The following is a 144,179-nucleotide window of genomic DNA, read 5'->3' on the forward strand; positions in this document are numbered from 1 at the left end:
TAAGTTCCCCACCAAGCCTTCTCTTTTTGATACTGAACAACCCCACCTCTCTCAGCCTCTCCCCATTTATCAGATGCTCCAATCCCTTCATCACCTTAGCAGCACTTCATCAAACTCACTCCAGCATGTTTTGCTGAAAACATCACAATAAAATGGGAAAAGGTTAGCTGTAATTGAATATTAGTTAGCAGGATATATGGTACAGCATATCTGAAGAAAATTGAGACTATGTTCTTTAACCATACCCAAAATGAGAGCATGAGACACCGATATCCTGGCAGTATGAGGAAAGAATTACAGTATCTAATAATGGGGAAAAAGAAAAAAGAAAAAAGAAAAAAAAGAACATACACATCAAAATTCAGACACATGCTTAAAATTTTGGGATGCCAACCTGGAGTTAAAGAACAGATATTCTGCAGACCCTTACACAGCCCTTCTGAAAATGAAGTACTTTTGAACTCCAAATCCACATCAATATATCCACAAGACCAGACACTTGTATTCGACTGGGAATGACATAATAAAAGCTCAGTACCAGATCTGGTAAAAGTGGAAGAAAAAGGCTGGGAGACAACCCTTCAAAAATTATGGAGTGACAACCATTTCAGCTCATCTGGAATTTGCTTATGTAGGAGGTGGACAACTCAGAAATATTTATCTGAACTGGACTAGAATGCAACCAAGGCAGACAACCAAAGAAAGAGTACTAAAGGAGAATTAAAAACACATCAGTGAGGATTAAACATTTTTTCAAGCAAAGTAATAATGTTTATGAGACAACAAATGTCACTTATCTCCTCAGATGCTGTGGATACAGTTCTGATTTCTACAAATACTGAGTTGTGGGCTAGACATCCTTCGCATCTAGATGTACACACCATTTGCGCACTGTTGAACTAGGGCATATAAAGACTAAATATCATTTCCTCGTGCTGCAAGTGGCTAGCATGGTACAACAAAAACCTTAAGCAGAAATCAATTTGAAGTGGAAAAAATGTCACTGGCTAAATGTCAGCTGCGTAATCATCATGAAAAATTTCTGAGTGACCTTTTGGCAGTACAGCCATCAGCAAATCAAAACAGCCCACTTTACAACACTCCCAACTGTTAATAACTGCCTATCAGTTTCTAAGTAGCCTGCAAAGCAATGTCCCTGTCATTTTCTCAGTCATTAGAATACCTTTGCAAGCAGTATGTCAGTTACCTCCTTTGGCTGTGGGAACCCTAGCCTCAAGGACTGAATCACGGATATATTAACCTCAGCCAATCACACTTGGGAACAGAGTGGCCTCATTTCATGTTCTTTCTCATCATGCCAGGGCATTTGTTCATAAAGAAAATCTACATGAACAGAGGACATGAAATTACAGCTGAGGGAAGGTGGACTCTCTTTCTTGAGAGTCTTCTCTGAAGATATCAACTCTCACTGGGCTCTAGGTTATTTTTAAAGATTAAAACTCTTCCTTATTAAAAAAAAAAAAAAAAAAAAAAAAGACCTGAGTTTTGATGCAGGGATGCTTGGCTCCTACCTCTCTAATTCTTGTAGCTGTATAACAGTCACCTTGCAGCAAATTCATGCAGCTAAGTAAAGAGGCTGCAAACTAGCTGCAGAACCTAGCCTGCAAACCTTCCCAGTACGCAGAAGCCCAACATCTCTTTTTCAGTCACTAACTACATCATCAAGGAAAAATTGTGTCCTACATAAAGAACAATTTATTGTGTCCAAAAATGAGAGGTACATCTGTGAACATTATATTGCATAATCAAGTGACTTCTTTGAAATACAAGACAGCAGGGCAGGATTCAAGTTTGGGCCAACTTTTCTTTTACTTTCTAAAACTTAAGAAAAAACATCATAGCAAGAACACTAGTCTCAAATCAATTGTAGCTTTGTGACATCAGCATTACTGTAGAAAGCAAATCAGATGTCTATGCTTATTATCACTCACATTAATATTTGCACTGCAAAATTACATACATAGTAATTTGATCAGTTCATTAAATTCCAGCTCTGTCTTTCAAATGAATCTCTTTGGTATGGGACAGGAAACTTAACTGAATTTTAAACTGAAGAATAAATTGTTAGCTTATACCTTTTGATGGTAAAAGATCCCAACCTGAATAACAGGCCTAAAAAAAAATTTTAACCATTCTTCATCGGCAGACATTTCACAGCAAATTTCCACAGTACTAAATGTTAAATTACTACATCATTTACTTTGTGCTGGAGCACAGATTTAATTTGCAAATATTTCTCCCTTCTGTTCTGCCCACACCAGGTCTACATGACTGTTTCCTTCATCCAGCCAAAGATGCTACCACAAATTCTTTATTGGTTTCCAGGCACCTGGCCTTGAGTAAGTACAGGCTGAACTACTTGCTTTTCCACATTCGTTACTTGGTACACTTTAGGAACCATAAACTATAAGCAGTGCAAAAGGCCACAGGGTTAGATGTGGTCCGTACCGCAATGATAATCTACCTCCTGCAAGTTCAGACACCAAACATTGGAAAATAACTTCAACTCTACAAACTTTAGTACTGGGATTTATGGTTTTGCAGCTTGTGCAATACATCAGAATTTCTATTTCAGTTCTAGGTGATGTTTTTGTGTAGAGATTATGAACTGATTTGTTTGTTTTTTTTTTAAAAACTGCTGTACATAGACAGAGGCAGCAAAGCCCGCACCTAATCCAACCTACAACATTACTGATTTGATTCTGCTACATCAAGATTCAACCCTGCAAGGAATTCTTCACAGCAAGATCTGTTTAATAGGTCCATTAGTGATTCACTAATATCTTTGCTGAAAACAGAGTCAAAGTTTCCATTCACACAGGCTTCATTTCCATTTTCTGGTTGAAAACTACTCATTAAATCTTGTATCCACTTAAGATCTTCAGAAAGCTCTCGACTGAGAGATTCATATTGACTCTGCAGATCAGCGTATTTCCCAGTTATGCCTTTGAGACTAGCACCTACAGTCTTGATATCATCTTGTAGATGCCTCTTCAAGGATTCAATTTTACGATATTCATACTTCAGCTGAGAGAGCTTGTGCCTCACGCTTTCATTCTCTTCTTTATACCAAGCTTCTTTCTCATTATAAATGGAAACCAGAGCATCAATGTCCTCCTGCAAAGAATCATGGGATGCAGCCAAATTGCTGAAATTTCGTTCCATAAGTGAAATGTCTTCTACTACACGCGCAAAGCGCTCAAAGTTGATGTAGGTGTTGTTGGGAGGCATACTCGAATGGCATTTTATGGTGTACTCTCTCAGCCGTTTTGTCTTCAGCTGTGTGTTCTCAACCTTCTTTTCTTCGACTTTTGTTTCTTCCTTCAGCTGGTGAGTCTTCAGATAGAGGAAGCGGTATTACTGAACATTTACAAGGCAGTGCAATAATTCAAAGTCTACACAAAGGATGCAGCCTGAATTTTCACAATTCTGGAAGATTCTTTGCTCCCACAGATTTTTCTTCATGCATTTGATTAAAAGGAAAAAAAAGCTAGTGTGATGAGCATCGTGCAATCGTTCCAATGCAGTAAGTGTTAAGTACCAGGCCACAGTTCATTTTCTTGTTAATCTTTTTTTAAATCAGTCTCAGAAACATCCATATTTGTAAAAGGAAGAACAACAATCCTGAAAACACTCCACTTAATGCTTCACACAATGCAGAGCAAAAAATGGATTTCAAACATCATTAGTCATGCTGAGATTAGCCAAATGTATTTTCAATGAAAGATTTATCCACAAACAAGCAACTTTTATGATGAAAAAAATACATACAGACACGAATGTATGCAAATCAACACACATGGTGCAAGCAGTTATATTCTGGGGGAAATTATATTTTCACATCGGTTATGGTCAACTCTCAACTCAAGAAAGCACTAAACCCAATATGCAGTATATATCCATGCACATAGAGATGGACGGAGAAATGCAAAGCACAGTTTAACGCAGGACACTGTATGTGCAACAAACATCAAAGCTTTGTTTGTCTCCCTCTTTTTGAAAGCTATGGTAATAAAAGGTCATGATTAAGGTTTGCAGAAATCCTAAGATTGAGTCAGATCCAAACAGCTTCTTTTCCAGTGCATCTCTTTGAGATGCATACCACCTCTAATGGCTTAGAGGTCAGATTTCCATTTATCACATCAATAAGAGAGAGAACATTGTTTCTGCTTTGCTCACAGAAGAGAAAAAAAAAAAAAAAAAAAGATCTGTCTTTTTATTCAGTCTTACCGTTATCCATGGATGAGACAGAGCTTCCTGAATGGTAAGCCGTTTCCTAAAATAAATAAATAAATAAATAAATAAAAACAGATTTGAATAAGAAATACCATGCATACAAGGCCGTTGACCTTCTCCTGGGCTTTGTATAACCAACAAAGCATGCATCAAGATAATTCCAGGAGTAATAATCAAACTTCTGGGTTATGTTTTTCCACAAGGCATCTGGTTTGTGTGTAGATTGGTAAATGTTCTAAGTTTCAGTAAGGAGCTGTCCTCACTCCACATAATTTTAATTCCTACTTGTCCAAAATCTATCTGCACTTTTGTGTACCCTCCTATAAAAAGTGACAAAACATTACTTATATTCATCCTACATGCTTAGAGAATAAATTATACACCTTTAATATGACTATATCATGATACACATCATTAATTATATTGAAAGCATCCGGTAGAGCATAATATTACATCACTCCTGGAGCTGCCGTTTCCTGAAAATATCATTTCTAAGAGAAACACTTCAAACTTAATCAAACATGATCATTCATTCCTGCATCATGGCAGTTCAGTGAACAGCACCCTATCGCCACTGAGCATCAAAGGCAGAATCACAGCATTGCACAAGGACTGCCTCTGGACACGTGACTGATACCAATGTCCCTGACTTTCCCTTGCTTATAAAGAGGTTGCTAGACCTTTGCAAACCTCTCAGAACTTACCTACCCTAACATATACTAAAGCCTGAGGATTTGCAGAAGTCTCGACACAACAGCTTGTCCCTTTTTAATATTGTTCTTTTCTCCTTATGAAACTATTAAAAAGAACTGCAAGTGGCCTGACATCCCTCTGGGACAAACAGGCTTAAGGGAATGAGATGCTACTTCTATATGTAGCTTATTAAAAGAAATAAATGAACTGAAGTCTAGGGTTCCCAATAACTGGGAATAAAACTAGGAACAAAACTATCACACACACTCTAGGTGACTGTAGCAGATGCACAGAGACTTAAAGAACAATTCCTGCAGGAGCATGTGTAGTGATTCTTCTGTCCTTGAACCTCTGAGGATGTGCCATGGGATAATGTTATCTCCTTGCAAGTAGTTCATAATAGACTGAAATATTGGAGTGATGATTACCCAGAACTAAAGATCTTGCACACCATTTTCAGTCCTTTACCTACACATTGTTGTACCAGTTTGACCCGGGAGAGAATGTAGTCCAGAAATTAAAATTTAACCAAGGAGCTTTTGGTTCCTTTTGGTAGGGTTTCTAGCTGCAGTGTTTCACTATAGGCACAGCCACAGAACTTTTCCTGCTGTCTTGCTCTTCAATAGCAGGGTACACATTGCAGGGAAACCTTTGCAGATTACTCAGCAAGCTATTTCACCAAGTTTCTCTACAAGAGGGGTGAATGTTTCTGAATTTTCACTTACCGTGTATCTTTCACCAGGAGTTTCTGAATAAAATCTTTTGCCAGGTCACTGGTATTGCTGAAAAATTCTTCATCAAATTCGTAATTCACAGCTGTGATGTTAGCAAGTGTTTCTTGCTTAGTTTCTCCAAGGAAAGGCGATGCACCGCTAAGCCTGGATAAGCCAGAAAGAAGAACCAATCAGAAAAATAAACAGCAGAGGTCCTCTAATTCAATGACAGTGGCTATGTAATGTACACTTGGGACATTTGTGCATCTCTGTGTTGTAGCAGCCATGCCACTTGGGAAATGACAGGTCCAGCTTTGGTTTGCTCCATCTGTGGTTCTGAGTCATCCTGAAATTCTCTAGAACAGCACTGTGTGCTCTGACAGAAATGCAGAGATTCTCCCATTCTGAGTCTCATTTAAGTCACTGCTAGTTAAGTAGAAAAAGCTTCAGCTAAGGAGAGCCACTGTCCCTGTGAACCCCACAAACACTACACCAGGCAGAAACTTCCATCAAGTCAAGCAGATGAAGTTGTATTTATATTGATTTTTTTTTTTTTTTTCAGGCAGGAAAAACCCTGCTTGCAATTTTCTGCCTGCGAAGCCACTGACAAGTTCCCTGCACAGGAGGTTCAGCCAGATGTTTCTCAGCTGGAACCACAATACAACGTGTGACCAGAAATCAGGTGCGTGGCCTTGTCTGGAGGCCAACTCCACAGGACAGGTGTGGGCACACTGCTCATTAAAAGGAATCCACAAGGGGACTTAGGTTGCAATAGAATCCAACCATTTCTGAACAATGCAAGACTTCATTGTTGGCACTCTTTTCCAACTGCATGGATATAAGAGACAACATTATAATAAAATGGAATTCAGCAGTCTTTATCTAGACAGAAAATACTTTCATCTTGATTTGCTTATTTTGCCTCTCTCTCTCTCTCTCTCAACTGTGACTGATGACTTTTGTCTTTGATAACTATTTACCTTCGCTCCATAAAACTCGAGTGTCAGAGTGATCATTTATGTTCCATGCTTCTCTGACAATTTTTTCCTCTTTAGGACTTAGTTTTGAGGTCTGTAAAATGGAAGGATTCTCAAATCCTAACACCTAGTGACTTTTGACATATCCTGACTCAGTGCCTGTGAACACCTAACAGCAGACCTCAGTGATAAAGGCTTTGCATTTATAACTCAGTTAATCACTCCACCAGTTACTGAACTGAGGTCTTGCGTGCATTTTGACCTCTACCCCTGATGATGGCATCCATTTGATTGCTGCCATATTTTCTAAAGTACACAGTATCATTAAACACACTCCCATTTATTCAGAATTCTTCAGAACAAAAAGCTTTGACATGAACAGGTAACACTATATAAAGGCATACTAATTCCTGTTATCTGGCGTAACACAGAAGTTGACTCCTCCTGTCACAAAAAAGCATGTTCTTTTTTTCTGATCTTTTGTAGGGAGGTCATTTTCAAACTTAATTACTATGGCAATCATAACTAGCCAACTGGATAAAACTGATTGACTACTGGACACAGCACAGACCTATTCACTTCAGTATTCTCCCTCCAGAACTCTTAATGCAATGGAAAAAAACTCTTGAGTGCTTCTAGGCACCTGTGCATCCCTGTAACCATACAGTAAGTATTCCAACCTGCTTTTCTTCAACTCCAAAGTTTTCTCCTCATCATTCATGAAGACCCATAAAAAGCAGTTAATCACGTTCCATGTCCTGTCAAGTACACGTGTCACTGAAAACAGAACGCTGATAAAAAGCAAGGGTCTGGAACAATTTAAAACCTTTTAATCTAAGCTTTGGCTTAACCAGTACCCCTATCTATTCAAACTTGCCTGTTTTCACCAGAAATAACTCAGCTTGCAAATGCTGCTATTACATTTTCTATTTCTGTTCTTTCTGCACACTAGTAATTCAACCATTCTATGGCCAAACTATATGCTTTTCCGTCTTCTGCATCATATTGTGCTAATGAGACCTCATAAGAAGCTGAAATGCCTCGCAATGCCAGAGACATTTGTTCTTCATCTGCTCATAATGACCTTCTTAATTTCTTTTACCTTTTTTTTAATTTTATTTTAAATTTGAAAAGGCTTCAGGATAACATTTCCCTTTAGACTGTCCATCCTGCATGTGCAGCTCCTTTCTTGCTTGACTGAAGGAAAAAGCTATTTCATACTAGTGCACTAGTGCTTTAGAAACACATTTACAGGAATCAATCTGTTGTTGTACTTACAGTATGTAGGTGATGACTCCTATGCTCCTGTAATACAAAGGAGATTAATTGCAGGGTTTCTATATGATCTGCATCTTTTTCAGTGTACACAATACTGAGATGTCAATAGTTGCTGCTATGCAGGCAGAAAAGCCATCATTGTCTTAGATAACTGCTACTATCTTTCTTAAAAAAAAAAAAGAACAATGTAAAATTCACATTTTCACTGAAACATCAATATTAACATTGATTATATTTATTAAATTAATGTTTTACTGTAGTAGAATTTACTACAGTACACACCAGAACTAAAAAGAAACAGAAGCAAGGATGTTTTGTTCAGGGTGATTTCTTTTGGCTGCCTTCTCAGCAGATCAGATTAGTACACAGGTCTCCTCTGCATGCAGTGCTCTTATAAATAAAGCTGTCACAGGCATTGCAAGAACATGTTTTCTTTTAAGATTGCTCCATTGCAGTGGACAGTGTCAACCTTTTAACCCTCTAACTGCCATTATTAAAATTTTCCAATGCAATTTTGCAGAAGTTAAATGCTCATCATTTTTATTAAAAAGAATCCATAGAAATTGAAAGACAGAACAATGAACTAGTAACTACATTTTGTTCTGTTTGCAGTAGAATGGATTCTCTTCAGAACAAATTGGGAAAAATTACTAGTAGAGCAACCTGGAAAAGAAGTTAAGAACTTACCACATATCTGCAGCTAGTCCCAGTGGCTCATAATTTACTATTTCTGGAGCTGTAACAGATATTTAAAACAAGAATGTGGGTGCGAAGGGAAAGTGAGAGCAAAAATGAAAGGTAGTTATAGGATACACTGTTTATACTTCAACAGTTCTGATAGGAATTCAAGTTCACAAGTGTCCAGGAGAGATCATACTGAGTAACCTGAAGTATAAGGCAACTCAGTAAGGGTCAGGCAGATACCATATGCAAGTTATAGTGTAAATCATGCCTTCAATAGCAAATTATTTGAGCTTTGTTTTGTTTTCAGAACGACATTTAACTGGTGTCATTTAAGCTAGCTTCTCATAGGTAATCAGAACTAGCTCTTGTGGAAGAGATTAAAATTACAGGCTAGGCTACATTGCTAGCCATGTGAAAACCTGTTATCATTATAAAAATATTTCCTTATTGGAAATCATCCCCATGTAAGACTGCGTGCAAGAGAAAAGGCAAGGTACTGAGATGAAAACAGGTGTCTGTAACAGCACTGAAATGATCTCAGGTCAAGCAACAGTTGTGGTTAACTGGAATATGAATTACAGGTCTCTCCCCTCCCCACCACAACTTGCAGAACCTCCAAATGAAACCAAAAGAAAGGAGAGAGACAAATTAGAATTATGATCAGCAAGCTACACAAAAAAAATCAGGTGGGAAAATATAAGGGAAGTAATTTTATCTAGTAAGAAATCATAAAGAAATCTGTGGAATTGTGTATCTAACAGAGATAGCTTACTTGCCCCAGGCAACAAGTAGAAAATGATAATTTGTATTGCAGTGTTTCACAACCTCAATCCTGAATTTGTGTCTCTAAATTTTATTTGGCAACATCCTACTCTCACAGGGGTAGCACATCTAATGAAAGCACCATTTGCCTATTCTAGAAAAATAAAGTAAATCTCCAGATTTAGGTCACCTTGATACAAACAAAATGAAAACTACTTCTACTCCTTGTTTCTTAACTTCAAAATGATGTCACAACTTACTCAGGACTTGCAATTCAAGACAAAGCAACTGGTCACTCACCTACAAATTCTGGAGTTCCAAAAATGTTTTTAAACTCAACTCCATCTTCTATTTTGTGAGCCAGGCCAAAGTCAATGAGTTTGATGTGTGGAATAGGGATATTTTTGTCTAGAAGCATAATGTTTTCAGGCTAAAAATAACAAAAGATAGATGTTTGTTATTATATCCTCTTGGGAAAGTAGCAGATCTATACTTAAGAGTTATCAAATGTTTTTTTCCTTCACATACACAGCACCATAGAACAAGAAATGCATACCTGTGCCTACCAATATACAATTCACTCTTTTGATAAAGAGATGACAACTTGTGAAATTTGACATCAACAAATGGACCAGAACTTCACAATAGTGAAACAAAACTGATAAAAGTAATACCTTCCTCCTTTTACAGTCTGTATTCTCATCTCAGACAAAATCTTCCTTACTCTCACCTTCCCACTAGTACTTCCAAGCTTTTCTTAATGCTGGCTGTTGCCAGGATGTAAACAACATATCCTTGTTTTCACAGTGGGACAGAAGTTTTTCCACACTACTGTATTTAGTTCACTCATCTGATAAAACATGTCACTAGATTATTATCCCAGCAGCACAGTGATACAATGTGAACTGGGAGCGTGGTATGTTTTGTCCCCTCTTAGATTATAAAATATATCTTGGCCTACAAGGCCCCCTTGGAAGATGCCATACCCTGACCCCATGGATTTACCTCAGTTACAACCACCAGTGCAGATGTAACAGTTAGCAGGTAGCCAAAACTGTGCAACTACCCAAAGTGGGGACAGAGCACTCTTGCTTGATCCTGAAGGAGAGCTGCACAACTAAGAAATTTGGCTGGCAGCATTTAGGCAGAATTGTTACAGGAATTTACACTGAGAAACTTCAGTACTTCTGTCCAGCTACTCCTACTGAACCAGAATCCACTGGATAATGCCTTTGCAAGTGGCTTTTAAGAGATTCTAGACACACCTAAACCTACATAGGGAAGGAAAATACTATTTCCTGTGGCACTAAGTTCATACCTGCAACAAGAAGACCCAGAAAGATTCAGGATTTGCTATATGAATAGTTCTGAAAGTGGCAAGCGTTGGGATTAGAGGTCCTAGTTCATGTATAACAGCAAGCCATTAAAAAAACATGTAGCATTTCTTACAGGTTTGTAGGGCAAAGCCCTGAACCAAAGCTAGAACAACTTTGAAATTAGAGCTAGCTTTTTCTAAAATATAGATTTGAATTCCTTACTCTTCCCAAGATGCAATGGATATTTCTTTTTTTTTTTTTCCCAACTAAATTTCTCAGCCTTAGTTACTCCCTGCCACCCCTTGAATCACAGGTTTCAGAACTAACTGTGGTTTCAATTTGTCTGATGACAAGCTTCAATGCATTAATTTTTCATAACTTAATCATAAGCTCAAGAGCGACAGTGAGACAATTTGATTCACTGCTGACAGATGCCTGGCCTTTTCAAAACAGATCCTAACATCTCCTGGTAACGCACACATTCATTCAGAACTGCACTGGGAAAGAAAGCATATGAATAATTTAATATCATAGCCATTGGACCAAGCATAGTTAAAAGCCTATTTTAGCCTCTGGCTAACAAGTCCAGTATTCTTCCAAGGATCTAGGGCATGTGTGCTCACTGCTGGTACAAGATATAAGCTTGTCTGGAGCACAAAGAACAGACTGAAATGGCAAAAAGTCACAGTCACTACCTCTTGGACCGTTTTATTCCTTAGGTAGTGTTAAGATTCTGCAGCTCCACTGCAATCAATGGAGCCCTGTCAAGTGATGAGGTAAATATGCATTATCTTCTATCTAATCAGATCACTGCCTTAAAATATGGGTCTCATTAGCATTATTATTAGTAGCATTAATGCTAGTGAATCTCCAATAACAGTCCTATAAAACCCAGGAGAGTTATTCTGTGAATATGTTTTATTAGGTCATTTGATGTTTTCTGTCAGTGAAATGATTCTCTACTTATCCTCCCTCATTTCTATTTTGCATTTCTCGTAACATCCATATCAACCACCTGATACCACTGGTATTAAATATCAAATTAGTTGCTAGAGATCCGTATAGAAAAAATCGTACCTATATTCACAAAATAATTTCATATCACTAGGTCAATAATTTCATACCACTAGGTATTATGCTGTTTCCTAATACAATGTGAAAACCTTCAGTCTTTGGCTTCTGGATTCACATAGCAATTCCAAAATGAAGTGTACATCCCTTTATAGCTTCATACATCTCACATGCTTTTGTGCATGCCTCCTGAAGTGAAGATTTCAATGGTAGTTTTTGCTAACTAGTCTGTTAGGCTAGATGTAATTTTCAGCATTCACAAAGACTGCATAAATGCCATGAACACTGACTCAGGTAATCAAGAACTTTAAGACAGAGACAGCGTTAGGCATACATTTAGCACAAGCAATCAGCATATGTGTCTTGAGATTCTAGGAGGAGTCTGTCTATAGCACACACATCAGTGCAGTAATTAGCACTACCCTAACCTGGATTTAAAGTTAGCACAAAGAACATGTAACGAAGCAGTAAAGTTTCCTTCATTTTCCTGAAGGACTCTTAAAAGAGTTCCCTTTATTTCCTGTTTTCATTCTATCTTCTATGGAGGAAGCGTATTTTGACTGCACTTCTGGAAGCAGCAATGTTTGAGGAGCCAGTTCTATAGCTGTGGGTCTGCAACTAAGAAAGCACTTTATTCTATAGTCAAGTGTTTAATCCCCAAGGATGACAGACTTCTACCTTCAGATAAGCATGCCCACCTAGGCAGGGCACAACCAAAAGGAGAGAGTCTCTTCTTTATTGATTAGGCTATGCATGTCACCTGACACAGCAGGTAGAGGGCTCTGTGTGGTGTACTTTGAAGGCCCTAAGCGGTTAAGAAAGCAAGAAGTCTCTCTGTTAACCAGACTGCACCGAATGACTCATACTCCTCACGTTATTCTAAACATAGTGGGCATGTTATTTTAGGCATGTTACCAGATACAGATATGCATCAAATTGTACAAATTGCAGTCAGTCATTAAAAACAGCAGGAATGTTAACTCTAAATCAGCATCTTTACCTTTAAATCAAAGTGAGCTATTTTCTTAGAGTGAAGGTAGTTCACACCATCCAAAATCTGCTTGATGAATCTGGTTGCTTCCTCTTCACTCAAAGATTCCTTCTGTGCTAGGAAGTCAAAAAGTTCTCCACCAGACACACTACAAAATGCACGAGAAAACTTCCTGTTATCTACTGCATTGTAGGACATGAGTACAAATACAGAAAACTAAATTAAAAAAAACCTCTATGTAGTTAGAAAAAGGCCACCCTTACAGACAATCTAGAGCTTTGTGTTGTGGTCCCAGACATGACAAAACCTCCTTTTGGCTCCAGCTTCCTCCCCTCTAAATTAAGGATTATCTTTCTCAAATTCATAGATGCTGCAAGGTTTGATTCATCGAGCATCCTGAAGGACCAAAAGGGGTGCAACGTCTGATAAATCTACAGACATACACACACTTCAGTACACGGGCTTTGCTGTTAATGACTTCAACTGCCTTTTTTCAACGTTATCACTCAGGACAAGACAGGAAATAGAGTTGTAATAGTTAACAACTGTTAAAGAATTGCTTCTCTTATCAGTTGCCATCAGTAACACAAAGCAATGAGATCTGCCAGCAGATCTTTCCAGAACAGCCAATACAGATTCTGGCCTGACAGATACAACTGACAGGAGAGCATTTATTTTGTGCTGATTTTTTTTAAAAAACAAACTAGATTTCAGCCACTTGGAAGGTACCTAAAATTTGTTTTCTCAAATCAAGGAAGTGCTAGAAGTTACTATGAATTTTCACACCAAAAATGAAATATATTCCATATGTATTTAGTACATAAGACTTCTGTTTTCATTTTTATGTCCTGTATTGAGAGTTCCAGTGCTGTTTTTCCATATATAATGAAATAGTGTTATCTAGATACTGAATTGGGCATTGTTTGCAGTTGTTATTCATAATTACACTCACATTTATTGTTTCCAGCTCACACTGTTATTGATACTACACATTTTATTCTCATTCCATTTTACTGTTCGAGACATACACAAAATGGTTTAACTGGGTTTAACAAATTGGTTCAATAGGCTGAGATGTCCCACCTACCTGTGCTCACCATTCAGAATCCAAGCACAAGACTTGAGTGATCCAACAGTCAATTTGGAACACAAGCTTTTGGCCCTGTTGTCTGATAAATATCAGTAAAAAAAAAGCAGGGAGGTTGAAATGGTCTGAGTTAACTAAGTGCTGTGACTTCCAGTCAAGTTAGATTACATTGCCTGTGTACTGCAGAGGACTTTTAGGCAATTTCCTCTGACCCCGGGGTCTTTACAACACTGGTGGTGACAAGCTGACTTTGCCTCTTTCAGAGCAACTGTTGTGAACAGCTCCAGAACTGCAGAGAGGTCAACTGCAAACAAGAACCCTGTGTCAAATTCCACAGAAATGGGCTCACTTCTTAGTTTCCATGTTGCTGTGGGTGTTGTTACAAGGCAGAGATTTACACAGCACCTGATTAATTGCATATCGATTAATGGATATTTTTTCACAGTTCCTATGTTGCCAGAAACTTTCTATGCAACACGAGGCAGGAGACTTCACATGCCATTAAAGAAATCCGTAAGTGAAATCTGCTAATCTCTCAGTGAAATCTGTGTACAAAGAGCAGGCAAATCCCATTTCCTTGATGATTGCTATTCAAACTACACTTCAGCAATCACCTCCGGCAGGCGCTCTGGCCCTGTCACCAGGAAGCAAGCTGCACTGGGATACTTTCTTGTACTCTTCTGGAATGTAACCGTGCAGGCACACTACTCCCTCTGTCTCTTTCTGTGAAGGCTCCTTGGTGACAGTTCCTCATGGCAGACTCTTTAATCAGGACTATAAGAAAGAAGGCAAAGCAGCCTCACAGCAGGGTCCATGAGACAAAGAGCAGCAAGGTCATAAAAAAGCATACCCCAAACAACGTGCACATGGAAGGGCAAACTGTGGACCCGCCAAGGTGTGTGTAACAACAGTGAATTTGGCAATGCTCTTCTGCTCCACAATATGAGAAACAGTAACTGTAGAATCAGCCCCCATATAAAGGGAAGATACTCTTGTCTGTGCCAGCACAGTCTGAATTGGGAGAGAAGTCAAGCCAAAGCCTGATTTAAACACCTGGGCAGCTTCTTCAATTAAGCAGGAATACTGGGAACATTCTTTTGAAGATAAAGTCCATGGTAGCTTGTCATAAGATTACTTGGCCAGGTGCTGAAACGTTTCTTTTGATAAATTGCTGGGAGTATAAGTATCAGTGTGACAGGAGTAGAAATCATCTGCTTATGGATAGAATTTAGTTGTCTTTATCAGCAGTTATCATCCTCAATTTGTGTAGAGCAGATGGATGCAGTGGCCTTGATCAGGTCTAAGCTCCATTGCATGCAGCCCTCCAAAAGTGCAATAAGCTACAGCTTAACAATAAGACACACAAAACATGTCAATACGTGTGAGGACAAGAAAAAGTAGAAATTCACGAAATGGGAGGTTGTTTCAACACAAAGTAGCTGCAAAGTAGCTTTCAGAAAAAAAAAAAAAGATCCTTTTCTGTCTTCTAAAGTAGAGACTTCCAGTTACAGATCAACATTTAGCCATAGACATATACTTAAAAATTAGCATATGTTCATCATCACTCATATGCCATCTGCCAGCAGTCACATTAATCTCCAGGAACGCTCCACAGCTTAAATGCTGACTCCCCTGGAAAGCTACTGGTTACTTCATCTCACTCAGGGATCAAAACTTCATTGTTCGGATTCCATGCACAAGGTCAGGGCAGTGCCCTAGGGAACAAACGATCTACATAACTTCAGCTACGGTGTCTTTGTATTTCCTTCCTCACACACACAGAAAAACTGCACCATTTACTAAATATCTTAACATCGCAGTAAGTAGACCACCTCAGAGTATCTCCTCCCCGTCCACAGCTTTATTTCAGGGCCATGAACTGACGGGTAAAGGCTATGTCCCCTTCTTTACAGCTCCTCTAAAACTCAGGGCTTTGTAAACTAGGTGATACTGGCTGCACAAAGAGGAGGACGTAGATCAGAAGGGCTTAAACTGGTGTTTTTCTTCTTTCACTACATGGCAATTTTCCTCCCCATAAGCCACGATCTTACACCGTGACCAACAAAGCTCCTTCTTTGAAGAGCTACTTCCATTCCTGTCTCTGATGAGTACAAGTACGCAATTCTGACCTCTGGTTTGCATGTATTCAGGTATTCAGGTTTCTCCTGGCTCTCAGTTACCAGGTGATTCAGAAAGCCAAGCCACAACAACACAGAAATATATTTGCACATGCAGTAAAATAATTTACTTCCCTTTCAACAGCACACACTATGAACTGTACAGAAAATGCTTTGGACATAGCTCTGGATGACTACCTGTGCACACTCACTTCTACTACAGTCCTGATCCTCTACAATGAAACATCCAGAATGGCAACAAGTCAAGTTCCAAATTTCATCCAAATTCATTTCAAAATTCTAAGTTTGGGTATAAGGAGACCCAATCACTTGGTGCCTCCTCCTTTCTAATTTCTTTAAATAATGAAATAATTTTTATCATGGCTAGTTTTTACTCAACAATTGACTGAGAAAGAGATTGACAAATTTGATACTGTTTCAGACTTCAATAATTATCATTTCTCTACATTGTGAACACCTATTAGTCAGGTTTTCTCACTTCTTTACCGTCGGTGACATTAAATATAGGCAAAAGAACCAAAGGTGACTCCCTGAAATGCAAACTCACATTCCAACTAAGCAAAGGTTCCTTAGCCAAGACTTTAAGATGATTCCTAACCTCACTTCCAGCTTCTCTGGGATGTTCGTTTATTCTTCCAGGAAGGGTCATGCACAGGTTATGCAGAACAAGCCTGTGTTCCCTCAGCCCAGACAGAGAAGCTGCTGGTTTTAAATCTCTCCTTAAATAGCACAAACCGGTCTATGTTATTTAGCCAAATATGTATAATAATCATCCTAAACCAGCAGTCTGGCAACCCAATGGGTCACAAAGTAGGGATGAGGTAGAGCAGTGCACAGATGCCCTGGTTGGAAGGTTCACTTGTCAGTGGATCCTCAATGACAAGGGTTTTCCCACATCGCATGGCAAAACTTGACAGAAGAACAGTTCTCCTTCATTCCCACCCTGCTGCTATTTGTGCTTAGCAGTCGAAGTTTGGGAATTCAAAAAACTTTTCCATGCTCACCTTCTCCCCTCCCACCCCCTTTCCCTACAGGTACTGTAAGTGAGGAAAATATGGATGTAGTGAGAACGACTGAAAATGTTGCAAAGGGCTTGATAGCTTCACATGCACTGCAAGGGAAGAAAGCAGGAAGAAAAATGAGATGAGTGTCAGTAGCCATTTGTTGTTCCTCCAAGGTCCACATCAGAGCAGCACTGGGCAGACATGAGGTAATCCCTCTGCTAGCAAACTGTTTTTAAATGAACAACAGTCCTTGGCTCAGGAACAATGGCCTCAGCTGATTTAAGGTACACCTGTATCCCCAGGACACACGGGTGGACCAGGGCGCCTGTTTACCAGCAACCTCATTCAGTTCTTCTGCCAAGATCTGTGCGGCCTGAGAACACAACAGCTCCATTTCAGCAGTGCCTCTGTGCTCTGGCAGCCTCTACAGCCCTTTCCTGTTCCTATTTACCTCATCCTGCCCCAGAGGATAGGAAGTCCCCTTACTCACAGCTCAAGGATGAGGACCACATCCGTCTTGTTCTCATAGATGTCGTGCAACTTGATGATGTTGGCATGTAGGGTCTGCTGCAGGATAGTCACCTCCCGTTCAATTTCCTCACGCCTCACTCCGCGACGGCTGGCCCGACTCTGACGCTTTTTAATGAACTTTGCAGCATATTCCAAACCTGTGCTCCTTTCTCTACATTTCTTCACAATTGCAAACTGGCCACTGAAAGAACAAGACGATGATAAAAACTCTGGTAAACCTTTCATATAATCCTCTGGTAGTATCTCACAGCTTTCTGAAAAAGCCATTCACATACAAAGCTTGATCCTACAAGCTCTCCTGAGCAACACTGTTAAAGTCATACAGACTTGTTCTCCGTACAATACTGGGGACTGTCAGAGCTCCACATTAAAGTCGCTAGGAGCATAACAAGGTGGTTAGCCTCCTGCTGTGTCCAAAAGGTACAAAACACAAGCAGTGTCTGACTACAGGAGGGTAGAAGTGTCAATCTCTAAAAAGCAGTTCACGTTTAAATGAATAAGAACTAGCTCAAAAGGTTCAAATTATCAGTCCTTCACTGGATGATGCTTAAGGCAGCTAAGTTTGTGACACAGCACTGGATGCTTTGAGAGGACATGCATGCGCTGAGGAGTTTCCCTTCAGAATAATCTCTCAGAAACAAACTCAAAGGACTGATGACCCTTCAGAAATGCAGAATTGGCCTCCAGTAACCAGTTTTCAAAGAAAATAATGGTTTATTCACATTTCTGCACTTTGTTGATAATTTGGCTGTAAATGTAACTGGAATAACCACCGGTTTCTCACTGCACATCAAGGACAGAGAATTCCTCATTGTATTAAATGGCATTAAAGTTTAAAAGACATGTGGCTGCTATTTGCTAATAACATTTTCCTGACTGTGGCTCCTGAAGTAAGACATTTCATTCCAATTGTAATATTTCCCTCTTATCTTTTAAGAGGGAAACACTTCGAGGTCAGATGACTGACTCAGACAATAGTAACCCTTCAGGTTGCAGCCTTAGGTCAGTGATGTGAATTTCTCAAGATGAGACAGTTGTTATTGGCTCTTCAGTAGTAAAGTAGGGGACCCTACTTTGTTCTCATTTGTGTGAACTCTTCTCCCTTCATCATACCCTTGAGAGGCACTTTTTGAACTCAGAAGCACCATCTCCACAAAACTGATGCTCCCTCCTTCTCATTTGTCTTTCTGAAAAGTAACTGTAATCAAGCTGTGATAAATCTAACCAAAATTAAGAAAGAAAGGTGGTGTGTAGCTAAAGAAGGATTTAAACAATATAAATTCTGTGTAAGGCAAGAATATGGCATGAAACTGTGATTATTCAGAGGATCCTTTTGCCCATCCCATTTGGAATCAATAACTTCTTCCAGACAAGGACAACTGTGTTATATCTTAGGAACATTTAATCACACAAAGGTCATCACAAACATACAAACAAGGAAATAAAATCACAAGCCATCACTCTGAGTTTGCATTTAATCTACCCAGGAGATGTAAGAGAGCCACTTCTACCTCACTTCACAAAAATTAATTTTAAATAAAATTAATTTTAATAAAGTAATAAGTATTTTAATAAGTATTTTTAATACATAATTTTAATAATTTTTAATAAATTACTCATTTTTAAACAGTTACATGCTTTTGACAAGTCTTCTTGGACCTAATGGTACTTCAGGATTGTCCATTACTCTACCTTTTCACAACCAACAAGTTACTGGTGTAGATCTGGACATAATAAGGTGTAAAGTAAAAAAACAAAAAGGTGAGGTTGAATTTGAGCTGGTGGGAAACAAGGACCTAGTGCAGAAGTGTAGTGCACAGTAAAACTGCCATGGAAAATTACTCTAACAGCAGCATTTGGAGATTGTGTTTGATGAGCTTGATGGCAAACTGCTGCTGACAGGACAAATCTTGTAGGAATCTCTCTGCACCTCAACCTACGAGAGTTTGAATGGAAGGAAAGGTTGATGATATTTTTTTGTTAGGACACTAATCCTAGCTAAAAATCCATGCTTTGCCCTTTTCACAATAATTAGAATGAAAAGCAAGGAAGCTTCAAGTCTACCATGTGCACCCTATATCCCACCAATTAATATTTGATACATTCATACTTTAGCTAAAAACATGCAAAAATATTTCATCTTTTTTTTCCACTGTGTTGCAGAAGGAACTTTCAAACTCTAGGAAGAAGTAGAACTCTTCTTTTGTGTTGCTCTGGTAAGCCACAGTCAACTAATACATCGGTCAAATCATTACCCTTGGCTGGAATGTATAAACCGTAACACATATGCAAGGCCCTGCCACCAAAAGAGCCATCTTACCTAAGCTGTTGTTCATAAGAAGTCTGCTAATGGCCAATTACTTCTCAAACAGAAGAAAAAAAAAAACACCAGACACTATGCTTGAAAAAACACCCAGTCTCTCCTGCCACAATGCACTGTATCTCTGAGACCTCACTCTGCAAGACTTGGCAGCTCTGCAGTCCCACAACGTATGTTTAGTATCAGATGTTTCCGTAGTCAGGGCATTATAGCCAGGGTTGTAAGGACAAGATTTATCTTACAGATAACCTTTACCTACTGTGATTTCATCAGCCAGGATCCCTTTATAACAATCAAACACAATCCTTAAGTGCAGCCCCCCATGGCTACACTACAGAAGCACTGAGCTGTTATTGCTTTCAATATTATTATATCCTTCACTGGCTGGTGAGCAAGAGATGCAACTACAGCTGGAACTTAAAGTATGAAACGTACACAGCAGTAATAGTCAGAACCTTATAATTATGCAATGCACTTGGTACTTCACTAACACAGGTAGAGTCTGTCTTTAACCTACAAAGGCAAAGAAATCAAAGATTAAGGCTGTCACTTGGCCCTTGCTTGCTCTCAAAAGCTAACAGTCCACAGCAGAAGCAGCCTCTTATTTCAGAGGGTTCAAACAATGTCAGACAGCCTGAAGTACTGCTTTTTGGTTTTCATTTTCAGACAGAGCCTAGGAACTTCTCAGGTGAGGCAGGAACAGTCAGGCCAAGTGGGACAATTGTAGTTATCCCTTTAGGATTCAATCACAGATGGAATCAGGAGTGCAGGCACTTATTAAATCCATTAATTAATACATATTTCTGCTTCCTGATTTTATCATTACATGAAAACTCTAGAGAACTTCAGAGAATGAAATTGCTGTTACAAAATCAGCAAATTTGCCTTAAACATGCTAAAAGAGTTGGATCTGTAATGCTAAGAGCTATTTATGTAAAACATTATAGGCTTCATGTTTGTTGTTTGTTGTTTTTTTGTTTTGTTTTGTTTTTTGGTGTTTTGTTGGTTTTTTTTTTTTTTTTGAATTATTATGGGGGCTTGGGGAAAGGGCTTGTTTGATTGTTTAGCAAAACTCATGTCCTATTTGGGCCAGATTTTCTGAAGAGACATGGTACTGTCATGTCTTTGAAGAGACATGGTCACTGTATTGGCTTCCTTGACTTCACTCTGAGGACGAGTTTTGCCAGCAAAATTTAGTGAAAAATTATTTCTTTATAACTATTGATTATGGGAGTGAACGGAGTCACGCTTAGAAAGCCCGATGATACTGTAGGTTTTGTACATTTTAGTTTACTTAAAAGCTTACAAAGGTAACAGACACAGCACAGGAATTCCCATTTTCTCCGTAGACAGTTATAGCCTGGGGCAATTGTTCATCACATTACCCATTCGTTTGTAATCTATTTCCCCACTGCATGTCTACCCACAGTCACACATCTACCTGTTCCTTTCATAGGCTTCATGCCATTGCCTTTATCCCTTAAAAACAGGCTTTTGTGGACAGCCTTTACTGAGACATTTCATGACCAAACAGGTAATGTTGCAAGCCAAAAGGAAAAAGACAGAAAAATGCATCATTTCTTAGCCTAAGAGATTTAAGACTATTATGATGCAATTAGCCATGATACTGTCCATAGCCAAGCGTACCCCACTCCTTATTTGCTGCTTATTAAAGCATCACAGGAGAATGTGATTTCTAGACCACCTTAGAGCCAGCCACCACAAAGTAACAGCTGATGGATCCTTCAGCACAAGTAGCCTGATGCTCTCCCAGGCACTGATGCACTGAAGACCTCTAAGAGAAAAGCTAAAGGCTGGAGAAGGGACAAGGAGGGGGAAAGGTCTTTGAACAGATGTGAGAGGGGTGGCATATTGCTGTGCTTTTCTATCACACGTGTATTAAAATGAGTAGTTTCTGCAGATACCCATACAGCTATGAAGAAGAGGGGGTCTCACTGGTGTTTAACAATCAGTCAGCCATGTTCCAGGTTAGTATTAACAACAGAGCTCTTAAAATCAAGGACCAAAGACTACAGCGTTTCTGTGCCTCATAATGCATTTGCACTCAGTGGGTAAGAATCAGTGTCAACTTCCCAAACCTTGCAATCCAGATAAGGCAAAGGGTAGCAAAAAAAAAAAAAAAAGTGTCTTCTCTTTGACTGAAGAGTTGACAGCACTGAGAAATTAAGCTACTTATTTAATTTTACATGCAGAGTCTGTGGCAGATATCAGAGTCTAAAACAAATTTCACAGCTTGGATGTCCAAATTTCAACTGAACATCTTTGCCAAAATGCACGTTCTTAATACATCACTGAAATGAAGTTGACTTGGATCCTACAGAGCAGTATTTACAACACACACTAGATAAGCTCATAGGCTGATAATTCCTACTTTTTATTTTTTTAAGGGAAGTTTGTTCCCTTTCAGAAATGTTTTGTACAGCTGTATAACAGCCTTGTTAGAGATTCAATGTAGGCTGTCCTCAACTGTGCTAGCACATCAAGAGTATAAACAATAGCAGCTGCAACCTGTCAGTTACAATATAATTAGGTACAACATGAAATTTGTCCATCATTAAGACAGGAATTTATCCTAGCAATGAAGACAACCTATTATTTGGATTGCTAATATCATCTAGATCTGTCACTGAAGAAGAACACAGAGAGACAATATTACCAAGTGGCATTAGAGTCTATTTTCAGAATCACGCTTTATATGAGCAGTTCAGCTTATGTTATTGTGCAGTTCAGAAGAGGATATGGGGGCAGAGACAGGAAACTAGACAATCCAGCATAGCTGGATAACTTCTTGCTTTATTGCAAGTTCATTTAATTTCATTTAATTAATTAATTATTTTTTTAAAATGAACATTAGAGATGATTTTTAATGGTGGTTTAGGAGGGTAATGCTCTGGGGCAGAATTTGACTTGAGTGACTGACAGAGGTGCAGCCTGCCAGCTTTGTACACCTCACTGGGTAACAGTGGTATTGCTATAGTGCATTACAATAAGAAGAGCCTTCAAGCTACTCTATGTATATGCATGGGTTTTTATGAGTCTTCCTCTGATATTCCAGAAACACCACATTGCTCAGTAGCTGTCATGGAAAGCTGAAAATATGTAAACAAAATACTGAGATGACAGCACAGGTTACCTGACTCCAGCCTGGCACTGAGGCTAGTGTAGGGATAAATCAGGAAGATGGCTCTGCCTGTCATTTGAGAAGAGCAAACCACTTCATCCCCAAATACCAAACATATGTTCCCCTTTCTGCATGTCCAGTCTATTCTTCATTCTGTCCATACCATCTTCGTTTAATTCATTCCAAAAAAAAAAAAATCTATAAAACAAGAACTTATTTTTATTACTTTTCAGTAGTTGTTAAAACTTGAAATTCCCATAAGATAGATGTTATGGTAGAACATGTTGACAGGTACACGTGACACTGAAATACATTTTCAAGAAGTTCTTTGTGAAGTAAATGAACCTGAAAAAGAAAGATAGAGTTCTGGAATTCTGCCAGTCAAGGGCCTATGCTCAGTCCCAAAATGAGCCAGGACAATTTACTTTGGAACAGATTTGCAAGGGATTTTAGGCAGCAACCTCCCACTGATTTTAATTTTAATGGTAAATAGGTTCCTACGCACTTGATAGAAAAATGACACCCGAGTTTTTCTGTATTTCATTTCCCAAAGTCTGTAAAATACAGGTAATGCGACTGGAAGAATGTAGTAAAACTTCTAGGAGTAAGCATACAGCTGGACCTACATTTAACTTCCTGTCTCTAGACATCATTAGAATTACAATTATAACCACTCACATTTTTTTCCACTAGGTGATCCTCCCAAGAACGCACTGCCAGAAGGGAAACTAAAAAAACAGCCTAACAGCATCTCAGCCATGCTCTTAAATGCCTATATGCACATGCAGACTACCAGGACCGCAGAACAGTTTAACCCTTCTTTTTACAGAAGATCTGCAAACTCAGTTCAGCCACTATTTAAAGGGATTTCTTTGGTTTCCAATCTGGAAGATGTTTACTTGAGGTAGAGTTTTCAATGGGAAGTCGCTCAGCTCAGCAGTACCAGCAGTATGTGCTCAAGCTGGTGGAAAAATGCAACCTCAACCAATTGCAAGAGAAAAACACAGTGATATTTTTCCACCCACCCTTTGTTTTTTTCCACTTACATGGTGCCATAAATATCTATTACTCTCCTTTAATGATGTTTTTGACCTATAGCAGATGCAGAAAGGTGAACATTCCAGATTTCTCTTTCATTTGAGGAAAACAGACATATGAAGTACACCAAGCTACAGCAGTATAAGCATGGTAATACCAACGTTGACACATTTGGTGTTGCTGCACCAGACGGAACAGTCTGTTAAACTGTATTGGACACAAACAAATGCTTTTAAGGGAAGCGGAGATGACCTTCCATTCCTTTTCTCCTCTCTCACATTTGATTATTATGTTTTAGCACGTTTACATCAAGCTTTCTAGCCTACTTCAGTTTTTGCTCAGATGGGCACTTCTCTCAAGTCTGAAGCTGAGTTAAAGTTACTGCAGTTACTTTGTCAGCCAGGTGGTTCTAATAGTACCATTACATTCCAGACAAAGGGCCTTGAAGGACACTTCTTAAGTTCAAGTCTCAAAGCCACACAAACCACGCAGAAAAACAACAAAACTCAAGCCTGATTGCAGTTCAGAACAATGTACACAAATAAAAATATACACAAGGTACCATAACAAAAACAGTCTGCTATAGAAAGGAGCTTACAGAAAAAAAAAAAAAAAAAAAAAAAAGAGCTGTGAAAAGATAATATGGTGTTCACGATTCAAATAAAACCATGTATTTTGGATTTGTACTTTTTACTTCACATTTAAGACATTCAGTTGTGGGAATGCAAGCCTATTAGGGTTTATCTGCTATTAGAAACACTGCCCCAAACAAGGACAAAATGACGTAATTCATACATGTGGTTGCCTGCATGCAGGAAGCCAAAATACAGCTTGGTGATCTAATTTTAGGTTTACTAGACTTTGCAAAGTTTGCCAGTTGTCTCTCTTATTGGATGATAAATTACATTTGGTCCCTCGACAGCAAGAAAAAAAAGTTACACCTTATCCAGTGCCATATATTCTCTGAGCTATGAGGCAATATGATATATTTAACTCTGAAAACAATTTTTTTTATGCTTACTGACAGCAACAGACAGCAACAATCAGTGTACGTCATTAGCTGCTGCTAACAGCTTCACCTTATGTCAGCAGGACATTGTCTGCTCCCCAGTACAAGTCAACAGCACCCTTTGCTTTGGTTTGACATAATCTATAGCTAGATCAAGAGGAGAGTAAAAATCCTAAAAATACATTATGAAATCATCATGTGTCATTATTATTTTCCTTTTGCATTCTTAAGTTAATATACAAAACCAGAATCACAAACAATAACGTCAGGCTAACACAGGTTAGCGTTCTGGATTCAAGAGGCTGCCTATAGAGCCCAGATACCATGGCTTATTTAGTTTCAACACTGAAGGGTCATTTATTCACTGTCACAACTGTTGTTTTTATGCCAACAGTTCTGTTAATGATAACTTTTTGCCACTATTAAATTCATACCGGTTTTAAATGGTAATCTCATCCTTTGAAATTCTGCATTTCACTTCTTTTCCACACTTTTTCCCCCCCTTGGGAAAACTAGGTTCTAATATATATTTTTTTAATTTCATAGTTGTAATTTCCAAAGCAAAGCCCTTAAGAATTCTTGCTGAACGTGCTTCTTAAAAACCTCAAGCTCCTAAAGCAGTTTTCCTCCCCAAAAGACTCTCTTCCCTCTTTCCTTACACTTCAGAGACAAATTCTACTAGTTTCATTGCACTGGCATGCTCTTAAGCTCTTCCCACCAAAGAGGACAGCAATCTGTTGTTAACTCCTTCTACAAGTCATTTGTGGGCTTTCAGAACTCACTCACAAAACAACTGAATCAAAAACCATGCAAGGTTCACAAACTATATGAATAAAAATACTTCACTGGAAGCTTTCTGTAAAAAGTCCGTGATCACAGCCATGAAGAACTGGGAGCCTTCTGTAAATGGACTATAGCAATAATCTTTAGTGTGTTTTATTTTTCACAGGCATTTTTATTTTTTATAAACTAAACCAGCATTTGGAGTGGCAGAATTTTAAATAAGTAGTGAATAAATAGTGTGTCTAGCAGCACAATATTTATTGAGGAGCTAAACTGTGATAGCTGAAACACCAAGAACAGAAATCCTAGCACAGCAAGGTCACAAAGGGAAAGTATCCTCTTGTTCCCATAAGACTTCATGAAACAGAACTCTCAAAAAACCCAAACATCTACCTGCTTAATTCTCTGCTGAGACCTGTCACAAACGTCACTGTACTTTCTGTGGTTAAGGTGCAAATAAAGTGTTTTCTTTTGTTTAAAAAAAAAAAAAAAAAAGCAAAGTGGCTACCTCTCCTAGAGTAACTACACACTACCTAGACTGCAGCAGATGCCAGATTACAACAGAATGCTTTAAACATTTTCTTAACAGAGTATTTCATATGAATTTTGACACCTAAAAAGTACATAAATTCTTCAAGCATGTGAAAGATACAAAAGTAAAACCTATTCACAATACTCTACAGTCACATGGTCAACCTCTCACACAAGATTATCACAGACACGTCATTAGTTCTTAACCCAGCCCTGCGACGGAGTTCAGAAGAAAATCTTTACGTTATGAGACATGACTACCCTGACATCACTTCAGGTTCACTTAGTGGCTGGGCAGTGTCAGGGTGACTTAAAACCAGTTCATAGAGAGAGGGAAGTATCACAATACCACTACTATAACAATATGCCACTTTAAACCTAACAAGAGGTATTATTTTATACAGAAAGAAGAAAAAAAATCTGCTGCCACTGCAAACAGTGATATTTTCACCACCACTCATGTTTTTACTAACCGATTGTATAATGCACCAGAACAGTGACTTTACAAGGTAAGTTTCAATACTCACAACAGGAAAGTGCTGAGCATTTCTGAACATATGCTGTGTCTGATAACGTCTGCAGCACCTTTCACCCACATCTCTTTACAGCTCAAAGGTAACCAACATGTCCTGGGCTAAAGACAACGCGTCCACTGTCAGAAAAGAATCAGAACAGTGGAAGAACATGGACTAAGCCAGAAGGATCCAGTTTACTGGAGTAAGTAGGGAGCAAATAAACCATTTGAAATTCAAATCACCATTTAATAAACCTTATACTCCTGAACAGTGACTTATTATTGGCTTAATAGCCTATTAAGTAATGTTACCAATTAACATATATAACATCAACAGTCAATTAAGTAACGTTATCTGAAATAAAGACAATTAATGCCTTAGACACCATTTTGGGTCATTAGCTCTGACTCACAACAAACTGTGCCACCTATTCAGTCATCACCAGCATCTTCCGAAGCTGTTAAATGTGTGGGGGTTTTTTGTTTTTTGTTTTTTTTTTTTTTTTTTTTTTTTTTGGAAGCTTCCCAATGACACAGTGACAAGCAATGTAGTCTATCAGCTCCTCAGGATGGAAAAGCAGAGTCTGCAGTGATATAGCACTAGCCCAGCAATTCTGGCAAGTTACTGATAGCCTGGCAAGCATTATTTAATCTAAAGCTCAAGAATTAAATGTGCATGATAGAAATTCTTCCCACTTATCACATTTTAGTTTTAGATTGAATATCAACTCTTGGAGTAGGAATGAACAGAGTCCAGAGACCTAGGGAAGGTCAAAGCTGACTCATGCTCAGCAGGAATAGCTGATTTGATAAGCTGTTCCTTCTGCTATGTGGAGCAACACCAGTGCATACGTAACATGCATGCAGAAGGTTAGCACACTGTACCCTGTGTCTAAAGGTCCAAATCTAGCTGAATGCAAACAGATCATAGTATACCTGAGAGCAATAAATTATAAGGGGGAACCAGTACTATGGTTTAATGGTTAAATATTTTTTCCCCTTCCCCATGAATGAAAGGGATGGAAATCATGCTGGCATTTTAATCAAGTTTTTAGAAAATTATCTGTAAGGCCAAAACCACGAAGGGTTCCTGAAAGTCCCATTTCACTGCTCTTTGTGGATTCTTCTGGTCCACCAAAGTAAAAGGAAGAAGTTCCCTCCTCATCTTTTTTAGTTTCTGCTACACAAAACAATCTCCTCCAGCAGCAGGACAGCACAGAAGCTGTGCTATTTGTTCTCTCCACTCTTCCTACATAGGAAACAGACACACCAATACAAATTCTCTGTGAGGATTATGGATCCACAAAACTCAAATACTGAGACTAATTACTCCAATTACAAAACAAAACAATTTTTCTCCGTGCTTCATGATACAAAACCAAGACTTTGGAAATAGTTGAAAGAACATTAAAAACTAGCAGGGAAAACCATTTAAAAAGGAGAAATCTAAAATCACTCACTCTGCTGGAAGGAATAGAAATCCAAAAAGAACGACTGTATTAGAGAGCTGATGACAATCTTAGAATCATAGAATCATAGAATATCCTGAGTTGGAAGGGACCCTTAAGGATCATCAAGTCCAACTCTTGACACCGCACAGGTCTACCCAAAAGTTCAGACCATGTGCCTAAGTTCACAGTCCAATCTCTTCTTAAATTCAGACAGGCTCGGTGCAGTGACCACTTCCCTGGGGAGCCTGTTCCAGTGTGCAACCACCCTCTCTGTGAAGAACCCCCTCCTGACGTCCAGCCTAAATTTCCCCTGCCTCAGCTTAACCCCGTTCCCGCGGGTCCTGTCACTAGTGTTAATGGAGAAAAGGTCTCCTGCCTCTTGACAACCCCTTACGAGGAAGTTGTAGACTGCGATGAGGTCTCCCCTCAGCCTCCTCTTCTCCAGGCTGAACAGGCCCAGTGACCTCAGCCGTTCCTCGTACGTCTTCCCCTCCAGGCCTTTCACCATCTTCGTAGCCCTAATCTTAGTTATGGTGATCTAGTATCCCATGCCATAGTGTATATTGAATCTTACGTTGAAACAAATGAATGACATAGAAGATTTTTGTAACAAGAAATATTAATAGGTACTGGTTAGTGCTCAGTAATTAAAGTTACATTTTGCATTGAAAACAAAGACTTGTTCTGCATGTATTATACGAAATAAAGAATCCAAGGTTACTCTTCCAGATTCAGAGAACTAGTTCAAATTACAAGTGAATCTAAGAAGAGAGTTAAGTTCCATGTCTGAGAAAGCTCAATACTGTGTAACTTCTACATATAGGGAAAAAAAAAAATCCTTGTATGAAGATACTGTGTGATGTGTGTGAGGAGTAAATTTCCTAGCTCTAATTACACCCTTCTGCTTACCAGGGAGAGTCCATCTAGCTAGGTGACATGACTTTTTACCATGGATTTCCAAGTTCTTCTCCTACAAAGAATACCTCAGTTATCTGTGCTTTTGGTTTCCATTAGGTAAATAAGCATTTATTAGTTACGCTGTCAGAACAGTGATTATATGCCAGGCCCCTAAGCCCCATTAGCACTGGTAAAACATTGCATCTGGTGTTCTTTAAGTTTCACCCAGAAAAAAAAAGAAGTCTACTGTCTCAGCAAGCTGACCTGATCACACACATGGCAGGGAAGAGGCAGGACTTGTAGCTGGAGATGGGGAACTTCAGGAGATATGAATAGCCATTGATTAAAGATTTAGCTTGGCTTTAACCACACCCCAGGTCAGCAGGGGCTGAGAAGCTAGAAGCTGGTTCATGCCCACAGTAATCAACAGAAATCACAGTCATTACCTTTCACACTAAGGCAGTGACTGAATCATCTGGAATTTCTTCTGGGCCAGCCCACAATATAGAAGGAAACAACTTCACCCAAAGCAAACACCTAATGCATGCACCTGTTTTGTTGCTCTCTACCAGAGCAGCTGCGTACAAGATGACTGCTGAGCTGCAATTATGCAAAGAAATGAAGTACCCTACCCAAAGAGGAAAAAAACATCCAGCAATCCCTTTGAAGTCCAGAAAGTCAAAGTTCCACATATTTAAAAAGTACAACAGAACATGGAGCATTGTCCTGTTGATGCAGAAAACAAATGTAATTGCTCAGAAATGGCCTGAATGTTACCACCATGAAAAAAATGGAAGCATCCTATCACATTCATCTTGTTAGATCAATTACATACAAACTTTTGTTTATCCATGAACAAAACAACATCCCAGACATCTCTCAGGTTTCTCTGTTAAGCATGATGCTTGTGTGCTGCAAAGAGCTGAGCTGTGGTGAGCAGGGCACTGTCTCAGGACACGGCAGTGCCATTCTCACACTGCCCTGCAGGAACACAGTTCTCAGTGGGCACTGCCACGCCAGGTTCCCAGCCAGGCTCCGCCACACTTCCTACCCTCAGCCCAGACTTGACATGCAACAGTGACACTGCCCAGGAGGCACACGTGTCAACAGCCCTCTGCAGATGAGCTGACAACACATTTAGACTGATGACTCTATGACACAACCTTTTATGAATTGCCCTGCATCTCCCTGAAATTCTAGCACTCTTCGTGTACCTACCACCCCTGGCAGCGTCTGCCAGCACAGCTAGAAAACACTCCTGCGAGGTTTTCTCTACCTGGACAGAGCAATCTATACAAATCACAACACATCCCAAGACATTTTTTCTTAAAAAGCTCCCTAGTGAGCTCTGCTACTGCCACTTCCCTAGACCAGTAGGCCAGTTCTTCCCTCTCTTGGCTCATTTTGGCTTCAATTTACGATTTTCCACCCTTGGCCTCCTCTCCCAGCCACTTTCCCTGGCTGAAGGGCCAAGGGCTATTTGACAGCTGCATATGCCCAAGGCAGTTAAGCTATCCTTAACTTTCTCTCATTTTTTAAGAAGCATCTCCATCATTTAGACATGCAGTTAGAGTGATCTGCTACCAACAAACATTCCTGCAAGCAGTTTATGCCAGGATCCTCCTCAAAGCACACAAAACAATTAACAGGTTTCTGACAGAGAAGTATATTGAAACGGATGGTGAAAGGCACAGTTTGCTGTTACTTGAATAAAAGTGACATTTAGAAACAGAGAACCACATTTGAGGAGGGATGAATTTTGATAAGATTCTGTGCAATCTATTTTTTTTTTTTTGAAGTAACTATTTTTGATCAACAGCTCAAACACAGGAAAAAAAATGATTTTGCCAGAAATCAGTTTGATGCCTTCAAGGAGAGATAACGTCAAATGCCTGGGAGGACTGCATAATATAACTCCCAAACTGCATAATCCACTGCCTTATGGAGAAGGGAAAAAAGAAGAAAATCTTCAACTACCTTTACAGGTTCTGAATACCTTATATTCTATTGCATTCTAACTTTCCCAGACTTCTAGACTAGCTATTTTTACTGAGGATTCTTTAAATAAATCCTCCTGTAACATTTTCAGATTGTGAAACTCCCCCCTCACTAACCATAAATTTTGCAAAAGAAAACATTTAGAAATATTTCAATATTCTAACAGTATGCTGTACTGTAGATTTCAAAAGGGTTTTTTCTGTTTTTACGATGTTGAAATTTGCTAAATTTACCCATGAGGCACTTCATCTTTTTAGGCCCCCTTTTAGCTATAGCTAGAGAACCTCATTCCCCACAGACTTCATACTTACAAACCAATTGATATTATCTAGCAGGAAGTAACGTTAAAAATACATGCATGGTAATAAGGTATTTCCCTCATTCAGCGTAGGCTGTGCTAAACTTGCCTGCCAGTGTAGCTGCCAAAACTACGCAAGCCCATTAGCAACTTCTTTTGCCTAATGCCACATGGCTGACTTCTTGTTTCCTATATGTACCCTCTGGAGAAGTTGGGCAACAGAGGTGTAAACCTAAGATTAATATTTGAAAGATTAAGGGAATGCTGAAGTTAGGCAGCTAGTTACAATACAGCTACAGCATGGAAAACCTGCTCCCCCTTTCTGCAGATTTTTCCCTCACAGTGTGCCTTGGCATGAGAAACAACGTCTTTTCCAGCATCCTTTGAGTCGCCTCTAGCTCTGCAACGGTTCTGAAAATGGTCTGGTTCAGGAGTCCACAAATATGCTGTTCGCAGGGTATTATGTAACTGGATCTGAACAGCTTTTGCTGCAGCTACCTTAAATGCTGCACAGCATCAGAAAATTTCCAGTTTCATCATCAGATAGGATACACTGAAGCCTTGCAAAGAAGCATTGACAGTATATAGCAGAAGCCCTCTTTCCTAAGTGCCGTGCCTTCAGATAATCAGGGACTGGCCCTGTTGATGAGATCCTGTATTTTAACTTCTGACTGAATCATGCTAGAACAAGCATTAAGCCTGTATTCATGATGAGTTTTGTTCCCAGGAAGTCACAAACTCAGTTAGGAGGACATGAACAGGACAAACACTTCAGAGTTTGTTTAAAAATATTTGTCTTGTAAATGACTTTTTCTTTAAAAAGATTTGTTTTGTAAGTGACTTTCATTGCCAGAATCATAATAACCAAACCCTTTTAACCCCCTGTACCTGTCAAGCACTAACAGCTTGTTACAAACATACTGAAGTAATAAGAAGCTTCTACAGGCTCCAAGGGCATCAGTCATCACTGAAAAAAGATTCTTGTAGCACTTCATTCACCAGAACTTGTCTAGTCTGTTATTTTACTTCCAACAAAGTAAGATATCACCAGCCCTAATCAGTAGTTACTGCTCAGAGACAGACTCAATAACCTGGTCAAACTATACATATAACACAGAGCTGAAACAAGACATTTGCAGAGCTCCTCACAAAATCTCAAACTGAAAATAAAGCTGGCAGAAATTATGTAACATGGCATTCATTTGAATGTGTAAAGTATACAACTCAAGTGTTCAAAACTAGGGAGCTACTCCAGTCTTGCTGCCCTTTTCTCACACTTTAGAAGGCTCTTGGAAAGTAAAAAAAAAAAAAAAAACAAAAAAAAACAGAGGTCTCACAATTTGTCCATTTCCTTCAGGTCTTTCCAGGAACATTTTTGCCTACGCACCTCAGTAGCAAGTCAACTTGGATTTCTCACTACAAGACATCTACCGTCACCTTGAAGAGGGAAGGTTAAGCTCATCATCACAAAAGACAATGAATTTACAAAACCAAGTCACCAACCAAAGTAAAAATATACTACTCATTTTCCAGTTCTTAGTTTTATTAATTTTACTGTAACACCACATACTAGGGCCTCCTATATTAAAAAAGCACAACTTCTACACGCTGCATTCACACTGCAGTTTTTTAATGCTCACTGCTGTCTTATTTTCACTTTCAGGATGATATTCTCAAAACCAGTCATCGCTCAAAAGCAAACAGCTATGGAAAATTTATGAGTTGAGGCTTTCTTGAGATGGAAGAGAGCAGAAAAATAATATAAACACCCCACATATAAAGAAATGCTCCAAACAACTCAGAAGATGAAATAGCTGCAAATGCCAAAAAAATAAAAATAAAAAAATGGCTGGGAAACAGCTTCAAGTGAAGTGTTTTAATGTCACTAAATCATCAGCCCTTGAAAAAGGATAATTGCACACACACAGTCATTTATCAAAAATGAACTGCCAGATGTTGGGAAGGAAGCCACCACTTGTAGAGCCCTAATTCAACAATTTGCATGTTAAAAAGAAAGCATCGGAGGGTTGGACACTGCATGGGAACCAGCTATCTTCACTCAGAGCACTGTAAGTTGCTAAGTGACTGGGGAAGCCCTGTGTCATCCAGCCCACAATCCAGCATGGTGTTTAAGCCTGGCAATAGCCCATTAACTCCACCTATAATTAATACCTGTGGATAAGCCTTTATAGATTAAAAGCTATATAAAGGCATTAACCTGTCCCGCTGAAATTTTGATGGACTATTCTTTTCAGGAACACATACACAATGCTTTGCAGGCAGATATTAACATGTTGTCAGTGCTCTGAGCCAGCCGGAGGCTGTGCAGCGCTGTTCATAACAACAAGCCAAATAAACGGGGCTGCATCTGTGACTACAGCAGCATGGCTTCCTGCTTCCCAGCTCATTCAGAGAGCAGACAGGTGAACTCAGTCTAAAGCACAGACAAAGATGACACTTATCCACAAAAGACAATGTAAACGTACCTTCTGTTGTCCTAGTTGCAAGAAAGGAAACAGGAAAAAAAGTTAGCACACTTAACCTGAAAATAATAAATATCCACAGTGTATTTCTTTGAAAGGGATGTGTTTCTATTGTAATATATTGAAATTGCTTTAGACTGTCATGCAGTGCTTTGATCATGTCATTGTTTTAAGATGCTACAAACATCCCCATGTTTCAGCTTTTACAACAGTGTGGTGTCACTTGTAAACTTACCTTCCTAGCTCTTCCCCAATTTCATAAACGTCCTCCACCTTCTGTTGCTTGAACAAAGCCATGTTTGGACTCTTCATTGATGCACAAAGATGATGCCACTAGAATATTAAGAAAGTAGGAGATTCATCATGACATTTCAACAGGCAAAGAACAGGTAAAAAACTTTTCCGATATAGGCACTTTGGATCTATTGCAGCTTATTTATGTCAGAACTTACAGTTGACCGGTTAAAGGAATTAATTTATTAGTCTCTGCCAAACAGTGAGAGCCTGATTCAAGACAGAGGTGAGCACCTATAAGTGAAGTGCCCTTCACCAAAGTAATTGAGAGCATACACATACAATTAATGATGTGACAAACTTGTAGACATAAAGCATCTTTGGTCCATGAAAGAGAGCTTGTATAAATATCAGCATTGCAGGACACTTCATTCAAAGTGTCAGCAGGCAGACCACAGCTACAAAAAGACACCGTGATTCTATCTAGGGAGCTTTCAGTACAACATCTCCTATTACATGCTAGATGCTGCAAATAATAAAAAGAGAAGCAGCAGCATTTATTGCATGCATTACCCTGTGTAAAAGTACAATTTATTTCCCAAAGATAACCTTTTAAGTTGACGAGCTCTGTGAGGTCTGGAAGAACAAGCCTCACACTGGTACATTTGAGGACCTGGGAATACCTTATGCTGGGCCATACTAAACAAACAACAACTAAACCTGCCTCGAAGGGTGCTTTTTCCACAAAGAAAGTTAGCCTGCAAAGCAGAGAGCTTCTCTAGATTTGCTAACCAGAGAATGAGGCAGCTAGGGAAAGAGGAAAAAAACTTTGCTATTTATACAAAAGTCAGCAGATTGAAATCCTGGAGATGTTCTGGCAGCAAGGATCATTCCTGGCTCCCGAAATGATGCTCCAAAATGCAGGGGGCAGGGAGAAACTGAGAAAGAATTCACTGTGATATATGCATGTCCTCACCTTTACTGTGCTACTCAAACACTCATGTATTACAGTGCTAGGCATGAGGAAACTCTCAGGAGTAACATAAGTCTGGTCCCACATTTAGACTGTCGACAGAAGATACAACAATAGAAATAATGAAGCCTTCAATGAAGATCACAAAGCAATGCCCAGCAAATGATACTCCTTTTACAAACTGGCCAGAAATACAAGCATGAATCACGGAATAATGGTGGATTTTTCAAAATTATGCTCAAGTGTGACACCCTCCATACCAATGTTCATCAACTCAGTCTTTCCATGTGTTTTGGGGTGTGTGTGGTTTTATTTATTTATTTTTCTTGCTTGTCCCCCACCACCTTCTTTGGGGCAGGTCATCCACAAGCTGCTGCTTTTGGAAGACAAGAAGATCAGAGACATTATTTCTTGGGATATACTTACACAGGTACATATGTTAAGCTTACAGAAGGTATTTTAACAGTAACCAACCAACCAGTTTACAGCATTTAGTGTTTCCTGTGTAGATAAACACTAGCATTATCCTCAATGTCACAAACAGCATCCACTCTTTAAATCAGACTGAGTAAAGTAGCTGTAAGACCTCTCATATCATAACTGCTCTGAATCTAACTGCATTGAGCCATGCAGCTGTTGTCCAGGCTAAAGCCTCCGGGCTTTAGCGACATATTTGTACTCTCAGCAATGCTTACTTCCTTATGAATCCCAGATGCTTCTTGCTTCACATGCACTGGGGACTTCCAGGTTCTGTATTTTTTTATACAGCTCCCTCCTGTTTTTAAATAGCAGTCTTTGGCACACTGAGAAGCATATTTCACCAGCAAACAAAGACCTATTTTGATCTTTAAGAAACAAACTCGATTCAGTGTTGCAAGAAGCGCCAGCTATTTTGATAAACCATCAGACTTATTAAAAAATAGGACAAAGTACCAAAAAGCAATTGCAGGGCTTCTGCCAAGCTGAAAATTCACGTGGTTTTCTTTTTTGTTGTTGTTGTTTTGTTGTGTTTTTTGTTTGTTTGTTTGTTTTTAAGACTTTTCCCAATCTCTATAAGCAAATATCATAAGCTGCAAATATGTTGTAAAAATCTAACAGACTTGTCAAAATGCACCCAGCTTTTGTCATGCACTCACCTCAGTGAACAGACTTGCTGCTTTGTTTTCTCGCTCCCTTTCTTTAAGCCTTTGGCTTCTAACACACTGGAGGCATGTTGAGTATCAATTAAGTTCCTTTCCAAGTACAGTCCTTCAAAGGAAGGGAAACAGTCTCCTCATTCTTCCACATATGCTTTTTGGCTGGTGTTAACAAAAACTACATGTTAGAACATAAATGTTTTGACTGCTTCATCTCAATCAGAGGGGCTACTACACCAACACTTACCCCGATATTGGTTAGAAGTAACATTCACTCTTTCAAAAAGCAGTAGCAATAAGGGGTATCAAGAATGCCTATCCCTCCACCAGGCATGCAGCACCACTACCTGCCTCCACCCTCCCGCAGCACAGCTTTGTGTGGTTTCTTGATGGGTCTCACCATACGCTCGGTATCTGTGCAGTGCATCCTTTTGGACTACCATTTCCCCAGCACAAGAAGACATTGGGGGGCTCTGTGACCATTCATTTCCCTTCACTCCTTTCCCTTTCCCAAGGCATTCATTAGGCAGGGAGCTCCCAATGGCCCCGACCAGCCGACTTGCCTCGCCTGACACATTTGCGGTAACCTCATGGAGGAGAGGGAGGTGCAAAGCACCCCCGGCAAAATCTTTCATGCCCTCAGCAGCCTTTCTGGAGGTCTCCACTGCAGATGTGATGGCTCTGACAGATGCTGGGAGGCCTATTGATTTTTCATTAACAAATCTGTCCAAGCCCCAGTTCCAAAACCCTCCTTTAACTTGGCTCTAATGATGGTCTCTCTCATCTGGCTACCTAAAGCAAATAATAGAAACTGCGCAGGTTGTGACACTGAAGACCAGAATAACATCACTGTTGAAGCATACCGCAGAAATCAACACTTCCGTTTCCGAGCCTAGGCTGGATGCTTTACGATGGTGTTTGTCACTTCCACTTTCCCTGCCCATATTTTCTCAGACATTTTCTAAGTGACCCTTACTTTTCCTGTATTTTCAGGGTTTTGCAAGGTGAAGCCACAGAAACCATTCTGCTTCTTTGCTCATTATTTTCATTCTTCTTGTTAATGCCTGGGATATAAATGTCCCTTTCCTCTCAATCAAAATAAACAACTAAAATTCTACTTTGTAAGTAAATACCATATTTCTGAAGCAATCTTTCATATCCCCAGAGAAATCTCATTGACCAGTTCTGCTTGGGCCTTGAAACTATGGTAAATAAACTCTTCAGTAGCATTTATAACTGGGATACTTCTAAGCTATTGGCTTCACATGAAGTTTATATCATTTTGTTTGCAGTTGTTCAGAACGGCATTTTCTGAAGTGTTGGAGCAAACCTAGCTCAACACCCGCAGACTTCAGAAGAAGCAAACAGAAGACAAAGCCAAGCCTTGCTGAAAATCCCAAACTCATCCTGATTCTGTTTTGCTCATCCTGATTTGCAAGATCAAGTTCTGAGCCCATGAGAAAGTCAAGCAAATGAAACTGGCCACATATGAAGAGATGTTGCTGAGACTTGCCCAAAGACTGTAAATCTCTCAGATTGACTACTCCCTTCATCAGAATCCAAGGTACGTGGCTATAAATAACATTGTATACAAACACACCTCAAAAGAAAAACATTGTCCTAAGAGACAGAGAAATTGCCTTAAAAACATTGTTCTGAGAATGGGGAACCCACCCAATATGCCTCTGGGAACACAGAGGCTGTTTGATTGACAATTTTACTCATCTCCCAGCAGTCTCCAAACAACACACCTACTTCTGCAGATGCACATAATCCACATAGTATTTTCTCAAAAATAACCAGAAAATTCTCATCCCTTTTACTGACCTTGTTCCACAAAGGTCAAAGCTCCAAGCTCGCGACCCAAGACCCCATTCACTCACCCGACTCAAGACTAGAGCCTCATTTCTGAAGAGTGAACGCAAAATTGCTCCAAAGCGTCCACAGACTCCAGTCATACCTCTGATGCGCTGGTGTTTCCCGTGTCTAACACTGCCTTCCACTCTCATTACTTCTGCAGATTTCTCTCGCTGGCTTTCACCCAGCAGTCACAGTCAGCAGGTACCCAAAATAGATCATACACTTGATGATCTCAGACAATTGTCATAAGCAAATACACTGCACAAGGGGAATAAGATAATAAAAGATGACCTTTATGCACTTGAAATTCATCTGAAATAAAAATTCTTTTCAGTCATAAACACAGTCCTCCCCAGACACTGCACGTTGATCTTCAGAAGCTAAGATAACTTCACAGTTGAAGATTGAAACTACAGTTTTTGTTGGACTCCATTTGCAAACACAGAGCACAAGTACTAAAGGGGGAATGAGCGCCTTTTATTTTATTTTATTTCTTTTAGTCACATAGTGATTCCCCGAGGCTGATCAGTGAAAGCTGACCGTTGAATTAGAGATGGTTGTTCATCTATGACACATTCAGACAAAGAAGTCACAGAGTCACAGAATGACCGAGGGTGAAAGGGACCTCTGGAGGTCATCTGGTCCAACCCCCTTCAGGGTCACCCAGAGCACATTGTGTAGGATAGCACCCAAGTGGGCTTCGGATATCTCCAGAGCAGAAGACTCCACAACCTCTCTAGGCAGCCTGTCCCAGTGCTCCGTCACCCTCACAGTTGAGAAGTGCTCCCTCATACTGAGCACCTCCTGTGCTTCAGTTTGTGCCCGTTGCCTCTCGTCCTGTCCCTGGGCACAAATGAAAAGAGTCTGGCTCCATTCCCTTGACACCCTCCCCTCAGGTATTTACACGCATTGATTCATACATTCCAGTCATACACTCATGATAAGAGAAAATAGCAACAACCAACTTTGTTTTCTGATGCACTTTTTATGCTAACACCTCTATCGCATACAAGGACCCTTCCGGTCCCTTGGGGTCTGTCCCAGAATTCATTCAAACTGGAAGGGGGGAGGGGGAATCAACTTTGGTCATTCTGAACCAGACTAGAGCTTTAAGAGGCCTGCACCAAGCTCTGCAGAGGACGTAGCCTTCTGTGCTCTTTCCCAGAGCCTGCCATGTCTTTCCCTCAACCGCCCCACGCTGGGGCCATCTCTTCTGTCTCGCTGCTGTAGGATTCCTAGTGCTGAGCATTTTACTACAAAGGCCAGCTGCTACTCAGCATTCACATTACTTGTGTTTTCATTATGATACCTCATAGAATAGTTCCACCTTTTACACATCCCAAATATTACAAGATGTCAAGGTATTATTAACACTATGCAAATTATTTTCCTACAGCCATGTAACAAAGCCATAGCGAAACCAGAAATAGAATACAGACCTCCCAGGTTCCAGTTTCTGGCACCAGAAACATTTACTGCCTCATCACTTCACGCTCCTAAGTTCTGTCATACCATAAAATCAGATCTTATGTACCCTAAGAAATCACTGTTTTCCAGTGTGATCCAAGGTATGGATTTAAACGCATTCTTTTATGCACACAGGAGGTAGATGTTCTTACTCCAGCACAGAAGTGCTTTTTTAGTGCAGCTCATGTTGTGGGGATAAGAAATTAATATTCTGAAGACAGTGGCAGAATCCATCTCAAGGGAAGCAGAAGAAAGGAAGGTATAATTTGTTCTTTCAAAAAAGTATTTCCTGTGCAGGTAAATTATCAGTCCATTAGCACCAAATTATTTGACAACCAATGACTGGTCTGCACATGTTGAATCCATGATTAACATCCATCCACCACTGAATAAGAGAAAGATTATAGAAATCTGAGGTGAGAACAAAACTGTAGGATCATTTGGCTTGTCACCAACTTTTTCCTCAAGCTATCTTCTGTAGCTATTTTGGAAACCAGTTTCAAGTGACTGAAGTAAGAGATGAATAATTTTACTTTCTCAAATACACCTGACAAACTGAATCACTAAACCCCCTTTGGCCAAACTCAGAAGCATCCTCTCTGGCATGCTTTCTCTTCACAAAGCAATAGCTATGCTCAAGCAAAACCCAAGATATGCATTGAAACAGACCATAGTAAAACATTTTCCCTTCTAAGCTGTTTTTTACTAGCAAGAAATTACTACAATTTAGAACTAAAACTGCCCAAATGAAGATTAAAAAAAATAAAATCAATTGATACAGTCTTCTTATTTGATGCTTTATGCTAAAACTAACCAAGATACTTACGAGCATTAAGGTGTTTTGCTCTTTCACCCTTCTTATCTCCACTGAATTTTTTTTTCTTTTTTAATCTTGCAGAAGATTACACAATTTCAAGAGCATAAAACAAGTCATTTTTATCCCCTGCTTTCAAATAAAAGGACTTACAGCACAATTACACAATGGTACTAATTTCCACAAATCTTTATTTTCACCTAACATTTTTCCAGTCAGAAAGCAACAGTAGTCCAAATTCTCTTCTGTTGGAAAATTCAGGCAGCTGTTATTACCTGTGTGCCTATAATGGACACAAAACGCAGCAAACATCTGAGCAATCAGTTTGGCCACAGTCTCATTATAGAATCAGTGCTGTAGACACAACTCTCAAGGGATGCCTTTCTGACCTCCCAGGTTTACCCTGCAGTAATTATCTGTGTGCTGAACGACCAAAGACTGCGTTTCCAAGCCTCCATTTCAAGGGTACACACCAAATGCATTAGCTCTGTGGCTAATTACAGCTCAGCAGCAGGCAGCTAGCTGTGAGGGCCGCTGCTGTAACTGATCCCAAGGCCCTCGCATGCTTGAGCGATGAGCTTGGTGCGAATGCCTCAGCCAGGGCACGGGGAAAGCCCGCAATGCCCGGCATGTTGGCGCAACATCGGGGCCCCTACTCCCCGCCCCTGTGGCGCCTTCAAGGATTATGACTGCAGAACAGAAACATCGCTGACCCCAAGCTGTGATCAGGCTCATGCTACCTGCAACTTTTTCTTACGCAGAGACGAAGGGCGGGCATAGGAAAGTTTGAAACCCACTGATGTTTCAGTAGGTTATGATCCCCAGAAGATCATAGTTGAGCTTCCCCCTATCTCCCTACAGACATTAAGTAGGTGAGCACGCCACTCTGGGGCCTTTTGCAGCTGGTGCTCGTGGCTTAAGAGCCCCTTGCTCTATCTACCATGACTGATCAGCCAAAGCAGCAGCTGCCGCACGCTTCCACCCTCCCGTTCACACCTTCGCTCTTGGCTGTCCCTAGAAGGATGCGGGCCAGGCACCGTGCTGTGCTTGCGCTGCCCAGAGGGGCTCGGCTTCAGAAACCCCACAGATCCTGCCTGAAACCTTCTGAGGGAAAAGACGGGATGGAATCTATAGATAACCGGGAGCTGCACGGCATGTGCACGAGGGCATCAGTAAGCTGAGGCGTAACCAGCCATACACGCAGCTCACACAAAGGGGTGCTTCTGAACCTGCTTCGCTCCCCAGCCTTTGTGGGACCTGCTGAGGGACAACCGAAAGCTGCTGCTTGCTGAGATGATGCGGGGAGCTGCCTGCCCCCGTGCTGACAGCCCCGGGTGGAAACCACCGAAGCCCTCCAAGCACCCGAGGCTAAGGGGAGGGCCGAGCAGCAGCCCGAGCCGCGGGCAGCCCCGACGGGCTCCGCAGCCGCCTCACTTCAGCCCCCGAGCCCCGCCGCGGAGCGGGGACAGCGCTGAAGCTGCCGGGGAAGGGACGGCTGGGGAGGTGGGGAGGGGAGGGGAAGGGAAAGAAAGGGAAGGACGCCGCCGGGGGCTGCGGGCACCCACTTACCGCCGGGCGCGGCCCCTCCGCGGGGCTCCTCAGGGCCGAGGCTGAGGGGGCTGAGGGGGCGGCGCGGGCGCCGCTCACCGGGAGAAGCCGCCGGGGCCGTGCCGGGCGCCCGCCCCTGGGCGTGAGGGAGGGGAGAGGAGAGGAGGGGAGGGGAGGGGACGGGAGGGCCGGGCCGGGCCCCGCAACCCGCCGCGGGGAGCCGCGGCGCCCCCTCACGGGCCCGGGGAAGCCGGGCTGCGGCCGGGAGCCGCCGAGACACGGGGCCAGCTGGGGCCGGGGGCGCCGCCGGCTCAGCGCAGCGCCTCGGGCTGCGGAAGGGGGACGAGGTGTGCCCGCACGGCCCCGCTGCACCCCCCGGCTCCTCACGGCACCAGGCCGGGGGGCTGGGACCCCGCCAGGCTCACCGGCACCGGGGCTGGGGGGCACAGGGCACCGCAGGGAGGAAGGAAAGCGAGCGGGGAGGCTCCGGAGCCCCACGCAGGCAGTTATGCAGGGAGCTGAGCCCCACCTTCCCCGTGCGCCCCCAGGTAAGGGCCCTGCTCTTACAGCCCACGCTGCACACGCAGGGCTCGCACCTGACTCACGGAGGAATAGCGGGGGCCAGGACCAGAGCCCCCGCAGCGAGTGCTGCCCAGCAGGATTTCTGCTCCAGGAAGTCCCAAGAGCCCAAGGCATCACCGCCGAAATGGCACCGGTTGCTTGCAAGGTGTCTCACCCTCCTTCTCCATTGGGGTAGCAATTGGTCCAAGGTTAAGTAAATAGCTCACGTTGTTCCAGCTTTCAGCAGCACTACACAACAATGCAAGCTACTTCAGAAATCAGCAAGCCCTGGATCTGAAAAACAAACATTGTCCTCACTTGTTTATTCAGTTGTGCTCCATTTCGTCAGTGGGCGAGCTGAGTTACTCTGCAATGATAACAAAGTTTAACCAAGGACATGTGCAAAAAATGTAATGGTTCCTGACATGGCTTGAACAAGACTATTTTGATAAGAACGTGTTGCATGCGAGTGGCACATATAATCCCAGAATTTGACAGCCTTGTATTTGTATTCCCACACTTGAGATGTAAGCCCTTATATAACCTTCCAGACTATGACAGTTCTCCCAAGCTGGTTTGGGAATATTTCAGGTGTCGGACCTGATTTCCTTTGCTTTAAGTAGATTCAGAATACAAGAAAAGAATAACAAGGAATTAATACCAAAGAGATGAATTAATTACAGAGAAACTCTAATGAGAAAGGAATCTTCTATATTCTATACAAGCCTAAATACAAGGTTACATTGTTTTATGTGTGGCCTAAAATTCAAAGTCACCAAGTGAACTTTCCTGTTTCAAGAAAACACTGGGATTCAGAGTGACCAGTCTTCACTGTGCAACTCAAAACGAATTAGCATGCTACTATAACAACCAGCTGCCATACTGCTGGCCAAGTTGCCCTAGACGAAATTTTGAGAACTACATCCTTCATTTGTTTATTCTCCTGTCTTAAAGACATTCCCCAGACCTGTAAAACTGGATTTTCTCTCTCTTTTCAGCAGACAGTAATTGTGATAAATACTGTATGGTCTCCTTACATTTATTCCAGGCAAGTTAATATCCAACATTTGTTAATGAGCCATCGTGGTATTTTTCACACCTTACAGACTGAACATAAATGCTTTTAATACAAAGGCTGCCTTTACTTACAGTTCTGTATGCAGTTAAGATAAAGCAAAGCTATAGCAAATTATGCATAAACAGGTGGCCTGTTTCCATTGCAAAACATTGCTAAGATGATATAATGAATTTCAAAATAATTTTATATTAGGCAAAAGCCTAAATGCTGTGCTTTTTATTATCACAGTTAGAAACTTGGCTTCAGACTTCAAGTCAACCAGACTGAACTGTGCCCCTGCTCCACAGCCCAGGAGTTCCACCCAGTTCTCCCAAATCAGAAAGGAAAGTAGCTGTGTCTGATATTACAGAGGGTGGAGGACAGAAAATGGGAGCAATAGTAAAGATTTCAAATGCCATCAGAATGAATTGAAACAGGAAATAAAGAGACTTCATTCCTCACCTTTAGTTCTACAATGTGGTATGATCACATGCAAGTCACATCAGTACTCCTACAAAAATCTCAGAGAAAAGGGCACACAAGGAAGGCCGCTTCTTTTGTTTGCTCATAGCTACAAAGGGAAAAAACAACAGTTTGCCCTGACTGGCCACAGACACTTTTGAAATCAGGACAACCTCTCCCTAGTCCCTGAATAACCCTCTTTGAATTTAGTTTCTACTGACCAGCCCTACAAGGTCTCCCAGAACACAAGTGTAGATGGAATCTCATCCCCAATACTGTACCCACAGGGTTTACAGGCAAAAATATAGGTTCTGCATAAATAAGAAATTGCTCTCACCTGGTTTAGTTGTTCAGTTTCCTTTAGAACATTTTAACTCAGATTTCTTTGTATCATCTCTGGCAATCAGGGCAAAAGACTTCACATGCATAAAGGACAAGATTAAGCAGGAAAAGTCAAACCTGAGTAGCTTCCAAAGCAGGCAGCACAAGCAACCTGGTAAGTCAGTGAATTCTGAAGATAAACGCCATAATGTCTGCTAGCCATGTATTTACCAGTCTCTTTTAGAAAATAATGAAGAATGAAGCCCATACCTTACTTTTCCAAGGGGATGCCCCATGGGTAAACACCAGAAAAAACACCACTTGCCTTTACAAAAACAGGTAAACAGGATATTTTCATGGTTTAATCACCAATCATGGTGCCTGAAGGCATCGAGTCAGTTCATCAGCTCAAACATCAAGTCTTAGAGGCATCTCACTGCAAAAAATATATAACTTTTGTACATACATAAAGTACACCTTACTTGAAACACACAGGCACGATGTCATCATTCAAGACTAGACGCAACTGAATTAAGGCCAAAGTCTTGTTAATTTCCTCATCTGTATTCTAATGTTGAAAGTTTTAATTACCCTATTTACTTCTCTACAACAGGCAGTTTTCTTATTAAATAACTGCTTTAATAACTGCTTTCTTTTTCTTTTTTTTTTTTTTTTTTTTAAATCTCCAGCACATATTCCTGAGTTGTGCTTACCAGTCTAGTCCTTCCTCTGAAAAGCTAGTCATGTTGACAGCGCAGAGTTGGCTGTCAGATATATAGAATTGTAGAGGAGTACAGCACAGTATCATGACAAAACACCATTCTACTAACTTCTTCGTGATTGAACCTTTTACCTTCTTTACCAGGGGGAAAGCTTCCAAGGCAGAGCACACCCTTCCTTTGCATTATCTCAGTGAATATACTTCACGGCCTTCATGTGTGGGAAATCTTAAAGCCTCAGCACTACATGGATTCTGCTTCCAGTGAGGTCAAGGAGCTGAAGATAAGGAACCTATGTTTAGCACTTCTGAAAATCCCATAGAGTGAATACCTGATATACTATAATACAACACCAGCAGACATCAGCATGTTCTCCACATCTCTGAGTTACTCTGAATGGAGAACAAGATTTTGCAGATATCTGCTCTCAGGTCAGACTGGATCAGCTCTATTTATCCTTGCTAAAATAATGTATTTCTCAGGAATAAGTCTCTTAACATTTATCAGCAACTGCACTTGCATTCTTGTTGCAATTCCGTTGAGAACAAGTGTCTTGAGCTCAGTCCCAAGGAGGAAACAGTAGCCTCAGCTGTTCTTCAACAGGCCCCAGCAGCTGCTGGGCAACACAACCTGCTCATACTAAATATGCAAAGTGTCCAAGACAGATCTTGCTGCCCACAATGCATTCTCTTTCCAGAATTTTCTGTTTATTCCTCAGACTTAAAACTTTCAGTATACAGGACAGGAGGTTCTCTTTAGGCCCGAGTAATTTTTTCCTCAGTTGCTGCTCTCTATCCTATTGTGCAAGAAAACTTTGAACAAATTCCCAGCTGTGCCAATACCTACTCTTAACAGCTTGCCATCCTGTAGCAGAGCTACAGGACAAGAACATTCTGCTAAAGAGGCTGCGTTAGGAGATACTGTACAAATATTCAGGTTTCTTAGGAAGTCTGTTCCCTGTAAGGACTCATGGAAAGTTAATTTTCTTCTCCCATCCCTCCCAGAAACTAAGGAAACCAATCACAAGTTTACCCAGACAGCATCACCTGCATGCTAAACGTCTATAGTTCACATCTTCATGCTTCAAAGCCAAATTTGCATGTTTGTTCCTCTATACTCTCTGAAATCACATTATCAGACAAAAACACTTGCTTTACTAGGGATTTGTTCTGATGGCACCCGCAGTTATTCCATCTGTTATGAAAAAAGAAGAACCAGAGCAAGCTGTAATGCAAAGTAAACAATTTATTTTTTTTTTTCTCACAACTTTTTTTAAATTTTTTTTTTTTTTTTTTTTTTTTTTACAAAAATAACATCACTTATGTTTTGTGATTCAAATTTCTTGTACCGCATATTGCTTATTTCCAACATGGCACTTAAGGGAAGATTCAGCAAAACAGCTACACAATTTAGTGAAATAAAGTGACTCTTTTTCCATTTCTCACTTAAGCATGACTGAACAAACAACTCAGTTTACCAAGTGTAGAACCATTCATTTATTCTCGATGTCTTAAGGAGCAGAAATCTTTCCCTTTCTGCTGAAATGTCTTACCATGTTTCAATGACTGAGGGCAAGGTGCATATCTGTCACAGAAAACACCTAAAGGGCAATGAAATATTTTTATTCATTACATATCTGGTTAAAAAATCTGGTAACACTTGATGATAACACTACCTATATACATGTCCAAGTAAAGCTGAAATACTACGAAGACTTAATAGCTAGAGGTATTGTGCACCAAACTTCTGCCTATTTAATAAAAGGTAACAGAACATTTTTAACCAAGTAACCAGAAATATCACTGAAAGTCATGCATAAGCATACAAAGATGGAGAAATATTCTGCAATAATCACATTAGCAGTTAGGTTTTTATAACATACTGGGAACCATACCTAAGAAATTCTGCACACGTGCATGATCTTGGAGATTAAAAAAAAACTCTGCAGTCTTCATTTGCATTAACAGGTCAATTTCCTCCTAAGTGGCTAGTATGGATGTTTAATCCTCATATACTGTTTTGGAAGTTCTCCCCAAATTGTGAGCACCTGGTATCTACACAGTTCAGCTTTTGCAAGGCTGACAAGTCACACTGTATTTTCGTTTGATTTCATTTGGTTTAAATACTGGTTGTATATCCTGCGTATCCCTAATTAGTTACTGCTCCTCAAAATCACCAAATTAAGCACCAGTAGAAAACTAGTGTTTGCCTAAAGACATTTGTAACAGTGAGGAAAGCTTCCCTTGAAGTTGCTACCTGCTGCATTTGTCTCATTTTTGTTCTACATGGATTTCTAGCAGTCATAGGTTAGATGCCTCTTCAAATTTTTTGACCTTTTAACTAAGGCATCAATGATTATTAACAAAATGAAGTCAACATCTTGCTAGGAACTTCAGTAAATTAACATCAACTCATTTCATAATTGAAGGCTAACAAAATACCCAGAGACAGCGTGATTTGCATGATTTCCTACTATTCATGTTTTAGATTCACATAATGGAATAAGAAACAGAGCTACTTAATTTTACTGTACAATCAGGTAACAACTTTTATAATGAACCACAATAATACACATGGTAATTTAACCTTCGGCACAACTGTAAAAAAAAAAAAAAAAAAAAAAAAAAAAAAAAAGAGTCTTGTTAACATTGCAGGTCATGTTTTGTCATCTACAGATCTTCCTGAACTGTTGCCCTGAAGTTAGTTTTAGCTTCACAACCTAAAGACTTAGATGTATTCTGTATGAAAACATCTCCTAAAGTCATAGATTTAGTTCTAACTGAAGACTCAAAACTTTGTACTAGTAGACTTGTAGGAGACTAAGGTACATATTTCTAAGTTCTTCACCTTAGCATTTCAACTGTTGACAAAGGAAGGAAGATCTTCAAGTTAGAAGTTTTCATTTAACACTTGAAAACACGATGAAAAGAAAAAAATTGGACATTATAGACCCATTTAGAGACCAGCTCTTTCAAAACAAAGACAGCATAACTAGAAAATTAGAAAAGCTGGTCCCATTTTTATATTCAAATACTGATTGTAAGTTAAAAAAATGAATACAGTACATGCAATAATATGAAAAAACCCTGCCTAACAAGTTCAAGTCAACAACCAAGAGTAACTAGGAAAAAGAACCAAAAAACTACCACTTACAAAAGACAAGGTAGGGGACATTTTACAAGATACATGTCATACAAATCAAGATGATCATACCATGTGTCCCTCACTGGCAAGGATTTGTTGGCTAATTTGAAGTTATACATTATACAGGAAAAGGCATACAGTATATATCTAAGGAAGTCCTCTAAATTACTTTTCACCTCTCTAAGTATTTCCCTCTCAGATAAATTGATTAATAATATGCTTAGAGAAGCCTATAAATACATCCCTTAAAAAAGTGCTGTGAAAAAGAAGCTGGATTTCTCCCTGCACACACTTGGATTTTCTAAAATGTTTACACAAGTGTACCTGTCATACAAATTCTACTTGTTGGTTTTCTGAGAACAGAGTAGAAGCTTCATGCACTTGGACCATTCCTGACCACAAGTTTAATTTTTTGCTAATTAACCACTCCCCAAGAGTTGACCTATTTTGAATGTTAGTTTTATCATCATCTGTTCAGAGACAACATCTAAGTCAATCTAACATTATGAAGATCCAACAACTCAAGGAGGAACATTGCAAGAGTTCAGTGAATAACCAGCAAAATAAAACCAAACCAACAAACAAAAAAAAAGGCAAAAAGCCTCCTCATCCTCAGAACCATTTAAGAGTACTGGTAGTCACAAGCAAGCATTGCCTCCACCGACATTTCCATAACGTTGCAACCGTTTCCTTCCAGATGTCTTGAAGCATGTGCACTTAACATTCACAGCAAACCCGAGTATGTTAAGAGAATCTTTAATTTTTCCACTGGAAAACGTATCTTAAATTTATACGTGCATGCTGTGGCCTTTAGGCTCCTTTGATTGACTGATAAATACTCACTTGTCTTTAATCTCTATCACTACTACATAATAGCTATACAATCATGCAGACAAAATGCTATATTTCTTTTTAAAGATCAGGACTTGAAGCCCTAAATAGGAAGAGTGATTTCAACTCAAAATAATGGAAAAAAATACCTTCAGTGGATACAGAACTAATACATAGTACTCCTGTAGCAAGCTCCATTCTTATTCCATAACAGCTGGGTTTTAGGTGTGGCTTTTTTGAGACAGCCATCAGAAAAACAGTGAATAGAAATAAAATTATTTATTGAGCCAATCCAAAACTGAAAACCCACCCACACTGAACCTGCTCTATAAAAAACATGCTTACAGTCAAACAGATACAGAAGCTTGGCAATGAATGTAGTAAACAGAGTGCAGGCTTTTGTTACTACTGTTTCACATATAGATACTAAATGTGCTGCATGAAAACAACTGTCAATTGTTGTTTCAGCAGTTCAGCTGTATGACTGAACTGAGACAGATATTAAGTGCCCTACATACATTTCCATGAACATAAATGTAAACAAAAGTATTCGGCCTCCATACAATGCCATATATCTGAAAGTGCTGGGGTTTGGAAATTTGTCCTGCATATTTCCAAAAGCAACTAGTTTACATTCGGTTTGATAGGATTAATAAAGTGTTTTGGAGGTTAACTCACTTTGGTCACGATCCCAAAGAAAAGTTTATGTTGAGTAGTTTCAACTATCCTCCTCATCATCACTAATAAGGTCTCTTTTTTCTACACAGGTCTCTCGTTCACGCAGGAAATCCTCACGAATGGCTTCAAGTTCGGTTAGTTCAAGACGTACTTTCTCCAGGTGATAGGTCCTTCGGTTCCTGATCTGACGTAATGGAAAAGGATTCAGGTCTCCAAAAGCAATACCAGTCAGTTTCCTGTAAGATTATACAACATAACACAATAATCATTCACATTTAGAATCTTTTAAAATCAGTTTTGTACCTCAGTAGCATCAGTATCTATCACGTGACTGACATCTCTATTTTCCTTCACGTACCTGACAGATCTCAGATGTTATCAGGATTGAAAACAAGTTCTATGAAGTACTCAGTTTTAATTACTTCAAGTGGTAACATGTTCTGAAACGCTCACCAGTCCTCAAAGCCACCTGCAAACTCTATATACAACTATAACAGTTAAAGATCCTGACAACACTGAATAGAAGACGTAAGCTTGACTATTCGGATCTTCATTGGCTAGGTTGAATACACGGTACATCCAGATACCCGGTTATACACTGGAAAGCTCATTCAACCCCAGGACAGTCATCTCTCAACTTATCCACGATAATGAAGTGGTGCAAGAGACCAGATAAAGCCTGGGATGGTACAGGTGAAAACAAGGATAGCACAAAATACGTTAAAGACAAACTGTGATACAGTGATAAAGCTCAGGACTTTTGCTGGATGGAGCAGAGATCTGAGCTAGTGGCAGCTCAAGCTAGTCAGATCACACAGCAAGGCACCAGAAGAGCTCTTCCAGAGACATGCTATGGTGTCCCATCATACAGTCACAATGAAAGTAGTCACTGATCTGCCTTATCAGTCCAAAGATACAGTTCATTATTTGATTACTGTTGATCTGCACCTAAACAAGTTCTTACTACTTACTGAAGGAAAAAGGGGAACTGGAGTTAAACTTAGTCTAGTTTCATTGTCTTAGTATTAGGTTTCAGCTGATAATTTATTTGGACAGTTTATTTAAGAGTAAGCTCTCCCTAGGTTTGTATTTTTGGGTAAGAAACAATCATTTCCTGCTATTTATGAACAGAGTATACTCCAACAGCCTCTCTACCTGCGTGCATATGGAAAACAATTATCACCTGTAAAAAAAAAAACACTAGGTAAATACACAGCCTATGATGTCCTATAACATGAAGTATGCTTATCTGCATTTTGGTATATACTTTTCTCCATTAGAGAGCTTAAACTTACAAATTATTTTGCACTGTTTCTAACTCATTAAGTATATTCATGAGTTCTATAAAAATAGTCTTTCGGAATTTCTCTTCTACAGGATGATTTTTTTGTCCTGTATCAGTATCAGACATAATTCTACACATTTCTGTACTGTTTAAATTTTGATGTGGTAAAACTTGCACAAAAAAAAAGGTAGAATAAGAGACAAGTTGGTTTGAATAATTTTACAGTATGATCACACAAATCAGTTCTGACATGGAAGTTAATATCCCCTAGGTGGCACTACATGCCACTACACCATCCTTGTAACTTTGACTTCTAAAATCCCATGAAAGCAAGGATTTACATCATAACATATATTTGCACTATATACACTTTCGATGCACTGAATTCTGGCCTTACCTGAACAATGTTACAGATACTTTAAAGATATCTCAGCACCAGATATTTTATAGAGGAGAGAGAAATCATCACATGCTTTACATAACAGTAAGAAGAAAGGAAAAACAAATCTAAAGTTCTGACTCCTCCATCACATTTTCCAACTTTTAGTTATTCATGGTGCTGCTGGGGTACATATTATTCATTTGATTATATGATACATTCTTAAAATATCCACAAATCTGAGTTTTTTTTTTTTTTTTTTAAAAAAAAAAAGGTTTTATTTATTGTTTTGTTTTTAAAACGAAAAACAAACTTCCCAAAACCAAAAACATACTTTTCTGTCCCTTCCAGATTTGGAAGCACAGTCAGCATTTCGTCAGTCACAAATGGTTGAGTACAACAAGTGCTCAGCATTTTTCAAATCAAAGAGGGAATGCTAAAATACCAAGCACCATGCTACTCTCCCTCAAGAGTTTTCACAGACGTTTCAGCAGAGAAAGCAGCAGCTGTTACCAAGACTTTCACCATCTAAAGCAGGTGCAGAATATTCTCCCTGCATCAGTCCCAGCAATCCTTTTTAAGCTAAGAATGAGATTATTCAGTTTTACATTGTTCCAGTTAAAACTGCAAGTCAAGAATTAAGAATAGTAAATAGCTCTTAAAAGTAGGAGACAAAAATATAACCATAATTCTGTCTGGAATTTATTATGGTAAAAACAATGCCTTGGATTCCAATATATTATTTTATATTGAATTCAAAATCAGCAAGTCTTAGTATCTATGTAATTCTTTTTTCTTCCAACATTAAACGTAACCCATCATGACCTCTTTTTCATTTCAATCTGCTGCTCTGCACTCCTAAAACCAGGAACTTAAAACATTATACCATCACTGATGAGAACCTTAGTTCCTAGGCAAGGACTGAGGAACAGAGGAGTATATAACTGGTATTTTATGTCTCCTTTAATGTTCTTAAAATCAGCGAGTTGCATGGCATTAACCTATATATTAGCAGTACGTAACAGATCTAATTCTAGCGGGACCCAGTTCACGCTTTTAATATTTGAGCCAAGATGTGCTTTTATTTACTATAAAGCATTTACAACTTAAGTTGTATCCACAATGCAGGGTGAGACTTTTTACTCATGGCTGAGCTTCTTAAATTTTACTACCATTATACAACTGCTAAACAATACCAACCTGGCTAAGTAATCAAAACCACCCCCTCAAAACAACTACAATTACCCATTCACTTCTGTTTTTGTCACCTCTCCTTTTATATATCATGAAACCTAATCATTCACAGTGTTTGAAGATGATGCTAGATCAACTGTTCGTGAGAAGTGTTAGCAATTAGTTTCATATCAAAATTTAGGTTCAGATTAAAAACCACCAACCAGACAACCCCTCCCCCCAAAAAAAAAAAAAAAAAAAAAAGACAACTTCTCCCATGCCTCACCACAGGTCTTTCAAGTGCATGTGTGAATTACTCACCTAGCATCAAGTATAGTACGTGTGAAATACCGAAGGTACTTGAAAATGGACATCGAATCTTGTAGTTTTAGGATTTCTTCTTCTTTGTACTTAAAGAGTGCCAGGGCAAATCGGAATATTACCTGATAAACAAATATAATGTTTGATTCTTTGTATCAAACATTGATACATACGTTTTTATCAATGTTTGATACAAATATAAGAATCAGCGCATTCTGCTTTTAGCTATTATATTATTATAGTATATACAATATATAAAATATTATACATATACTATATTATTATACTATATTACATATAGTATTACTTCTCCTACAGCTTGCATTTAAGCTATCTAATCATACCTCCGTATCTCCTGCCTGATCTACCCCTCATTTCCAAGAGCTGCCCAAAACATCTGTTACAGCCTGTAACCAATACAAGGCATTCTGCAGTTCAATCCAGGATACAATATTGGGTTTACAGTATATAAACTCTGAAGTTTTGATTTCATAATTCGAAGTTGTAAAGACTGCTGAATACACTACTAAATTACTGCAGAGATAAAATTAAGTCTTGCTTATTAGTTAACAAGTTGTTTTCCAGTGCCATTTTCCCAACATGTTGGGGGACTGATGCAGTAGGAGTTTGATACCAGCTTGTCAATAAACTTTGTCATGAGCTGGAAAAAGCATTACTTTGTTCTGAAAATGCTTCAGGAAGTTTTAAATTTGTCTGTGCAGAGCTGCCTTCACAAAATACCACTGCGTTAGAATGCTCAGATGAAGTTGACAAGAAATCTAACTACTAAGCGATTTTTGTCTATTTTATAGATCTCGTATTCTCTCCAACATCTGCTTTAATGCTTTTACTGGGTTCAAATTCAGTGATTTTCCTGCACTGATTTTTTCACTACAATTTCACAAGTATGAAACATTAAAGTTCTTACATCTCCATCCCCTTATTTTATGATAGGGAGTCATTATTAAGAGTCATTGAATCCTTTTGATCCTTTGAATCCAGCCCAGAGAGTCATTATTGGCCAACTGTAAATTTAGATGTCTGCAGAAATAAAGCAAATAGTTGCTGCAGAGAAGTCATTAATACTTGGTTACGACTAATTTTTACATCTTTTCAATGCTTCTTTCTCCTCCTTAAGTTTTCTTCTTTATAACATTAGCTCCAATTTTCGTATAATTATTGTAAACTGATTGACAGCACTGCCTATAGCTTTATTTTTCAATGGTAAAAAAAAATGGAGGTTATGCAAAGTTTAAGTGACAGGATTCCCATGAAACCAACTTCCTGCACCCTGAAACAGTTACACCACAGTATCTTGTTACCAGATAACAACTGAAAAACTCAGCTTATTCAGTTCACCTTTGGTCCCTCATATAGGAATGAGTCCCATATTTTAAAAAGGATGTCACTAACAACACTGTCCACAAATACCACAAGAAACCAGTTGAAAGTTATAAGAGTATAGTCGACTTTGTACTGTTCAAAATGAGCATGCAGTCGTGGAAGTTTCTCACTCATTAAATCTTTGAATACTCGCTGATCAACCTAAAAAGAAGACACATGATATTATTGATCCTATATTTTCCAACATACACATGGTTCAAAGTAGGACTGATTTTTCTAGAGCTCACTAGGAGTCCCAGGACTGTCAAGTCAACATTTCTATGCTATATGCACCCAACCCATACACCATTACTCCAAAGCACACCTCCCTTGCTGAAACAACCTTTTGCTTCATAATCCACCACATCTTAGAGGACTCCTCACACACAGACATTGTGTTCCTGCTACTGGTCACTTGTGCTGCATCAGTGCACAAGCACCAGAGTAAAGAACGAGCTGGGGAGAGATTTGGAGAAGGGAGAAAGCAGCACTGAAGAGTACTGCCTGGAAGCAGAGGAGCCCTAAGGTGTATACTGCTCACAATACTGCAGAATGCATTCCAACCCCTACTCTCCAAGACAGCCCACAGCCCATCCCACTCATTTTGAGGAAAGAAACAAGCAATCAGTTCCATCAACATTGTGAAACTAACAGTTAGATGAGGGGTTAAGAACTGGAGCTCCAAGCAGGTCATTGAACATTCACTTCAGCTCTATACTCAGAGTCCTTGTCCCTGGTGCCTGGAACTCACTTCCACCAGCTCATTACATACTCCCCACTCCCACCCCCAAAAGGCATACCAAACAGTTTTAGAACAAAGTTTCCAACTGGCTACAGTTTACAGGCCAGGCTTTATTTTGGCACGGCACGTACCTGAGATCCTAGCAGTGTTTTCGTATAATAATCACGAGGCATGAAAACTTCCACTATCGTTACTAGACACCAAAATGCATCTTCCTGTTCCAAATACAGAAGAGCAATTGCTACCAATCTGAAAATAGGGTTTATTTGGAGAAGAACATTATAATAAATGCAACAAAATGCATGAAGATGAATTACAATAGAGCCTTTGTTTCTGTTCAGCAGACATAAATGGATTAATAAGAGATAATGCAGCTTCAATTGCGGCAACGAGATGCCTTCTCAGACAATCCAAATATTTTTATTCAGTTCAGTAAGAAACATGCAGGCAAAAGCAAAGTGATTTGCTAGAACACACTTTTCTGGGAACTAAGGCAAACTATTTAGAAGTTTGCAAGTCTTAAACCTACTAAACCTACTACTCTGATTCCCAGACTTCTGTATTGCCTTACTGAAAGAAAGAAGATGGTTCCTGCATTTCACACACAATTGTTTTAAGTTTAGAAAAATAATCTCTAGCAAATTTACTTTATATCCACTACGCTAAAGCAATACTTTCATCTTCATATACCATGGTCTTTAGGAAAATACCTATAATATTTCAAAGACTTAACTTGTTCTAAGAATTTCCTAAAGTAGGAGGAAAAAAAGGATTCAAGAGCAGAATTCCTGGTTTTCCTGTTTCCAGTGAGGAGTATGAAAAAAAAAAAAGAGGAATAGCTTTGTGTCATTGACAGCTGTTTGAATATGAAAGGTTACCTCAACTTGTTTTATTTCTGTATGCAAGAGGATCTATGACATGCACTGCTTTTGACATTACACAGCTTAACAAGATTATCATGCTTTGAAAGCTTAAGAGAATCAAAGCATGGAAAAATATTTAACTTGCTTTTAACTTCTTTACGTATACTCAACTGCACAATTGTTTATTTCTCTTTTAGGTTCTCTTTTGTGAAATGTTAAGCAATTAAAAAAGAGGGGGGAAGCAGGTGCATCCATTGTTATGATCCATGAGTACTCTGCTTTTGAACAACATTTATATATAAATTAAGAAATCAGAGCGAAGTGACTAAAAACCACCATGATTTAACTTGAAAACAGTTCCTTCAATAAATAAAATTTTAGTAAGCATTTGGGTAGGGAGAGTAGCTTTTTAAATGCTTGCCATGGGATCTTCTTTACTGTATCTGTACCCTTCTTCAGTGCACATTTCAAATGATACAGCTGCTCTAGTTCAAGTCTTTTACCCTATTCTGGTATATCAACTAGTACACAACCTGACATCTGTGGAATTACAACATGGGGACAATGACACGTTAGACTAACACGTCTCTTTCAGATAAGACCTTCCTTCACTACAGATCTCAAACTACCAGACCTACTTCAGCAAATGCCAATTGTAATGACATTATACTTCAAATTTTGCCTAGTCTTGTAGCACCAAAATAGTCCTTAATACGATTACTGCAACTTTGACTGAAGATATCCTGAAAGAAATGATGAAATTTGTGGCCTTAAGACACACATAAAAATAAGGTTTCAAGCGTTTATTTCTGCTTATTTAAAAAAGCATATAAAAAACCTGCTAACAAATTCTTGCACACAAAAGGATTCCCTAGAGTTGACATGAAGACCTTACAAAACCTACATTTAAGTAGCCCATTTCCTACGAATTAATGCCAGTTCTAATTTTGCAGAGCTGCTTTTAGAAGTCTCATGATCCAAGTCTTCTGCTTTTTATTGTTTAAAAACATGGTAATTATCTACTTATTACAACATTATGAATTGCATACAACCCATGAGGAGAACTGCTGTCCAAAAGGCCGTTGCTATGTAAGTGTTTTGAAACTGCACATTGTTTCTTTCACTGCATAGTTATAACTTACAGTTGACAAAATCTTACCTGTTGAGCCCTTGGCAATAACCTATATCTGGATTTCTCCATGAAAATGCCAGCAGTACATTTCGCAGTTTTTGGATCCCTTCAGATGTTGGGGAAGAATAATGTTTGTTGTTTGGCAAAGTTCTCAAGAGATCCAATTCAATCTGTTTAGATGCAGGATTTTGTTTTTCTAGGGCATTCTGAAGCAAGGTCTGGAAGTACCCAGGAACCGTGCTGTCCTTGAATTTTTTAACATGGAGATTGACACACCATTTCCATATCTTGGAGCGATGTTCATGTGGAATCCCAGATCGAATAAGGTTCTTTAGTTCCACACAGCGCATCATCTCTCTATTCATTGTACTTGCAAGATAGTTTTCCCATTTTACCCCTGTGGAGATTTCCCGATTTTCACTGAGAGAAAGTGATCTCAGGTCCAAAGCTCGTGATTTTGCTACTAGTTTCTCTTCCTCATCATCTTCTGGGACTGTTTGGAAACCATATATATCATATTCACTGAAAGGACAGAAGAAAAAAAAAAGTGATCCTAAAGATGTGTTCAGCAATCCTGAAAGTTCCCATCCTAAGGTTATTACCAATACCCCTCAGACTGCTCCCCATAGTTTTCAAGAAGTTCCAACTGAACTATATTCAGACATTTTTCTAAACTATGTATTTTATTTAATATTCTAAAATCACATTCAAAAAGACTTTGTGCCCATATACCAATATATACATCACTGCACAGATTAAGAGATTTATTTAAGAACAGGGTCAAGTCCAAATTAGTCCATCTCTTCAGTTGCTCACCTTCGGCAGCTACATAGCAACATTTGAGTTTAAATTCCATACTGTATTTCAAACAAAGTACTTCACTTATTTATATATCCAGAAGAATTTCCTCATTATACCATTACTCGTGACGGGAAATACATTAAAAACTCCAAGTCCTGCAAATATATATCCCCACCATCTGTTTTCCACTGTTAGAACCATGCCCAGTGGTCAAGATACCCACAACAAACTCCTGAGGTGTGATAGAATTCATCTGAGAGGTAGGTGCTGTGGCTGCCAATGATGGTACTTCCTTTATTACTAAAGATAAAGGTGTGTTCACAACATAATTTATACCCATATGTTTTATATATACACACGCTTTTTAATTGCATAAAATTACCTGACTGGGTATGGTTTGAAAAATGCTTGTTCTGGTTGTTCGCTGGTTTCTGCTTTCAAGGCATCTTCTAGTAACTGTGCAATAACCTCACGAGCAGGGCTCTGCTCCTCAGAACAAACAGGAGTTTTCATTTCTTGAAGCAAGATCAAGTATTTACTTTCTATCTGACAGAGTTTGGCTTCCAAGCTAGTATACTGCAGAAAACAACATACACTATTTAGGACACATCTTCAGACATTTAGTTTGTACTACACATCTCTTCAAATCTGATTCAATATTCTTCTATTCATTTCAGTTGCTTAAAGATATTTAATTCAAGAACTTTACTCCCCAGTTGCGTAGCACCAGGAAACATAAAGCAACTCTAATGTGGAAAATACACGCTATGCATACATTTTTATTACAATATAATAAATCTCTGCACACAAAATACTTGAGTAAGATACCTCAGATACTTGTCACTTTTTTACAGAATTCTTTAAAGGCAGAATAGTAGTCCACCTGTATTTCTACCATAGGTATATTTATATGCAGAAAATCTGAGTAAACCTTGTTATTACATTGTATGAAGTACAACTCAATCATTTTGTGCTTCTAGAGAAATAGTTATACTCTATGCACATCTGAACCCCAAGAACTCATATGGAATTTTGAAGATATTAAGTAGTTAGGTAACTGCATTTAGCAGTTGTCAACAAACTTCCATGCCAAAAATACAGCCTCTAGATTTGGCAGCTGTGCACACCACCTCCCTAAAAAGAGAGGCACACCCCATGAAACTTAGCAACAGGTATCTTGCCTTAGCAACAAGTGTGTGTACATTATTTGCCCACGGCAGTGTAAATCTATCATTTACCTGCAACTACTCTACACTCAAATTCATCCACACAGAAACACTTCCAAAGTTACATTTACCGTAAGTTAGTCATCCTTCATGCTCAAGAGGGGAAAGCCCTATTCTGTGACATGCCATTAAAATAAAACACTATCAAATCCTTTCGTACACACCCTGTTTTTGGCATACTTTAAGCTACTGCAGTTTTAATGCTGAGCAAGTGATATATGCTTGCAGAAATACATGTACACATGCCTGTGTTCATAAATTATGAAATAATGCACTGAACAGTATTCTAAAATCTACCACATTTTTCAAGAATCTATTCAGATACATTGATCTGTAAAACTGTTTTTCAACTGACTCTATCAGGTCATACTTTTGAATTGTTCCAATTCTGTTACAGTTAAGTTCCTTGAATAGATTTACAAGTGAATTTTTGAAAACTGCATTAGACATAGCCAAAATGAAAACATGCTGTGTTAATCTGACCTTTGCCTGCCATTCTCTCTCTCTCACTTCCGCATTTCTTCGTAGAGCAGAAAGTTCCAAAATCTCCTTGTTTAAAAATTTGTTCTGGGTCTTATAACCCTGAAGATTGTCCTGTTAATAAAAGAAAACAAACTGGATTTTTAATAAATGTATGTTACAGATTGCAAACACCTACCAGAGAAAGTATACTTCAGAACAGAGACCAAGCAGCTACTAACAGGTATACTAATAGCTACTAAAATAACTAAGATCAAACCAAGTATTTTTAGTGTCCACTTAAGTCAAACACAGAGGCTAGATAGCTATGAGCACGGATGTATACAGGCTGGTGCTGTGCCTCACTTGCACGGTGCTATGCCCCAGCAGAAGGCAGTTGCTCACTGCTTGCAGGCATGAGGCAAGACCAGCCCTGTGAAGCTGCCCCTCACTGCACCTCAAGAAGATCAAAACATGCATGCTGAACATGCCAGAGGGGTTGTAGTGCTGCGCACCAGCCAGAAGCACATGCAGTACAAGAACTGGGAGCAAATTTGCGCCAGGGGAGTTTTAGGTTAGATGTTAGGAAGAACTTCTTTACCGAAAGGGTTGTGAGGCATTGGAACAGGCTGCCCAGGGAAGTGGTGGAGTCACCATCCCTGGAGGTCTTTAAAAGAAGTTTAGATGTAGAGCTTAGGGATATGGTTTAGTGGGGACTGCTAACGTTAGGTCAGAGGTTGGACTCGATGATCTTGAGGTCTCTTCCAACCTAGAAATTCTGTGATTCTGTGATTCTGTGAAATGACCCCTGGGTTTTTGTTACCCTACCTGTCCTCAGTCATGTCTGCATCCACACAAAAATATAAATCCTTACCAAAAGCTTCCTCACCAAATTCACTCGGCTCCAGGCTACAAATACTACTTCTGAAGGTTGAGGTTGTGAGATGAGGGACTCTCAACAACTACAACACCCCCACAATGAGCATCTGCAAGCTTTGTTCTCCTTTCTGCCCAGACTACTGATTTCTAGTTTCAATTTTATTTCCTAAAACTTCCAGGCTTACATACAAGAAATAAAGCTATGAACGTTTTAATATATTCTATGTGTCTCATATTCCAAATCGCTTGGAACTTCAATCAGTGTGGAATCAACATTTATCCAAAGGCAAGTAGGCGTGTTCAAAGCAAAGTGGGTAACTTCAGTAACTCCATAAGAACCTGCCACATTCACTGAGGTCAGTTAAAAGAATAACATGCATTGATAACATCTGGAGCATCATTAGTAATAGAGGTTCTTATATTCCTCTTTTCTTTTCTCCTTTACCATTCATTCTTTGTGCTTTTTCTTTCCTCACATTTGATATTAAAGAAATAAAAAAGCAAGCATTTTGGTGGTATTCCTCCATGCTTATATTTTCTTACCCTTACTTTTTTCCTGTTCCTTTGATTACTTCTCACATCGCTCTTCCTCCACACCAAAGACTAAATTACCAAATGTATGAGATACTGTACTACAGCTGCACAGACCAGCTATAGAAGTCCTGTTTAAATTGTTCACACAACAGTTCAAAGTGTAGATTCCAAGGAGAGAAAGCCTCAGGTGATGAGTATCTTGGAGAAATGCAGAAGTTATCTCCCCAGAAAATAGAGCAGACTAGAAAGTAGTTTTTAAAGGCAGCAGAGATTTCCCTATCCATCAAGACAGAGACATTGCTCTTACTTTTAGTCTGTCCAGTTCCTGTAGTTCCTTATTAATACAGGTGGGCGTGGGAGAATTTACTGCGCCACTTTGGGATGATGTATTGTCCTCACATTCGCTGAGTTGATGAGACAGTTTCATTATCACTTCATCTTTAGCTTGAATAGTTTCCATCAACATACCCAGCCGCTCATTGAGTTCTCCAACTTTACATTTCAGATTCTTTACTTCCTGCTGCAGACTATCTTTTTCCAGATTTAACTTTTCAAGCTGGTTGTTGAGACCCAAAATCTGGTCGTCTTTTTGGTGCAACAGCTCTAATTTGTCTTTGGGAACCCCCTCACACAGACGGCTTGCAAAGTATTTATCATATTGGGAAGATCGGACTGTTTGCTGCAGAAGTCGCACAAGTTCCTAAGAATTTAAAAGAAAAAAGATTGAACTGAAAAAACAAAGCTGGAGAATTTATAGCTTAGAAATCTAATGTCAAACACAAGTAAGCTTTGGAATTATTATTTTATTTTTTGCATCTGAGTTTATTTATAACAAACTTACAATGGTGTTTAAGGAAAGAAGGAAACACTTCCAGGACGTGGTTTCTAACGAGTTAATACCTCACAATGATTGGTTTATGTGGATGGCTTAAGTATCTTTCCCTGAGCTAAGGACCTTGCCTGGAAAGGCTACAGCCAGTTCAGGAAGAACTGTTGACAGCTACAGCAAAGCACCTACTTGGAAGCTGAAAACCACTTACTTGTAAGAAGCCCTGTTCTAAGAAATGAGAAGGGCTTAAACAACAACAAAAAAAAAAACAAACAAACAAACAAAAAAAAAAACAAGAATGTTACAGTACAGAGAAGTGAAAGATAACTAACTGCCCTCTTCCCTAACAAATGCAGAAAAGCTACTAAGGAGGAAAAAAAAAACCACATTCTGCTTTGCTAAAAGAAAGTCTTTGCAGCCTTGTTTTGAAAAGCCTTGCTACAGAACCAATTAATTAACTGACTTGCCACAAAGAAGAAAAGGGAGTTTCTGTGGTCTTTGCACTAAACAATGAAGTCTCTGAATATTTTTTTTTTTTTTTTAAGCAACAACAAGTTTATCCAGTGATTCTTACCATTTTTGTCATCTATTTCCTCGTTAAAAAAAATTACCAGTATCCTTGTCCATGGGAATGCACAAACCCTGAACCATTACAACACTATAATACTTATTTTACTTGCATGAAAGATGCCTAAAGGTATACACACACAAAAGCAGCTGATTTTTAAGGCAGTTACACTGAAAGTAAAGCCCTGCTTGCATCCTTGCTGGGATAAGATCCTACTACAACTTTCAGAAACTTAAGTTTTCTGTGAACAAGATCTGGGCTGAGTCTTGAACTGCTCCTGAATGAGAATACCAGCTAATATCCAGCAAAGTTTGTTACATGCAAAGTTAAAGAATGAAATTTTAAAATAGAATATATACTGCTAAAGCAGACTCTACCTTTTCTATTACCAGAAGCTCTCCAAAAGCTCAAGCGTAAAAGCTATATAACAAGAAGATATTCCAGGTCAACATACTACATAAGGAAGAACAGCAGACTGCTGACAGGCACCTCTCATTAATATACGTTATTACCTCTCCTGTTTCCCGTTTTTGGTTAATGGTCTAATGCTGTGGAACCACAGGAGGGGTAAGTTCAAGCCTAGAAGTATCTCCAACACCTATCAGTGAAACTAGGACTTCAATCGTTTTTTAAATAATTCTGACACTCATTAATACAAGGACAAAAATAGGAATTTGTTTATGAAATTTCTAAAGCTTGAGTTGAATAAACACATCTGGAAATTTACAAAGACGTGGAAAGTCTTAGACATGCCTAGAATGAACCACTGATTTTGGGAGTGTTGCAAAGCTCTAACAGATTAGGTTTTGTTTCCCCAAAACAACAAAGAGTAAACTGTAAAGACCTGGGTCTACAGAGTCAAATATCAAGCTACAGTCTTTAGAGGGGTCTGTGAAGGATCATTTGTTGAGGAAAAGCTTGAGAAACTAGATTTTCTTCCTTCCTCCGTTGTGATTTGACGGTGTTACTATCTTAACACTACTGGACTGAACTGCTAATTACTAAATAGCTGGATGATTTCATGGGCATAGTTCTGTGATATTCAAGTGTTCTATTTATCAAAAATAACAGCACCCAGACTGGTAACTTACATGTCAATTGACATTCAGTTATCAGAGAAACCTACTCAACAGGGACATATGTGATAGATGACCTTGCTGGTAAACAGCAACTACACAGTAGGTTATCAATTGCAGTCTACTCTCTAAAAATAGATTAAAATACAAGATCTGTCTAGTCACTCACGTTGCCAAGGAAAACATCCTAATTGTACCTTGCCATCATTTATCACAGTTCTAAATCCAGCCCAGTATCAAGAGTGAGAATATATCAAGCTACTTGAGACGTACGTATTCTCTTTCTTCTTATGAAGACAGAAGGAACTGAAACACAATGTTCCATTAGAGCACAGTGAGATTTCACACAAAACCTGTCTGAGAAGCACAAATGTACTCCTTGGAAAGAACACCTAAAATGTTTAAAGGCATTCATTTCTTTGTTTTTCCTTTGATCATCTTGCATACTGGAAAACACAAATAGCAAACCTAGCAGCACCAAGCATGACCTAAACTCTATTTCTTCTTAAAATGAGGAGAAATTCCTTCAGGTAAAAACCAAGTTATTTAATAAATCTGAGCAAGCAGGGGGCATACAAGCATGAACACCGTATGAGGGCAATACTAAATGTACAGATTTATGCTTAGGGTCTATGATTCACAAAATCTTTTTGTGCTGATACACTGTGATGCAATAGGAGTGGGAAGGTGTCAGTTACCATTCCGCCACTCTCCTCTTCTGCAGCAAAGGAAACAACAAAAACAAAACAAAAAAGAAAAACTTGAAAGGAGGAGTTCCTCGGGAATTACAGGTACTAATCAGAGCTGTTTTTCTTCTGCGTTATCTGTGAAGATCTTTGCAGACACTGAGAAAGCTAGCTTCAAAGAGTAAGATACACATATAAGAAGTCCTTGGTTCAAGATTTGTTATAAATAAAGGTTCATTTCATACCATTATTTTCTACCAACAATGAGCTCTTAATATAGTTAGGTATCCGTAAGGGGTAAACAATTACCTGCCACATCTATTTGCATTTATGCACTTTGCCTGAAGGCTTAGTTACCTTTTGGCTCAGAAGATCTTTCTTCAGCTTTTCCAGTTCTTCTTGCTGGCTTTGATACTTCAGTTGCAGTTCAGAGACTAGTTTGTTGCCATTACCAGAACACCACTCAGTTGGAGAGGAGTCGCTGCTGTTCCGGTTTTTGCTTGATCCAATCATGTCTTTTAAAGGGCGTCTCGGTTTTTGTGGAATGCGGCCAAAATCAAATGGAAAAGCTGAACTAGTCAGACCTACATAAAATGTAGTTTAATTAACAGGTATTTCAAAGCATTCAAATTTCCTTTAAAAATATACTTATTAGACTCTTTGGAACATTTAAACAGCTCGATACTCTCAAACACATCACAAACAAGTAAATTTAAAAAGAGTTAACAGAGCTCTGGATGTGATGTGTGAATAAATGATAAATTTTAACTAATTTCCCAGAGATACTGGTATCACAATGCACTATAATAAAGGAGGAAGGGCAAGAGCTCCTCTTCCTTCCTCCCATTTCTACCTTTACTTCCTTCTGCCAAGTTTTTCCTCTTTTCTTCCAGGGCCATAGAGTCCTCCAAGTCTTTTGGGGTTGGATCCAGCAATTCCCACTCTTCACTGGTATAAAATATGCTCTTGCGATTTTCGTTATTCCCTTTTCTTAAAGATGACATTGAATTTCTGTGAAAAGCACAGCAGAAAAAGAGACCGACATTTGTCCGTTTTGTATTCATTTTATCATTTTATTTTTTTTTTTTAAGACAACCACTGTAGCTGAAACAATGCAAACAAAAACATAAGCTAAAAACACAAACATAACCAAAACCAAACAAAAGCTCGAAGGAAATAAAGCATATCCCATTAAACAAGACCAGCTATCAACTACTGGATGTTTCAAAACAGAAGAATTCTTTCACTTCAACAATAAATAAATATTTTAGTAGACCCCCATGGTCTTTTCTATCATCCTCTGTTTTATCCTTGTTTTGGCAAGGAAAAAGAGAAAGATTTAAAAGCAGCATCTCTTTATTGATTGGTTATTTTAGCTCTAAATTTTAGGATAATCACCAAGCATTAAACAGAATAGCATGCAGACAAAACACACACGTTATAGCATCACATTCTGGATTAACATCAAACTTGGGATCATCCAAGGGACCTGCTGTAGCTGCTGCTGATTGACTCCTTAGCAGTTTTTCCTTCCTGAGGTGTAATGTTGCCAATTATCTACATGAACATTTCAGAGGCAACCTCTAAATTCCAAACAGATAATTCTACAAGAGAGCAATATACTTCACAAACAAGATATGATTCCCCTACCCAGCTTCCCCAGCACAACAATCATGCTGCCAAAAATGTTCAAGTCCACACTTATGTATGATCCAAAGTCTGAATATTAATGTAGCTCAGTATTGTCAAGTCTTTTTGTTCGATTACAGGGAATTCCACACCAATCCACATGAACCAGCTTAGTGTTTTAGATAAAAGTAGAAAAGAAATACATTTAGTATCAGCATTTCCTACATAGTCTTCGCAGATGGAAGCCCACAGAGACACTTTCACTCAGTCAGCCCCATTCTCTCTTCTTACTCTGCAAACTGTAAACAGAAAGCAAGCCATATGACACCTTCACGATTATTTAGTGATCCAATCCAGTCTTTGATCAGATGTCAAATATCTTGTCAGGCTGAAAAGGCCTGATCATAGTCTAATCATTCATTATACTGTGCAAGTTTCCTATACTGATTAACAATCAGTATATACTGATTCCTATACTGGTTAACTGATTAACAATCAAGTACAACTCAAAAATATTCCTAAATGTTATTAATAAGACTATTTTAACAATCAATTTGCAAGTGTGACAGAGATCAAGTTGTGCAACACCTTTAATTTCCTTCCAGTCTTTTCAGTAAGGTCACCACTTCAGTTGGGAGGAAGAAGCTCCATTTTAATGTTCAGAGCAAATAGATCAAATTAGATGATGATCAGTGCATTTCCTAGGCCACCCAAAGTTATCATCAGCTGGCATCTCTACCGCTATTCTCTGAAGAGTGGCTCATTTCTTAGAATGCACTCCCCAGCTGCCTTTTCTGGCCGTGGTCAACATCAGTATTTAAAGGCTGTCCAAACACCACCTTTTGAAGCTTCACAACTCACAAGATACAAGAAGTCAAATTACTCCTAGAAAACTTTTTAAAATGCTGTTAGGCCCATGAATAATCACAGTTGATGCTGATTTTTGTAAAGCTCTTGCACAGAATTGTTATGTGCACTTTACTATGACAGCTTCATTGCTTTCTATTAGATTATAAGAAAATTTGAAAAAACAAAAACAAAACCATTCATTTTCCTAAGCGAAGTATAACAAGTATAACAGAAACTAAGATCTGAACATATAATCTACTGATTCCTTATTTTTAATTTTTTTTTATTATAAGTCTTATTTTATGTAACTTGACGTTACCCTTGTCCAGTATACTTTCATGTGTGTTCTATACAATCAAGAGATGCAAGAAGGTGACAGCACTGAGACAAAAAAAAAACTCAGGCTTGAACACCATCAGTGCTTGAAGATAGATTTTAAAGAAATAGAAAATCATGTTTTCAGCTTTAGCTACTGTAAGCATACATACAGCTTATCTCAAAGACCCATTTTCCACTTTCTTCCACCTTAACTCACCACTGCTCCTTAGGATGTAAACGCAGTTGTTATAGGAACACATTCTCTGGCAAAAACACCATAAATGTGTTCAAGAGCAAAGCTAAGTCCATGACTAAGACATTATGGGTACTTGAATACATCCTCCAGTAATGTGGAAAATTCTCTGAAGTTATAGAGACACCTTGACTGATTCTCTAATACTGGGGTTAAAACTAGTCACAATCCAACAGGATATTAGATAGTGCACACATCTTCTAGAGGTGATTAATTCTCAAGTTTAGTAACTCCCTTTCTCCACTATGAAAACATTAACAACCTTGCCCTACATGGAGGTTTAATACAACTAACCAGACCTCTTGCGGCACACACATGCATGATCATCAGTCCAGTAGAAGATCACTTGTCAATCTGAAAGTGACAATTGAGATCGTATATGCAGCCTAATTCCTTGCACATGTTAACATATAAAACCTACATAATCCATGCTTTTTCACGTGAATGCCATTTAAAATGGCTTAAGCATAAACTAAAGCTGTGCAAGGAGAAATGCTGTTGCCTGAGGGACACTTGCACTATTACTGAACAGTCATGCTTATTAATTGGGCATCGTTCATTGTAGGACTGAATGAGGGAAAGATTTGGGGATTGGAAGCATGTAACTATGCTTACTTAAACACTTAACACAGACAAAGCTCAAATTAAGGTTATAAATGCCCTAGCCCTCTCTGGAGCAGCTGTTAACAGCCATTAGAAGGAATTGCCTGTAATCAATCCTTCAGAGAAGAAAATCCCTCTTTCTTGTGAAAACAGCATAGATTAGATGACTGCTACAGTTTAAAATCTCAAAGCAAATTTATCTTACTAGATACAGGAACTGAAGTGCTTGTGACCTGCTAGCTCAAAACAGGCAGGGGTAATGCCAGTCCATAGCTTTAAAAGCAAGTTCCTGCAAGGGTTCTGCTAAGGCGAACACATCTGTCAAGAGGTTTTGGCATGTTACTGTACAACTAGCTAGCTTCTGACAAGGTTATCACTCTTGTCTCAGGGACAAAAGACGTGGCTAAAGACAGTGTGCAACTGTCCACATATACACTTCAGATTTTCACTGCTGGCTCAGTAAATCCTCTGCAAAATGACTTTTGAAAAGCTCAGGAGAGTACGTTTGAGCATAATGAACAATCCTGACAGTAACACCATTTCACACTGTTATCAGTTTGCAAGGAGGAATGCCTGCTTTAAAATTTAGAGGGGACACTAGAGCACACCATGTAAAAAAATCCGTAACTTCATTTTTTTTTAAAAACAAAACCTGTTAGTAGATATTATCTTATTTTTTTCCAGGAACATTTTCAGAGATGAACCACTGCAGCTGAACATCTCCAGAAAGAGTGGAATAGAGGAAGGAGACATTCACCCTACAAGAGCGTCAGAGCATGCAATTTTCTTTCTTACATATTGGCAGAGATCTGCACAGACTCCAAACCATTAGGATTACAGCTACGCACAAAAGAGCCAGCAATGTTATGCTAGAATAGCTGCTGGACCACCAGAAATAACTCTCTCCCACCAATAGGGCCTCCCAAACCCTAGCTCAACTACCAGCCTTTCTGCCCTGTTTAAGGGAAAAAATAGAACACACAAACCAGGCAACACTGAGAGGCTTACCCTGACACTGCCCTTCTATCTAGACTTCCCCAAAGCACATCATCTGCAATTCAGAAAAAAAAAAAATCAAGAAGGAAGTTTTAAAACACGAGCAACACTCCTGTGCATATACAGCCGTTAAAAAAAAAAAAAAAAAAAAAAAAAAAAGCCAAGTAGCATACTTTGTGACCTCTCAGATCTGTGCTTAACAGGAAGGCTTTAAAAGGGATGTTTAACTCAGCATGGCACTGCTGTTGAAACCAAACAACATTTTATTGACAGCTGAAGAGGGATGTGGTCTAGTTACCCAAGCCACAGCTCTGCTCTGTGAACTGCTCTGTAATAGTACTGCAATATCCTTCAAATAGAAGCGGAAGATTCATCTATGCTGGCAAAGTAAAATAGAAAAAAAAATCAGAAGGAAACCGTAAACAGGAGAGCTGAAAAAGAATATTGCTGCTTTCCTTAAAACAAAAAATACTTAAGAGTAAACTCAGTAAGAGTGAGGGGACAGGCTGTGGGTTTGCTGTTGTTCAGAACGGGTCTACCACATTTTTGCTCAGGAATTCAAACTACATGTATTTCAAATCTGTAGGATTCGAGTAGTAAACTGTCTCTGCCAGCAGTTATCATTCCCCCATGTCACCAACTTACTTGATTTCAGTGCTCCATTGTTTAAGTGAGAAATTGATGGCACTTGGTTGGACTGGCGCAGGCTGGGAAGCTGCTTGTTCCCCCACCAGCTCTGTAGGAGAAGTCTCCACAGCTAGAATAGTTCTAGCTCTCTCTGCTGAAGCATTTTGGCTTAGGATACTCAAATCTATTCCAAAAAAAAACAAAAAAACAAAAAAAACTTTCAGTGAGTAAAAGAGCAGCTGTTATATAAAGCAATGTATTACTAAGTCTGTTAGTAATGTAGTCAGGATTTTATCTTAAATTGTATCTTAACTTTATAAAATACTCTGTTCAACTTTTAAAAAGGCACCTTCTCAGCAAGCTCTCAATGCAGCCACACACTTCTGATAACAGGACTTGTGTTAATGCTCTCGCAGTGTTATTTCATGACCAACTCATAACCTCAACCAGTCAATATTGACTCATCTAGTTTAAGCAGCTGTGAAGCCATACAAATTAAGGTGGATTCATTATATTAACCCATAAAGCCCCTTGTAAAACAAGCTCAGGTCTATCAGAACTCCTAAGTCAGGAACAGCATCACCACAGCACTGTTATACTACGCAATCCATACCCCCTGCTCCTGACCCCGGCAATATGTTTAGTGCAACCAGCAATAAGGCACATACCTAAAATATATAAGTGGGTTGCTAACATATACCCCAGCCGTACTAAAGCTACACCACTCAGATGAAAATTCTGCAGTTCGAAAAGAAACTCATGTGCCATGGAAAGGAGTAGTATATTATTAGTAACAAAAAAATTAATATTTTCGGCAATTCAGTATAAAATCTACTTTCATTTAACCTGCCATGTTTCACTGAGCATCATCTCAAAAGCAAGCATATGCATAAAATGAGATGAGCTTAAGATTCAGTTCCCTCTGAGCACGCTTCAGGTATGCAATGGTTATATTATTTCTCAGCTGCTATAACAGAATACATTTTGGCACAAAACAAACATACATTGGCCCTAGCATGAAACTCTGTAGCATCTTCCCCTTCATCCTTTTCAGCCTCCTGTGCATTTTTGTTTTGTGTCTTTTTTTTTTTTGGTTGGTTATTTGTTTTTTGTTGTTGTTGTTTTGCTTTTTTGGTGCTTCAGGCTCACTGTTATCCTAACACAAGTATCCTACACAGGTACATGCTCTGGAAGAAAGAATGTGTCATTACAACTCACTATGAAAGCAAAACATGCAACAAAAAAGAAGAAAATAATTGCCTTTCTGTAATAACTCCTCCAATCTCCTTATTTAATGAATACAGATAGTGAAGGTGTTTCAATGTTGATTAAGAAAATGTTCTTATCTGAGCACTGATTCTGTCTATTAACTTGAAAGAAAGAAAAACAGCAATCCCATAATATAAGCATAGTATCACCAGAGGGGAATAAAGAACTGAAATCCAAAACCACATTGCATTTCTGCAATGTTTCTTTGCTGACGCGTACAAAAACAACTCAATCTATCACTAGCATAATAAATTGTATACGACAAAATGAATGCAATAGAGCCCAAACAGGTAGCTAGCTTATTTGCTGTCTTGTGATTTCCTCTTCTAAAAGCCACATAACATAACTAACTGAAAGAACTTGACTAGTCTTCAGTCATCCTCAAATAAAATATAAGCATTCTGACATTAAGCATTCAGGAGCAGGACTCAATGGTCCTTGTGGGTCCCTTCCAACTCAGGATGTTCTGTGATCTACAGCTAGTTTAACACACACAGCAGGTTCTGCTCTGTAACATGAGCTGGTAAAAAAAAAAAAAATTGAAAAATTGAAAAATATCAACTGAGTTCTTGAACTGTACCACTGAAAGTCTGCTGAAATGGGAGTAGAGAAAAGTGAGCCTTCCACAGCGGAAAGAATCCATCAGTCAAGGTGACCCAGAATATAAAGCCTTTGTTCAACAGCTTAAGTGGGTAAGGCAGCTTGAGAAAGCACACCTGCTCTTCCATACTGCCAAAAACATTTACGCAGCAAGGAAAAAAAATGAAAAAAGGAGTTAGTTTTTGAAAGATGGATCTTACTGCATCTGTTATGGCTTAGACAAAGGAACTTTCTTGCCAACAAGGACATACAGAGAAGGCCAAGGAGAAAATACCCACCCAAAAGCCCCATTTGTGCATTGCATAATGCACAGGAACTCCTTATGGGACAACTTACTTATTAAATAATTAGCTGATATTACTCATGCCCATACCTCCTGCACTGAGCAGTGGTAAGGTCATATTTTAATAATCTTGCTTATTGTTGAACCTCTCAAAACTTTGTTTTTGTTTTTTTTTGTTTTTTTTTTTTTTTTTTTTTTTTTAAGAATAACTATAGCTGAAAGACAAATGAAAACTCAGTTATCTGTGTTTGGGAGGTAAGATTAATACTGTAATATCTGCACTTCAAAACTCTCTTTCAGGTTTTAAAGGAGAAATTAATAAATTGGAGTCTTTCTTTGCAGAAGAGCCTGTAACAGGCTAGATAATATATCCTGTTTTGAGATTCCAGGGTTCAAAAGCAGTTCAGAAAAATAAAAATTAACATCAAACTTCCCCATGTGCACCTGGGGTGTAGCTCTGCTAAATGGTATACCTCCTACAAAGCAACTAAATCCTTTCTACACAACAGACCAGTGATGACTGACTAGTAATTAACAGTGGCCTGTAATCTAAGAGAAATATTCACGACAGCAGACAAAGTAATGTCAAGATCTGATTTTTACATCTGCATCCAGTTTTGTGACTTTTTTCTGAATACACTGGAGGTGTGAACTCCACAGCAGATACAGCACAGCAACATGGCTGTTAATGCAAACATTTCCCCAATCTCATTTTTGAACTTATTTTAAAACATTGCAATCTTAGAAACATGACATACCATTTTTCATTACTGCAAATTAAGAGTTGAGAAATTAAGAATGGCCTACTTTAGAGCTGAAATGATGAAGACTTTAACAGTCAACCAATTAAAAAAAATCAAATCCTAAAAAGAGTAAATCATTTATTTGACTTACATGGTGCTAAAGCAGCTCCATTACAAATGCTACAGAATCTTTTGTTACATAAGCTTTCCCACAACCCTCCTGAAAAATGTTTTAAACCATTTTCCCACATCTTTATCACTTCCTTTGATTGTTATAAAAAAAAATCTAAAATTGATCCATGAAGCTTTCCCCAAACCCTACATACATTCCAGTTACTCCAGACTTCTGAACTCGAAAACAGCTCAAAAAAATAAAAATAAATAATAATAATAAAAAATATATATATACATATATGTGTATACACACACACACACGAGTGAAAAGGGGGAGGCACAAAATAGACAAGACTACAGCAAGCAGTTTTGGTTCTGGACCAAAGCAGGCTACTTCCCCACTTAAAACATTAGTGATAGCACCTGTATTAAAGCCCTAGCAAAAGAAACCAATTTCTGTGCTCCAGTATAAAGCACATCTTTGAACACACAGTAAGGGCTTTTTAGAAGACAGAGGTTAGTCACTAGCATGGAACCAGCGCCTTAAAGAGTCCTACAGGAAACTTTTGCAGTGCTTGTTTGAAAAGTAAAAATAGTAATTCAGGCTCTTCCCACTCTCCCCTGAAGTAATCCCTGCTTAAACGGTTCAGTTATGATAAAATCAGTATTGCAATAAGCAGTATCACAAATGGGATACTACAGATGCAGTTTCAAATTACACATAATGGAGTTTACCTGCCGGCTGTCCATAAAAGGGATGGGTCTACTCAGCCCATGCATTCCCTTTTGTCATTATTTGCATTGGATTTAATGAATTAAAAAAAAAAAAAATAAATCACCACAGTCCTATAACAAATTTGTTCATCTTGCTGATCCAGAAAAACCCAACAACTTATAAAAAACCAGCAGAGTGATCTAAAGTGATGGCACTTTTTCACTTGCTATTGCTACATCTGAAGCAAAGCAGGAATGAGGGAACAGTACTCAGACTGCAGAGACAGATGAGTTTCACGGTGTACTTCAGTTCTTAGGTACAAGCACAAGCCAGAAAGAACACAGATTTGGCGTTAAATCACACAATATGGTTTATCCGATCCAACAGCCTGCTCCCAGAAGAGGGCACTCCTGTCTCTTGCATGCTGACTTCCATCCTCAGCTGCTAAACCCCTTGTCCCCTCCCTTCCACTTCCAGCAGCTCCTCCAGTCACCTGATTGCACAGTAAATATATTCCACTCAGTAATCCAGCTGAAAACAGAACAAAAAACAACCTTCCCTTTTGGCTAAGCTTTGACTTGAACCAATTCAGCACAAGGTCAAACAAATACCACACAACAATGCAAAAAGGGAGACTACATAGCAAGAGAGTGAGAGGCTCACAGTAGAACAAGAAAGATTTCAGAGAAGAAAACCTTGTTACCCTTTCCAACACCTGCAAACTGTTAGATCTTTACATAGCAACACATCTATTTTTGCAGCGTATGCTTTGACAAGCCGCTAACCAGATTGTCTGCCAACAAAAAGGCCGTCTCAAACCACCCCACTTCATATTCCCACCAATTCTCCTGCAGCGATCCCAGCACTCATCTGCCCCTGCAGTAAACCACTTCAGGAAGCCACACCAGCCAAAAACTAACGCGGAGACAAAGATGTTTCCTGCCAGCTTCACTCCCTGCACTACCATAAGGAAGGGTGAGACTAGCACCAGTGCTAGACCAAGAGAGATAACTGAGCATCTGTTTAGAGTGGCTGGCTATTCAACTGGCGTAGCTGACACAAAGCTGAGCTCCTGCTGAAACAGACTCCGAAGCCAGCTGTGGCTGAGCAAGCAGCCACAAGCAGGCTGCTCTCAAATGAAAGCAGTAAACTGGGTTAGAGGACAAAGCGGCAGCATGGGATCTGAACAGGGGGAGGGGAAGATGACAGCTTAACATTTCTGGGTTCACAGGAGGAGCAGACGGAAAACAACCAAATATAAAGTTTGTTGATGAAGTATGCCTGACCTCAAGACACTGCTTAAATCCAAAGAGCTTTACTAACATGTTTAACTTGGCATAGAATAGGATTTCTTAATACTTGCTTATTTATCAGTCACAGAATTAAGCAAGCAACTCATTTTTGTAACCATCTAGAAATGAAACATTTCAGAAGTGTCAAAGCAGTGTAGTCAAAAAGCAGAATACTTTTGTACAATACATTGCTACATTTTTATATCTCTGACGCAAGTCTAAAATTACGTTTTGATTGGCTGAAGCTATTATGGAGACTTAATTTCATGTGTTTAGGCTCTGTGCAAACTGTCTTCCAACTGCAAAAAGCAAGGAGTATTTATCACAACCAACACAAAGTATACACCCACCACACCAAAAACGAAGTATGGTTATTTCCAAGAACAAAGTCCAGTTATTCAGAAGACAAGATATACCTGCTCCCATTAAAACCTGTACTTCACATTCAGAATGCTGAATACACTATCTGTTAAGAATCTAAAACTACAAAAAGACAACAAGCCTCAACTGTACTTGGCCTCTTCATGAAACCTAGTCATAGAAATACTCTGTTTTACTTGATTTTTTAAAATCTGTTTTTAAAGAAATCAATGGGTTTCAAAAGAGATGATATCACACACAATTACATTTATGTCATGTTACTTCAGTATCATCAAAATATGCAAAGTTTAAATAGTTACTTAAAAAGATGAAACAAAAATTCCAAAGACTATGGTCACTGTTCTTCTTTTGTTTTATGCCTTGTGCTCTTTAACTTAAACTGAATACAAACATACAGCTTTTACTCAAATTTTCAACCTACCAGGATTGTCTTTGGCAACCAGACCTTTGGAAAAGTCACTTGGCGTAGGAGAAGTTCGACTGTCCCTTTTTGCTGCATCAAGGTTGTTACAATACTCCCACCTTTTCTGTTGAAGCTCCTGAAGCCAGTAGGTCATATCCTGACGAGTTGCTGCCTGTAACACAAGGAAGCAGAGTGCTACTGAGATCAGTGCGTCTCTCAGGCATTTGAATACCCAAGTGCAACCAAAAGGAACAACCCAGATCCCTTTGCTGATCTGCTAAATACCCCAAACCAGTTATGATTTAAAAGAAATAACCACTAATGTAGACAACACACGTGCAAGCATTCATATCTCTGACTTCCATACCGAATCCATTTCCCTTAAAATGCAAGTATTTGTTTTCTCCAGTTTTGAACTACAACACTAGAAAACACAGCAGCATCCTATATTTCACATATAAAGTGTTTAGATACACAGCTATACATCTTTATTACAGAAAGTCCCATACACACAGAAAAATTCCCATTTTCATTACTTATTTGCTTTGTTATCAGCAGAAACCAACAATAATGTACCGTACTGCCATCTAATTCCATGATCATCCCATAAGCTATCTTGTATCGAGTGTTATTATGTGTGTATATATATAACCCACAGGCCTACAGTCGTTAGTATGAATAGCTACTACGAGTCCAAGAAGCCAAACATCTGTAAGCCTCAGTCAGAATCACAGCTAGACAACTCCTTTCGAAATGTGGCAAATGATGGTCTACAAATGCCAACAAGAGACAAATAAAGGTAACACACTGCAGGAGCTCCCTGAAGAGAGTCATTTTAATTAAAACACATGTCCTCAGCAGCCAACCTAGAGCAAACAATTGATGCTAGTAACGTGGTATGTTAAGGAATAAGAAATTAATTCTTGTGAAAAGACACCCGCCTCAGTCCTTAGTAAGCACGCAGAGTGTCCTGCCACTAGCCAGTCCCTCTGCCTTCTCCCAAAGTGCTTGGTGGCATTACCAATGAAAAACCCTCACTACTTGGGCAAATTACTGTTTTACTCTTTAGAGACGACTAAATACTGCATAAAGCACATTAATGGCACGGGTTTATCTTCATTACTGATAGAAGACAATGTCTGGTCTAGTCAAATGAAAGATCCATTTACCATCGTACCTCAGCTCAGACTGGTTCATTATAAGACATCTAAAGCAACATAGCAAACAACAACTGACTCCCCCCCAGGGTGCTCTCTCTGGATCAGGAGTGTGTGATATTAGTGTTTAGCAATCAGAGAAATTTTTATTTTACAATTTGGCCTTTCTGTATCCATATGAGCTTTAACATCCAGAACACCCTATGGCAAATGGCTCCAAAGCACTGTTTAAGCAAGCTAGTGCGAAAATGGACAGTAATTCCTGGAGCTGATGCTCCAGTTCCTCTCAGCACATTATATGCATACGTGAATCTAATCAAGTAAGCACACACAAAACAAATTGAGTAGAGCAATACACCAAGTAGATACAAGAGGATGCTGTAGGCTCACCTTCCTCATTTGCTAGGGCAGACCTGTGAGCAACATATTTACATTCTGTAACAGAAGCAAGTTTCATATACTTACTCTTGCTTGCTCATAGGAAACTGGGGCAAGGGGAATATTTCCTTCAAAAAAAAACTGTGAAGAAACTAGTTTAAATATGTCGATGAGGTTTCTCAGAAAGCATCAAAGAACTTGGGCCCTGTGAAACACCAATCCACACAGCTGCCGCTGGCACTCTTGGAACAACCACAGCAGCAAGCGCCTCCCCTGCTGTTCCAAAGGGTTCTTTGGAGTTCTGCTCAGCAACAAGTGTCCATTTCTAATACATCTGAGAATCTACATTACCTTGAGATTTGCACACAGGCCTTGTCAAGCAAGGTTTTACTGTGCTCACACAGAAAACCACTCGTTATTAAAAAAACTTCCACTAACAGAGGATGTTGCGTTTAAGCGGTTCTCTGCTACCACAACACAACTAATGAGGTAATTCACACTGACTCAACCTAAGGTATACCTACAATTAACATCTGCCCATGACTAGTGCAACTTAATGAGCTCTTGTAATATTTTGTACCATTATCCTCTTCCCAAAGCTTTTTAGGAAACAATGAATTGATTTTATCGGAGCTGCTGCTTGCCATTGCTTTTAAATTCCCATCTGCACCTGTTCTCTGTTGAGCAGCAGATAGACGCCCTCAGTTTCCATGGGATGGCACAGAGGCACAGGGGGGCAGTTAGCAGTTACGGTCCTTCAGTGTCAAACAGCTTGGCAAAGCAGTAGGTGTTTCTCTCTTCCTTTTTTAAATCATTTCCCAAGAAGTCCTGATTACCATGCCACTGCACTGTGTGTGTTATTTTGCATTCCTTTCTAACATAATTGGTCTTCCTTCTCTTTCTATAAAGGATTCCCGTTCCCTTTGAACACTTTTGGCTTAGTTTATATAAGTATCTACGTTATTTTCTTTACATGTAAAAGAACATCCTGCGACCTGGTGTTATGATGACTTCTCTTCATTCAAGTTGATTCTTGGAAAATGGCTTTTTCTAAAACCACACACAGAACGTAAGTTTATCATTTCCCCTCCTCCTGAACAAACAAAAGGAAAATCTGCAAACTTGGTGTGTGAGACTTTAACTGTCATAGAAGGGGAAACTCCCACACTTGCCCCCTTTCTCATGATTTCATCTAATGTTTGGCTACTGGTCACCATTAGAGACAGAACATTTAACTAGGAACAGCACTGATCAGAACTGGCAAAGAATCCTTACTTGTACTCATCTATTTTGTGGCTCTTCAGTAAGCGAGAACCTCAGCTAGTCACTGACAACTTAACAGAAGTATTTTTGCTAGAAGAAAAACCACCATCAATAGAATAGCAGAAAGAATGCAGATGGTCTACTTGCCTTCTTAATCACTTATTAAACAATTACTGATTTCACAGTAGAATAATTTTCCTTTCCATATGACACTTGCCCATAAGAACAAACCTGTATCAGCATGACTACACCCATTAGTTCTGACAAAATGACATTTTCACAACAGAACAAATTCTGCAACAATACAAAGAAGAGCATTCATGTGTTAGAGGTGTAAAAAGCCACACTTGCAATAATGTCATCTGAACTACTGCAAGAAAAGGAACTACTATTGCAAACCTGCGGGCAACAGCAGCAACAGAAGACAAGGTAAGTAAAGAGACGTGCAGTCCCCAGTGCTTTTCAACATAAAGGACGGAAAATCAACATCATTTACTTAAAACCCTCCTTGTGTTCTAACGATGCTGCAAGATCTGGCTGCTTCTGATGCATATGTGACATGAACAGAAAAAATCTTTGCAAAAAACAACTGCACAGTGATATCCTCTACCTGGACCACGGTGGAACACATATGACAATAATACAAACATTTTTGAAAAGGGGACCACAACCAGAAAGCCTGTATTTCCTAAGACTTTCTAACCCTGCTGTGCTCAAACAGCAAATTGCAAACCAGATGTCTATTTTTGGAGGGCTGCCCAATACTCAGTTCAAGTACTGTAACCACTAATCAGCACAGTCTTAAAAAAAAAAAAAAAAAAAAAAAAAAAAAAGTCTGACCAACTCAGGAAACAAATCACCTTCTTAACAGAGCTGTCTTCTAAACTGAGTTAAGACCTAACCATGCTGGGTCCTAAACCAACACTACCTGAACTCAGCACCATGAGAGGTTCACAAAGACCCCATTAATCACTGCCACAGCCTTAAAGATTATTGACAAATTGGAGTAAAAGCTCCTAAATAGTTCTGATTTCACTGAGTTTGGTGTCCAACACTTTCAAGGATCTGGGCTCCGAACTCCGCAGTGCCTGGAACACGTACTACTTGGCCAATAACCCAGAAAAATGTGTGTTTGTTTTTTGTTTTAAAGAAGTCTGTGCAATTCTCTCCACCCCACCCCAATTCACCACTGTCCACAAAGAAGTTATCCACCCACAAGTGACCAGACACACAGGCTATCATCACCAGCCAGCATTGCTTTGTTTCAAAAGCAAGGGAACAGAGCCATTAGCCAAAATACGCTGCTTTAAAAATAAATGAGAAACAACCTGTTTGTTTTTATATTCATAATGCTAATTCTTCTCTCCCTTAATGACAGGCCTCACTGTGCCAATATGAGCAAATGTTCACTTGACTGTATTACCAGCATTCTATGCCACAACAAGTATTTGCAGGATCAGGCCCTTTCCACAATATTCTCAAACAATTCTCCATCTACAATTCCCAAAGTGCATACTTTTCTCTGACTCTTCACCTAAAATTATGGTACTTGTTATGTATTTTTAAAAAGGGGTTGGAAAAAGCCTTTTACATATATTTTGCTTCTTCTAACATAATTTAACTGCTTAAAATACACAGGACAAACTACAATCACTTAATTGTCAGGCTGATTGTCTACATTTCTAAATAATGAATGATTTGCTTTATTAGCTATGAAGGCTACAGTATGTATTTTTTCCTCAGACTGCTATAAAACTGAGAAACAAACCCCAATTTTATCATACCATCCTCAGTTCCCACAAAATACAAAGACTGAGCAATCCAGATGATGAAATCATTACATTAACAAAAATACTGAGGCATTCTGAAGAAATAATGCATTCCTGAACAGCGCCATCATTGCAATCTGGAATTCCAGTTGCTTATTTCTTACTGCTCTTCTCAGCCTATAACACTGAATGAGAAAGACCAGATGATGAGAACTGGAAATTTTGAACAAGAAGCAGATTGAGGAAAATAAGGCATGTGAGTTAGAGGGTGAAGGCAACATTTGATTTGACTTTCATCCTCGTGCTCTGTGTGTAATGTTTTCTTCAAAGATTAAACCACATTTGTTTTCAACAGAGGCTGGATCAGCCAGTCCTTTGGTTTTCTTTTTTAACTTAACATCTTGAATTCATTCTTGTCTCTACCTAATTTAACTGCAAGATATTTTTATAGGCTTTAAAGAACCATCATGCTAGAAGAAAATTAATTCCATCTCCAAAAGCCTTAACCCCTGGTGAATCACACAGCTGCAAGAGGCCAGCTGATCCTGCAATATCCCTCGAGATCTTCATTAATTCCTTATTATATAAATGCTTATAATGTAATAGCATTTTATGGACAATCACTTTGCTGCTTTAAGGCAAGCCTCAAAACAACGAGAGGTAGAAGATAAATTATTTTTTCTGCTAGCTACAGAAATGACCTTGACTTTTCTCAATCTCTGTATGGAAACAAGAAGAGATATCCAACTATCATAGGTTCTTTCCTAGAGAGTACAGGAAGAAATGACTGAGAGCAGTAAGGGCATAGTAACATCACCAATGAAAAGATACCAACAGAAACACAAAAAAGGAACGTCCCGTCCCCCCCCCCCCCCCCCGTTGCTTACATTCGTGCATCAACGTTGAGCAATTCCATCTCCGTGAGTGCAAGAGGCACCTGTGGCTGCTGCTGCACCACTACTGTTTGACAGACTATTCATTACACAGGTAGCATGTTATTTCCCACTATAATCAAAATCATAAGCTACTTATTTCCCAACAAAGGCCTACCTGTTCAGAAGCATCCCCAAAATAAAACGTGCACTACTTACTTTCCTGAAGATTTCCATATATAAAAAAACACTCAATAGTAACATAAAATAAAACAAACCCTTACACCCAGTTTGCAGCTTTAGCTTCTGTAAGATAAATACTCAGGGTATAAAGGCAGATTAATGGAAAGTAACAACATATATGGCTATAGAGACAAAAAAGTCATATTTACAAGTGATTACATGCAAAATTGCTGATTACATTGTTTCTCCTTAAACAAACATAGTTAAATTATTATCACAATAGCTTTCCAGTTAGATAACTTGTTTACTCTTTAGCAAAGTATGTTAATAATTCCTTATTTTGACAAACATTTACAGAGTATTGAAAAATGTATACAAACACATTCTACAGTATCAGCATTTTTTACCACTGTTCATATCCCCACTGCTAAGTAACCACATAAGAAAGATCTCTTCCAATATTCAATACAAAGCTCTGCTGTTTTACTTAACTAGCTTCATGGATTCTTTATAATCTAATATTAAGGAACTCGCTGCAAAAGAAAGCAGTTCGTGTGAAAGCTCACACAGAGAGCATTCCTTTAGCAAAATATATGCATTAATAGCAATCAAAAATAATACAACCTTAGATTACTTTATTCCTACTTTATCAAGTGGAAATGGCTTCTTTGTCCCCCCTCCCACCCAGCCATGACGACAAAGGAAAGACGTGTAAAAACAAGCCTGGTGTTTAGTCTCGTCCTTTGAAGGTCTGCGTCCTTGCAGACAGCAGGATCCGCAGCCTCTGCGGCTATCGGGAAACAATTCTCCCTCCTCTTCCTTCCTCCCAAAACAGACTAGATTAAGATTTTGCCATCTATGTTTTCAAAATAAACATCCCAAAAGTGAAAAACGCCAGTGAAAGCCTCCAAACCCACAGCCCACCAGATTTCCTTGGCAATCACTTCTCCACCGAGACGTTTCCACAGAACCCGCTCGAGCGAGCCCGCCCCGTGCTCACCTGAGGCAATCATCTCCCCGTTCAGTGGGACACTTCAAAAACTACTCACTAAGGCAAAGATGAAGCAAACACTAGGCGCAGCCAGACATCTCTAATCAGCCCCGGGTTTTACTTCTCTCCCTCACAACAACAAACCGAAGCCAGCAGCGGGAAGCCGAGGGGCCGGGCCGGGCCGGGCGAGCCGCGCACGGCGCCCCGGGGCCTACCTTGAGCACGGCGACGGCGCCGCCGGGGCTGTGCACCTCGAAGGCGGCCCCCTCGTCCCCAGCGGCAGCGCCGGCCTCGGGCTGGTGGTAGCTGAAGCAGGCGGAGGCGATGTCGAGGTGCCCGAGGGGCAGCGCCTCCTGCGGCCCCTTGAAGTAGTAGAGGTAGCAGCGGCGGGGGTCGAAGACGAACCAGCGGCTGCGGAAGCCGCGCAGGGGGCCCTTGCCCGACAGCTTCTGCAGGTAGCCGCACAGCTTCGGCGAGCACGGCCCCGGCTGCTCGCCCGCAGGGCCGGCGCCGGGCCCCGCGCCCTCCCCGCCGCCCTCCTCCGCCTCCGAGCCAGCCGCCGGCATCGCCTCGCCGCCTTTCGCCTCCCTTCCCCTCGCCTCGCCCCGCCACGGCCTCGCCGGGAGCTGGCGGGGCCCGCGCCGCCTGACGGGACTTGTAGTGCGGCCCGGCCCGGCCCCCGCCCCCGCCCCGCTGCCGCGGCCTCCGCGCTGCCGCTGCCCCGGGCCCAGCGGCTGCTGCTGACGGGGAGCGGTGCCCGCGGAGTCGCTGCCCTGGCTCCGTGCCCTCGTAGCGTGTCACTTGCCGCTGCCGGGCTGCCACTGTTGTGTCACCGCGTTAAAAAGTGTTTCCCAAATCGTGGTCTAGCCCACAATCAGATTAAAAGCCTTCTCTTCTGCGGGATGCTGCATTACTAACGTGTGTTCTCCAGTTCAGGGCCTTATCTCTGCGCTAGGGACTTACCAAAGGTTGCAGCAGTGACCGCAGGAGTGCTTGTGCCAAACGCTGTCCTAATGCTCTCCATGCAGTGTTTGATCTCACCTAACAAACTCTTGCCACATGTTAAATCCCATCCCAACATCTGTTATTTACAGGGAATAAAACTATGGAATATGCAGACAGCAATGGGTAAAAAGCTGTAGCTTACAAAAAGCTGTTGCAATTGTTGTAGCAATGGTGTCTTTATTAGGATTATGCTAGGTATGAACTTGGTTCACCTGACTGAATTCTGACAGTTTGGAAGTTCTCAAGGTATCCAGAAATCCTTAATCCCCAAAAGCTTCTTAGTATGCCCTCATTTTTAATTCCCTTAATTTCTCAGTAAAAACTAACTGCATCATCTGCCGGATAACATTTGCATTCTGTGCTAAAAGATATAATTGATATAAGGCACCTGGATATCTAGCGTGGTTGTCCTTGGGATCCACTTCTATGACATAAGGAATCACAGCATTCTTCAAGTCCTTCTCCCTGGATGTCACCTACCGATGAGAAATGTGTCAAGTGAGGAAAAAGCCAATGTTCTCCTACAATAGAAACTTGTAATAGAAACTGAAGAATGGAAGTAGATCTCCCCAGTCAACTCACGTGACATGAAATGTGATGCACTGAAGGATTAAATGTTGCAAACGCCAGACATTTTTGTCCATATTTTTTTTTCAGAACAGAATGACTGATTCTGTTGTGTTACAAGCTGAGAGCTTTTTAGTAAATGTGGAAAATAAGAAGGTTTGATCCTGTCAGGTCAGTCAGATTTCTCTCCTATATACTGCTCACTATGTTCTTAAACAAACACAAAGTATTCTTGGTCTTCCCATAGCATCACAGACTTTCTTGGCAAGCAGCATCTGCCAGTACATGAATTACACATGGAAAACACTGAACCCCTTCAGAAGCTGCCTGTTCCTTAATTCTATCATTTAGACAAGTTTGAGTGCCCCAGCACTTATCCCTGATCCGTTACATTATCTTACCGATTTAGTGAAGCAAGGCCTTGTTCTTTGCAGGCAGAGTACCCATGTCTCCTACTGGCTATCAATAATTGCATCTTGCAGCAACTTAGAGAATCGATTCCAAAGGCCACAAAACTTTTGCTGTCAGTACTTCTCTTTTTTAACTTGCTGCTCAGCTTCCTTACAACACTCAAAGCAGGAGAATCCCCTAGTTCTGCAGTTGATTCATGTAAACAGGAAGTTCCTCTTCTTGGGGATATAAGTTCCTTATTTCACGTATGCCCTTTTTTCACAGATCAGATGTGGAATGGTAAATAACAGAAACTTATTTCTAATTGCTATGGGGAATTAACATGAAAACAACATTTGTAAAAAATGCTTTTTCCCTTTACCTGCCTCTTTGTTTTCATGTTTTCATGTCTAGAATGCACAGATTGGTATAGGTGGCATTCTATTGCTAACAAAAGTCTAGAAAACAAATATAAATAGCATCCCAAAAGATGAAATTTCACTCCTGTTGAGAAGGGAGGACCAATGAACCTTTTGGTCTGAATGTAATTCCTAAGCATACTACAACAGCCAAGAAATTTTTTTTTGTAGTGAAATAGTGTTATAGTGGTTATACTCTGAAAAAATGAGAGACTGGTCTAATTCATTACAGTTGTAACAGTTTTATCTTAAAATGAATATAAGCATTCATAGTTTCTGAAAAAAAATCCCCTTTAGAATAAAATCTTAAAAAAAAAAAAAAAAAAAAAAAAAAAAGTAAATATGCAAGAAAAAGAAAGACTATCATTAACTACGAGGGCAGAGCAGGTCCAGTTAGTGTTTATCATGATCTCAAGCTGCCATATTTACAGGAACAGCGCAGGAACCTGCAATAAATGACAAGCAGTACATCTGTACCTTGCTTTTTGTTAAAGTGAGATCACAGCTCCAAAATAAGAATGGTTAAGAGTATAAATTACTTCCTTTCATAGAAAAAAAAAAAAAGGCAAAAATATCTCGTCTGATATCATCTGAGATATGGGGATTCATCTAGAGATGAAACCTAGTTGTTGTTGTTGTTGTTGTTTTTTTTTTTTTTTTTTTTCAGAACTTACATTAAACATCCACTGTTCTTTTTTTCCAGAATAATGGAACTACAGGCAACTACCCCCCTAAAGCCCTCTACCGCACAGTGTCAGTCCAAACCTGCAACTGTTACTTTTATTCTGTTCTAAAAAAATAATTTGCAGGTTCTTAGATAACTTTAACTGCAACTGTCAACGTGAAGATGAACATTTTCGAACTGTTGCAGACTGTTCATGTATAGTAATTGTGTAGAAAACTATATTATTTCAAAAAGTGAATGGTTTTAGCCTACTATTATTTAAATTCTTTGGAGATCAGAAACCAAAAACTTTCCTATGCTTTTACTTACCACAAGAGATAAACAGCCAAAAAATTTCAGACTGTATCAAAGGCAGTAATTGAGAGAAACATCATTCTTCAGCTGTATCACGTCTCATTCTACATTCCCCTGCTTCTTTGTCACCACAGTGACCAGGAAGAACATCATATTATTACATTTCCAAAACTTTTCCTTTCCTTATATACAAACAAGTCAGCCAAAGAATTACATGGCAATACATTTTAACTGATGGGTAATATTTCACATACTTTTTGTTCTCCAGCATTCTCTTTAAACTCTAGATGGTGCTCCTTTCCTGTTTCACATTTTCCTTTTGTGTTTCCTTCTCAAAATGGAAAACACACAAACCTTAAATATGCAGAGAAGCTTATTTGTATTTTCTGATTCAGTAGGAAAGATCTAGTTTAACTCCAGTTAACTGTCTCACACAAAACCAACTGAATGTACAACATTAAATGCATTGCTTTTACTTTTTGTTGTACTGCATCTTACCAAGAACTCTTCACTAGGAAAATGTAACAATCCAATTCAGTTAAAGGCAGCACTGATTCCTAATTACACATCTGCAATCTGACTTGTAAAAACATCTATACAAGTTGGTATGCACATAGAGGAGAGAGTCAAATTAGATCCCTTCTGAATAAAAAAGCCAGAACTACTTAATTGTAGCAACAAACAAGACAATCCACACATACATAATTGTTGGCTTCATGTAGATCCAGACTGGCTCCCAACTGTGACAGAGCTTGATGGGAATGCCAAAGAGGATAAGCAGAAGAATCCAGAGTACTCTTGTAGAGGGGAAAAGATTAAAGGGCAAGAGATACAAACATTGACAACGAAGCTTCATTATTTCAGGTACTTACAGTGGAACTTCTTTCCATGTTGAAAATGAAATGAAAGAACCGTTTCTTTAGGTTCCCAGTGGAGAACTTAAGAAAATATACCTATAATGGGGACTCACAGAAGTGTCCAGTAAAAAAAAAAAAAAAAAAAAAAAAAAAAAAAAAAAAAAAAAGCTCAGAGGAGATCAGAGGACAGATTTTAACAAAAGTCGTCATGTAATCCTTATGTCATTTTTATTTATTTATTTATATGATGTGGAAGCACTGCATGCTACAAGAATCAGGAAATACCTGGTGGGATAGAATGGGTTACAAAAGTTTTATACGCACTCTCTCTCACAGAGTGACAAATAACTTAGTGAAAAGCTGCTTAGGGTTACCTTTCTTCCCTGTACAGCAGCTTAAGTAATGCTGGGCTACACAGTTTTAAGATGAACTCAGATTCATTAATTGTTCATTAATGAACCATTCATCACTTTTTAAGAAAGGAATCAAATATCCTAGCAAAGGGCAAACACAATTGTCAAGGCTGAAGAAGATCAAAAGAAACTGAAAATGGTAAACTGAAAGACATTTAGTTGTTTTAAATAAGAATCTGTAATTGAATAGTTAACCTAAAAAAACATGATCTCTTAGCTAGACAATTTGGTCTAGAACCCAGACTACATTTGTCATGAAAAAAGGCCTTGCAGGAAATTTATCTTGCTATTTGTTTTTGCTGAAGACAAGCATTACCAGAGTGGCTTTTCCTGTGGTTTTCTGTTTTGGAATTTTGGGCTTTGCCTTCGGATAAACACAGGAAACACACAGAAAATCAAGGAAACACAGAATCAAGAGCAAGTCACATCACTCAAATCTGGAGCCAAACTAACCTCAAGTCCTTTCTAAAGCAAATATCCAATAATAGTATTATCTAAGAAAATGCAATATCCAGACAGATGGCCTCCAATACCCAATTCTGCTACAAAATATGACCAATTCAGCTTTACATCAAAACATATTCTGTATTTGGTCTACCTGGCCATAACAAGTTTTCTGACCTGGCTACATTGGTACCAATAGAAAAATTGCATAGGTATAGAAAAAGAGAACTATATCCTAGAAAAATATCAAAATACAGATGACTGAGATGGGGGAAATTCTAGTGCTTAAAAATTAGGCTATGTTTTCATGGCATATGTTAAGAATTGCTCCAACAACTAATTGGTTTATTGAAAACAAACATATTCCATTCTCCCCACCCCAAATCCTAACAGCCTTTTGCAGCATCGCCTTTTATTAATACCAACAATAACAGATGTAAAACACTGTTTATGCTTCACAGAAAACACTGATAATTGCATATGTCATTAGCTTGAGGACTGCCAGCTTACAATTAATAAAATGCATCCTTTGAAGTATTTAGGAACTCTTCACAAAGTTTACCTCACATAAAGCAATACAAGGCTTCAGCAATCCTACTTTTATCTGGAATGTTCTGATGGTTTAATTGAGTTAATTCAAGCAGTTATCAGATAGCTACCCCATCACAGCACTGATGTGTACTGGCATATCTGATTTATTTCCTGAACGTGAGATGCAAACACAGAAGCAGCTCTCCCAAATGTTATTTCATGAGCTTTCATTACAAATTAATTTCTCCTAAGAAGTGAAAGAATTTGGGGAAGCAGGTGACATCATCGTATTTATTAAAACAACTTAGATTCTCTTTCTTGAAACATCTGTCTTCAGAACATCTCACTGAAAAGGAATACATAATGCAAAGTATTCTGCAAATATGGGAGCAGCAATTTGAAAGGGCTAACAGGAAAGCGTTGCGGGAAGGTTAATGAAAGAACCGAAAATGAATAAGGAGTACCAAGGACAACTACAATGGCTTATTTCCTGCCAGTGTATTAAGTGGTCATTCAGACTCTTCACAATAGTGAAGAAATTTAGGCATTGGAATGGGCTGCCCAGAGAAGTGTTTGAGTCACCATCCCTGGAGGTCTTTAAAAGACATTTAGATGTAGAGCTTAGCAATATGGTTTAGTGGAGGACTTGTTAGTGTTAGGTCAGAGGTTGGACTTGGTGATCTTGGGGGCCTCTTCCAACCTAGATGATTCTGTGAAATAACTGATTGAAGAAATAACTGAATAAAGAGGCTGGATATTGGGCAGTAATTGTGGAGATCTCTAGCACCAACTGCATTCAGATCATGACACAAGAAACATCGATTAAGAACAAACCTTAGGGATACACTAAATGTTACAGCACAACAGAGAAGCAGAGCCAGCACTGGCTATGCTTATGCAGTGTTTTGGCAGGACAGTTGTGTATTTAAATACAACGTCGTGCTGATATGTCTGTACTCCTTCTGGGACTGAAGACACCATCAGTACCCAAACCTATAGTCCATTGTCTGAGTGTAGAGCTCAGACAAGCTCACCTGGTGTCGCAGTGCCCCATACAGACTTTTCTGTGACAATGGGAATTGGATCCAGTTCATGCCAACATGAACCTTAAGGTTCAACACTTAAAATGAGAAGCTCAGGCCTTGCTTACCAAACATACTGGTATCTCCTTGGCAAGAAGAGTGTTTCATTTACAAGGGTGAAATTAGCACAGGAAAAAGCACTTCCTAAAAAAGCCAACTGTACTCAGATGTATGTTTCTTAATGTCGTAGACAGTAATGCATAACAATGAGCCGGCAGTCACCTTAGACCTGTGAATTACGGAAAACAATTACTACTTTTCAGCCTGAGCTCATTACCCTTAATCCATAAGCTACCATAGAAACAATTTTTGTGTAAGCAAAGGAAAATAAAGCATCATTCAATCATAGCATCCCCTCATTTCCTTACTTTTAATAACCAAGACAGAAAAAAGTGACTTGGCAAGCCCAAGCTGATGCTTCATCCTTATAAATTCCGCTTTTTCCCAACTTGGCAACACGTACAAGGTAAAAACATCAGACAATATCCTGTAGTTTTTGCTCTGGTCAAAGTTATCTTAGAAGAAATTTTTCAAACTGTGAAAATAGAAATGATTGCAAAGAATTTTTTTTCTCTCCTGTATTTCCTTATGGCATGGATCTATAATGATCTCTTATTTGCTACTGTTAACTTCTTCATTCTCCTCTGGTTTATGTTAAATAAAAGTTTGTGTTTTCCTCCAATATTACTAGAAGATTCCTTAAGTAAAGTAATTTTAACCAAGATAGCAAAGATGTTAAATGCTTCAGAAGGTAATATTTCTCTGATGTATTCTTTAGGAATCATGAATTACAAAAAGACAAGGAAGAAAAATAAGCAGCAAGGTGCTTTGCACATGTACACCAGTGTCTCAGTAAAGTCAATACACAGAAATGGACAGGACAACCCAGTAATCATAATGAAAATTCCTTGCCCTTGCAGTCATTCAGTTTTCAGTCCAGGAGATGTCACAATTCAGGCTCCAGTAGTTCTCTATGTTCCCAAACAGTTTTCTAGCAATAAAAATTCAAGGTCCAATACCCTTCAGACATACAAAATAATAAGTGAAAGGGAGAATTCACTTACAATACTCAATAGCACCCCATAGCAAACTTTATTAACTATTAAAAATTCTGTAATGGCACTAATTTCATCCTAACTACTTTACATAAGGCTTATGTCTCAGTGATTAGTTCCATATACATCAAGCATAATTTAATATCTTTACATGCATTAGTTTTTCTTCCTGAAGGTGTTAGATTGTGGACATAGGTTTGTATGTGAAACCAACATGATTAAACACGTACTGATTTTTAACCACAGAAGATATAAGAACATACAACTGCTAGACTTGCCCTTTAGAAACCTGGGATTTTGAAAAGGATTGTGTGTTTTTTTTTTGTTTTCTGTATTTCAGTGACAGCAAAAAGCAGACCACAGATCTGCAAGTTATCAGATGCTGGACTACATCTTCTTCAGGTAGCTTAGACATTTCCACTTTATCTTAGTGGGAGCTGGAAAAGAATGACCCAGTGCCAATGAAAAGCATGTATTAAGATGTTTCATAAGGAAAAAATAGGAGTCCTATGATTCGGTTTAGACTCCTGGTTTTATGATTTTGGAATATACATGTAGAACACAAGAGAAAAATCCAGGTTTATTTTAACTGTCATAAAGAATATGAAAAGCTGTCTGTAACCATATCAATATTTATCAACTGCAGAGCAATGCTAAGTTATTATCCAATTTATTTCCAAGATTGATATCTGAAAGCCTGAGATGTTACAGAAGCTTTAAATACATGAAGAAACTTCTAAGACTGAGTCCTTCTAAGCGTGCAACTGCCTAGGATTACATTTTTTCCTCTAGATTTTTTTCGTAGGACATAGGCTAAAACTTTGATTTGTGACACAACATAGACACGTAGCAGGTAATATAGCGTGCAGTGTGAATGGATTAAATGAATAACTTTTCTGTCTTGTGTCAAACTGCCTCAGTCACAGCTCAAGCAGACTTCGAGATAACTTCCTTCTAGTGATATAAAGCTTTGCTTCATATCCTCCTCAGTTTCATTAGCAGCAAGAATGAACTGCATTAATTGTTTGCTAGACTTGCTGGCGATTTTAGTCCTGACTGATGACCTACTTTTGCAGTGCTCAATAGCTGTAGAAAATAGATGTAAAATGTTTGTCACACTGGTGTTTTTCACAGCTGGTTTGATTGTTTATAAAGGGAAAGCGAGATATGTAGCAGAAAGAAGTACACATTTTTTATAGAGCAGTGTAAACTTCAAATTATCAGTCTGTTTGTGGATGCTTAATATCTCTGAGTAACCAAGATGTAGCCACTTCTGTATATTTTGGACAGGCTTTTAACTCCATTAAAACATTCCATGCCAAAAGATCTCAAAATTAACTCCAAAAGAGGAATCTAATTATTTTCCCTTTTGTGTGTGTGAAATGGACCCTATCACAAATTTGTCGTTCTTATTTATTTTAAAACCATTTGCGAATGAAAGAACAAAAGTATCTGTGCTCTTATGCAAAGTACAACCAACTCTAGTTAAATGTAAATGATACAATAGAGCTTATACTAATGAAGAAATGCAGCTAATCGCAATATGTGAATTTGTATTCCTAAAAGTCTGACTGACCTTTTCTGTTCTTCATATTCTTAGGTTGCAAACACTGCTGAGGCAGAAACAAGGATTTTGTTCTGTCTTTGTGCAGGACCAAACACAAAGAAAACCTTGTGGGTGGCTTAAAATACCATCAGCTTTTTAATAACAACTTGTATACTTGATTACATTAATTTAATTAACAGTTATACGCAAGTAAAGTAGTATTTATGTGCAATGTGTAACATTAATCACTATCAAATTAATGAATACTGTATTTTTTACTGTAAGCAAAACCTTTGGTTTGACTCATCTTAAAATTTGAATGGATAAATTCAAAAATAACCTTGTGAGAACTGAAGAAGAATCAAGTTCTTTAAACTTAAATTTATTCCATATTTATTTGAAATCTTCATTTAGATATCTGTAGAACAATCATTCATACCTTTTATCACCTTAGTAATAAACATACCATTTACATGAGAAAATATTTATTTTTAAATATATCGTCTCTCTTGTATAGATCCATTGATTTTCTGCGAATGATGCAAACACTCATATTCAGGATATGGTATAATTGTTCTTAAGGAACGTTTTCTTAGAAATTAGAAGTGATCATGCTCCTTGCCTTTTGTTTCACATGCATGTTTATCATAATGAGTTTTATAGCTTTTAGTTGTTACAGATCTTAGTATTCACAACCTCCAACCCCTCACTATTAGTGTTACTGGGAGGAACATAAAGTTTTCTGAGAAGGTGCAATTAGTTTTGAATGAAAGCATTGGGATTTTTTTTTTCAGTATCTTTAATATACTTAGCTTCTCAAAAATGTTTTACAGCTGGCATATACAGAAACAAACTCTATGACTCTTCACTGAGACTTCAAATTTGAACAAGTAAGTCAAGAAGGAAAGAAAGCAAATCAAAAAAAGAATAGTTTCTGGTACAACCGCAAGCCCTCTGTCTCACTCTCCTACAGTTATACTAATCTAATAGCAAACAAAATACCAGATCTTAAAGTGGAATTAATAGCTTTCAGTCAAGACTCCTTCTCACAGTGTCTAGACATTCTCCAGTGTTTTTTGGAAGACTCTGAATACAAATTGTAAACCTTGTTCAATAATGAATAAAATACAACCCTTCATAATAAAGACTCTGAAACTTCATGCACATTAAAATAATTGGTGATACACTAGTATGCGTACATCTTTCATAAAAATCTACCCAAAGTTTTGACCAACATATTTTATATTTTCTTGTGAATATTGGGATAGCTTTATTTAAAATAAGTGACAGTGCACTTCTGCAACTCAGCTGGATTGAAGGCAGAAATGCAATGAAGAGGCTTTACATTCTCCATATCCCAAAGTGGCAGGACTATTCCGAAAGTGCTGCTACCTATTTCCATTCTGTTCAGTTGCGTTTCACTGACCATGCATGTTCAAAGACACTCTGGCTAAAATTCCTAACAAATACTTCTAATAAACTCATTAAGCTTGGAGTTGAAAGATGCAAAACAGTCATATCATAAAACCCTGCCATACATCACAGGTGATTATAAATCAAAGCTGGTAAAAACAAAAATCTAGACTCCTAAGGTGAGACAAGAAAAATCATTCAACTAAAATAAAAAGGGGGTCTACCTCATTTCATGAACTCAAGAAGAAACATGCAGCCAGCAACATCATCATAGTGTTTCAGTTAGCAGAAACAGTAAAAAGATACTAGACAGAAAGAAAATCCCATTCACAAAAAGATATCACCTATGAATTTTCATTAAAAATTATCACCACAATTGTCTTTTTCTCCTGTCCTTATAATGGATTTCTAAGCTGAAAAGGAGCTTAGAAATTGTCTGCCTCAGCAGTCATAGAGGTGACTGAAGGTCTCACTTGGGGGCAGAATAAATCTATCAGTAGATGACCAGGGAAGTGTCCTTGACTCCTTTTCCTCTGTACACACTTCATTTTACCCCTTTTAGTGGGACATAAAATGGAGATTAATAAGTATCATACGTCATGAAGAATCACATTTATTTGTAACTTATTAGATTCAATTGGGGTAGATTAGCTACCAATTCAAGAACTGTTTTATGTAACTAAAGGTAAATAGTAGAGGGAAAGGTGGGAGGCTTTGTAGGTTTCAAAATCCAGGTCACCGAGACAAGTTTCCTGAGTTTCATCACTGGATTCATAACCCTCTCCGTTTCACTTTCCTAAGACAATACTTTGTCCAGTCTCTTTTTACATAACAGGCTTAATTTTCCCTGCTCACCCTACCTTATCTCTGCACTGGCATTCACAAGGTTATTAGCACAGATAACTGCGGAAACACCATGATCTATCTGCTCTCTGCTGAAAACAAGCAAAAATTAAGCAATAGTTAGAATATACTATAAATAGGTCTTAACTGGTCTGCTTCAACACAGCTGTAAGTTTCAATGAAAATTAACAGAACACAATGGACTTTATTTCTACAGCTGTGTGATCAGAATAAGCCCCAAATTTCTCGGCAGATCTGAAGCCGAATGTACTGCACTGAGGTAGACCAACTAGTATATAACACATGACAGAGATTCAGGAGTGAACCTTCAAGTGTTACTCAAACATTTTCAAAGGGATATATGACATATTAAGTTTATTCCTAGGAGAGGTTCAGTCTAAATATGCAATTACTATTTAATGTATTTACTCTGGTTTTACCAGAATTTATCAAATGCTTACTCAGTATGTCTAGTACAGGGGCATTTAGTGGTAAGCCTGCAGCCTCTTTGTGGACAAAATGTACTAATTTCAAGCAAGCAAATGAAAGGGAACGTTAGCTGAATTCACTGTACAATGTTACAGGAAATAATTATATAGTGCAAACTCAGATATCCTATTCTGTATAAAACCTCAAATATACTTTGTTTGAATCAGTAAAGTCATAAAACTCCTACAACAAATGTAAGGCACAGATTAAGTGGCTAAGGATTCAGGGCGTTCTTGTATTTTTCAGTAGTCTTGGGGCAAGATTCATCCTTATTGTCATTGATTGGCTCTTCATCTTTACATAAACTCACCAAAATCAAAGGGTCATAATAGAGAGAACAGTACTGCTTCACACAAATAGTATGAATGGATCGGATCCTCAGTGCAAAGAACTGTATTGGCTAGTATCTGCCTCAACACAACTAAATCTTGCAAGTTTAAATTGCTACCTGCACGCTTAAAGAGGAAGATATATAAAAATAACTATACCTTTACTGAGAAATTAATCCATTTCATTTTTTATGAGGAGACTGGATGAAGGCTGTGCACAGAAGATACACAGACATGCCCATTCTTTGCTACCCCAAGGGGTCCTTTCTGTTTGCTTGCCACTGAGATATATGCTATTGGCGTCAATTCCTTGTATAAAAAAACTGTTCCTCACCCTGTGCTCCATGACTTCTTTGTATTGGCTGAGTATATGAAAGCAGACGGAAAGTAATAATTGTGGCCTGCAGTCCAGAGTTTTTAAGAAAGAATGATTCAAAAAATCGTGATCTATTAAAATAATATGCTCAAACTCATAGTTACACAAAAAATAGCTGATAACTTCATAAAAGATCATTTCTTCTCCAGAAGTGAATGCTGAGCTCCAGAATTAAAGCTAAACTAGCCATAAATAAGATAATTGCATTACTTTGGAAATATCTAGTGCAGTGGTCCTACAGAACATACATGTATCAAGACTAAAGTTCTAGTTTCACAAGCTGCTCAGAAATTCTTCCCTTCTTTTTATTTTGCAGCTAAAAGCTTGCCGCTCACATGACATGCTCTAAGTCCCCCCACCACTAAAAGTGAGGTGCCTTGTGCGTCAAAGGAAATTTGATGGAAACTGCTGAGTACCATTTAGACTCCACCCAAACCTGGATATCTCTCTCTGTAGAAGTGGAATCTGGGTCACAAGACATTCAACTTTTGCATTATCAAGGACTGATTTGTGAACTTTAGCAGGTTTCCAAATCCATACAAATTTCTCCAGCTTGGAAAATAGTGCTGATACACAGATTGTTGCACGTTTCCTTTAGCTCTCCTGGCCACTGTTATCAAACATACCACTTATCTCATCTGCCACATGAACCTAGAATATTTTCTCACTTCTTGTATTTTACTTAATAAAGAATGAGATGATAGAACTTGCAGCAGATCTGTTTTCCACTTCCAATAGTGCCTGCTTATTAGTACTTCTTCAGAAAAAATAACAAATAAAAAGATATTTTCTCTTTGATCTGTTTTTTAAGCTTTCTGTGTTTGAACAAAGCAAAATATTATTTAAGATGTGATCTGTAGCCTGCCTACTGAAAGGAGTAGGAGTCTTCCTGTTGTTGAAATCAGACACTCAAGGATATCTGGCTAATACAGAATTACCACAGTGAGTGAAAGAAACAACTCTAAGCAATTCAGTTCAGACTTACTGCATTAATAAACCAGTATTCAATTTTGTGAATTTCCTGGAAGAAGGAAAAGACCTCAAATACTCCATCTTTGGATGCCGATAATTCTTTCCTTATATTCTGCTTTTTCATCTACAGGAGTTAACTGGAAATGGAAAAATACTGAAAGTGAGTCACATGGGATCAAGTCATTTCATTAAGAACATTTGCTAGCAAATTCTGCAGAAAGCCAAATTTTACTATTTCTCAGGTCACTCTTTAAAGTCTACTGCTACTGTCATTAGGATGAAATGAATTACAATAGACAATATTTCTATTTCCCTATCGTATCTGTTTTTATCACCGGAAGAAAAACAGTCACTAAAATCACCATAAAACAGAGGAAAACTTTTGAACATGAAAAGCCTCATTGAATTTGCTGGAATTTAGTTTATTTCTGAGAATACACACATTGTTTAACCTATTTGTTTAGACAGAGCAAAAGCAGTCTTTCTGGTTCAAATTATTCCTGCAGAGGGAATTGTCTCTGAATCTACAGATTTTTATTTTTATATTTTTGTATGCAGAATCTTACTGCACAAAGTCATGCCAGAAGAAGTTGTAGGACTATTTTCTGAAAAAACAAGAAGACCATTTTGGTTAAAATCCTAATCTTTTTTCTTTCAGGGTCTATTAGTTTATAATGACAAAGTTTAACAGATTCCAAAATAGAAAATCATTTCCTCTCAAAAGAAAAAAAAAGTCTAGTGAAAATTAACATATTTCTAACTATCATTGAAGTAACCCAGAACAGCAAACACTAAAACCAGATTGTTAACAATCAGCACGAGTTTACTATCAGTACTGTCTCCAGGGTGGTGTGAGAAGTAGCCCATAGGCTGTGGCGGTGAAAGGTCTGCTAAAAGTTGAACCTGACCTCCTGTGCAGGAGCTGGGCTGCGCTTTCTGAAACTGAGCTGAGAAAACCTTTTCCTGTCAAGTTAAGAGATGCTTGGTACCTGCATTCTTATAGAGCTTTTCCTGAAGGGCCCAGGTCTGCAATTAACACCCTTTCATCAATCAGCTACCATTCTGCCTAGTTTGTTCACACAGGTAGCTGACAGCTAGCCTTGTCTGTGCTGAACTGTCCAGGCTGTGACTCAGCACCCAGCAAGGAGGCTCTTGCTACTGGCAGGCTGCCACCCCCGCTGATTTCACTTGAGAGGATCTACACTAACAGAGGAGGAGGCTGGACTGCTGCCCACAGCCCTCTGCAGCAGAGTTGAAAACACTTTGGCCTACATATTCAAGCACATGCAGCCTTGACCCCTATGTGCACAGAAGTGGAAAAGAGTATAAATCAGGGTGCATATTGCAGGGTTTGCGAGCACGCAGTCAGCAGCATGCATGCAAGATCAACCGTGTGTGTGCAAAATATATCTAACAAAGTCATGGATTTAAGTAGAAAAATATTTGGATCTGAACAAATCTTAACTGAGGAAAGAACAGAGGGAATGATTAATTTACTTGATAACTTAACAAAGCACAGGAGGCTGATGCCATTGACTTGTCTGTCACTGGTCTTGCAAATTAGTCTAAAGAAAAGGGCAGCAAGGAATTTCATTCAGAATTCAGACTTTGAAATATCTTTTACAGACAAGAATGGCAGAAATTCCAGTTAAATAAAGGCACTCATCTGCAATGGTGATGCTCTTTTAATTACACCAAGAACAGTCTCTTCCTCTTCCCCACCAGAGAGAATTTGATAGTCACTCAGCATCACCAACATCTCTACAAGACATCTATAACTGCAAAATCATGAAGAGAAAAAAGCAGAATGTGCTCAAAACATCCTCTGCTTCTGTCTCAGACACATCTTCCTAAAGACATCAGCAATCATGATTTATCTTTAACGCCTTCTTCATCCAATTTCATTTCCACTTTCTGTCCCAGCTGAGCTGTAATGGGTAGCAACATAACAAACACATTATAGTCCTGCTGTTATTTCAACCTAGATTGATTTACTGGGCATCTTGACTCCACTCTACAAACGTATCGGTACCAAGACCTCTATTTAGCTTCCTTTATACTGTTATTTCAGAAAATCTGCATCTGTTAAGTCTCTACAACATGAGTTTTTCTAGTTTCTGCAAGGTCCCTATTTGTTTAATTTTTCATGTACATTTAAATTTTCTGGGATTTTTAATAGGATCTCTCCAGTTCTCATAAAAAAACGGCATACCCTAGAACTGACTCCATTGTGCTAAGGAGAAAGATAATGTCCCATATGAGGTTGTACGTTGCTTTGACCTTAATTCACTGAAGCATTTCTACTCAGAACAGTACACATGCCGCATTTTGAACATCAGCCATACGTTTAAGTCCCAGTGAAGTTTAAATAGATAGATTACCTTAGACTGAGATGTTTTAAAGCCATCAACATAAAACTGGTTAACAGTTAACATTACGGTGGATAACTTCAGCGCATCACACAGAATCACACAGTCATGTAGGTTGGAAGAGACCTCCAAGATCACCCAGTTCAACCTCTGACCTAACACTAACAAGTCCTCCACTAAACCATACCACTAATATATATCACCATATCACATAATGTACATCTAGAAAAGAAACAACAAACAAACCTTGAATTATTCTATTTTTGTGCTTTCTCATAACATAAAAAAGACATAAGTACCACAGACAACCTAAAAAGACTTCAACTATTCAAGTGTGTCACTGTGTTAATGTAAACGAGCTAGCACAACTTAAGAAGGGTAAGACAGAAAATAAAGAAAACATTCTATGAATCAAAAATTTTCTATTAACTGTAACAGCTGTGGCCACCATATTTCCAAAGAACATATAACAGATGCATAAAAAACAAGTTGCTATTACATAATGAAAAAATGAAAATAATATCTAATTATATTGAAAGACAGCAAAACTGAACAGATGGAATTAAAAGCACATTAACTCATAAAAGGGAAAAACAACATGGTATTCTTAATGCTATCGGATAGTACTGGGACCAATGCCATGCAAAAGCAAAAAAGTAATTGCCAGGAAACTTACAGTATCTGCATTTGAGAGTGGGTTTAAAATGCAATAAGGTAGAAATTGTCACTATAGTGGGTCACAGTCCAGTTAACACGTATTACAAACAAGGTTCCCTTGTACACAAACTCAACAAAATTATTTAACTTTCAAGTATTTATTTTTGCCCATTTTAAGATTTAACTGTTAATTATAGCAAATATGAAGTTTTGTCTTATTACCTACAGTTTTAAAATCAACAGATAACCGCAATTTTCATCTTTCTGTTTGTAGCATCAAAGTATATAAGTACCCTGTATTTCAGAAAAACGTTTAAACAGGTAACTGAAGTCATGATGTGATGTGATGTTATGGTGCCACCTTGTGAGATTGCATCAGAAGTGCCTCTAACGGGTAAGCAAACAAATATTAGCCCTGGGAAAAAAAGAAAAGGAGATTGTGTTCTTTCCAAGAACAAGCTAAAACAGCAAGCTACACTGCAAGCTTACCACCCATTACAAGTTCCAAAGTAGAGAGCATTATCACACCTACAGAAATGGCAAAAGGATTAATTTCTATATTTTATCAGCTATTTCAATAAGTGTAACATGTTTCAGCCTTTGAAAGATTTAACTTTACAGTAGTTGGAATAATAAGTAGAATGGAAGTTAATGTGCTTAGCCCAAAAATTCTCAAGGCACAACAAAATGCGTCAAAAGTTTTAATTGTTATGACTTTGATACAGAAGCCATGTAAGTGACAGAGCCCTTCTATTGACTGTTAGAACAGTAATACATGTATGATTGTCTTCAGGCCACAGTACCTAAACAGTACTGGAATAAAATAAAAAGAACATAGCTGATTTCCAGCTGAAGAGGAAGGAGAAATACAGAGCTGCATTCATGCATTTTATGGGAAAGATTGCATAGCTCATTTAGAAAAAAATGTCTTTTCATGTCCTTAGTAATAGTGCTGTGCTTCTTTAATTTCTTCATAGGTAACAGATGATCATATTCTTCTATTCAACACTATCAGCCCATAGAATCAGTAAAATGCAAGACTTCCTTTGAGATTAAGGACACAGTTTTAAAGTTAATCTTGGAAAGAAATGAATCACATATGCAGTTATCATAAACAAAAGGCAAATATTTCAAGTTTCATAAGGACATGACAATCCATAAAATATTGGTTGAAGGTAAGCACCAAACCCAGCACCTGCCATTTCAGCGACTGAAAGGCAAATCTGGGATGTGGTTGTCTTCAACACTGGGAGTTTGATCTTGACTGCAGTTCTTTCATGTAAGAGTATTTCCATGCAAGACCCCCAGCTGTACACCACAGTGATAGAGGCATCTCATTATTTAAGGCCCATGCTTGCTTTCTCTTGGAAAAGTCACCCAAGTTCATCTTCCTGTCAATCTTTTTTTTTTTTTTTTTTTTTTTTTTTTGCTTTTAAGAATAGTATTAAATATTCATAAATATAAAAACTATGTGGAAATACCTTTAATAATACTCTGATGATATTCTGCCTGTTTTTAAAAAAATAACCACAACCCAACCACCTTTGCCAGAGTACTTGGCCAGCAGTGAAGATAAAAATGCAACTGTTCCAAATATCCTGTAGATCAAATGATGCTTCTCTCCCTTTGTGCACCAGAATTATTTCAATACTTTTTGCGTTCTAAGAAGCCACAGTTAGAGGACAAAAGCCCCCAAGGCGCCTGAGATTCAGGAAGGCTGGACTGGCAAGTCATTTCTGATAACACCAGCTCACAGAAACATCTTCAGATTCTTATGTGGAAAGTACTGCAAAGGAAAGAAAAAGATTAAGAGAGATACATAAATTTGTCAATATATACAATGCTTTCATTAGAGTATATTAAGAAAGGTGCTGCACAACAAATCTGAATCTCTGGTCTTCTTTGTCCTGTTTCCTAGCGAGGACATTTGAGAAGATGAAAAATTGAAGCACATTCTCATTTACACTGAAGTATTTGAAGATGAAATGCATTTTTAAACCTACTAAATTCTACTCCAGAAAGTACAATCATTCTTTTACTGAATGCCTAACAATTAGGAAGATCAAGTACTAAAAAATAAAAATAAAAATTAGAACAATGATAGAATGAACAGAAACTGCATTTAGAGAATTTCTCATTTTGAAAGCTTTTACTTATCAAAGAGGCAGATCTAATACTTTAAACTTTGGTTTTATTAGAAAGCTTAAGATCTTTTGGACAAGAGAGACATCTTCTATTTACAATCACGAATTGTTGATAAAGACATGAACAGACTGGCAACAAAACTACTCAATGACTTCCATACATCTATACCATCTGAAATGCAGAAATCCTGCTCTACTGTTCTGGTTTCAGAACATGTCAGAAGGACAGATCTTCCCATAACCTAGAAGTCACCTGCAGAACACTGAGCTACAAATGCAAGGATTGCTAATATTCAGGCATAGGCAGGATGCTTGGCAATGACACAACAGTCAATCCTAAGGCCTGATCTAACCTACAAGAACAACAGTGAAGTGTTCAGGGACTCTTTTCATCTGTAAATTACCACCATTTTGATGGACCTCTGCTTTGTTGTGATAGGAATAATCTAATTTTTCTTATGATTACAATAATACAATATTAACTCGAGAAAACTGCCAGAAAACTACCACTGATTAAGTCACTTGGGCAACTGTTTATAACATTAATTTATCTATTAATATATCTATTATATCTAACAGAGGAAACGAGTAGCTGACAGAGCAAAATGTTAACTTAACTCTCAATAGGCAAATGGACAAATCAAGCACCTGGCAAAGCTACAGAAAATTGGATAGGTCACTATGTTTTCCATTGATTTTGCTAAGTTTCTCCTCTGGTCAGGCACAGGCAGCGCATGAACAGAACCAGTCAGTGTGTTGTTATACTGCGAATTTTTGTAGACCCACAACTATAGTACTTATGGGGGAATGATCCAAAAAAGTTTTTCTTATCCTATATAGTAAAAATAAATAAATAAATAAATAAAATACTCTGCTTAAGTGACACTTCAGACGTCAATATTTGGAAAATAGTAAACTTACTTGAAAAGCAGAAATGCACAATAATCTTGAAAAAGATGTAAAAGTATGATTGAAATTCAATATTCTGAAAACCTGACTTTACAGAAACTGTTCTGCTGAAGATCCTACAGTGACTGCTCTGGCTGGAATGCCAGCATTGTAAGAAAAAAGCATATACTAGTATGCTCATCCTTTCCTTGCATCTTGCAATAACAGTGAGTAGATACAGGATGGCGATGCCACTTTAAAAACATACCAAAGGCAACCTTCTGGTCTTCTAGCATAGCAGCATCACCTCCACAATTTCACAGAGTAGTAGTGATTCATCTCTCCATTTCACAACTTCATTTTACAGTCTGCGTTTAATTGAAACTGAGCTCCAAGCATTTCTCAAACATACTGTCCCTATGTGCAAAGTATTACACTGTCAATTAGACCTAAAAGAACTTCAATTCTAGTTGCAGACTGAGATGGTAAGGTTAGCTAAATCATCATGTTTCCTTCAATCATGTAAAGTTTCATTAGCCAGTCAGCAAGAAAAAATGCTGTGTCTAGAATGACCTCTTTGTGTGTACAAGGTTCTCATCACTTGTCTAACTATAGAAATTCAGAGGTACTCATAATATTTCTTTCAGATAAAAAAGTTTATCCCAGAGCACAATATACTATGGGATATCGATATCATAAGAAAAATTAAATCTTAGTGCAGAAGAGATGGTCCCAAAGATCTGTGATGCGGATATAACAATATCTGAATCTGAAAATCTGCAAACATCCTGCAGTCGTTAGACCGAGCCAAACCTAGATGCTAGCACTGGAAACCTCAAATCTTTCTGTAACAGAGAAAAGAAAAAAAATACAAGAATATCTACTTATTTTCTGGTTTGTACAACAGCCATAGAGTATAGATTAATTACTGACGTTACAAATTGTCCCATTCTCTGGGACAGTTAGAATCCATGACTGGCCAATGCATTTATGACTATCAGTTATCTGCAATAACAAGTTTTCTCTCACGAAGATTTACATCTTCTGAACACATTAGATCACAGGGCAGAGCACAGTACTGGATTAAATCAATTATCCTTTGGCTTACTTATTGGATATATAGCAGAGTGACGTTTCCCAGTTGCACTTCTGATATAGCACAGCATTTGGGTTTCTATGCACATCAAACTACATAGATAAATTTATCATTTCTCTTGCTAAGGAACAAGACATTTTGATTATTTATCCATGGTTTGCACTGTAATAGAGGTAAACAGCACAACACATCCTACAACTGCTATCAGTTTTCAGAACTCTTGAGAAACTTGTCAGGATGGTAAAAGATACAGGGAAGGCTTTTCTACTTGCCCTCTCGGTGATAATCTCTGCTCAATGTTCTGACAGTGCCTACAGTGTTACAAACTGTATGTTTCCTTCTTGACTGATATCAGAAGGTATTCATCATGTTTATTTACATGCAAAAACTGTAATTTTGGTGCCTATATGGAAAAAAAGAGCTTTAGAGGTTTGGAGCATTTGAGAGGCTGAAGTGGACATATGGTTTTGGATTATTTTCCAGGGAGGCTGCAACTTGATTACAGCTATTTGATTTGAATCAGGAATTCACTGAAGGAAAACCTGTGGTATGTATACAGAGGAAATAAAATTTTATGTTCACAGTAACTTCGTTCTAGGAACTTCGTATCTTGAAATTTATTCAGTCTGGGTGACACTGAAATGTATAGAAAGCATATTGTAATGCAAAGAGCTTACCAATATTTACACTTCAGAAAAAAAGAATAGTAAACATTTAGTTCAGAACTCAAGAGATGTATAGAGACCTGCATTAATCTAGGATATTTAAGTCACACATTGCCAATATCTACGATCTAAAAATAAAATTAAAAAAAATCAGCGTTTGAACACATTTTTACAAATGACACCTTAAAAAATCCATGTAAATCTACTTCACTGGAAAACTGTTTAAGGTTGGGTTTTTCTTGATATTTCTATCAGACTGTCGTTTTGGCCTGTGGAGATGAAGCATTTTACTAATGAGAAACTGAAATACATTGTGAAAAACACTGATAAAAATCATTTCTTGTCATTGTTTGCTCACTAAGCATCTCTTATCAATTTGTCAATAGCTTTGACTTTAATCCTTAGAAACTAGATCATCTGCAATTTAGGACAGGTCTTTTGAGATGCACATTTCTTGAGAGAGAGCTCCTGTCACATCAGCTTTGGGTAGGACTAGAGTCATGACATGGCCTGTTACATAGGTAAAGGCCCACAAAGGTTTCACAACAGTGCATATCCAATGAAATCTTTGTTTCATCTGTTGTTTCTGCCTAGTTTTGGCACCTCCAAGGTGTTGTTAATGCCATGGTCTTCTCAAGCTCCATTTTAAATTGTTATAGTATGTTTCACCCTGGGCCTTCAAATAAGTTTAAACTTCCAGGATGATTTATAAACCAATTTCCTGTGGAAAACGTACCCAGTCTTGTAGAACAGAACACTTAGCTAGTGCCAGTTCAGAGTGCAAACGCTTCCATTAAACTGCAAGCAGCTTCTTGATAACAATTGAGTGAAATAAACCTACTGCAATCAAATTGTCTGTACTAGCGATTGTCATAATTATTTACAGCTTACTCTACATTCAAGAATAAAAGCCAAAACTGTATACATCATCTTCCCTGGTCTACAATGAGCAATATTTTCTTCTAGTCTTTAAAAAAGTGTCATCAACAGCAGCAGCACAAATCAAGCAACAGACTTTACTGCATCTTCATTTATTTGACAGCAGCCCAAAGCTTGCAAAGACTGTCTGTAGGAGATTAAACCTACATGGGGTCATTAAATAGAGGTTTGAGAAACAAGTGGTGAGATAATGAAAATCAGTCAACACAGAATGGATGAACTTTAGCTCATAGTAGGTCAAAGCCTGGATCATAGTGCCAAAATGAATGATTGCTGTATATATTATATGCTGTATATATATTATGCATGATAGTATGGCAGCTTAAAAGATAATACATTGAGCTGTGTGAAAAAAGTGCTTCAAAATAGGAATTACAGAAAACCTTTAAAGGTAAGATTCTTATCAACAGGGTAAAGATATTCCTCCTCAGTAATTTTATACCTCATTTTAATGATGATATAGATTTTACAGTTGGACAGATCATCTTATAAAAGTTCTCAGTGTCTGTCAGAAGTCAGGTAAGCACTGGACCCATATAACAACAAAGGGAAAGTAAGATCACCTATGGCTTAGCAGCAATCACATACTGAAATAGTGGCAAAGCCACAGAAGAAGAAACTTGCATCTAAGCTTCATAATCTTTTGTTTTAATGAAGTGGTTTTTGAAGACAGGAAAAAGGTAGAGTACGAATTTCTTTACTGACAACAAAAATCATCTAGGGTTTGGAAAAGCATTTAACATTTTTAAAAGGATCCCATATTAGGTACCCATGTGGTATTCTAGGATCCAGTATTAAGAAATATTGTACATAGTCTCTGAAAACTGCAGTTGCCCAGCATCTCCAGTTGCTCACTGGCTATCATTTTCAAAGGCGGCCATTGCTTCGATGCATTGGTGTCTAATTTTCAGAGCTGCCGAGCAGCTGGAAGTATAAATCAATAGGCACTTTGTTTTCCCTGAAATTAAAGTTTGGAGTGTATTCAGCTGGGCACAAAATGTGGAGATACGCAAAACCAAATTAAAATTACAGCTGTCTCTGGACATGTGTAGGTTGGTGTTTCTTCCATGCATCTGCTAAAGACTTCAAAAAGAACAATTTGACTAAGATAAAAAAAAAAGTTTTCATATTTTTTTGTACTATCAAGAAGATGGTTCAGGCATAAGTTTAGCACTCACTTGGCAGGGTAGTTCATGCCTGCACCAACACATCAAAGGCTTGTAAAAGAAAAATAATTGCAACAGTCATTCCAATGGGTATGGTGGAGAATATTCTTCTTCTCTGCCACCTTCTCAGGAAATGATTTGGTTGCACAGCATCCACAGCTTGGATTTCAGTCAGCAGTTTGCAAGCTTCTACACCGCAGCACTAAAGTCAGTCACGGCACAGGAAACCTCTGAAACTACAGCTTCTGCTGAGTCTTTACAACGGTCTTCAATTCTTCACATTTGATCTGCGCTATCTACCAGATCTGTAGGTACATTTCATGGCCTCTTCGTTGCTTAAAAGAAATTCTACCTGATCCCAACAGTTTCTTTATGGAGAACAGCGTACAGAGAACATTTTTTTACCTAGAAATATGTATAAACACAATATTGGAATGCATACTCAGCTGAACCTCACCATAATGATATGTACACGTATCTTGTTTTAAAAGAATTCCCAGAGACATGCTTGGATTGTCAAGTAGTGCCTGATGTGTTTCTATAGTATAGAAGACACTCACATTGACTTGTAACGTATCCTCTTGAGATGCTAATGTTTCCTAGAATTCAAAGGAATGGTGTCCTCATGCTTTACATATCATTTTGTTACAATGCCTTTCCTCAGAAATTTAGTTTACCAAAGAAAAGCTCCTCTGTTTTCTTCAGGACACTTCAAACTTAAAATCATACCATATACCTGCCTGCAGTCCAGATGATTGTTGGATTCTTATTTTCCCAAATGTTAGAACTTTTGTCATTGTCAATTATCACCAGTCACACTACCAACTTGGCCATAATGTATATGAACAAAGACTTGGAAATAATTTTTTCAAGATATCATGCACTTATTATTAGATGTAGATAACGCAGCCCACTGACATCTGGTGAAAAACAGACCTAGGCTTTAGCTTCAGCCTACACTGCCAATAGATTCAAAATCCAAATTAACTCTTCTCAGTCTTGAAGTATCTTACTTTTGCTGGCTGTTCCACTGCAATTTCTTAAAGAGGCTCTATCCTTGTATTACTTGAGTAAGTCTTACCCATAACTTATGTAGAATGTTTCATTAACATGCGAAAATTAGAAGCCATTGGTATTTTTATAAAAGTTCTCTTTAAATATGAAACAGGAAAGAGAAGCTCTACCTTAAGAGGACTGGGTTTTGTCTACAGAACATTAAGAACAGACAGAAATCAATTAAAAAATAGTACTTAGTAAAAAATAGTAAAATAGTACTTTTTTAAAAGTACTATTTAACAGCACATCCAAAAAAAATATAGCGATAGATCATTTTAATCAATTTTCTGCTACCAGTATGAACCTCTAGCTCTCACCTTCTCAATGAGAATAATCAATGTTTCCATGTAAAATGTATTTATGCACATTTATAAAATCTACCTAGCCTTCACCAATAAAGCAATACTTTGGTATTTTGCACTAAGGGGAGGAAAAAAAAAAGGAAACTAAACCTGCCACGACACTCAACATGTGTAATTTTGTGAATAAATTTAAAAAAGCCTGGCACATTCGACAGTGTGCCACACTACACAGTCAACATCCAAAAAGAATACCTGAAAATACCTAGTGACATACTTTTTCTTAAGGCAATACCTGAGAAAGTCTGGTGCTTTGGAAATCATGTTTTCAAAATCTGCAAATCCTAGCTTCCCATCACCATCCATGTCAGCTTCTTCTATCACTTTCTCACAAACTAAAGTGATTTCTTCTGCTGTTAGCTCTTCTCTAGTTAGCTTATTGAGGGTTTTTTCCAGGTCTGCTTTACAAATGAAGTTATCTGTGTTAAAATCTAAACAGTAAAAGAAACAAAGAAAAGATCACCAGCAACTCTCATACTCTTTTACTTTAAACAAGCAGGGCATACAAAAGCATCTCAATACTGTACCATAGATCTTAAAGGCATAGATTGCTTTCAGCTCTCTGGGAGCCATTTCACTGAGGACAGAGAACATGTCCACAAAATCATTGAAGCTGAGGCTCCCCTCTCCATCTTCTGAAAAAGATTCCACAATTCTTTCCTTGAAGGGATTTTCCTGTAAAAAAAAAAAAAATATATATATATATACTTTTTTTTTAATTATTATTATTTAGAACATCAACAAAAACACAGACTCCCTGCAAATAAACAGTAGTCGGATGCTTGAAGATCACTTTCTGAAGACAACTTCTTTCTCCCAAAGCACATCCAAAAATTGACATTTGCATGCTTTGGCACAAAGTGTCAGTAAAATATACTGCCACCACACCACTCCTCACCCAGATTTTCTCAGTTCAATTGTTACTAATTGTTTCTAAACTGATGGTCACCTCATTTCTCCAATGTGAAACACCTGCTTTATAAATGTTAGGATAAGGCCACTAAGACTGTGAATATCATTTGCACATAACTGGTTCCAGACCAGCTGTCAGACTAACAGAGCCTAGAGGATTACTGCTCCTGCATTAAGATGTTACCAGATACAAACAGGGAGTGACACAAGAAGGGAATTGAGAGACCAAGGCGGAAAATCAATGAAAAAAACAGACCAAGGTGGGAAGTCAATAAAACAAACAGGGTCTTTACATCACCTGGTGATACCTGGCTGGAGGAACAACTATTATTTATGAAAGCATGTTAAGAAGTAAAAATCTGTGCTATCCATTCTGTTTGATATGGAACCATCAAACATACCAAATCTGCTCATTAAAGATGTAGAGGCATACCCCCAGTAGCATCTTGTAGAAGGGTCTTTCATTTTCACTGTTACCAAATAAATAAATAAATAAATAAATAATATCCAACCTCTGCTTGAGCTCTGGTTGAATTCAAGAGTTTTGAACTCAATTTCCTCTGTACAGAGATGATCCTGAGATTCTATTCTAGCACCTCACCAACCCAGCTGGTGACCAAGCCACTCTAAAAAAGCCAATATTCTATAACCATAATAAATACAACAGTCAGGAAGCATGAGAAAAGCTGCTTTAGTACTCTGAAGTCCAAAATCACTGTTTTCATAGGAACAAAGCAACATCTTTCCCACAGCTATATAAAAATCAAGATGAATTTGTAGCTATGTCTATAAAACTGGCAAAAATCAATTCAATTGGATAGGAATAAAACAAATGAACATCATCTGGACTGCAAGCAGCATCTTATCAAGTATGTTCTATAGACCTTGTCTGAAGCCAAGAATGGCAATTAAAATATTGATCTCCTATAAACGCAGTCAGCTTTAGTCATTATTTTTAATATGCTTGCGGTGTTTTGTTTGTTTTCAAAAGCAGCAGTATTGTGAAAACTCAAAAGTTCACTCATATCCATTTCAGTTTTTCCCCACAAAAATTTAACTAACAAATATTCATAATACCTTCCAATTATTTTAAATAAAATTTCATAAAACAGCTATATTAGAGAGGTAAATGGCCAGAAAGTGTTAATCTTCAGTTTACTATAATTATTTATTGATAATACACACACAGCACATATGCACGTACAAAACACAGTATTTTCTGTGTGCCCCCAGAGGCTAAGTACCAACAGCATGTACAAAGCAAAGTTACATGAACAGATTGATGCTTTATATTCAAATATCCTTCATCTTATAGGAGCACAAACTTCCTTACGAGAATTGGGTTACTTACACTAATATGCATCCGCCTCTGAAGTTAAATTCAACAACTGTTTAATGGTGCGCAACAGCTTAAAACAAGAGCTAAAGATAAAGACATCCAATTGAAATCACAGGGGGATCTTGGAAGCATAATGACATTTGTCACACATACACATAGATAACATTTAAAATATATTTTGTTACAACCTCAAATAATGAAAACTTTGACATAGTTCTTTCTAATCTACCAAAAATTTCAGATCAAGTTTATGAGGGAAATCGAAAATTAATCTAAGCCAACATGGATTGAGATATCATAAGGCAATTTTAAATAAAACTCTTGTGCCTAATCTTTCTAGCTCATGCTAGTTAGCACAACTCTACTGACTTATTGCATTTGAGGACACAGCCTGGTAGAACCCAGATTTCAGGCAGATACAGATTTTGTAGTTTAAGTTCCAATAAAGAATTGTAGCTAAGTTCCAGGGGAACCATTGTTCCTCTGTAAGTGTTATAAAGGTGCCTGTTGTATGACCACTATGCGGTCACATAACAGACTTCTGAGCCTCAGCAGTGACTATTAAAGTATGCTCCCCTATGGCCTCTTTCACGTGCCAGTTACATGTTACATAGGGGCACAGACCAACATTTTAACTTTTAAGGATTCTTATTAAAAGGCTAGCGTAACATACAACAGCATAAATGCTCCAAGAGGAACATGAGGTGTGACTGTGCACAAGGACAACATTTCAAAGGACATCCAGTTCCTGGAAAGCAGCATTCCTTTCTTCTTCAGGTGATTGGTCATGTGTGGACTCTTACTGTTGGATGACTCCTTGCAGTGTCTTGCTCCAGGATGCAAATACAGAGAAGTGGTTAAACATTTGGTTATGTGGCCTGGATTGAAAAAAAAGCTGTCCTATATCTACATACATTTAGCAAGACATACAGCCTGGCAAGTATAAGAACATGTTTTGGCAGCCTTATCAGCTAGAACTTGAAGATACTTTCATGCAGAAGCTAACAGGCTATTCATATCCTCAGAGCATACCTGATTTTATCAGATTTCTCTTTTACTGGTATCATAGGACACAGCATACACTAACAACCTGAGATGCCTTTGAGCCTTTCAATTTGCACTCTACAACTACTTCCATGGTAGAAAGCGATTGGAGTCTGCCAAAAGCCATATAGCCATCCAGTGCCAAACAATACAAGCGTGTTTGTCAATCTTTTGCAGATGAGTGAGGCTCTCAGAAACCAAACTTAGAAGTGTAATTAATCTCTTGGGACAATCAAGATTTACAGAATAGCCTTTACCAGAGATTTTAAGTACTACTAAATGCCAAGATCTCTCCAACCTTTCTGTCTGAGATAACAGCCAGAAATAAGGCTGTTTCAAAAGGTAGCTGAAGTAGCAACTCCAGAGCCATGGTCTCAAATAACAAAGCATTAAGGCCCTCAATACTAAATTCAAATTCTGCTACATTGTTTAATGAGTGAAGTAACTCCACAGTACAGAGCATGTCTACAGATTTCAAAGGGTAGAAAATTAACGACTTCACTGTGCTCTGAACTTAATATGAGTCTGAGCTCACTATTCAGACGAAGAAAATACAGGCCAATTTAAAATGAGAGAAATTAAATACAGATTAAAAAAGGGGGATTCCTGAAAATAAAAAGATGTCAAGCTCAAAAAAGCAGCAGGGTCACAGCTGTAAAGAGTCACAGTACAAAAAACAACACCCCAGAATAAGCCAGGTGGCTGAGAGGAAGTGTTGTAAAAGGATACAAAACGATCCCTCCCATCATTTGCATGATGTGTGGAGGAGGTATAGAAGGTGTGCATCAGTGGGTACCACTCAGAGCATCTGACTCAAGTGCTTGGAAGTACACCTGCCTGGGGTATGAATATACATATAGAAGGCCACTCAGTGGAAAAATAGCTGATTCTATAGTTTCAAATGGTCGGTTTATTGCGAAGACAAAGCACGATTCAGTTGGGCTATACAAGATATGCCCAGTTTCTTTCTCAAAGGACACAAAACAGCGTGTCTGTTAAACGTGTAGTATTAGGAAACGCTCAGTATCAGACTGGATGAGAAAACATGTTAGATACACTGCCATTCTGAACTGCTGTATTGTTTTTTTCAAAACCAATTCCGTCAGAACATGGTGGCATGGCAACAGCTGGAAACTGACATCTTATTGGCAGCATAGGGCAACAAGCAGGGACTACACAGAAGCAAATATCCCTATGAGCAGTGAATATAAAACCCAGGACTTTCTGCATCGTAATGCTAGTCACAATCTCACTGACTAATATATTGCAGTTGCTTAAGATGAATTATCTATTTGGCATGTCAGAGGCCTTGAAATTACAGATAGGTCAACAATCGATTAAATGGACCTAAGCATACTTCTTAAGTAACTCTTTGCCAAATGGATCTCTAAAATCTAAATGAAAAATAAAATCTTTCCTCATATTGATTTCTTTCCTTTAACTTTCTCATATTGTGTGTCTTCAGGCAGTATATCTGCGGTTTACACAATGGAAAGTATTAGTTTACCTTCACAGATACTTTTCACATCCTTTCTGTAATTTCATTACCTCTACTCTGAAGAGCACAGATTAGGCTTCCATCATATTTAAAGGAAAAGCCATGGGGGAAGGGAATAAAGTGGAAAACGATACGGTTCCCTCATAGATTGTTTTCCTTCAAGCACTAATTGTTTAAAAAAGAATCCTTTTACAACTAGAAACCTACATTTATCTTGTTAAAAAGCTTTTTCAGTCCTCTCATAATAAAAATGAGAGTGGAGACAGAAACCATAAAGAACTGTTACAGCTAAAACTTGGCTGTTTTGCTGATTGCTGCTGTTTAAGTGGCTTGAAATCATCTTCCTCAACGTGCCATCTATCTTCTTAACCATAGCTTTTTCTACTCAATTGTGCTTCTAAACATTTTTAATATGCTGTTACATCTATTCTGACAGAGACTTAGAACACAACATGATAAATCATGACCGTTAGTTTTCTAAGACTGTGATTATAGGCCTCATGCTTGTGATTACAGTTAAATCTTACTGTGGCATTTGTTATTTACACCCTGTTCTCTCACTTCCATCAGAGGCTCAAGGAAAGCACTGTGTTGTCCTTTTGCCCTATCCGTTTTTGTAATCATCCTGCAGCTTGACCACTGAATTTAAAGCACTTTGTCCTCCTATCACAAGCTGACTGCATTTTCAAAATAAGGTGCCGCAAGTATAACTATAACAATTCTCTTTAGACCATGATAACTAAACTAGAGAGGTTGGGTAGTCATTACAAAATGCTCAAGTTTCAGAAGTTACTCCTAAAAAATAGAAATGGATTTTTATTAGACAAACATTAACATAAAAATGGCTAAATTGTTCATTACTAGACATCCAAAGGAAAGGCTGGCACTATGGAAGAAACATTAAAAGTGAAAGAGCAAATTGTCCCTGGAGCAGACAAAAGCACATTTCCATAATTTATTTTTTTTTAAATCTAACACCTTCCTCAAAAATCAAATACAATTTTTATTTATGTTTAAATTGTTCTATTTATGTCATCCCAACTTCTCTACAGCAGCTACAGCGCGCTGCATAAGAAAGTCCTGCACAAACCAAGGCTAAGATACAGATAGATTGATAAGTTTACATCTTCGATAAACAACCATATCTGTCTGTACATGCTTAATAAAGCTCTTATGCTTATTAAAACTCCTAGAGTTTCTAATGAGAAATGCAAAACGCACTGAATTTCAGTTTTGCTAAGTATTGTAGATAAAACAGGTGAATGGAGTAAGCGACCTTTTGGGGTCTATTTCAAGTACAACTTTAAAAGTCTATAAAATATAAACCAAAGTGAATTTTACAAGGTTTTGAGCAATTGCACCTGTGCAGAAAGCAGAGATGTAGGACAGCTTGGCAACAAGCTTACCTATTTAATGATGGCTGCACCACGGTCACGAGGGCCAAAAAAACAAAGATGCCAGTTGCATATGGGATTGCTGATTCTTGCAGAACATAGTAGTCCATCATGGCAATATAAGGCATTGAAACAAAACCTGATTCACTACAGCAAGAAAGTGCAGAAAATACTAATATAGAGCATCAATAGGTACAGATTTAGAATTTGGAGAAAAAATGGCCCTCACTTGTTACACTTGGAGTGCTCAGGGTTAAGTTGAGAAACACTTGTTTAAAACGGCCTTCAGAAAGACAAAAGGAAAGGTCTAAAAGGCATAAAGCATCCCACAATAATGAGAAACAACTAACAGGATGCAGGGACAAGGATGTCAGGATGAGCTAGAGGCAAATGTTAGCCAAAGCAGGGTGGGGGTCTGGGAAGACAATCAACCTGCTGTCTTGGGTGACCCCATCCATTACACAGAAAACTTTATCACTTTTAAAACTGAGGACAGATCGTTACTTAGCACCAGTGCAACAAAATCATTGAGATGACTTCTTAAACTCAATCCTCTTAAAATTATAGGAAATTATTTTATTTTTATTTTGAAGCAGCATGTATGTGTTCATGTTTAAACTTAGAAAAAAACTGGGTGCTAACACTGATTCTAAAGTGTGATCAATTCTCTGTTCCCTGTGTGTCCTTTTTTTCCCCTGACTGATTCCTGTGCCTGCTGGTCATTCTGTTTCAGTAGTGTGTGGATTTATGAACTACCTCACTCACCACTGCAGCTAATGACAAGGCCTGTGAGGATCAATGAAGTTACTGCACAAGCCAAAAATGGAAAGCAACAGACTGTAAAGTGAATGAAACAAAAACGGTTCCCCTCCAGAAAGCCCTTTTATGACCTCGTCTTGACACAAAGATTGCTACGCTGCCACAACCAGAAACAGCCGTATGCCAACTTGAAGGTTCTTACAACCAGAGATTTATACATCACAAAGACGGCAGCCACACATGTAGTCCTGCATCCTACAGAACACGTGTGATCTCTGCGATCAGGTTACATTCTCACATCTAGTTATGTGGAAATGACAGGGATAATGCAAGTGAAATCAGCTGTGTTTTGAAATAAAGGCATCTTCCCTTTTTACATGGCCTCATACTCAGCAATTCGTATTGTTGTGACAAATTTGCAATATTAATTAGCGTAATCTCAAATGTTCTCATATGCCCTTGAATGAACTTATTAGACTTTTGCTTGTGTAGCCAAGATTGTCAAAATTAGAGGACAGAGACTCCAATGGAACAGACGGAGTAAACTCGATCTGTTAACTTCAGTGTAATGGTAGAACTAATCAACTTAAAGTATCTGCCCCTTCTTTATTTATTTGTTTCTTGCCCTGACTTTTAACTTAAGGACCATGAATTAGTGAAAAATTCATTGCCAATTTAAGTTAGTGAAGATCTTTTTTTCCTTTGAAACACAGACATATTTAAAAACATCCTGGCTGAAAACATTAATGCGTGAAGTAAAGATATTTCTTTATAGTAGCAGAATCTAATTTAGAAAAGTGCATTATTGATTCTATCCATTTGTCAGAATCTGCAGTGGTATTAAGCTCAACATTGCCAGTAACTGGAAGTGTAATGTGCATATGAAAAAAGCCAGGTGCATTGAAATTATCACTAATTTTATTAGAATTCAATAGACATTTAGTTTGTTTGTTTCTATTCTGAGATTCAAATGTCAGTTTTGTCTTCACCTTGATGAAAATTTACTGAGTAAACAATATCGATTTATTTAGCAGTCTGGGAAAGTTGCAAAGGTTAAGGACATTTTTTCTTCATGTATGAGCTGAAGTCAATACCTAGACTGCTTGGAAAATGAACTATAGGTGAAAGACTTGTTCCCCTGTCTGTATAAGAGATAGGGAAATGCTTCGTGACCAACGCTGGCCCAGGTTTATGACTGAGATCTTAGGTGACATTTTAAAACCTTTAACCGTCAATATTTTGAAAGACCCTGGGAGGTGGGGCAGATCCAGTCTCCTCTTTTAATTGTTATTTTACTGGAAACAAGCTCACCAGCTATGGAAGGTACTCCACAAACTCTTAAAACCTCAGTTCCTGAAATGATTGGTTTGACAGCAGTATTTCTAAGGGTTTTCACAGCCTTGGGAAACTTGGGAGAGAATTATTATTAAATTTGACACTGAGTTTTGTCCTGCCATTTGCATGAAACCAAATTCAATTTGTCTCAGGACAGTCTATAGCTGGGTCAGAAAGCTTCACAGATTTGAAGGGGTGAAAGAAGATAGATTTTGATCCACTTTAAATACACCTATGCAAGTTTATTACACCACTACCACCTAAATATGTTACAAAAGTGACATACACTCTTGTATCACAAAATCTAATCATGGGTCAACATAAAATCTATGTCTTATATCTCAGTTTACACACCACACTGTCTTGTAAAAACAGCAGTCCATCTCTTAACATTTTCACAGAACAGCTGTTCCCTAAGTGTCTGATCCTGTATCTCTGAAGACAAAAAAAGTACGTGTGATTACCATCACTTATTTTCTTTTCAGAACTGAAGGCTGATATCAGCCTGCCAATGTCTCACAAAACAACTACCAGCCATCTGGCAGCTAAGCCCTTCAGAGTTACATAACTGAGCCAGAAAATTTCATATCATGCTCTCAACATCCTAGAGATTCTGCCTTGATAACTACATAAAACTTAAGGAATAGTGAGTCTCCCCACGTGAAGTGCCAGTACAAACACCTAAGATGCTACAGTGATGAAAGAGTTGCAGGCATGACATGATAGAGAGATATCAAACTACTTGCAACAAAGAATGAGTCAATCAAAAACCCTTAAGAACCATGTATTTTAATCACAAATCTAAAAAATCAATATTTGTGCATAAGCAAAACACAGCAGATGGCTTAATACAACCAGGATACTTCAAGATACGCCCATGTACTTAGACCACATGAAGCACATACTATTTTATCCTGCCAGCTACTGGAAAAGCTGATGAGTTTATTTTAATTTATATTCATATTGGTAAGACCATTAGTAACTTCTGCTATTGCATCTCATACAAGACTAATTTGCATTTTTATATACAGCTGTCCATCCAACATGTCAGCAAGTCAGAAATATATTCATATTTTAAGATAGGTTCCAGGTAACCGGCTGGTTCAGGATATCTGTTAAGAACTGATCCTTTAACTAACCTAAAGCAAATCTCACTGGGACATTAAAAACAAATTCAACTCATCTAGGGATCACCTCTAAGAGAGAAAAAAAGAGTAGAACACAGTAACCATCAAAATCATCAGCCCACCCAGTCCACCAGCCTAAGTCTAACTGGAACCAGCAGCAGATAGAAATAAAATTCAAAAAGAAAGATCAGTGCAATGAACATGAGGGACTTCTGATTTACAGAGATTACATCCAAATCATAAATCTAGTTAGTAATCTGTGGAGTTATTCTCTGTACGAGCACTTAAATAGTTTTTGAAGATATCAATGCTGTCTCATCCACAGTGTGGCAACGGGTTCTCATTATTCACATGTTGTCAGCCATCTCTCTAATAACTTCTTGCACTAAACTCCTTGTTTTTCTGAAAAGTAGTGCATAATTGTGTTCAATTCACCTCTCATCACTCATCTGATCCCATCATAAGTACAAAAAATAAAGCTTAGAGCAAGCTTTCTACTTTCCAACTTTTAGCTCCATTAGCAATTTAACAATATACTTCAGTATACAGCCTAGGGGCCTAATTAGCTCTGCTTGTGGTAGCTATTTATCTCAGGCTACCTATTTAGATGCCTAATTATGTTTTAAACAATCTAATTCTAGATAATCAACTTAGAAATCTGTGTTACTATCTCCAGTTTAGACTCAATTTGAGAGAGGAAAAATACAGGGCATTTTTGCAAAGTATTGCTAACTCGTCCTGTTGCCTAATTTTCTTATCTGTACAATAAGAAAAGAGTATAAAAACATCTGTGTGATGCAAAAACTTGCAGTATATATTTATGGTATCTGAACAGTTAACATATAGTAAGATATTTTATGCCAACTGATGAACTGAAAAGAACATTTCAGCAAGATCTTTATACCACCTATTTTCAAGCTCCATGATTACTTCTCCGGATGCACTTTCTTCTTCATTAACTCCATAGGCACATAATTTAGGCTCTTTCATAGATATTTCAACATATTTACACACATAATAATGTTTAAAAAAGGGTTTATAGAATGCTGCTGCTGTTACACTTTCATACATAAACAAACCTTAAATTATACTACTTGCATGTCCTTTTCCTAATTCATGCTGAGCACTGTAATGGGTGAAGAATAACTTTTTAAAACTGTAATACCTACATGATTTAGTAAATGCCATTCATTTCTTTAGAGATGAGATAAGAAGGTCAGCTTCATAAGCTGCAGAGGAGGGAATTACACCAATAGCCCTGGCAGTCAAGGACACAGACTTGGAAAATGCAAACAGCTGATACAAAGCTAACCTGTAGCTGAATTCTAATCAGGTTTGCACTACATAGCTCTAGGAGTTACAAGGGTGAACAGCTTTCAACCGGCTGATGAAAGAAATATTATAACAACTCTGGGAAAAACTTATTTCACATCTCAGGTTTCAATTTTGTAACTATTTTAACAATAATGAGGTACATACTAACTACATTCCTATACTATGCAATATGATTAAGGAAAGTTATCAGCAAAACAACCCACTGGCTTTGAAAGGATATATGACATGAAGAGAGTGTAAATTGTAGTTTTAGTTCTTACTAATTTCCTTTAATTTCTATCCCAACTATCTCTTCAAGGGAGACATCCACCTAAATATTTTCCATTTTCCGTGGCTGGCTTTGCCCTTGAACAATAACTGGAAGGGGAAAAGATACCGAACTTATTTGACACAATCTCTGGCAGGAAAGCTTTAGAGCTTATCAGAATACAGTTTGTAAGCAGTCAGAAGCCATACCTTTAGCTCAGGCATGTTTATTATAAGCTGCATAGGTAGTTTAACATCCGGGTCCTTTGTATAGTCCATGGGCACAACGTTTGGTGCCATTTCATGGTACCGGCCATGCAACCTGTAAACAAGTAGAAAAAAAAAGTCATTTTAAATAACCCATTCAATTCATACAGCAGAGAATCCTAGATAAACCTAATCTGGAAGGGACCCAAAGTTATCTAAGTCCAACTCCCAGCTTCACAAAGGAACACCCAAAAACCAAACCCTGTGTCTGAGAATGTTGTCCAAATGCTCCTTGAACTCTGGAGGGCTTGGTGCTGTGACCACTTCCCTGAAGAGCCTGTTCCAGTGCTTGACCACCATCTTAGTGAAGAACCTTTCCCAGTTATCCAACCTGAGTAATCAAACAAATCTGGCTAATCATTTTCTGTAAGTGCAAAAGACTGACATATCCAACCCCCATCTTTTTGGAGATAGAGGGATTTGATGTAGTATCCAGCACAACTGCTGCTATCACCGACATATACCTTGAGTTTTTTATTAAGCAGGGTTTCACACCATTTGTATATAATTTTTAAGCACCAGATTCCTACGTGTACACAAGAAGCAGGCCTGGACCAATGTACTAACACGGAGCAAAACCCAGGGATCAAAGCTGAGTGCAGAATGCTGGTCAAAGATACGGGCATGAAACTGAAAAGACCAATAATATGCCATCTATGCTATAGACAACAGCATCTTGCGAGACCTTACTTCTCAGTTAATAAATAAATAAATAATAATAATAATAAATGAAAAGCCCTTTACCTAGCTGTGCCTCACTAGCGAAGTAGATCTAGACTTGTAATTGTAGCACTGTCACACAGACCATTTCCATTTCATTCCATTTCACACAGTTTTGTTTCATTCTTGTCTGAGCTTATTCCTCAAAATGGTGTATTTTAGAGGCAATAAGCAAGTGTTTTTCCTAGAGAAACCCTCAGCAAGCTATTACAATGTTAGGTTTTAGCTAAAAACTTTGCTAAAGGACACAGAATAAAAGCACATAGCCTTGCTCTGCTGCCATAGAGTGTAATAAAATTCCTTTCAAAAAAGAAAGATGAGTGAGCTCGGACCAGAAGTGTTGAGCTGAACAATACATTTGCTGACAGAATTTTCTTAGTTTTTAGATTCACAAAGAGAAATACATGTTTAGGGACAGGAAGTTGGTAAAACCCACCAAAACAAGCAAATAACTCCCTGGTAAGATGTCTCTGCTGTAATATACATATACACACACATTCCTAGATATACACGTGAGTACATGCAATTTCTCTGTTTTATTCAGCAACATCCACAAGAAGTCAACATTCATTTCTACAGAAAGCTGTTAGGACAACCTGTTCCCTGTCAGTCCATTTACAGTTAAGTCTGTTTTGCTTTTTCTCTGAAGCAGAGCATAAAGGACCTGCCAGGCACTAACAACTAGAGAGCCTTCCAGAACACTGCCTCAGGCTCAACAGGACTCTGTCAGATGTAGCTAGAAAGAAGACAAGGGATGGAAAAACATCCAAGTAATTAACAGCAGATTTGTGGGAAGCTTTCTTATCCTGTTCTCCTCCCACTAACTCTCTCCCTAATTCACCAAAACACACAAAGGTCCATAGGAATAAGAACTTTCCACCTGAGTGGATTTCACACTAAAGCATCCAAATGAGCCTGTAGGAAGTGGCTGTGATCCAGGCTCCTGCAAATAAAATTACAGCAATAAAATAGTCTTTCACAAGCTTTTATCTGTAAGGATCCTACAACTCTATTTGAGATAGCTTTATTATATGGCATTATCACGATGAAAAACACAAAGGTTGTGAAACCAATATGCAATATGCTACACAAGCACCATTATCCTTTGCAATAAATAAATAATAATAATTTAAAAAAAAACAAACAAACAAAAACAAACAAACAAAAAAAAAAAACAACACAATAAAACCAATCAACAGAACACCACATCTTTTCTTTTTTTTTTTTTTTTCCTCTGCTGGGAAGTTGTAAAGACAGCTGGAAAGTTATTCAGGGACACCACACGCCATTTCATGATAAACTAAGCACTGGATTGCCAGTCCCTCAAATGACTTTGTGGATAACTGGTAGAAAAAAAGAACTTCTGCAGCCTCTTACAGGATCCTGAGAAAGCCATATATCACATGGTGTAATACAGTCCCTTTTGCATGAATTTTAGTCAAACTTCCATGCACTTGAGTAACCTGCATTACACTGGGTGAGTACTTACTTTTTGGCAAGGGAACTGGCCGTTTCTCATCAATCATTCTATAACACAATGCAAAGATCAGTGGACATAAAGGTTATTTCCTCAGATGACTACTTGGGTTAGTCTAGAACCATAAACCTCCTGCATGCAACAGCACTACATCAATCAGCCACACCATGGCCATACCTGGACCAAGTACTAAGACCAATACAGAGAGCCAGCTTCAGCAACCTTCTCCTGAGAGCTGTGCTGATTGTCACTGTACACACTGCTGTGCTGACACATTTGACACAATAACATTAATTACTAACTGGAAATGGCATATCAGTAAACCTCCATGCTAAATGTTCTACTATTTCTTCTGTTTGTATAGAAGCAGAAGGCACTTCAGATGATGGCCTGAATTCATACGGAGCTGTGACCTGGCTTTGTGTCCTTTCGTTCAGCATGTCCCCGAACGGGAAGCATATCTGAAAATAATGAAGTGGCTTTGGCTGTCCGCCTTAGTCATAGACACATTTATGCCTTAGAAATGGAGCAATGTGAAGTTTTGCAGTGCAATCTAAACACACATAGATTTGGAAAGGCTGCCCTCACCATGCACAGACCATTAGAAATGCTCATAAGCCCAGGGCCTACAACAAGCCTCACTGCCTTTGCAGCAGTGACTACAGATCCTGATGTGGTATTTGCCTCAAGAAATTCTTCCAGATGCCTGCAAAAGCATCTCTCCTTTCCTGGATGCGCTCCCCCTTTGTTGGCAGAATGCTGTATTTATTCTGCATGGAAGGAGAAGAAAGGCTAGTAGCATTTGTTAGTGTTTTCCTTCCCACAGATTAGAGTAGAAGAAATGTAGTGACAAATGTCATAACAGACAAATGACACCGTTTCCTCAGATTTTGGTGTATGTTTAAGCTTAATGTACCATACCCAAGGACCAAGAGTGTGATTCTTTCACAAATTAATTCCATCCAAACCCGAACTGCTGATCTGCACTTACAGACAGTTCAGGCCTGCCCACCCACTCACCTCCTTTGCATAAGCAGTAACACTTAGGAAACTGCAGCAAGGTCAGGGAACTGATGTTACTGAAAATACAGAAGTTTCACAGCTCCTTGAGGTAGCTCACAGTTGCAACTGCAACACTGCTTGTGCAAGTAACTGAGGGTATACTTTTTCTATTAATCAAACAAGAACAGATCAAGACTTACCCCTGTAGACAGCAGAAACTGTTAAATCAACTCAGCTCAGTGAGCAAAATCAAAAAAAAACAAACAAAAAAAAAAACAAAAAAAACACTACAGCACCCTACATTTGGTTCTGCTATTTCATTCTACCATGTGAAAGTGTTTTACTTGGCAAAAATGGTGGGTCAGATTCCTTACTCCAGTTCTCAAGGGTGTAACACCCTGGAATCACAAAAGGGCATGTGCTAGACATGGCGGAAATGGGATCTCTCTACGCTCATAATGGAGCCTCTAGCTATACCTGAACAGACCTAAATGAATAAATAAAAAGATTTCTAAGCACCCTGCAGTGATTGTTTTAATTTGCTCTTGAGCTCGGAATGAAAGTCAGATTGTCCTTGAGGTCACCAGCGGGTATGCTGAGAAACAGAGAAGCTCTTCCTTGGCTTGATACACATCAATCACCACCATTAAACGTTTCGTTGCGACATTACAGCTAGCTGGGCTGCTTTTGTAATAAGAACTCTGCGCTAAAGGAGTGCTGAAAACAAAAGATAAAAGCTGGTAATGGCTCACTGATTAGACGGAAGCAGAACCTTTAAAGCGGCCTATAGAACCTAATACCTTAAAACATCTCACCAAGTCTGGTGCTGCCTTCACAGTACCAGTCACTTCATTTTTGGTATGGAAAAAAGAAAAAAATTATTCAGGAATATCTATCCTATTTTAGGCTAAATAACATGAATACATTCAAAATACATATGAATGTAACACCACAAATCATAAACACCCCAAAGAGTAAATTCTAGACTGCTCTGCATATTCACAGAAAACGAAGAGCAATATGGCTTAACTGGAACAACAAAGCAAGGCCTTGAGTGCTGATGAGCAGTCCCACAAGGAGCTGTACTGGGTCTGGCTGGGATGTTAACTTTCCCTGCAGCAGCCCATGCAGTGCTGTGCTCTGCTCTTGGAGCTAGAACAGCAGTGGGATCACAGCAGTGCTGTGTCTGCTGTTGAGCAGTGCTGGCACAGCATCAGGACCCTCTCTAACCCTCCTAGGGGGTGAGCAAAAAGGTGAGAAAAGAAACATCACCAGGGCAGCTGACCTAAACCAACTGAAGGGATATTCCATACCATATGTCGCACTCAGCAATAAAAGGTGGAAAAAGGAAGAAGAGGGGAGGGGTGGGCTCTCATTATGAAAACTTCAGTCCTCCTCCTGAACATCAGCTACACGCGTTGTTGAGGCCCTGCTTCAAGGACGTGGTCAAGCATCGCTCATTTGTGAGAAGCAGAGAGTAATTTCTTTCCTCTGCACTTCCACATAGCCTTTATTTGTTTTGTTTTTCCCTTTCCCGCTCACTTCTCCCATTTTCCCTTTAGTTAAATTGTTTAATTAATAATCATCTTTCCTTAATAATTATTTTTTCCCTTTAATTTAATTATCCTTATCTCAACCCATAAGTTGTTCTTTCCTTTACTTCTTCCCCTCCTCTTCGAAGGAGGGGGAGTGAGAGAGCAGTTGTGGTGTTCAGCTGCCTAGCACAGTAAAAGCACCACAGGAGCTCATAGGAGCCACACCTTGATCTAGCCAAATGTCGAACGTACAGAACGGAATAAACAATGAACAGCACATCCAGAGAAGCACTCCGTTGCTGTTCAGCTGCACTTTCAGTTTCCCACCAAAATCAAAGCTACTGGCTCTTGTTCAGATGTATGAGTGTCATGGAAAAGCTGCAGAACAGCTTCTGGGAATATGCAGGAACACAACACTTCAGAGATGAGCAGCAGCAGCAGCGATTTGTCTGCCCACAGCCCTGGGAACGGACAGATCGGCCCTTGTGAACTCCCAGAGATATGGATAGCTAGAATCAAAAGAAGCAACAACATTCAAGACAGAATTGCACAGACTGCAGGGAGAATGCAACATACTGATGGCAAAGCCAGCAGCTGGGAACTGATTTTCAACTGCTGCTAGTTGCTGTAGCAATGCAAATTGTTAGGGTGCACACGCACTTGTCCTAGAGCGCTGTTATTGCAGACAGTCAAACGTGGGGTCTGAGAGCTGGGGTGCAGATGACTCTGTATCCATAAGTCTGCCACACACAGAAAAAGTTACCGAAGCTCAAAGAGAAGGAGGTTCATGGAATCATAGAATATCCCGAGTTGGAAAGGACCCATAAGGATCATCAAGTCCAACTCCTAGGTTCTTCAGTTTGGGGCTGAGAAACGAGGGACATTCAGGGCTGTCTGCAACTGGTTAAGGAAAGATTCCTTTCAGGGTCTCAGAATTATGCCACCGGGCTTAAATGGCAAGGTTTTTATTCTCTTGGCAAAGCCCTTTTTCTCCAGAACTGACAATATGGGCACTTCCCCTTTCTGCACGTGGGCCCCAAACTTTTTGAAAGATGAGATGTGCTAGGAAAACAGAAGCTGTGTTCTAGCTTCTCCCTCCATCTGCACAGCAGCTTGCTCCCAAGGGAAATGCATCTCTGGCCCTTTCCCATATTTGTTCCCTTATAAGGAAGGCTTTCCAGACACTTGGAGGAAACCCCTGCTTTTCTTCCCAGCTTCACTCTCAGGCAGGTTTTGGGTTTTAAATCCAGCATATAGCTGGATTGGCCAGAATTGGCTCCTCTGTACCTTATCTTTTACCCCTCAAACACACGCCAATGAACACGCAGAGAAGGGAATGCAACGGAATTATAAATGTTCTTCTGCACGAGAAGGTTCAAAGCTTTGCTGATTGTCCAGATAGTGCCCAACTTGGTAATTTAGTGCCATATTCTTCTAGCAGCTGTCTAGCTAGGTTAAGTCAGTCTCAAACTCTACAATTCTAATTTACAGAGTTCATACTTTTTGGCTAGGACAGATATCCAAGAACACCTGTGTTTGAATGCTTGGGTATTTGCCAAATTGTACTAGTCTAGAGGGAGAAACAGAAACAGACGGGTTGGCTAGCAGATAAGCGTTATTGCTGGAGTAAAAGCTTGGCTGCTAGAAAATCAGATTTACATTTCTCAGGAGGAGAAATACTGCCTTATAGAAGACAAGCATTTGATCCCATCTACAATCTCAAGACAGGCATGTTATATAAACAGATTAATTATTGCCATCAATAACGTGTTTTTCCAACCTTTCTTCTTTCTTGTTTTTCCTCCACTAATCCTCTTATTCTTGTTTCTCTGGACCTTTTCCAGTACAACAAATCTCTTTGGAATGGTGATGCCCAAAACTGGACAGTCTGTTCACACTGAGGTCCCAGAATGACATGCTGACTAGAATAGAATTCTCCCCTTTTACACACAATGTTTAGGTTAACACACCTTAGAAGTACCCCCTGCTCCCATCCCTCCCCCCCCCCCTTTTTTTTTTTTTTTTTTTAAACAAAGGTATCCAGGGAGGGTGGGGGGGTGTCAGTTTGTTTTTTAAATTTGCTTAGATCAATTAATCCCCTTCCCATATATCTTAACTACTAATACCATTTACCATTCTGCATTGACAATTTTTTCTCCTATCTATTGACAGTTCGTAATACCTGACTGTATGAATTTCAGTGCAGACTGTTGGTGATCTTGGACCTTCTCTCTGATACACTGAGCATGGCTTTAAAAGGTAACGTTGATCTTCATAGTGTGTCCAATCCCCCCTCAGCTCAATGCTTCTTGCAGTTCTTACAATTTTTTTCAAGTATGTTCACTGGTACCTTAGCCAAGAGGTTAGTGCACTCATACAACAGAGGTAGAAAAGGACTAATGCATGCAGGAAAATGCAAAAAGGCTTTACAACAATAAAGATATGTTGCATCTGTTTCTTCTCTCTTATCCACAAGAGCAGTCACTCATGAAGGAGGAGATTTGCTTTTAGCAAATCCACAGTGGCTGCATCTGAGCACGTATTATGTTCTAGGCACTTAAGAGCTGATCATCCACTCAGTGGTCTGGCATCTTTCCATACACTGAGGTTGCGTCCTGCAGTCCTGGTGTAATCTCCACATTCTCAGGCAAAGCGGGGTATGCTTTCAAAGCCCTAACACACACCTATCAATAGAATCAGTAAGGATTCTGAACGTTTGTCAGCTGTCCTGTAAGTATTTTAGATAATATTTTGTCATTGATAGTACATATACATCTACATTATCCACAGATCTTCAACATGCTCTTGCCCTGGGCTCATTTAATGAGTTGTGTTAAGCACTTCTCCACGAGAATTTTTACATTTTTTGGTGATAAACATTCAACTGAAACATGATAAATAATTATTTGTTTCTTCTCTTTCACCAGGCATGATTATCTTTTCTGCAGTCCATTAACATAGTAGTTTTCCCTCCTCCTAGATCCATAATCATGGGCCACGATGATATTTTCATTTCTTCTTCACCTTAACTTAAATTGCACTATTTCCTTATAGTTTATAAACATACTTCCTTCCACACTTAGATTATCGATCAGGAGAACGTGTCCTCGACCCCTTTGACAGCAGCCTGCATTTATGTTGACTTAAACTGATCATGGTACCAAAGTCTTACAGTGACACTAGACTAAGCCAATCTAACATCTCACCTCCACTGAAATGTAGAGTCTTGCTCTCTTTTACTTTCCTCATTTTCAGTCCCATTTTCCTGTTCTGGTTCTTGTTCCAGCTTTAGCACTCACCCTTGAAAGAGCTGATTCAGCTCATTAAACCAGCAGAAGAGAAATTTGTTGTTTGGGCTTTTTGATGGTCTATTTTCCCGCACAGAAAGATGGATAATATCACTTAGCCCATTTCACCTAATTGCAATCTCATGCTGTTTTGCATGAGTTTAAAGTCATATAAATTGGAGCTGCCATATTTATTCCTTCATCCCCATCTAAGCAACCGTGTCCCTTTGCTTGTGTCATCACTACCACTCATACTAATAGATGGTGAGCCAGCCAGGGAGGCTGACTTCAGCCAAAAACTATTTGCCTTTTTTTTTTTTTTTTTTTGCTAAGTCATTTGTTTACATTTCTGTGCTTTTTAGAAAAGCAGCCCTTATTAAAATCTATCAGGGTTGTTCTAACTTAAATACTGTTTCCCACAGTCATCTCTTTACCGTACTTAAACTGGTCTATTTAAATGCCAGGTGATGACAACACCTCTCATGGACACCACTAGCTTCAGGAAGTATTCAGACCAGCATTTTCACTACAACAGAATGCAAACCCTACAACTAAGACCATTTTTAGCATTCTGGAGGTAAAATAGTTTGATTTATTCTTACCAGGAGGAGCTTGCAACCTCAACAATCAAGATAAAAGAAATATTTTCCTCATACTTAAAAGGCACAAAAATATTAAGACAGGCGAATTAAAGAGGCAATTTGTCAAAGATGCTTAGTTGCTTACATAGATTAGTGAAGGAGTAACAAAGTAAACCAACAACTTCCAGTTCTACAGTCCCTATCCCATGCATAGTCACCATGTCAAACTTTATTAGATAAATAATCATCATCTTGTTCTTAAGCAGCAGAACCTTTGCCACAGTTCGGTGCTCCTTCCTTTATCAGAAAGTCTTATGAATCGCAGTGACCTCCTCTACTCTGTCACACTTACCATGCGAGGACAAAAAATCATAAATCACCTGTCTGCAAATGCAGTTTCAAATTACACAGCTCTGAGACACACCCGAGAATACTGTTACATAAACATTCACAAATCCAGCTCATTTATAATTGCTATTTTTAGAACATTCTGAAACATTCAGTGCCTTGATATCAAATTTCAACAAGTTTTATTTCAGTATCATGCATCAAGAAAAAATCCAGAATGCATGTAAAAAACACCTTAGGACATTTCTGTGAGGAAATCTCTCTTCATTTCTGTCAGTCTTTACCTGCTTGTCAAAACTGCACATTGGAAACTTCTCTACTACTATTTTTTTTATCCACTGCAACCCAGAAAAAAAGAGAACAAAAGTTGCTGACTCCTCAGTTCATAGCCAGATTTCACGATGCTGTAACATTCCTGCTTGCCTATCATACAGTGACATTTTCTGACTTCAGAACATCTTTTCCTGAAATCTGCAGCATATTTTTCAAAGTACACTTTCTGTGTTCTCTCAGTTGCTCGTGATGGTGTGAGTTTTCATTATGGAAACGCTGTTTCCCAAATGTGAAAGTCTGTGTACTCAGATTAAGAAGTTTCTTAATTACATCTTCTGGGGAAATATTTGATTCCTTACTTCCTTTCTTTCATCAGCATATTACAGTTGTGTGTCCATTCTCCCCCTGCCAACATCTTGCTAGATAATTAGTTGTGTTTTGTGTCATATTCTTTAATTTGGGCCTGTATTTCACATGCTCTAGACTCCTATTTGTCCACAAAATTTTCTGTAGATGTACCTTAGGTGCACAAATACCAAGAACAAAGGTATGTAAGAAATTAGCTGAAATACCACCTCTATTTTCCCCCACCAAAAAATAAAGTAACCCATTAGTTTTCACCTCAACAGAATTGCTGAACATCAGTCTTACTGAAGTTTACTGCTAAGGCAAAGAACACCTCTCACAGAGACCAGATCTATTTCTGATCTCAGAGCAAAGCACTTTCCAATGTTTATGAAAACAAAGGCTGTTTCCCTGATACTGCTTATGTCTCAGAAGCTGAAAAAAATTTGAGAATCTAGAACATTATGAGCTCCTAAGTTACATGCCATATCATGCATTCTAGATACATGCCGCAGATGTAGTCTCACTCCTTATTAGGACAAAAATCCTGAGCAAAAACAAACAGAAAAGCAGCAAATTCTATTCAGAAAGTCACTGACTCCCTACTATTCAATGGCTTCTCCCTAGAAAAGCCTATGTTAGTGACGTTAACCCAACAGACATCTTTTGCTTACATACATTTACATATTATACATGTACCCTGAGCCCCATCCTACATTCATTTATGCAAAATAACTGGTTTCATTTGTTTTCCCCGCCAGTCAGAAAAAAGCAATTTTGTTCTTTCCATGTGATGACAGAAAAAATAATATAGTTTACTTACCGAAGGATTTCTTTCCGAGTGAAGAATGTGCAATCCTGTTAAAAAAAAACAAAATGTATTACCATACAATAGAAATATTGAAAGTGGGCGCAAAGGATTACTTTTTAATGTTTTGGGGAGAAAACTTAGAGCTGGCAGAAAAACATTAAAGATACCATTTATGTACCATCCTGTTTTGATTTGGAAAGCAATATATGCTATAAAGTAACTCTATAGAAAGCAATGAATGTTATAAAATAATTGAAATATCCTAAGGTGTTGTTTTGTTTTGTTTAAAGGGAAAGTTATGCCCTGTATTCAAACCTAGAAACACCGATGACAATGAAATACTGGATGATGAGTTCTGCACATTGCTCAGGCCCTGAGTTTAGAGAACATGCAAGTTTGTGTCTCAGAGTTACTGGCTGATGGGAGGGTGGGAGCGCCAGAGTGCTAGATGCAAGTATAACCAAACCACAACACTCCTGATGACTACCTGCTTCTCTCACAGGCCTGAGTGATGTGGCAGAGCATACGCTTAAGAATTCAGCTCCTATCGTAATAGGTTTTCTCCTTTAACACAAACATTTAAAAAATACATCCTAAAATCAACTAGTGACAAGACAACAGACAGAGTTGTTATGCTGTACCTATAAGCACATAGAGCTACTGCACCCTCACCCTGGTCCTGCTCTTCAGTCAACTGCTGAAAATGCATTTTGTCTCTAAGGTGAGAATTAATCTGGCTAAATGCCTGCTTCTTCAAAGGGGGGGGAAAAGCAAATGATCACAGCTAGCTGAAGCAATCAACCAGCTCATCTCAGGTATCCAGGTACAGTATCAGTCCTGCCTGGTATCAATTATTGAGTTTGCTTGCTCTCCTCTGCACCAAGCAGGAGCAGAAGCAGCTTTCCCTTCCGTGTATTGTGTAGCAGAATAGTGTTACAAGGCAGGATAGGAAGGCACACCGTGAGCTGCCAACAAAGATGTCACATTGTCTGGAACCGCACAAAGTGAAATAGGAGCCAGCTGGGTAAGTCTTCATTAATTCCAGCTTGTTCGCCACTTACAGTCAAACTGCCACTAAAGGATGCATCATTTACTAATGAAAGGCAGGTGCAATCTCACAAATGATGGTGGTGCCCTGAGCAGCAATCATCCTGTAATTATATAGGCTTGAGAAAACAGCAGACACTGTTACTTAACTAGAAAGCTGACACAGAACTGATACACAGATAAAGATGAACAAGATGAGTTACTCTTCACCTTCTAGAACTCTTGTGAGAGCACCACTAAAAACCACAGCAAGATGTCATAAACCTTTTCCAATGAAAGTCCACATTTAGTTGTTTTTTTTTTGTTTGTTTGTTTGTTTTAAATCTGAGTCACTTCACTTCTTTGACAGCAAACATTGTATTCCATCTTTAGTTTTATCAAAGGAATTTTTTAGTGCCGTAACCTAAAAACATGGACACTGGAGACCTTTATAACAAAAGACAACACAATCCTGTTTCCCTGTAATAGCAAGTATTTGCCTGACCACTGTTGCTGACTGCAGTATTCCAAATACGCCTGACAATTACATGGCATTGTGTGTTAGGGGTGTCACAAAATTTACAATGGTTTCTGAGACCACTTTCAGAGAGTTTAGAGCTATTCAATGTCAAGGCACCAAGGTCAGGACCCTGGCTTCTACTTCCAACCCACAGCAAGACCTTACACACCCCTTAAAAAATGCTTTGCCTGGCTGATCCTGAACAGCAAATGTAAAAGCCACGGCTCCAGCCTCTGAGAGGGAAGTCCAGCCAGCTCTCCTGCTTCTCTCAGCTAATTTCTGTTCTTCCTTTATGCTGACTTCATGCCAATGAGTAGTGTAACTGCATCAGAGAATTCAGAGAAGGAACTAATGTGTTTGGAAACTAACCATACAAAAAGGGATTCGTTTTCAGCTTGGATCACCTCCTTGTTGTGGCTTGGAACAATGTCACTAATTCTAGCACCAGTGTTGAGAGAAGAAACTAAAACAAGTCATTACTGGTGGGAGGGAAGAGGTATAGGACTACCCTTTTTGTTGGAAGCACAGCCCCAAGTTGGATTAAAGTCACCATGGAACCCAGGTCTAAATATAATTTCATTTTGTATTTGCTGTAACTCCATCAATTTAATTCAAATCTAATTAAAGACTTTTGGCCAGAGAAACAAGGAGGTGAATCATCCAATTTTCTTCTGGCTACTTCATTCATACAGAAAACACAAAATGATGGACAATAAATAGTAAATAAACATGTCAAATTAAGTCCCTCATATGGAAATGTGAAATGGGTCCTGGGAACTATGCATATGCCTACATCAATCTTCCTTTAAGCCATGAATATCACGGAACACATTGTTACCATGTAGACGGTATTTCAGTCTACCATTGATTTACAAAGCAATCTGCCTTATTCTGTTTGGACACTAAAGCCATGAGGAGTCCTGCTAGAAAAGCACAGGCTAAACACTCAAAGGAACATGACCACGGTTTTCATAATTAGTATCAGTTCTAGATTTCCAGCAAGAACTTATCCTGGAAATGAAGGCTTTTATTTCTAATGCTATACAACGGCCTGAAAAGCTACTGCTAACAGGAGGTCCCCTGTGGGTTTCAGGTTATTTAGGACAGAGGTCTTGCCTTGAAAGATTACCTACTCCTGCACTTGAGAGAATACCCGCTCCTTTTCTAAGATCAACTATCCCACTTGGTCTGTCCTTGCGCCCTCAGTAATTAAACTAATTAGAAGTGTGACAAAGGAACACAATTTTTTTTTTTTTTTTTTTTTTTTTTTGGAGATAACACAAATCTGCAATTACACGCTTCCTTATGGCTAATGACGACTGAAAAACAAAGCAAACAATTTTGTCCATTGATTTCAATTACATCATTAACTCGTATAATAGAACTTGATTCTCAAATGTGGCATTTAGGTAGCTTAACTGGTTCTTAAAATATTCTGCAGAATAAAGAGGCATATAGCTGGTGTGCTTTGGTTTTATGGGTGGCTTTGCTCTTGGCTGGTGGTGTGACCTTCTGCTAGTCACACAGTGTTGCTCAAAGCTAGATTAACAGTCTCTGCTCTTAAAATTTCCTTTATAAAACAGCACAATGTAAAGAGTTTAGCAAAACCAGAACTGGCATTTTATTCTTTGACCTACTATGTCAGGTGAATGCAAGTTTAGGACAAGATGGTAACAGACAAACACAGCAGTCCACTACCTTGTCTACTAGTCTGTAAGATTTCACTGCAAGCTCCTAGATCAGTTCTGCTTTATGTCTAGCTCTACAGGGATTTGAGCAAAAAATAGGAGTAGAGTTAACAGTGCTAAGAATGCTGATTAATCAGCATTAATTTTATGTAATGTACACATACAGAGTGTAATGTGCAGTATTATTCTGGAACTGGACCACGTGTAATTTGTTCTGCAAGATCTACTGGCTATCCCAGAGAGCAGAATGCAGTTTATGAGTTTTAGCAGTCCACTGAATAAAAGATTATCACTTACCACCTTTAGAAGCAAAGATTGTTGTGCATAAAGCACAATTTTCAAATAAAATTAATTGCACATAGAGAAGGACAATATTTATCTGCAGGATGGAAGAGAAGAAAAACCGGATAACAACCAAATGAGAAAAGGGCAGCACTCAAATGTGCAAGTCTATTGCAAAATAGCATTTCATACACCCATTATATTTCTCTTCAATAACAATAGTTGTATAATTGTGTAATTTATGTGCATAATTGCAGAAGGGCAGGATTATTCTGAACCTGCAACAGCTTCATCAGAACATTTTATAAGTAAATAAATAATACAAAACAGTCCTAGCAATATAAAAGTCGCTTCAAATTAGAAGGAATCTCAAACAAGAGCCAACAAGCCACAGATAAAATAAACCAACAAATAACAGGAACTTTAAAATTATCCTCAGGGCAAGATAGATTAGATACTTCTAGCTATATTACTGAGCAGCTTTTAAGAAAATGACAAGTACTGAATGCTGCATTTTAAATATCAACATTTTAAATATATATTTCAGGGGTTTCGCTTATAAAATCACAAATAATCTTTTGCACTGTGACAGAAGTATTCAATGTGCCTAAGAGCATTTAAATGAAATACCAAGAAAACATCACCTTATGAAGCAATCAGAAATCAAAAGTTAAGAAGACAAAAGGTGATGGACAAAACCAATCCTCATATAGGTAGATGCTCTATTATTAATTCTACTCTTGTAACATTTTTACAAGTGCAGTACTTTATTATTTTTGGATTCTAATTGCCATACAAATAAGAGTGGTATAGAGCTGTGCAAGACTGAGGCATCAATATATTTATGTATCTTCGTCACTGTAAATACAAAGTTACTGGAAGCCAATGAGGCTAGCACGAGCCTGGAAGTCGCACATCTGTGCAAGTACTTCAGTAAATCCCAATTTAAATGCTAAAAAAAATATGTCACAATCAGTATCTGCACTAGTAACAGTACTGCTGTATGGACTTTTATCTTGAAAAATGCTGGTTGCAGCAGACAATATCACTGGAGATTTTCACATTCTCTTTATTTGTAATCATGTTGCTGAACTACAGCCAGAAAACCCCTAAAATCCCCACCAAGTTTCAGTAAGCAAAACCTGCAGCCACAAGAAATAGTTTGTGTATTTGTACTGAGGCACTGGAGTAGAAACAGCTAGACATAAGGAAGTACTGATGAAGAAGCAAACTGTCAGCAAATTTAATTTGGCTCAATCCGTATATGCACCAAACAGTAACATGAAACCGGAATCAGACTACAAGATAATTTCACAAATGCTTCTTCCATTATTATGCTACTTAAAGTTTGCACTTTAAAAGCAATTCTTTATGAAACTGAAAAGTGCTTTTAGCAGAAGGTCCTGTAGGACCTGTGACAAGTAGGCTTTTTGCACTTTTGCCCCCAAAACAGTACATTTTCATCACAGATCCTGACCAAGTCAAGCACAGCTTTTTAAAAATCCAAAGACAGCTTGATGACCTTTTTTCAATTTATAAATGGCATTTACTGACATATAACGTAACTTTTTTCTTCTGGTTTTGCATATTTCACGATATATAGCCGAATCCCACTTTGACCTGAATTTTAGTACAAGGAAAAAAGTTAGCTAATTGACAAATTCTTGTTTAAAAGACAATAATGTTATTTTTTCAAATTACTATTATTTTTTGCAGTATTGCATAGAAGACAACCAACCAGCATAAATACCACTTTTAGTGCTGTATTAAACATATGGGGAAAAAAAATCTAGTAATTAACAAACACAAAAAGAATTGACTTAGAATAAAAAGAGTAATACCTGGTATAAAATATTTGCGCCCTACATTCCCTAAGTTATGTCTATTAAGGAAATAACTGGAACACAATTTGTATCAAATTCAGACCACCTTTTCAAGTAACTACAGCGAAAGCAGTGAGATTGCTTGAGGAGTAGTTTGTTCAAACTCCAAGTACAGCTTCTACACATTCCTTACTCAACGTAATCATGTTTCTCAGTGAGAAATGCAGCGCACTCAGGCCAATACATGGACCTGATGTTACTGCTTTGGTTTATGTCTTAATTTTCTCCTGCTCCAATTATCATCATATAGCACAACTCAAGGTAAAATTCCAGGTTAATTTATTTTTCTCATTATGGAACTTGGTATCCAAAAGTTGTCCTGTAGACAACTTTTAAAAGCTTAATTTTAAGATGTTATTTGATTGCTAACACTTACCTTTCCCCTAGTCAGACCTTGGTTAGATTTTGCATTTTATGTAGTAAGACAACACAACAGTCAAGTACTCTAAGGGCACAGGAATAAGAAATCCCTGACAGAAATAATTTTTTTACATGGCTAACATTGTAACGAGGTGAATCTCAGTGAGGAAACAAATGCCTGCAAAAGCCTAACTCCTTATATTTCCCTAACGTTTCACTAAGCCTATGCCTATGCAAATTTAAAGAGCTGTCAACTAGAACAGGAGCTAAATAAGTTTCCAGGTGATATGACAAGGTGTTAGAAGATTTGCAAGTTGCCAGTCCTTCTTTAGTTAATTTCCTTCTACCTATTCTGAGTATAAAAAAAAGAAAACAATGAGAGGTTTAATGTTACTGAGTTCTATTATTCATCTCCTTCAAGAAAAGCTTCAACTGACTCTCCCATCATCACTCTTTTAGGAGGCTAATTAAAACATTCTTCTATTTTAAAACATTGGCGCACCTTGCAGCTGACCACATTTACATTTCATTTAAATACAGAGGTTGTGCTAAAAGGTGACCCTTCAATATGATCATTTATATATTACAAAGTTTTCACGTGGGCATTTCTGAAAAGTTTAAACAAATCAGGTAGGGAGCGTTATTTTATTTCTTTAATATCATATTGATGATCTGAGATTACTGTATGCTAGCTTTTCATGCAGGTGATTTTTCTGCAGCTTAACTTTTACTCCTGAAAACTAAAGTAATTCGAATGTGGATTTACTGTACGTTAAGCAGATTAACTTCTCACTTTTCCATCTTCCTCTTACTATCGGAAGCATCTCCTATGAAACAAGCTCTTAAAACATAACCTGAAAAAAGACTTCACTGCTAAAGTAACATTCAAATGCTGTAAATCCAGAATAACTTGTGTTGAAAGACAAAAATTGTGCAAGTTACCACGAAGTAATAAAATGACTTAAGCAAATAAATTACAAGTCTAACCATCAGGAGAGGGAGTTTTTGAACAGCTTTCTAATAGGTGCTGTGAGGAATAATAGAAATCTATTTCATAAAAAGGATAAAATTGACTCTCTTGCTTCTGACATACTTATATGACTCAGTAACCCTGAGTTCTATGATAAGGAGCAGAGCACCAACTCAGAGACATCAAATTCTCAAGAAGTTGCCTAGCCCCCATTTGGGATAAGAAAAGGAGTAACCCATCTTTCAGTTTAAAACTTATTTTTAAGTATATACCTGGCTGCACACTGGGGCATCTATATGCACAACAGGTTGTTGCAAATCATGTTTTACTAATGCTAATGAACTACAAGTCCTCCTGTAACAGAGAAATCCCACAGGCTGACTCAATCCAATCGCCCTAACTACTGCAAGGCTTTGAGATCAATTACCCAGCATTATGAAAGGCAGGGGCTGCAAAAGCCATTAGAGGAAGGCAATTTCTAGATGAAGAATAATGAATTAGGGATGACATTTCGGCTCTTGCATTTGCCAGTTTATGTCAAGAAGATAACATTAATTACATTTGGATTTTGTTTTGTTTCACTGCAGTTGGGCTCTGTTCTGTGTTCACTTTTACTGGTAGCAGAAGACAGACATCAGTGTTTTCAGAGATCTGTGATTTCCCTCTTGCCTATCTCACAAGGATGTAAAAAAACAAAAAAAGTCTATTGAGAACTTTGGCAACCCAGTCTGCAACTGGTGCATTACAGTGAGAGACTGCTGGTGAGGATGAGATGTGTAAGGAAATGGAAATTAAAGAAGCTGTCATTGTATGAAATGTGAAAATGGAGCAAGAACAATGACAAGTATAAAACCCTGATACCAACAGAACTAGGAAATTAATAAGAATATTTAACTTATGCCTTATTTTCACAATTGGATAACATTTTAGAGCATTTTTAGCCTGTATCCCTAAACTGACTTGATGTGGATAAATACTTACACCTGTGAAATGTCCACGTTAGCACTAACTCCCCCCAAAAATTGGTATTTACACTCGTAGTTTCAACCACAGGGATAGAAGTCAAAGTTCACAAAGGCAAATATAACGTTATTTACTTCTGTGTGCCTTGGATCTGTCCTTCAGTTATCAGGAGAAACTAAATGTTGATTTCCCACACTGTTAATTCTGTCTGTATTTGTCACTTCGTGTAAAAGAACAGAGCGATGCAGCCAGCCCTGTCTGCATCTCAGAACAGGTACTCAGTGCTTCCGTCTTGAGCATACTTCTATTTTCACATATTGCCTCACTTGCTTTTTCATAAACTTGTTCTAAGCGCCGACTGTGCAGAGAGCTTCTCTCAAAGCATTTCAGTAAGATTTAGAGTATGCTAAAACATGAATGAAGACTGGAAATTATTTATTTTCTCGAGGAAAAAATCAGTTAAAAAATTGATGTGACAAAAATAAAGTGCCACCAATAAACTATCCCCAGAAATAAGAAGTGTAATTGTTCTGTCAAGAAAGAAACTACCATCCAGGAGTGGATACAAGCATAAAAATACCTATTTTAGATTTACATTAGGTATATTTCTATGAGTCACTGTTAGAAGTGAAACTAGATGTGTCCTTTTATTTCCCCTCACAACTAATACAGCAAAGTCAGCACATTAAATAAAAATGTTATAGATACTCTTCTTTACAAAATGCTCAGTAAGAAGATTGCACCAGAAATTCCCCTTAAGCAAGCTGGTCACAGATTTCACGCTGTTTCCCAGCCAGGACATGAGCGATTTGACTCCTCTGTACACAGAGAAGGAAGAATTAGACTGGGCACATTGAACAACCCACCCTTATAATATAGGTATGGGGAAGGAACAGTAAAATATATACATGCAAGCTAAAGAGCAAATTTTTGTTTGTATTTGCAAAAACACTCCCAAAACAAAAACAAAACAAAAACCCATCAACCCACAAACATGCTGAGGTTACTCCTTTCCTTTCAAACTAAGATATCTTACCTGGTAGGCATCCAGCTGTTCATCAGTAAATATTGTCTGCTTATTACCCATCTTAGAAGAGGAATTCTTCCTTTATGCAAATGCATCCCATTAGAAGTAGCTGGATTCCTCTGTGTTGTAGGCATTTAGAGCATGTATACACTGTGAAAGTGCTGAAAAAATCCCAAAGCCTGCATTGAACTGTTTTTGCCTGTACCTGTCCAGTGAGGAAGGAAGCGGTACTGGAAAATCTTTGCAAAGGCTTGACTTCAGCGTGCCAGGAAGAGAAGTGTTGAAGTCATAGGCAGGTGTCACCCCAAAACAATGATGCCTATTTTCCCCTTTTGCAGACGCTTTTCTAAGTGACATACAGAGCTTTCACGACTTAAAAAACAAGCAGGAAGCACTTGAAGAAATCAGCTCTCTACTGCCTCGGTGTCTCCTTGCTCAGTCTGCGAGTTCAGGGTGCTCTTGCTCGGCACCTTCACGTTTCAGAACAGCTCTGCGTCACCTGATGGCGCTCGGTAGCGCAGTCATGTAACGCACACGCGCAGAGCAAGGCTAGGAACTGGAAGAATGGAGTAGCAGAGCAAGTGTTTCTGCAGTCAGTCTCCCCTCAGATCAAAGTACATCCTCATCACTGCTTGGATCTGACCTGCTGTAGCATGCTGCCAAAGCGGGAGCCTCCATCCAGCGGTGTTTAAGTGCCCAAAGCATCCTCACAACACCACCAGGTGCCACGTGGGTTCCACAGTAAACATTTGTGTTCACACTGCAGCTCCATCAGCCCTGGCTACCCAGGGTATAAGCTCACTACCAGAGCTGCAATACTCTCAGACAGACCAGGAAACGCTAGTATTCCTCTCACGTTAAAGAAACAAATCCGGAAAGTTTAATTAAGTAGCTTAAACAAAAGTTAATCTGACTCTTTCGGTTCAGGCAAACAAAGCTGGGAAGAAAAAAAATGCTACCACAGCCTGAAAGAGAGGTGCAGAAAATGCCGCTAGAGGGCTCACAGCATACGTTAAAACAACACGACCCTCCTGTATTTCCTGGAAAGCGAACAAAAAAAGGAAAAAAAAAAAAAAAAAAAAAGAGCACGTAAGAGATGCAGACAGGCAGAATGAATAAACTCAGAAACAAAATCATATTATCTAACATCTGCAGAAGGATGAGCTCTTATAATACGAGCAGGAGGAAAGCTGGGTGAGAAAGGATGTGAAGATGGAGGCAAGACCTGTTACAAATAAGCTTCTTCAGCCTGCTCGCTGCCCAGTTGTAAGCATAGGAAGAGCAGAAGGTTTAAAAATGTTTAATAAAGTTCCTTCCTTTACCTATAGCTCTGCCCATGGTCGTTATTCCTTCAGGAAGTTAGTATATTTAGTATCTGGAGAATTACCTTCTGCTTTTTTCCTACATCTAATGACCCTGACCAGATAATGGCATCAGATAATAGGAGTTGAGTTTACCTTCACATGCAACAAGGAACAAATATTTCACAAAAAAACTGAAAATACATCTATCGTATACAGTGTAATGTTCTATGAAACGTGTTGGGTATGTAGTAAAAACATCCAGTGAATGGGGAACAGTCTCTAAGAGACCGTTTATTTAGATTGCAACATTTAGAAATGCAGATTTGATTAACTGTAAACCAGCACTGTCTGGTGCTACTAAAACACAATATTAACATATGTACAAAATTAATTTACTGGGATGAGAATGCATTCAATAACACTTGTTATTAGTGTTAAGCTAGCATCAGAATTTTATCAGTGACAGAAATGGACACTACCAACAGAATACATTGCAGCAGTTTCAAAATAAGAAAAAGCTACACTAATAAGGATAACACAAACTGAATGACCGACCTCCAATCAGATCAACAGTGCAGCAAGCATCTATTCAAATAGCACCCACTTGAATCAACCATTTGCTACCTGGCCAAACTGACCTCTTTTTTTTTTTTTTTTTTTTTAACTAGTCACCAGTTTTTTTTTTTTTCCACCAATGTATAATGGCGTTGGATTCTTCTTCTGTTCCAAAAAATTACCCCCAAGACAGAATATAAAGAAGAAAAAAGCAAAACATACAAATTAGAGTATTTCTATTTCAACAAACTTTTTGAAACTGAAAACCACCACCCATAATGGCCCTTTGAGATTAAGAACTTTAAGAACTTCCAGAATGTCCCAGTTCTTACACACCCTCAACTCTGAATAAGTTGCATCACCGGCTTTAGTGATTAACCATAAAATTAAGCATGTTTCTTACTCATGATCTGGTGCTACTGAAATGCACCGACTAGCAGCTGATTGCAGTCATATCAGAACAGTACATAGTCAAGTGATCTGTGTGAAATAGCATTCCTTTCGCAGCTACCTGATTCAAGCTGCCTGTCTATGCAAATCAGATTAAATATAAATGACCAAACTATCCTCAACGCCATCATACGGAAGTGAATCAACATCAAAGATGGATTGGGCTCCCTATCTTTTAATCTTGTGATTCGGCATACTTGAGAGTGTTATTACAGTGGTAAGACTGACATCTCATTTCTTACCTGCTGTTATATTCTTGGCTTCTTGGTCCCACTGTATCCTAAATGACACGCATCAGCCAGTCTTTAGAAACCAAAAATTAAAAATAAAATAAGAAAGGCTAAATGGAAAGCACCAAGTATATACGACTTACTTGTGGATACAAAGCAGGCTAGAAGTAGAGTTCCTGAAGTTCACACATTCTTGTTTATTCTTTTGCACCCTCTTCCCACTCTGTCCTCCTCCACTTTTCCATTTAAAAATGCTTTGGTTTCATTCTAACATAGAGAAAGTACGTAAGAAAACTAGTATGGCTGAAAGGGATGATTGCTTTAAAAGTTACAAGCTCTTGCTTAAAAAGAAAGACAACTTACCAAGGCAATGGCACCCACGGAGCATATGGATAGAAAGCAAACCGTTTCTCTGCATATTCTGAAGATTTTCAATTGTTAAATACAATTAAAATGCACAAGATTTTTTTTATTTTTTATTTTTTTTTACAATAACTTCCAAATACTGATTTTTGAGGGCTCCTGTATACCAGCTAGCTATTTCTCAAGCGTGCTATAGCGGTATCTATATTTCATCATGTAATGATCTTGCTACACTAACCAGGTAAAATTTCAAGACAGCATAAAGCACAAACTCTTTTTCACTCCTATCTCCTCGTATATATCAAAGCTCAGTTAAATTTTTCAGTTTGCTCTTTTTCACTTCTTCTGTTTGTATTTTTCAACGATTAGTGTAATCTGCTTGTTGAGCGTTAAGCCATATTTACTCCTAGCATGTTACTGCCACAAATCAATACTTCTCTATATACACAGCAGACTCTAATCTTAATGTTATCAGTGCCAGTTTTGCATCACGTCATGGTATTTGAATTTCCCTAAACTGTTTGTCAAACGGACTGATTGTAAGCTATTTAGCAACACACAACATATACCTTACAAAGTTGCAAATTAAGTTTAATGAAGAGGACAAAATATATAAACACAGTAGTCTTGCCATTATACTGGCTATTATAGCAGAGATTGTGCTTACGTAGCCATTCCTCATCTATTTCAAAAATAGAATTAATAGATCAGAAAATATACTATCAACCACATACGCCAGATTTAACATTTTATATCAAGGCAGCTGTCAGCTGCAATTGCTTAACACCCATCTAAGGCTGCAATCTGACCCCAGCTGTAGGGACTTGCCTCCACAGCCCAGGCAGCTGAACAGATCGTGCTCAGTTCTGAGTCCCTTCAGTGTAAAGTCTTCTGCTTTGAACTGTTGCTAGCTGTGGTTGCTAAACCAGGTGACTTTGCTCTGATTTATTAGTAGAGGTCTAGGTTTAACAGCCTCCAATAGATAGGTCATCCTACCTTAAATTGCCTCTATAAATTATACAGCAGGAATTTGACTGTAGTCTAAGAACGAAAGCTCTTATTCCTCCAAGGAAGATCAAGCTACTGTGAACCCTGGCCACGTTACCTCTGAATGCCTCATTCTATGGAGAATTTTCGCATCTGCACACAGTTAACAAGCTGCATATGAGCTGCATTCACTCCCAAAGATCACCTGCTATAAACTTTCTAAGTTTTCATACACAGATACAACCAGAAGTTAGGCTTTAGACTGGGGAAAAAAAGAACCCGCAGGTTTTTGTGCCCATTATACCAAATACACCAAATCCCCTCCTGCACAGATGTTTCCTTGCAAGTTACCTCTTTGTAAAGTTCCACCCTGCTTGCAAAACGGTTTCAATCCAAAAGGGTAGCCTATACATTCAGGTTGTTGCTACTTGCCATGAGTTAAGCTAGGGTAGAATATTAAGAATTAAAAAGTTACCAATTTCCTGAGGAGACATTTGATAACAGGAATTCCTTTAAAGTAACTCTCAAAAGAATGAGGGTAAAGAAACTACTGCTATCTCTACAGAGGCATCTTTTGCCTAGGGAAAATAACTGGTGTTTTTATTACTGTGTTGTTGGGCCCTTCTCAGAAGGGATGCACAGCAGCCACTCTTGTGCATCTTGCTTGTTATTGTGGTGTAATTAGAGTAACACCTACGCTGCTCGGGGCTTTAAATCAAAGCTGACACATTCGTTTATTCCTATAATTAACTTCTTGAACTCACAACAAAGCAGCTAGCATAAATTGTGTGATAATTAAAAAAGTAAAATAAAAAAAAAAACCGTGCACACTCTGGCAGTACTGTTATTTAAGACAGCAGAGCCTACCGTGCCGCAGCAGGCTGCCTCCACACAACCGTTTGCCAGCAGGCCACATGGAGGCTGAGGCGATTCCCCCATCTCCCGGGGGCCAAGCCCCTCAGAGGCCGCTACCCTTCGGCTGGAGGTGCCTCCACGCGGTGCCAGGCTCCTAGGGACGCTCAGCGCCCCCAGGCACCTGCCAGCAGCGGCCTCTCCCCCTCACCGGGAGCGCTCGGTGCCCCTCAGGGCCGCACCGGGGGCTGAGGGGCTCCAACCACGTTCCCCCCCCTCCCCACCGCCGCCACCACCACCACCACCACCTCAGCGAGACCACCGCGAGCGCTGGGCGGGAAACTCAGCGCATGCGCACGGCGCTGCCGGGGCCGGGCTGCCCGGGGCGGGGCGGGGCGGGGCTCGTCCCGGTGCCGGTGCCGGGCTCCTCCCGGTTGCGGGCGCTGTGGCTGTGCCTGCGGGGCCTGCTGGGGCGCGGCGCCGGGCGAGCCATGGCTGCAGCCGCGTGGATGCCCGCGGTAGGTGCGGGGCCGGGCCGGGAGAGCGCCGCCGGTTGTGCCGGGCTGAGGGGGAAGCGCGGGGCTGCGACTGCCGGTTCTGAGGGGAGCGCGGGCGGGCGGGCGGGGAGGGGGCCGCCGGGCGCTGCGGGGAGACTCCCGCTGCCGTGACCTTGAGGCGGCCCGGCCCGGCCCCGCCAAGATGGCTGCGCCGCCCGCACGGAGGGAGGGATGGCGGGGAGGGTGGCGGGGCGGCCGGGCACGGGGCTCGCGCCCTGAGGTGGCACCGAGCCGCTCCCGGCGCCGTGCTCGGGGTGTGCCGCAGCCTCCGCCGGAGGCCCGGTGCCCGCTGTGCCCGTCCGGGGCCCGGCGCGATGCGGGGCCGGAGCCGCGCAGGCAGCGGCTGCTCTCGCCGTGGTGAGCGTGGCCGTGCCGCGTGCCTCGGGAGGAGGCTTCCGCATCCCGCTGCGGCACCAAGGGCACGGCTGTGGGGTAAGGACTGAGGCACCCAGCGTGCCCGGCAGGAATCTGCACCGCTGGAAAGCAGCTGTGGAAGCGAGACCTCAGCACCAACGTACTGCTGCTGGTGGAACAAACCTTCTGTTTTGCGATCTTAAGCCTCGTTGTATCATCTCCTCAGCTGGAGTTATTGCGGCTGCTTCCCCGGTGTGTGGCACCTGAGGACTCAGGCTGCTGTGCAACGGCTTCCCCGCACCTCCAGGCACGGAGCGGCACTGCGGCACGGCGTGCCTGTCCCGGCCTGACCCTGCTGGGAACACCCGTGCACGGAGCTGGGTACACTGCTTGTGGGCAGCTTGGCAAGGCACCAGCTGCTCGCTTTCGAGTTGTGTGCTGGTTTGAGACTGGACTTTAAAGTGACAGGACTTTAAAATGCATGGTCGCTGCGCTATCGTTAACTGTTTAAAATCCCTTTGGTGCAATAAGATAGCAGCCTCTTGTTCTGTGTTTCTGCAGGTTTCACGATTGCTAGGTGCTTTCAAAAACCAAAAACAGGTGACCAGAAGTTTTGGTAGTGCTGTGAGTATGATAGTACCATTTCCTCTTTCTTTTAAGAAGTTTCTCAAGAAAGAGCCCCAGAAATTGACCTTTATAAGATTGCTGCTATTAATTTTATCTTCTCAAAAATAAGGCCAGAATAAATGAACATACAGGCTCCTAATGCCATACTGGATGTATATTGGTTAATCACTGTCTTTGGCTACTTTATATAAAAGAGTAAGTGCTAATTTAAAAGACTCTACTAAAAAAAAAACAACACCTTTTCCCAAAATATGGATGTCATAAGCCAGTCTTCTGAAACTCATTGGGATATAGGCAAATTAGGAAGATTGTTGAGAAGCTTCTCATCTTTATTTTGCAGACATTCTGCTACACGCTGGATTTACTCTAAATCTTGCTGCTTTTAGAGTACTTTGCGTTTACAATTCTGCCTTTTCAAGGCCCTCTTTAATGTACTTTAGACACCGGCTGTGTATTTCCCTGTAGACGTTTTACTTTCTTTTTGTGTGTGTTTGAGGTGCCCACAGGCCTTTTTTCAGTGAAGATGGCCTTGAAAACTGCTCAGGCAGAAGCAGGGCTCAGCACCACTGCATGTACCCTTAAGCAGGACTTAAGTTTAAGGAAGAATCGTGGCTCTTAACTCTAAGTTTTCTAGAACTGATGGTGGAGAGAAGAAACTGAAGTGTAGCTTGTGTCTTACACAGTATAGGAAGTTGTAGAAGG

At 38.9% G+C, this 144,179-nt stretch overlaps 4 protein-coding genes across 13 annotated transcripts in view; 1 reads left to right on the top strand and 3 right to left on the bottom strand.

Annotated features, from left to right (window-relative positions):
• Nucleotides 1–1,505: 1,505 nt before the first annotated feature.
• Nucleotides 1,506–42,118, bottom strand: DAPK2 (death associated protein kinase 2). Of its 2 annotated transcripts, none has more exons than XM_082768961.1 (10): nt 42,020–42,118; nt 34,202–34,299; nt 17,462–17,683; nt 12,752–12,890; nt 9,665–9,794; nt 8,606–8,654; nt 7,919–7,945; nt 5,676–5,828; nt 4,252–4,297; nt 1,506–3,357 (listed from the first exon to the last, which is right to left on the bottom strand). In XM_082768961.1, exons 2-10 carry the CDS (start codon nt 34,276–34,278, stop codon nt 2,710–2,712), a joined length of 1,491 nt encoding a protein of 496 aa, XP_082625087.1. In that variant the 5' UTR covers nt 34,279–34,299; nt 42,020–42,118; the 3' UTR covers nt 1,506–2,709. The 2 variants fall into 2 exon arrangements, with proteins under 2 accessions (XP_082625087.1, XP_082625086.1); XM_082768960.1 differs by lacking the exon at nt 42,020–42,118 and adding an exon at nt 36,310–36,449 and having other exon boundaries at nt 1,507–3,357.
• On the bottom strand, nt 36,334–83,255 carry TBC1D2B (TBC1 domain family member 2B). Of its 8 annotated transcripts, none has more exons than XR_014318245.1 (16): nt 82,011–82,387; nt 75,201–75,354; nt 69,401–69,566; nt 64,961–65,118; nt 64,465–64,691; nt 61,256–61,648; nt 59,560–59,670; nt 58,233–58,426; nt 57,077–57,571; nt 55,186–55,303; nt 54,289–54,474; nt 52,930–53,051; nt 49,772–50,007; nt 44,079–44,835; nt 42,595–42,853; nt 36,334–36,471 (listed from the first exon to the last, which is right to left on the bottom strand). XR_014318245.1 is itself a non-coding variant. In XM_082768958.1 (14 exons), exons 1-13 carry the CDS (start codon nt 82,359–82,361, stop codon nt 49,812–49,814), a joined length of 2,871 nt encoding a protein of 956 aa, XP_082625084.1. In that variant the 5' UTR covers nt 82,362–82,387; the 3' UTR covers nt 45,943–46,312; nt 49,772–49,811. The 8 variants fall into 8 exon arrangements, 5 of the variants coding, with proteins under 5 accessions (XP_082625084.1, XP_082625083.1, XP_082625082.1 ...); XR_014318247.1 differs by lacking the exon at nt 36,334–36,471 and adding an exon at nt 38,301–38,427; XR_014318246.1 differs by lacking the exons at nt 36,334–36,471; nt 44,079–44,835 and adding an exon at nt 38,297–38,427.
• A 15,674-nt stretch (nt 83,256–98,929) lies between these two features.
• Nucleotides 98,930–140,005, bottom strand: CIB2 (calcium and integrin binding family member 2). Of its 2 annotated transcripts, none has more exons than XM_082769366.1 (6): nt 139,881–140,005; nt 128,492–128,526; nt 118,044–118,155; nt 107,372–107,519; nt 107,080–107,275; nt 98,930–100,317 (listed from the first exon to the last, which is right to left on the bottom strand). In XM_082769366.1, the coding sequence occupies exons 3-6, from the start codon at nt 118,131–118,133 to the stop codon at nt 100,296–100,298; spliced, it is 456 nt and encodes a 151-aa protein (XP_082625492.1). In that variant the 5' UTR covers nt 118,134–118,155; nt 128,492–128,526; nt 139,881–140,005; the 3' UTR covers nt 98,930–100,295. The 2 variants fall into 2 exon arrangements, with proteins under 2 accessions (XP_082625492.1, XP_082625491.1); XM_082769365.1 differs by lacking the exon at nt 139,881–140,005 and adding an exon at nt 137,208–138,131.
• A 2,327-nt stretch (nt 140,006–142,332) lies between these two features.
• The window catches only part of IDH3A (isocitrate dehydrogenase (NAD(+)) 3 catalytic subunit alpha), a 12,686-nt gene continuing 10,839 nt past the window's right edge, over nt 142,333–144,179 (top strand). The window contains exons 1-2 of the mRNA XM_082769021.1: nt 142,333–142,457; nt 143,412–143,474. Of these exons, the coding sequence (XP_082625147.1) occupies nt 142,431–142,457; nt 143,412–143,474 (90 nt within the window). The 5' untranslated portion in view covers nt 142,333–142,430. The remainder of the gene's footprint in view (nt 142,458–143,411; nt 143,475–144,179) is intronic.

Source organism: Aythya marila (genome assembly GCF_965140915.1).
Source record: "Aythya marila genome assembly, chromosome: 11".
Lineage (NCBI taxonomy): Eukaryota > Metazoa > Chordata > Aves > Anseriformes > Anatidae > Aythya > Aythya marila.

Coding starts and splice junctions, on each gene's coding strand:
- DAPK2 (XM_082768961.1), bottom strand. CDS start 34,278: ATGAAGAGTCCAAACATGGCTTTGTTCAAGCAACAGAAGGTGGAGGAC. Junction 17,684..34,201: donor ATTGGGGAAGAGCTAGGAAG/GTAAGTTTACAA, acceptor TTGTTCTTTCAG/TGGCCAGTTTGCAATTGTGA. Junction 9,795..12,751: donor TAGCTCACTTTGATTTAAAG/GTAAAGATGCTG, acceptor TGTTATTTTTAG/CCTGAAAACATTATGCTTCT.
- TBC1D2B (XM_082768958.1), bottom strand. CDS start 82,361: ATGCCGGCGGCTGGCTCGGAGGCGGAGGAGGGCGGCGGGGAGGGCGCG. Junction 64,692..64,960: donor CTTGGCAGAAGGAAGTAAAG/GTAGAAATGGGA, acceptor CATTTTATGTAG/GTCTGACTAGTTCAGCTTTT. Junction 57,572..58,232: donor TTCAAACCATACCCAGTCAG/GTAATTTTATGC, acceptor CTGTCCTTTCAG/TGAATATGATATATATGGTT.
- CIB2 (XM_082769365.1), bottom strand. CDS start 137,258: ATGGGTAATAAGCAGACAATATTTACTGATGAACAGCTGGATGCCTAC. Junction 128,527..137,207: donor AACAGCTGGATGCCTACCAG/GTAAGATATCTT, acceptor TTTTTTTAACAG/GATTGCACATTCTTCACTCG. Junction 107,276..107,371: donor CTATGCCTTTAAGATCTATG/GTACAGTATTGA, acceptor TTTACTGTTTAG/ATTTTAACACAGATAACTTC.